This window comes from Triticum urartu, chromosome 7A, assembly GCF_056163025.1.
Source record: "Triticum urartu cultivar PI428250 chromosome 7A, HENAU_Tu73, whole genome shotgun sequence".
NCBI lineage: Eukaryota > Viridiplantae > Streptophyta > Magnoliopsida > Poales > Poaceae > Triticum > Triticum urartu.
The window spans coordinates 236,970,376-237,105,249 of record NC_141879.1 but is presented as its reverse complement, the minus strand read 5'-3'; the positions used below and the strand labels follow the sequence as shown (position 1 = coordinate 237,105,249).

The 134,874-nt window shown below is 44.6% G+C and overlaps 5 protein-coding genes and 1 long non-coding RNA gene across 11 annotated transcripts; 4 read left to right on the top strand and 2 right to left on the bottom strand.

Annotated features, from left to right (window-relative positions):
• The first annotated feature begins 45,163 nt into the window (after positions 1-45,163).
• LOC125521823 (uncharacterized) lies at positions 45,164-50,045 on the top strand. Of its 3 annotated transcripts, none has more exons than XR_015609825.1 (3): positions 45,164-45,413; positions 46,065-49,800; positions 49,912-50,045. It is a non-coding gene; the product is annotated as an uncharacterized LOC125521823 (long non-coding RNA). The 3 variants fall into 3 exon arrangements; XR_007289457.2 differs by lacking the exon at positions 49,912-50,045 and having other exon boundaries at positions 46,065-46,340; positions 47,409-49,892; XR_007289456.2 differs by lacking the exon at positions 49,912-50,045 and having other exon boundaries at positions 46,065-47,208; positions 47,409-47,537.
• On the bottom strand, positions 48,004-50,087 carry LOC125521822 (wall-associated receptor kinase 1). The gene is given in 4 exon segments (XM_087532388.1): positions 48,004-48,562; positions 48,695-48,761; positions 49,155-49,718; positions 49,721-50,087. Coding segments are annotated over 4 exon segments (1,557 nt in total).
• Positions 50,088-50,107: 20 nt separating this feature from the next.
• Positions 50,108-54,778, top strand: LOC125521821 (wall-associated receptor kinase 3). Of its 2 annotated transcripts, XM_048686887.2 has the most exons (4): positions 50,108-51,228; positions 51,314-51,359; positions 52,074-53,192; positions 53,343-54,778. In XM_048686887.2, the coding sequence occupies exons 2-4, from the start codon at positions 51,347-51,349 to the stop codon at positions 54,548-54,550; spliced, it is 2,340 nt and encodes a 779-aa protein (XP_048542844.2). In that variant the 5' UTR covers positions 50,108-51,228; positions 51,314-51,346; the 3' UTR covers positions 54,551-54,778. The 2 variants fall into 2 exon arrangements, with proteins under 2 accessions (XP_048542844.2, XP_048542842.2); XM_048686885.2 differs by having other exon boundaries at positions 51,314-53,192.
• Positions 54,779-74,577: 19,799 nt separating this feature from the next.
• Positions 74,578-79,190, top strand: LOC125525447 (wall-associated receptor kinase 3). Of its 2 annotated transcripts, XM_048690458.2 has the most exons (4): positions 74,578-75,197; positions 75,761-76,740; positions 76,982-77,131; positions 77,710-79,190. In XM_048690458.2, the coding sequence occupies exons 2-4, from the start codon at positions 75,840-75,842 to the stop codon at positions 78,939-78,941; spliced, it is 2,283 nt and encodes a 760-aa protein (XP_048546415.2). In that variant the 5' UTR covers positions 74,578-75,197; positions 75,761-75,839; the 3' UTR covers positions 78,942-79,190. The 2 variants fall into 2 exon arrangements, with proteins under 2 accessions (XP_048546415.2, XP_087388512.1); XM_087532386.1 differs by lacking the exon at positions 74,578-75,197 and having other exon boundaries at positions 75,204-76,740.
• A 2,547-nt stretch (positions 79,191-81,737) lies between these two features.
• On the top strand, positions 81,738-86,303 carry LOC125525446 (wall-associated receptor kinase 5). 2 transcript variants are annotated; one of them, XM_048690456.2, is made up of 4 exons: positions 81,738-82,066; positions 82,186-83,642; positions 83,794-83,943; positions 84,867-86,303. In XM_048690456.2, the coding sequence occupies exons 2-4, from the start codon at positions 82,682-82,684 to the stop codon at positions 86,066-86,068; spliced, it is 2,313 nt and encodes a 770-aa protein (XP_048546413.2). In that variant the 5' UTR covers positions 81,738-82,066; positions 82,186-82,681; the 3' UTR covers positions 86,069-86,303. The 2 variants fall into 2 exon arrangements, with proteins under 2 accessions (XP_048546413.2, XP_087388511.1); XM_087532385.1 differs by having other exon boundaries at positions 81,738-83,642.
• A 1,898-nt stretch (positions 86,304-88,201) lies between these two features.
• On the bottom strand, positions 88,202-90,468 carry LOC125522743 (phosphoribosylglycinamide formyltransferase, chloroplastic). Its single transcript, XM_048687775.2, has 5 exons — positions 89,911-90,468; positions 89,717-89,828; positions 89,054-89,230; positions 88,677-88,803; positions 88,202-88,589 (listed from the first exon to the last, which is right to left on the bottom strand). The coding sequence occupies exons 1-5, from the start codon at positions 90,257-90,259 to the stop codon at positions 88,476-88,478; spliced, it is 879 nt and encodes a 292-aa protein (XP_048543732.2). The 5' UTR covers positions 90,260-90,468; the 3' UTR covers positions 88,202-88,475.
• Between the last annotated feature and the right edge of the window lie 44,406 nt (positions 90,469-134,874).

The window sequence follows — 134,874 nt, the reverse complement described above, 5'->3', positions numbered from 1 at the left end:
TTTAGACTAAGTTCATGGTAATTAAGTTCATCTAATCAAATTATTAATGAACTCCCACTTAGATAGACATCCCTCTATTCACCTAAGTGATGCATGATCCGAATTGACTAGGCCGTGTCCGATCATCACGTGAGACGACTAGTCATCAACGGTGAACATCTCCATGTTGATCACATCTACTATATGACTCATGTTCGACCTTTCGGTCTCTTATGTCCTGAGGCCGTGTCTGTACATGCTAGGCTCGTCAAGTCAACCTAAGTGTTTCGCATGTGTAAATCTGGCTTACACCCGTTGTATGCGAACGTTAGAATCTATCACACTCGATCATCACATGGTGCTTCGAAACAATGATCCTTTGCAATGGTGCACAGTTAGGGAAAACACTTCCTTGAAATTTTGTGAGGGATCATCTTATTTATGCTACAGTCGTTCTAAGCAAATAAGATGCAAACATGATAAACATCACATGCAAATCATAAAGTGACATGATATGGCCAATATCATCTTGCGCCTTTTGATCCCCATATTCGAGGCACGGCATGATCACCTTCGTCACCGGCATGACACGGTGATCTCCATCATCGTGTCTTCATGAAGTTGTCTCGCCAACTATTACTTCTACTACTATGGCTAACGGTTAGCAATAAAGTAAAGTAATTACATGGCGTTTTTCATTGACACGCAGGTCATACAATAAATTAAGACAACTCCTATGGCTCCTGTCGGTTGTCATACTCATCGACATGCAAGTCGTGAATCCTATTACAAGAACATGATCAATCTCATACATCACATATATATATAATTCATCACGTCCTTTTGGCCATATCACATCACATAGTATACCCTGCAAAAACAAGTTAGACGCCCTCTAATTGTTGTTGCATGTTTTACGTGGCTGCTATGGGTTTCTAGCAAGAACGTTTCTTACCTATGCAAAAGCCACAACGGTGATATGCCAACCCTTCATAAGGACCCTCTTCATCGAATCCGATCCGACTAAAGTGGGAGAGACAAACACCCGCTAGCCACCTTATGCATCAAGTGCATGTCTGTCGGTGGAACCAGTCTCACGTAAGCGTACGTGTAAGGTCGGTTCAGGTCGCTTCATCCCACAATGCCGCCGAATCAAGATAAGACTAGTAACAGCAAATCGACCAAATCATCGCCAACAACTACTTTGTGTTCTACTCGTGCAAAGAATCTACGCATAGACCTAGCTCTGATACCACTGTTGGGGATCGTATAATAATTCAAAAATTTCCTGTGTGTCACCAAGATCAATCTAGGAGATGCTAGCAACGAGAGAGAGAGAGAGAGGGAGTGCATCTTCATACCCTTGAAGATTGCTAAGCGGAAGCGTTACAAGAACGCGGTTGATGGAATCATACTCGCGGCGATTCAAATCGCTGAAGACCCGATCTAGCGTCGAACGGACGGCGCCTCCGCGTTCAACACACGTACAGCCCGGGGACGTCTCCTCCTTCTTGATCCAGCAAGGGGAGAGGAGAAGTTGAGGGAGAACTCTAGCATCACGATGGCATGGTGATGGAGGAGCTCGTGGTTCTCCGGCAGGGCTTCGCCATGCACTACGGAAGAGGAGGAGGAGTTGGAGAGGGGGAGGGCTGCGCCAGGGGAAGGGTATGGCTGCCCTCCCACCCTCTCACTATATATAGGGGGAAGGGGAGAGGGGGAGGCGCCCTAGGGTTTCCCCTAGGGGACGACGGCTAGGGCGGATTGTATCTCCCTAGGGAAACCCTAGGGAGACTTGCCCCCCAAGCCAAGCAGGTGGAGGCTTGCCTCCCAAGCCAGGTGGAGGCACCCCACCTCCCCAAGTAATGTGGGAAAAGGGTGTGGGGGCGTGCAGTCCCTTAGTGGGCTGGTTTTCCACCTCCCCTTGGCCCATGAGGCCCTGCAACACTTGCTGGGGCTCCCGAAACACCTTTCGGTCATGCTGGCCATAGCCTGGTACCCCCGAAACACTTCCAGACTCCAATACCCTTCGTCCAATATATCGATCTTCACCTCCGGACCATTCCGGAACTCCTCGTGATGTCCGGGAACTCATCCAGGACTCCTAACTACCTTCGGTAACCACATACTATTCCTGTTACAACTCTAGCGTCACCAAACCTTAAGTGTGTAGACCCTACGGGTTCGGGAACCATGCAGACATGACCGAGACACCTCTCCGGCAAATAACCAATAGCGGGATCTGGATACCCATATTGGCTCCCACATGTTCCACAATGATCTCATCGGATGAATCATGATGCCGGGGATTCAATCAATCCCGTATACAATTCCCTTTGTCTATCGGTATGTTACTTGCCCGAGATTCGATCGTTGGTATCCCCATACCTTGTTCAATCTTGTTACCGGCAAGTCTTTTTACTCATTCTGCAATGCATGATCCCGTGACTAACTCTTTAGTCAAACTGATCTCATTATGATGATGCATTACCGAGTGGGCCCAGAAATACCTCTCCGTCATACGGAGTGACAAATCCCAGTCTCGATTCGTGCCAACCCAACAGACACTTTTGGAGATACCTGTAGTGCACCTTTATTGTCACCCAGTTATGTTGTGACATTTGATACACCCAAAGCATTCATGCGGTATCCGGGAGTTGCACAATCTCATGGTCTAAGGAAACGATACTTGACATTAGAAAAGCTCTAGCGAACGAACTGCACGATCTTGTGCTATGCTTAGGATTGGGTCTTGTCCATCACATCATTCTCCTAATGATGTGATCCCGTTATCAACAACATCCAATGTCCATGGTTAGGAAACCATAACCATCTATTGATCAATGAGCTAGTCAACTAGAGGCTCACTAGGGACATGTTGTCATCTATGTATTCACACATGTATTACGGTTTCCGGTTAATACAATTAAAGCATGAACAACAGACAATTAGCATGAACAAGGAAATATAATAATAACCATTTTATTATTGCATCTAGGGCATATTTCCAACACTTGTGCCACAGGCAATTTATCTACTGTCTCGTGCAAAGCTAGCCAAACGGGTCGGGATAGCTGGGTCAGCCCAGTAGCCCGCCTGGCACGGCCCAGGCATAACATGACACGGGCTAAACGGGTTGTGCTTGGCATGCGGCATGCCAGAGGTCATGCCTGGGCCTGGAGACTGGGTCCAACAGGCCGGCATGGCACGACCCCGTATATTTATTTTATTTTTATTTAGATTATATATATATGGCCTAAAGAGCAGCCCAATAGGCCAAATCTGGCCCAAAAAATAGCCTAGCAAGGCAGCTGCCTAGCAGGCCTGTCGTGCCGCCATGCCGGCCCGTATAGCACCTGGGTCGTGCCTGGTTGGGAAGACACAGCATGTGGGCCAACACGAAACAACCCGGCTAATAATCATGCCACAACGGTCCATGTCGTGCTAGACCCGATTAAGGTGGGTTGGGTCGTGCCTTGGCTAACTTTAGGTCTAGCCAAAGCTGGCCAAAAAGGCCAGGATAGCTCGGTCGGCCCAGTTGCAAGCCTGGCACGACATGGCCAGGCACAACATGACATGGGCCAAGCAGACCGTGCCTGGGCCTAGAGGCTGGGCACACGGGCCGGCAAAGCATGACCCGTTTATTTATTTTATTTTAATTTAGAATTTTTTTATATGTATGACCTAAAGAACAGTCAATAGGCAAAATCTAGCCAAAATAGACTTGCAGGCGTGGCATGCCTGACATGTCGGGGGAGCCTAATCAAGGAGTACTCCTTCGGGAGTCCCCGTAAGGGTCACTTGGGTGGGCTGGTGAAAGTGCAACTAATCCCCGAGTGATTTTCGTAATTCATAACATATACCTCATTGAACTAATGTCCATTCAAGATAAATATTTAAGGATGTTCAATGATTGGCATGGCAAGGACTAGAGTTGTTGAAAGGATCGAGATGGACCTAGAGGGGGGGTGAATAGGTACAATTGCAAATTTTAATTTTTACATAGCAATTTTAGGCAATAATGCAGAATATAAAGGTGAGCCTAACAATTACAACTATGATACTAAGAACTAAGCAAGGTGAACAAGTACAACAAGTATGTGAGTGAAAAAGCACAATATATATGATAAGTAAAGACTAAGAGACAAGTAACCACAAGTAGGGAGTTAGGGTTAGGAATAACCGCAACTCCGAGAGACGAGGATATATGCCGATGTTCACTTCCTTGGAGGGAAGCTACGTCACTGTTTAGAGAGGTGGGTGTAACCACGAAGGCACACCAACGCCACAAAGTCTCACCCTATTCTCTCTTTGAGATATCACCACGAAGGCAATTCTCAACCACTAGTGGTAGACCTTGGGGTGGTCTCCAAACCCTCACAAACTTTTTAGGGGTAATCACAACGGTCGATTCCTCTCTGAAGAACTCCTACCGCCTAGGAGTCTCCAACCTCCAAGAGTAACAAGAACGATGGGGAAAAGCTCAAGACTTGCTCAAATCATGAATTCCTTTGGTGCAAAGAAGGGGAAGGAGTGGATTGATTGCTCTCTGACTATAGCGCCAGAAAAGCTCATGTCTGCTAGGACTACATCTGTATTTCACCAAAGAGGAAGGGATGATGCAGCATAGCGACGATAGGTATTTCCCTCAGTGAAGAAACCAAGGTTATCGAACTAGTAGGAGAACCAAGCAACACAACATAAATAGCACCTGCACAAAAATAACAACACCTTGCAACCCGACGTGTTAAAGGGGTTGTCAATCCCTTTCAGGTAAGGATGCCAGAAAATTGTAGTAGATTGAAATAATAGATCGTAAATAAAATAAAGTGCAGCAAAGTATTTTTTGTATTTTTGGTTTAATATATTTGAATAAAAATGCAAAGGAAAAGTAGATCGCAAGCAAATATATGAGGAAGAAGACCCGGGCCGTAGGTTTCACTAGTGGCTTCTCTCGAGAAAGATAGCAAATGATGGGTAAACAAATTACTGTTGGGCAATTGGTAGAACCTCAAATAGTTATGACAATATACAGGCAATGATCATTACATAGGCATCACGTCCAAGATTAGTAGACCGACTCCTGCCTGCATCTACTACTATTACTCCACACATCGACCACTATCCAGCATGCATCTAGTGTATAACTTCATGGAAAAACGAAGTAATGCAATAAGGATGATGGCATGATGTAGACAATATCCGTCATCTATTGCGTAGATATAGATCCCATCTTTTTATCCTTAGTAGCAACGATACATACGTGTCGGTTCCCTTTATGTCACTGGGATCAAGCACCGTAAGATCAAACCCACTACCGGGCACCTCTTCCCATTGCAAGATAAATAGATAAAGTTGGCTAGACAAAACCCAAATATTGGAGAAGAAATACCAGGCTATAAGAGATCAAAGAAATTCAAATAACTTTCATGGATATAAAAAGATATGACTGATCCTAAACTCAAAGTTCATCAGATCCCAACAAACACACCACAAAAGGAGTTACATCATATGGATCGCCAAGAGACCATTGTACTGAGAATCAAGAGAGAGAGAGATGAAGCCATCTAGCTACTAACTACGGACCCGAAGGCCTACAAAGAACTACTCACACATCATCGGAGAGGCACCAATGGAGATGGTGAACCCCATCCGAGATGGTGTCTAGATTGGATCTGGTGGTTCTAGACTCTGCGGCGTCTGGATGAATATTTCGTTGATCCCCCTGGGTTTGGGGAATATTTGGGTATTTATAGAGCAAAGAGGCGGTCCAGGGGCACCCGAGGTCGGCACAACCCACCAGGGCGCGCCTGGGCCTCCTGGCGCGCCCTGGTGGGTTGTCCCCTCCTCGGGACTCCCCCAGGTGCAACCAGGGCCCAAGATGTTCCTGCTGGTCCATAAAAAATCTCCGTAAAGTTTCGTGGCATTTGGACTCCATCTGATATTGATTTTCTGCATTGTAAAAACATGAAAAAAACAGGAACTGGCACTTGGAACTATGTCAATAGGTTAGTACCAAAAAATGATATAAAATGATTATAAAACATCCAAGATTGATAATATAACAGCATGGAACAATCAAAAATTATAGATACATTGGAGATGTATCAGCATCCTCAAGCTTAACTCCTACTCGTCCTCGAGTAGGTAAGTGATAAAAACAAAATTTTTGATGTGGAGTGCTATTTAACATGTCATATCATATTCTCTTTATAGCATGGACAATTGGACTTTTTATGTGACTCAAAGCAATAGTCTAGTTTTGACATGATGATTTAGATACTCAAGCATATCAATAAGCAACCATGTCATTCAAAATATCAATGCTAAAATAAGTTATCCCTACAAAATCATATAGTCTTGTCATACTCTATCTTCTTAACACAAAGTATTTACCATGCACAACCCTGATGACAAGCCGAGCAATTGGTTCATACTTTTTAATGCGCTTCAGCCTTTTCAACTCTTATGCAATACATGAGCGCAAGCCATGGATATAGCACTACGGGTGGAATAGAGTATGATGATAGGGGTAAATATGGGGAAGACAAAAAATTAAGAAAGTCTCACATCGACGCGGCTAACCAACGGGCTATGGAGATGCCCATCAATCGATATCAATGTGAGGAGTAGGTATTTCCATGTAACAAATGCACTAAGAGTTATAAGTGTGTGAGCTCAATATGAAAACTAAGTGGGTGTGCATCTAATCCTATAATGAAAAATTCCCACTAGTATATGAAAGTGACAACATAGGAGACTCTCCATATGAAAAACATGGTGCTACTTTGAAGCACAAGTGTGGTAAAGGATACTAGCAATGCCCCTTCTCTCTTTGTTTTTTTTATTTTTTTTCTTTCTTTTTTTCTCATTGTCCGGAGTCTCATCCCAACTTGTGGGGGAATCATAGTCTTCATCATCCTTTCCTCACTGGGGCACTTCTCTAAAAATGAATAATGATGACCCACTTCTATTTACTTATAACTCAGAAGAAATAAAAATTACAACTCGATACCTATGACAAAATATGACTCTATATAAATGCCTCTGGCATGTACCCGGATGTGCAGTGATCTAGCGTAACATGTATGAAAAATGATGAACGGTGGCTGAGCCACAAACACTATGTCAGCTATATGATCATGCAAAGCAATATGACAATGAATGTTCAAGTCATAAAACGGAAGCGGTGGAAGTTGCATGGCAATATATCTCTGAATGGCCATGAAAAGTCATAATAGGTAGGTATGGTGGCTGTTTTGAGGAAGATGTAATGAGGCTTATGTGTGATAGAGCGTATCATATCACGGGGTTTGGATGCACCTGTGAAGTTTGCACCATGTCTCAATGTGAGAAAGGGCAATGCACGGTACTGTAGAGTCTAGCAAATTGTGCAAAGGTAAGAGTGTGCATAATCCATGGACTCACATTAGTCATAAAGAACTCATATACTTATTGCAAAAGTTTATTATCCCTCGAAGCAAAGTACTACTACGCATGCCTCTAGGGGGATAGATTGGTAGGAAAAGACCATCGCTTGTCCCCGACCACCACTCATAAGGAAGACAATCAAAAATAAAGCATGCTCCAACATCATAGCATAACAAGAGACTATACGTGCATGCTTCGGGAATCACAAACCTTAACACCAATATTCCTACTAGAGCATAATTACTCATCAACATAACTCGCATATCACATCATCATATCTCAAAGCTATTACTAAGAATCAAGTTTATTTTGTCCAATGATCTTCATGACATTTTTCTTTTCTTTATCCTTCTTGGATATCTATCACTTTGGGACTAATTTTCATGTGTTGCTTTTCATAAGCTCAAACAAATATAAGTGAAGATCATGAGCATAATATTTCTTTCTCTCAAAATAATTTAAGTGATGCAAGAGAGAATTTCTTCAAAAATTTACTAACTCCCAAATAAATCTAAGTGAATCAAGAGAGCATTTCTTCAAAAATACTAAGCACACCGTGCTCAAAAAGATATAAGTGAAGCACTGGAGCAAGTCATAGCTCATAAAAGATAAGTGAAGCAATAGAGAGCAATTCTAACAAGTCATGACATAATTTTGGCTCTCTCGAATAGGTGTGTCCAGCAATGATTGATGACTTAAAAGATAAAATAAAACAATCAAAGACACATATCATACAAGACGCTCCAAGCAAAACACATATCATGTGACGAATAAAAATATAGTCTTGAGTAAAATACCGATAGTTGTTGGAAAAAAGTGGGGATGCCACCCGGGGGCATCCCCAAGCTTAGTTGGTTGCTCATTTTTGGATAATAGCTTGGGATGCCGGGGCATCCCCAAGCTTAGGCTCTTCCATCCTTCCTTCATCCATCATAAGATAACCCAAAACTTGAAAACTTCAATCACACAAAACTCAACAAAACCTTCGTGAGATCCGTCAGTATAAGAATAATAAACCACTACTATATGTGACGTATCAAACCAGTTCATATTTTGTTTTTGTATTATATCTACTATATTCCAACTTTTCTATGGCAAAAAATCATCAAATAAAACCATAGAGCAATCAAAATAAGCACACAACACAAAGAAAACAGAATCTGTCAAAACAGAATAGTCTGTAGCAATCTGACTATTTCAAATACTTCTGTAACTCCAAAATTTCTGAAAAATTAGGAAGATCTGAGAAATTTGTATATCGGTCTACTGCAAGTGGAATGGGTATTTTATCACTCTCTGGTTAAAAATGAAAATTATTTTTGCGATCGCAAAAGTTTCTGTTTTCTCAGCAAGATCAAACAACTATCACCCAAGAAGATCCTAAAGGCTTTACTTGGAACAAACATTAATTAAAAATAAAAAACACAATCATAACATTATCATAATTGTGCTAACACTCAAAAACAGGATGGAAAAAGCAAAAATAAATTTATTCATTGGGTTGCCTCCCAACAAGCGCTATTGTTTTACGCCCTTAGCTAGGCATAATATTTCAATGATGCTCACACAACAGATAATAATCGAAACACAAAGAGAGCAGCATGAAACATGTGACAAACACATTTAAGTCTAACATACTTCCTATGCATAGGAATTTTATAGGAAAACAAATTATCAATACAAGAAACATCTAGCATATGCAAAGGAGAAGAATAAAACATTGACAATCTCAACACAACGAGAGGAAATTTAATAACATGAAAATTTCCAAAACCATATTTTCCTCTCTCTCATAATAATTATATGTGGGATCATAATCAAATTCAATAATATAACTATCATATAAAATTTTCTCTTTATGATCCACATGCATGCAAAGTTGACACTCTTCCAAAATAGTGGGATTATCATAAAATAAAGTCATGACCTCTCCAAACCCACTTTCAATATTATCGCAAACATATTCATCACGAGGCTTAAATAAATTTTCAAGATCATAAGAAACATCATCACCCCAATCATGATCATTGCAATAAGTAGCGGACATGACAAAACAAGCATCCCCAAGCTTGGGGTTTTGCATATTATTAGCACAACTAACATTAATAAAATTTATAGTAAAATTATTGAAATCATGCTTTTCATTCAAGTAGCTATCATGAATTACTTCATAAATTTCTTCATCACACTTTTCAGATTCACGATTCTCAAGCAAAATTTTATAAAGATAATCTAGTGCACTCAACTCACTAGCAATTGGTTCATCATGATTGGATCTTCTAAAAAAATTAGCAAGTGGATGAGGATCCATAACAATAGATTTTTAGCAAGTGAAGATGCAAGCAAAAAGAAGGCACATGGCAACACAAGCAAACATGAGATCTGAAGAGAAAACGGCAAACGGAAAAGAGGGCGAATAAAATGGCAATTTTTGTGAAGTGGGGGAGAGAAAAACGAGAGGCAAATGGCAAATAATGTAAATTTCGAGGAGATGAGATTTGTGATTAGGAACCTGGTATATGTTGAAGATCCTCCACGACAACGGCGCGAGAAATTCCTTTTGATTGCTCTTTGACTATAGCGCCAGAAAAGCTCTTGTCTGCTAGGACTACGTCGGTATTTCCCCAAAGAGGAACGGATGATGCAGCACAACGACGGTAGGTATTTCCCTCAGTGAAGAAACCAAGGTTATCGAACCAGTAGGAGAACCAAGAAAAACAACATAAACATCACCTGCACACAAATAACAACACCTCGCAACCCGACGTGTTAAAGGGGTTGTCAATCCCTTTCGGATAACGATGCCAGAAAATTGTAGTAGATTGAAATAATAGATCGTAAATAAAATAAAGTGCAGCAAAGTATTTTTGTATTTTTGGTTTAATATATCTGAATAAAAATGCAAAGGAAAAGTAGATCGCAAGCAAATATATGAGGAAGAAGACCCGGGGGCCGTAGGTTTCACTAGTGGCTTCTCTCGAGAAAGATAGCAAACAGTGGGTAAACAAACTACTGTTGGGCAATTGATAGAACCTCAAATAATTATGATGATATCCAGGCAATGATCATTACATAGGCATCACGTCCAAGATTGGTAGACCGACTCATGCTTGCATCTACTACTATTACTCCACACAACGACCGCTATCCAGCATGCATCTAGTGTATTAAGTTCATCGAAAACAAAGTAATGCAATAAGAACGATGAAATGATGTAGAAAATATCCATGTATCTATTGCATATATATATATATATCCCATATTTTTATCCTTAGTAGCAACGATACATACGTGTCGGTTCCCTTTCTGTCATTGGGATCAAGCACCATAAGATCGAACCCACTATCGGGCACCTCTTCCCATTGCAAGATAAATAGATCAAGCTGGCCAGACAAAACCCAAATATCGGAGAAGAAATACGAGGCTATAAGAGATCATGCATATAAGAGATCAAAGAAACTCAAATAACTTTCATGGACATAAAAAGATATGACCGATCATAAACTCAAAGTTCATCAGATCCCAACAAACACACCGCAAAAAGAGTTACATCATATGGATCTCCAAGAGACCATTGTATTGAGAATCAAGGGAGAGAGATGAAGCCATCTAGCTACTAACTACGGACCCGAAGGTCTACAAAGAACTACTCACACATCATCGGAGAGGCACCAATGGAGGTGGTAGACCCCATCCGAGATGGTGTCTAGATTGGATCTGGTGGTTCTGGACTCTGCGGCGGCTGGATGAATATTTCGTCGACTCCCCTAGGGTTTTGGGAATATTTGGGTATTTATAGACCAAAGAGGCGGTCCGGGGGCACCCGAGGTGGGCACGCCTGGGCCTCCTGGCGCGCCCTGGTGGGTTGTCCCCTCATCGAGACTCCCCCCAGGTGCAACCAGGGCCCACATGTTCCTTCTGGTCCATAAAAAATCTCTATAAAGGTTTGTGGCATTTGGAATCCATCTGATATTGATTTTCTGCGATGTAAAAAATACGGAAAAAATAGGAACTAGCACTTGGCACTATGTCAATAGTTAAGTACCAAAAAATGATATAAAATGACTATAAAATGATTATAAAACATCCAAGATTGATAATATAATAGCATGGAACAATCAAAAATTATAGATACGTTGGAGACGTGTCATGGATCTATAACTTGATTGGACAACTTCTCACAAATGCTCTCAAATCCCTTCGGGATCTAAGATTTGGTGTATGAGTGAGAGAGAGAGAGGGGGGGAGTGAAATGTGTTCTAGGGATTGCTCAAAGTGAATGGTAAACCCTCTCCCGTGGAGGAAGAAGGCTATATATAGTACGGGAGCAAATGTGGCCGTTGTAGTGTAAGTGACAGGAGTAGGTCGGACATCCGGGCCAGGGGCCGGACATCCGGCACAGTGTAAAACATGTGCAATAAAACAAAGAGGAGTGAATAAAACAGAGAGGCCGGACATCCGGGGCAAAGCCCAGACATCTGGCGTGGCTAGTAGTCCCAGACATTTGACGTGGTGCCCGGACATCTAGCAATTTCACACAACACCGATGCTCTCTGGTTAGCTCTGGCCGGATATCCGGCAGGCATCCCGGACATCCGCGGATACAGGAGAGCCTGGACATCTGGCAGTGTGGCCAGACATCCAGAAATATTAGCATTACAAAGTGCTCTCTGGTCACCAGTGGACGGACATCCGGCTGGCCAGCCCGGACATCTAGAGACACGGGAGAGCCCAGACATCCGGCAGTGTGGTCGGACATCCGGCTGGCCAGCCCGGACATCTAGAGACACAAGAGAGCCCGGACATCCGGAAATATTAGCATCACAAAAAAGCTCTCTGAACAACAGGGGTCTAGACATCCGGTGTGTGGGCCAGATATCCGGCGTGGAAGCAGAGGCAATATTTTAACAGTAGTTTTTAGTGAGTGAGACTAAGATGGAGAAGCTAGGTTTTGTGACATGAGCAAGTCCTTCACTACCCCTACCAATCCCTTCTTAATAGTGTTGGATACCTATACTCAAGAACAAACAAAGATACAATCCTTTTTATCTAGTATTTCTTCCTTGAGTAATATCAACTCCGTATGTTCATGATCCACACACCTTTGTCATCCGGGGACTAACACCTAAGATTCACTTGGTGAACATAGTTAGTCCCTTATATTTATATTGTCATCAACATCAAAACTTGATGTAAGGGCATGATTGCACTTTCAATATCCCCCTTTTTGTTTGTTGATGACAATCATACATGTAGTACCATACATAAAATAAATACACCTGGCAGTTTAATTCATGAGAGCATAATACAATATGTTCCTATTTGCTCTAGCTCCCCCTCAATGTGTGCATAAGATGATTATGTTAAAATGCAATGCACATATTTCATGGTTGATTATGTTAAAAAGATAGGACGCAGGACATGTACGTATATGATACACATCATCAACCCATAGCCACATACATAATAAGATAGTCTCATAAAATTAAGTACCATATGTAGCATACATAGAGATTTTGAATAATAGCGAACATATAGCTCGACATCTAGACATTTAAGGTACTACTTCTCCCCCTTTGACAGCAACATGCAAAAAGGGGCGAAGGCGACTAGAAGAACAACAAGGAAATCACTCATGGCAGATGTCAACATCATCAGCCACCCCCTCAAAGAACTTGGTGTACTCGTCATGAGACGGAAACCCGAAGGAGGAAGTGGACGGTGCAGCGGGAATGGGATCATCATCGCTCACTGGACTCCCATGGTCGCGAAGGCGCTGCTTGAGCTGGTTCTTGGAGAGAATGAGGCACTTCTGAACATCATGGTTTTGCTGACAGTTAAAGGTGATAGCCTTCATAATAGCAGACTGAGCCTTGCCCAAGAACAAGGCAACACGGCCACGAGGCACGGTCGAGGAGGAAGGCATGGAGGACACCTTGGGCTGAGTCCCAATAGCAGACCTCCTGGGATGAGTAGATGCAGCAGACGAGGTAGGAGCTGACATGCGCATATGAGCCGGAGGTTTCCAAATGGAATGCACAACAGTCTTGGCAACCTCAAAGGGGCAGTGTGATCAATCAGCGCCTGAATGAATGGAGCATGAGGGAATTGGCGCGACTGAAGAAAGCTAGATACACAGATCTCATGCCAAATGTAATGGGTCGTGTCAAGTGGCTTAATTTGTAGGCTTGTCATGCATACGTACCCTCAAATCAATGCAGTAGTTGCGAGCCCTCGAGCGATCTCCCTTCTTAAGATAGAGAGTGTGAAGCACACACTGATAAAGAATGTAGTATGGAGACGTGAACATGGATACCTCATTAGGTGGATACACACGTTCCTCCAGGGTGAGCTGAGTGATAGGCTTAACAAGAGGCATGCAATCATCGATCCCCTTTGGCTTATGTAGTGGATCCAGACTGTGGATCTGATGGCCAACACCAGAAAATCCCAAAATCTAAACAAAACGGTCATAGGTGGCGCTCAACATAGTATCGCCGGTCATCCAGGTGAGTGTGTTGTTTGGACCCAAGAAACAAGTGGCATAGAACTGAAGGATGGCAGCTTCATTCCAGTCACACTTGAAGGTCATTGCCGGACCGAGAGTCATATCATCAATGATCTTGATGGTGTTGTCAGGAAACATGGCAGGATGACCGTGGAGGAATTGAAGATCCAAGTATTTATGAGGAGCAAGTCCGTGACCGCGGACGAAGCTAGAGTACAGATCCTACTGCATGCGAGTACGGAACCTAGGATCCTCTGCATCAGCCACCATCTCATACGGGTTGGTATCTGCTACCTCTTGAGCTTGCGTTGGTTTTTCCCTTGAAGAGGAAAGGGTGATGCAACAAAGTAGAGTAAGTATTTCCCTCAATTTTGAGAACCAAGGTATCAATCCAGTAGGAGACAACGCGCAAGCTACCGAATACCTACACAAATAAACACCAACTTGCACCCAACGCGATAAAGAGGTTGTCAATCCCTTCACAGTTTTTTGCAACGTGAGATCTGATAGAGATAGATAAACGACAAGTAATGTTTTTGGTATTTTTGGTTTACGGAACGGAAAGTAAAAGATTGCAAGGAAAAAATAGGAAACTAAAAGTGTAGATCGGAAACTTATATGATGGAAAATAGAACCGGGGGCCATAGGTTTCACTAGAGGCTTCTCTCAAGAAAGGAATTATTACGGTGGGTGAACAAATTACTGTCGAGCAATTGATAGAAAAGCGCAAAGTTATGACGATATCTAAGGCAATGATCATGAAAATAGGCACCACGTCCGTGTCAAGTAGACCGAAATGATTCTGCATCTACTACTATTACTCCACACATCGACCGGTATCCAGCATGCATCTAGAGTATTGAGTTCATAAAGAACGGAGTAACGCCTTAAGCAAGATGACATGATGTAGAGTAATTAACTCAAGCAATATGATGAAAACCCCATCTTGCAAAGATATCAAATCATGCATATAAGAATTCAGAGGAGATTCAAATAATATTCATAGATAAGCTGATCATAAATCCACAATTCATCGGATCTTGGCAAACACACCGCAAAAGAGTATTACATCGAATAGATCTCCAAGAACATCGAGGAGAACTTTGTATTGAGAATCAAAGAGAGAGAGAAGAAGCCATCTAGCTACTTGCTATGGACCTATAGGTCTATGGTAAACTACTCACGCTTCATCGAAGAGGTAATGGTGTTGATGTAGAAGCCCTCCGTGATTGAATCCCCCTCCAGCAGGATGCCGGAAAAGGCCCCAAGATGGGATCTCACGGGTACAGAAGTTTGCGGCGGTGGAAAAGTGGTTTCTCGGCTCCCCTGGAAGTTTCTGGGGTATATGAGAATATATAGGAGGAAGATCTAGGTCGGGAGGTCACCGAGGGGCCCATAAGGTTGGGGGTGCCCTACCCCCTGGGCACGCCCTCCACCCTTGTGGCCGCCTCGTCGCTCTTCTGACTTGCACTCCAAGTCTCCTGGGTGTCTTCAGGTCCAAGAAAAATCATCGCGAAAGTTTTATTCCGTTTGGTATTCCTTTTCTGCGAAACTCTAAAACAAGGAAAAAACAGAAACTGGCACTGGGCTCTAGATTAATAGGTTAGTCCCAAAATCATATAAAATGGCATATTAATGCATATAAAACATCCAAAACAGATAATATAATAGCATGGAACAATCAAAAATTATAGATATGTTGGAGACGTATCAAGCATCCCCAAGCTTAATTCCTGCTCGTCCTCGAGTAGGTAAATGATAAAAACAGATTTTTTTTGATGTGGAATGCTACCTAACATATTTATCCATGTAATTCTCTTTATTGTGGCATGAATATTCAGATCCGTAAGATTGAAAATAAAAGTTTAATATTGACATAAAAACAATAATACTTCAAGCATACTACTAGAATAATTATGTCTTCACAAAATAACATGGCCAAAGAAAGCTTATCCCTACAAAATTATATAGTCTGGATATGCTCCATCTTCATCACGCAAAATATTCAAATAATGCACAACCCCGATGACGAGCCAAGCAATTGTTTCATACTTTTGACGTTCTCAAACTTTTTCAACTTTCACGCAATACATGAGCGTGAGGCATGGACATAGAACTATAGGTGGAATAGACGGTGGTTGTGGAGAAGACAAAAAGAAGGAGATAGTCTCACATCAACTAGGCGTAATAACAGGCTATGGAGATGCCCATCAATAGATATCAATCTGAGTGAGTAGGGATTGCCATGCAAAGGACGCACTAGAGTATAAGTTTATGAAAGCTCAAAAAGAAACTAAGTGGGTGTGCATCCAACTCGCTTGCTCACGAAGACCTAAGGCATTTTGAGGAAGCCCATCATTGGAATATACAAGCCAAGTTCTATAATGAATAATTCCCACTAGTATATGAAAGTGATATCATCGGAGACTCTCTATCATGAAGATCATGGTGCTACTTTGAAGCACAAGTGTGGCAAAAGGGTAGTAACATTGTCCCTTCTCTCTTTTCTCTCATTTTTTGTTGGGCCTTCTCTCATTTTTTTGGCCTCTTTTTTTATTTTTCGTCCGGAGTCTCATCCCGACTTGTGGGGGAATCATAGTCTCCATCATCCTTTCCTCATTTGGGACAATGCTCTAATAATGAAGATCATCACACTTCAATTTACTTACAACTCAAAAATTACAACTCGATACTTAGAACAAAGTATGACTCTATGTGAATGCCTCCAGCGGTGTACCGGGATGTGCAATGAATCAAGAGTGACATGCATGAAAGAATTATGAACGGTCGCTTTGCCACAAATATGATGTCGACTACATGATCATGCAAAGCAATATGACAATGATGGAACGTGTCATAATAAATGGAACGGTGAAAAGTTGCATGGCAATATATCTCGGAATGGCTATGGAAATGCCATAATAGGTAGGTATCGTGGCTGTTTTGAGGAAGGATATGTGGTGGGTTTATGGTACCGGTGAAAGTTGCACGGTACTAGAGAGGCTAGCAATGGCGGAAAAGTGAGAGTGCGTATAATCCATGGACTCAACATTAGTCATAAAGAACTCACATACTTATTGCAAAAATCTATTAGTTATCGAAACAAAGTACTACGTGCATGCTCCTAGGGGGATAGATTGGTAGGAAAAGACCATCGCTCGTCCCCGACCGCCACTCATAAGGAAGACGATCAATAAATAAATCATGCTCCGACTTCATCACATAACGGTTCACCATATGTGCATGCTACGGGACTCACAAACTTTAACACAAGTATTTCTAAAATTCACAACTACTTACTAGCATGACTCTAATATCACCATCTTCATATCTTAAAACAATCATAAGGAATCAAACTTCTCATAGTATTCAATGCACTCTATATGAAAGTTTTTATTATATCCCTCTTGGATGCCTATCATATTAGGACTAATTTTATAACCAAAGCAAATTACCATGCTGTTCTAAAGACTGTCAAAATAATATAAGTGAAGTATGAGAGTTCATCAATTTCTATAAAATAAAACCGCCGCCGTGCTCTAAAAAGATATAAGTGAAGAACTAGAGCAATTTTTCCTAGCTCAAAAGATATAAGTGAAGCACATAGAGTATTCTAATAAATCACGATTCATGTGTGTCTCTCCCAAAAGGTGTGCAAACTAAAAAGCAAAGACTCAAATCATACAAGATGCTCCAAGCAAAACATATATCATGTGGTGAATAAAAATATAGCCTCAAGTAAAGTTACCGATAAACAAAGACGAAAGAGGGGATGCCTTCCCGGGGCATCCCCAAGCTTAGGCTCTTTGGCCTCCTTGAATATTACATTGGGGTGCCTTGGGCATCCCCAAGCTTAGGCTCTTGCCACTCCTTATTCCATAGTCCATCAAATCCTTACCCAAAACTTGAAAACTTCCCAACACAAAACTTCAACAGAAAATCTCGTAAGCTCAGATAGTATAAGAAAATAAATCACCACTTTTGGTACTGTTGTGAACTAATTCTTTATTTGTATTGGTGTAATATCTGCTCTATTCCAACTTTTCCATGGTTCATACCCCCCGATACTAGTCATGGATGCATCAAAATAAGCAAACAACACGCGAAAAATAGAATCTGTCAAAAATAGAATAGTCTGTAGCAATCTGGATATTTCGAATACTTCTGTAACTCTAAAAATCCTGAGAAAATAGGAAGTCCTAGGCATTTGTTTATTAATCTTCTGCAAAAAGAGTCAGTATTTTTCGCATTCCTCCTAAAAATGATAATTGTTTTCGTGAGTGCAAAAGTTTCTGTTTTTCAGCAAGATCAAATCAACTATCACCGTAGGCTATCCCATAGGTTTTACTTGGCACAAACATTAATTAAAACACAAAACCACATCTAACCAGAAGCTAGATGAAATATTTATTGCAAAATAGAACCTAAAGAGCAAAAACAAAAATATAGTTGGGTTGCCTCCCAACAAGCGCTATTGTTTAACGCCCCTAGCTAGGCATAAAACACGAATAGATCTAGGTGTAATCATAATAATAATAGGGCAAATCTCAAAAACTCATCTCATACTCCCTTCATTCAGCAGCAAGTTTTCTTTGAGGTAAGAAAAAGTAATCAAAGGGGCTAAATTTAATGGGATAAGAATCCCCAAGATCGATCTCGAGAGGAATTGGTTCCTCCTTCGGCCCTTCATATTGTCTGACCAACTCATCATTATAAGCATTCTTTGGCAAAAAGACATGAGCTTGTGTCCAAGAGAGAAACCCAATCCGTTTTTTTGAATAGAAAAATCATCATTAAGCTCAGAAATCTTATTGACTAAAACATCGGTAGAACCTTCTTTCTTAAATTTTTGTTATAAGCAACATGATCTAAAGACCGTAAAGGCATTATATCCTCTTGATTAAAGAGAATTCCCTCTATGGGAGGACGACCACCATCTACTTTATATGAGCGAAAATTTCACTAGCTTTTTTCATAATAAATCTAAACTCACGAGCTAGAAATATAGTGGCGGTGTGCTTAACCGAAGAATGCTCAATATTAGAAAACTCTAGAAAAATCCTTTGTATGGATGGATGCATATGAACAAATTGTCTTTCAAGTTCAACACCAAGTAAAGATATAGCATCCGCAAGGCTAATAGTTTTATGGAGGATAGATCCACCCATAGTGGGCAGTGCACTGGCACAAGTAAAGAAATCTTGAATAACCCCCTTTCCAATAATATTTCCACTACCTATGCGGAATTTCTTAGCGTGCAAGATAGTAGTTTCTTCATGTGGATCAGAATTAGCAAAAGCATCAAAGTTTCCCCCACCCTTACTACTATCCTTTTTAGCAATAACCTCCCCAGTTTCAGACATGGTGGCGGCAAAACAACCAAACAAGCAACGGAGAAGACGAACGGAAGAAGGGCGAAGAAAAGGCGAATCTTTTTGAAAATCGTTTTAGAAGTGGGGGAGAGGAAAACGAGAGGCGAATGGAGAATAATGTAAGGCGAAGGATGAGAGTTTATGATGGGTACTTGGTATGTCTCTGCTTGGCGTAGATCTCCCCAGCAACGGCGCCAGAAATCCTTCCTGCTACCTCTTGAGCTTGTGTTGGCTCTTCCCTTGAAGAGGAAAGGGTGATGCAGCAAAGTAGAGTAAGTATATCCCTCAGTTTTGAGAACCAAGGTATCAATCCAGTAGGAGACAATGCGCAAGCCACCGAATACCTGCACAAACAAACACTAACTTGCACCCAATGCAATAAAGGGGTTGTCAATCCCTTCACGGTTATTTGCAACGTGAGATCTGATAGAGATAAATAAACGACAAAGTAATGTTTTTGGTATTTTCGGTTTATGGAATGGAAAGTAAAAGATTGCAAAGAAAGTAAATAGGAAACTAAAAGTGTAAATCAGAAACTTATATGATGGAAAATATACCCCGGGGGCCATAGGTTTCACTAGAGGCTTCTCTCAAGAAATGAATTATTACGATGGGTGAACAAATTACTGCTGAGCAATTGATAGAAAAGCGCAAAGTTATGACGATATCTAAGGCAATGATCATGAACATAGGCATCATGTCCGTGTCAAGTAGACCGAAACGATTCTGCATCTACTACTATTACTCCACACATCGACCGCTATCCAGCATGCATCTAGAGTATTAAGTTCATAAAGAACGGAGTAACGCCTTAAGCAAGTTGACATGATGTAGAGGAATTAACTCAAGCAATATGATGAAAAGCCCATCTTTCTATCCTCGATGGCAACAATACAATACGTGTCGGTTCCCCTTCTGTCACTAGGATCGAGCATCGCAAGATTGAACCCAAAGTTAAGCACTTCTCCCATTGCAAGAAAAACCAATATAGTTGGCCAAACCAAATCGATGGTTCGAAGAGACTTGCAAAGATATCAAATCATGCATATAATAATTCAGAGGAGATTCAAATAATATTCATAGATAAGCTGATCATAAATCCACAATTCATTGGATCTCGGCAAGCACGCCACAAAAGCGTATTACATCGAATAGATCTCCAAGAACATTGAGGAGAACTTTGTATTGAGAATCAAAGAGAGAGAAGAAGCCATCTAGCTACTTGCTATGGACCCATAGGTCTGTGGTCAACTATTCATGCTTCATTGGAGAGGCAATGGTGTTGATGTAGAAGCCCTCCGTGATCGAATCCCCCTCCGACAGGATGCCGGAAAAGGCCCCAAGATGGGATCTCACGGGTACAGAAGGTTGTGGCGGTGTAAAAGTGGTTTCGTGGCTCCCCTGGAAGTTTTTGGGGTATATGAGAATATATAGGAGGAAGATCTAGGTCAGGGGGTCATCGAGGGGCCCACAAGGTTGGGGGGTGTGCCCTGCCCCCCTGGGCGCACCCTCCACCCTTGTGGCCGCCTCGTCGCTCTTCTGACTTGCACTCCAAGTCTCCTGGGTGTCTTCTGGTCCAAGAAAAATCATCGCGGAAGTTTTATTCCGTTTGGATTTCATTTGGTATTCCTTTTCTGCGAAACTCTAAAACAAGGAAAAAAATAGAAACTGGCATTAGGCTCTAGGTTAATAGGTTAGTCCCAAAATTCATATAAAATAGCATATTAATGCATATAAAACATCCAAAATAGATAATATAATAGCATGGAACAAACAAAAATTACAGATAAGTTGGAGACGTATCAGTATCCCGCCGGAACTCAAGATATGGACCGGCCCCCACTGTCTTAAAATCGTGAGTGAGGCGATCCCCACTGAACGGGGTCTCCATGGAGATGTGATGACCATGGACAACGGACATTGCAGAGCCCCATACCGAAGGCACAGGCGCCCTCCGTGTGCCCGGTTTCGACTGACCAACGGAACTCCTAGGAGAAATGTCCTCTTCCTCCTGAACATAGTCCACATCATCCGGATCAGAGGCCGACGGACTGGGTGAGGGAGCCCGACGCTTCAGACGGCTACGACTGGGTCCGGTGGTGGTCTTCTTCTTCTTAGGCCGGACATGTTCCTCGGAGTCGGTAGAACCTTGTCGGTGATCAACTGGAATGGATACAAGATAGGGACACCGATGAGAAGTATCCCAAGAAGACATGAACAAGGATAAAACAATTAAATGAGTGGGGATGCGGACAATTTGTACAGAACCATAGGACAAGTCCGAGTGTTAGATCAAAATATCGACATACCCATGGTTAATTTGTTTAGCCAAGTGCATAGAGAGTAATGTGGACTAGTCAAGTGACATCAAATTGATAGAGGGACATATACATCAAGAGAGTACACACATGATTTTACCGGAACCCTAGAATAGTTGAATCAAAGCAATATTAGGTAAGAACAGAGGTAGCCATAACCCGGGATGAAGGAGGAGGACCACATTGCTTGGTGCGCGCCATGAAGAACTCCGGAGGCCGACACTCGATCCCACACCCAAACTGGCCCTTCCCGAGTGATTCGCACCACCACCCAGGAAATGGATTGGGTGGGAGAGTAGATCAGGGAGAGACGAGGGCGTGGAGGAGAGATCGGAGGACGGAGGAGATGGCCGGGGCGGGCCGGGGCACAGCCCGGCGGCGGTATGAGAATAGGTGGGGGAGCGAGAAGAGATGGGGGAAGCTGCCCCTAAAGCCTGAGCCACCCCCCCCTCGGGAGGTTTATGTGAGGTGTGTGCGTACGAGCCGGACATCCGAGGGTCAAGCCCAGATATTCGGCGACTTGGGGTCAGAGAACGAATATTCAGGGCCCGGATGTTCGGCCACTGGAAGAGCCCGAACGATTGTGAGCAGAAGAAACTGCCAGGGCCCGAATGTCCGGCAGTGAGGTCGGATGTCCGACCACTGGATAGAGATACTTTTCATAGAGGGTATGTGAGGAAGTATCTTTTATGGGTCATAAGTGATATATGATATAGATTCCGCCAAGGAGATTTAGAGATGTAGTTTCTCAAAAAAAATATAGGGCTATAGTACGATGAGCAAGATACCCAATAACATTAAGCTTAGAAAGATTCATATAAGCAATACACGAGCGGTGACCGAAGTCACCATGTTTGAGCATATGTGACATATGACCGCAAAGATTTGAACCTTGGATACATAGTCACCACTCCATCATTTAAAGCACCCTAGTTTGAAAACCATGGTAACTTTGAGAGTGTTTGTTCTATTTATGCATTATATAGGGTGAGAGTACTCATGAGTTGAATGTCTCCCACTAAATATATGCCTACATCAAAACAAGACATGAAGTAAATACATGCATGGGTACTAGATTTCACATAATTCTATCAAGCTCCAAGATACCAAGTTCATGCCTAAGTTGACAAAACCTTGCTTCATCCAATGGTTTGGTGAAAATATCGGCGAGTTGTAGATCTGTACCAACATGAGAAATATCAATGTCACCCTTTTGCACATTGTCTCTCAAGAAGTGATACCTAATATCATTATGCTTTGTGCGAGGGTGGTCAATAGGAATCTCAGCAATCTTGATGGCACTTTCATTATTGCATAGAAGAGGCACATGTCTATAGGTGATACCTGATACGGCTCCAACGTATCTATAATTTTTGATTGTTCCATGCTGTTATATTATCAATCTTGGATGTTTTATAATCATTTTATAGTCATTTTATATCATTTTTTGGTACTAACCTATTGACATAGTGCCAAGTGCCAGTTGCTATTTTTTGCATGTTTTCTACATTGCAGAAAATCAATACCAAACGGAGTCCAAATGCAATGAAACTTTATGGAGATTTTTTATGGACCAGAAGACACCTAATCGGCCAAGGCTGCGCCTGGGGGTGCTCCGAGGAGAGCACAACCCACCAGGGCACGCCAGGAGGCCCAGGCGCGCCCTGGTGGGTTGTGCCCACCTCGGGTGCTCCCCGGACCACCTCTTTGCTCTATAAATACCCCAATATTCCAGAAACCCTAGGGGGGGTCGACGAAAATCAATTCCAGCTGCTGCAGAGTCCAGAACCACCAGATCCAATGTAGACACCATCGCGGAGGGGTTCACCACCTCCATTGGTGCCTCTCTGATGATGCGTGAGTAGTTCTTTGTAGACCTTAGGGTCCGTAGTTAGTATCTAGATGGCTTCCTCTCTCTCGCTTGATTCTCAATACAATGGTCTCTTGGAGATCCATATGATGTAACTCTTTTTGCGGTGTGTTTGTTGCGATCGCATGAACTTTGAGTTTATGATCAGATCTATCTTTTTATATCCATGAATGCTATTTGAGTTTCTTTGATCCCTTATATGCATGATTGCTTATAGCCTTGTCTTTCTTCTCCGATATTTGGGTTTTGTTTGGCCAACTTGATCTATTTATCTTGCAATGGGAAGAGGTGCTTTGTAGTGGGTTCGATCTTATGGCGCTTGATCCCAGTGACAGAAGGGGAATCGACACGTATGTATCGTTGCTACTATTAAAAAGCCTATGGGAAGAATTAATGATGTTCTTATTCTTGAAAATAGGAATTATTTGCCCATAGATTTTATTGTTCTTGGTATTGATTGCAATCCGTCTTGTCCAATTATTCTTAGTAGACCGTTTTTACGCACTATAGGTGCTGTGATTGATATGAAAGAAGGCAATATTAAGTTCCAATTTCCGATATTTGGGTTTTGTTTGTCCAACTTGATCTATTTATCTTGCAATGGGAAGAGGTGCTTTGTAGTGAGTTCGATCTTACAGTGCTTGATCCCAGTGATAGAAGGGAACCGACACGTATGTATCATTCCTATTAAGGATAAAACGATGGGGTCTATCTCTACATAGATAGATCTTGTCTACATCATGTCATCGTTCTTATTGCATTACTCTGTTTCTCCATGAACTTAATACACTAGATGCATGCTAGATAGCGGTCGATGTGTGGAGTAATAGTAGTAGATGCAGACATGATGCCTATATAATGATCATTGCCTGGATATTTTCATGAGTATTTGAAGTTCTATAAATTGCCCAATAGTAATTTGTTTACCCACCGTTTGCTATTTTTCTCGAGAGAAGCCACTAGTGAAACCTACAACCCCCGGGTCGCTTTCTCATATTATTTGTCTTCGTGATCTATTTTATTTGCCTTTTATTTTCAGATCTACTAAACCAAAAATACAAAAATATATTGCTGCAATTTATTTTATTTGGTGTTCGATCTATCAATATTTACAACTCTCTCACGTTCGTTTGCCAATTTCTGGCGCCGTTACCCAAAAGGGATTGACAACCCCTTTTACATGTCGGGTTGCGAGTGTTTGTTATTTGTGTACAGGTGCTATTTACGTTGTGTTGCTTGGTTCTCCTACTGGTTCGATAACTTCCGTTTCATATCTAAGGGAAATACCTACCGCCGCTGTGCTGCATCATCTCTTCCTCTTTGGGGAAATACTGGCGTAGCTTCAAGCGACATCAAAAGGAATTTCTGGCGCCGTTGTCAGGGGGATCTTCAACATATACCAGGTTCCTAATCACAAATCTCATCTCCTTGCAATTTACATTATTCGCCATTTTCCTCTCATTTTCCTCTCCCCTACAAAAAATTGTCGTTTTATTCGCCCCTCTTCTTCTTTCGCCGCTTTCTTGCCGATTCTGTTTTTAAGTGCAATCTTGTTGTGTAGTCATCATGACTCAAGAGAACACAAAGTTGTGTGATTTCTCAAATACCAACAACAATGATTTTATTGGCACTCCGCTTGCTCCTCCTGCCACTAGTGCGGAGTCTTGTGATATTAATACTGCTTTATTGAATCTTGTTATGAAAGATCAATTTTCTGGTACTCCTAATGAGGATGCAGTGTCACATCTTAATATCTTCATGGAATTATGCGATATGAAAAAGAAAATAGATGTGGACAATGATGTTGTGAAGATGAAATTATTTCCGTTTTCTTTGCGTGATTCTACAAAAATTTGGTTCTCTTCTTTGCCTCGCAATAGTGTCGATTCTTGGAATAAGTGCAAAGATTCTTTTATCACTGAGTATTTTTCGCCTGCAAAAATTATTTCCCTTAGAACCCAGATCATGAATTTCAAGCAACTTGAACATGAGCATGTTGCACAATCTTGGGAAAGGATGGAAATGATGCTAAGGAATTGCCCAACTCATGGGTTAAATCTTTGGATGATCATACAAAAATTTTATGCGGGATTGAATTTTGTTTCTCGTAATCTTTTAGATTCCGCCGCGGGTGGTACTTTTATGGAAATTACTTTGGGTAAAGCCACCAAATTGCTTGATAATATCATGGCAAATTATTCACAATGGCATACTGAAAGAGCTCCTACTAGTAAAAAAGTTAATTCGGTTGAAGAAATTTCTTCATTGAGTGAAAAAGTTGATGCTCTTATGAAAATGGTTGGTAGTAAAAGTGCTCCTATTGATTTGAATGATATGCCTTTGTCTACTTTGATTGAGCAAACTAGTGATGTCGTAGATGTGAATTTTATCTCTCGAAATAATTTCAACAACAATGCTTATAGAGGTAATTTTAATCCTGGGCCTTTTCCTAGTAATTCCTCTAATAATTATGGTAATTCCTATGGAAATCCTTATTATAATAATAATAGGAACACCTCTGATCTTGAGAATAATATTAAGGAATTTATCAACATGCAAAAAGTTTTCAACACTACCATAGAAGAAAAGTTGAGTAAGATTGATGATTTGTCTAGAAGTGTTGATAGAATCTCTCATGATGTGGAAAGTCTCAAGATGAAAATTTTTGTGCCTAAGGTAGAAGAATCAATTAAATCTCTCTATGTTTCTATGGATGAAAGTAAGAAAAGAACCGCTATGCTTAGAGCTAAAAGAGATTTTTTAGAAAAACGTTTTCTAGTGATTACTTTCGTAAAAGTGATGAAGATCTTAAAATGATTGGTGTTTCTTCTATCGATTCCTTGTTTAGTAAAGTTAAAATTGATGAAAAAGGGACTGGAGAAGATTCAACTTTAGTTAGAAGGTGTCCCGATGATTCGTAGGGTGAAAATTTTGTTGAGAAAATTGATAAAAGTGGGTTTGAAGAGGTCAAGACTTTAACTAGTGATGTGCCCACTCTTTTGGATTACAAATACTTTAATTATGATAGTTTCTATTTGATTGGTTGTATTTATTTGTTGCAATCCATGATAAATTCACCCCATGCTTATGAACAAAATAAATCTTTTACTAAACATATTGTTGATGCTATGATGAAAGCTTTAGAAGAAAAGTTGGAATTAGAAGTTTCAATTCCTAGAAAATTGCATGGTGAATGAGAACCTACTATCAAAGTCAAGATTAAAAATTATGAGTGTTTTGCTTTGTGTGACTTGGGTGCTAGTGTTTCTACAATTTCGAAATCTTTATGTGATGTGCTTGGTCTTACCGATATTGAATCATGTTCTTTGAATTTGCACTTGGCGGATTCTACTATTAAAAAGCCTATGGGAAGAATTAATGATGTTCTTATTCTTGAAAATAGGAATTATGTGCCCATAGATTTTACTGTTCTTGGTATTGATTGCAATCCGTCTTGTCCAATTATTCTTGGTAGACCGTTTTACGCACTATTGGTGCTGTGATTGATTTGAAAGAAGGCAATATTAAGTTCCAATTTCCAGTATTTGGGTTTTGTTTGGCCAACTTGATCTATTTATCTTGCAATGGGAAGAGGTGCTTTGTAGTGGGTTCGATCTTACAGTGCTTGATCCCAGTGATAGAAGGGGAACCGACACGTATGTATCATTCCTATTAAGGATAAAACGATGGGGTCTATCTCTACATAGATAGATCTTGTCTACATCATGTCATCGTTCTTTTTGCATTACTCTATTCTCCATGAACTTAATACACTAGATGCATGCTGGATAGCGGTCGATGTGTGGAGTAATAGTAGTAGATGCAGGCAGGAGTCGGTCTACTAATCTTGGACGTGATGCCTATATAATGATCATTGCCTGGATATCATCATGAGTATTTGAAGTTCTATCAATTTCCCAACAGTATTTTTTTTACCCACCATTTGCTATTTTTCTCGAGAGAAGCCACTAGTGAAACCTACGACCCCCGGGTCTCTTTCTCATATTATTTGCCTTCATGATCTATTTTATTTGCCTTTTATTTCTAGATCTACTAAACCAAAAATACAAAAATACCTTGCTGCAATTTATTTTATTTGGCGTTCGATCTATCAATATTTACAACTCTCTCACGTTTGTTTTCCAATTTCTGGCATCGTTACCCGAAAGGGATTGACAACCCCTTTTACACGTCGGGTTGCGAGTATTTGTTATTTGTGTGCAGGTGTTGTTTACGTTGTGTTGCTTGGTTCTCCTACTGGTTCGATAACCTTGGTTTCATATCTGAGGGAAATACCTACCGCCGCAGTATTGCATCATCCCTTCCTCTTTGGGGAAATACCAACGTAGCTTCAAGCGACATCAATACCATAACCCTTTCAATTTTGCCTCATCCATAGTAATTGAGTTGCAGAACTTGCGGTTGCAATGTACTCGGCTTCGGAGGTGGATAGAGAAACACAATTCTGCTTCGTCGAGGACCAACTTACCAAGGAGTGCCCAAGAAATTGACATGCACTGGAGGTAGACTTCCTTCCCACTTTGTCTCCGGCCCAATCCGCATTCGTGTACCCAATGAGATCAAACTTGGCATCCTTGGGGTACCATAGACCCAACTTTGGGGTGTGAACAAGGTATCTAAGAATATGCTTAACCGCCTTATGATGACTTTCCCTAGGGGAAGCTTGAAATCTTGCACATATGCCTACACTTAACATGATGTCTGGTCTAGATGCACAAAGATAAAGCAATGAACCAATCATAGAACGGTAAATAGACGGGTCAAAAGGAATACCGTTGGTGTCTTCAGTGAGAACAAGTTTTGTAGGCATGGGTGTCTTACATGGGCTAACATTTGTCATGTCAAACTTCTCTAGAATATCCTTGAGATATTTTGTTTGAGATAAGAAAATTCCTTCTTGAAATTGTTGTATTTGAAATCCGAGAAAGAACTTCAAGTCCGCATTGAGTGACATCTCAAAGGTCTTGGTCATGGAGGCCGCAAACTTCTTGCACAAATGAATGTTAGGAGAACCAAAAATGATGTCGTCTACATAGATTTGGCATAAGATCAAATCACCCTTTTCCCTCTTAGTAAAAAGAGTGGGATTGATCACCCCTCTCACAAAACCATCATCGAGTAGAAACTTCTTAATATGATCACACCAAGCACGAGGTGCTTGTTTGAGGCCATACAAAGCCTTGTGAAGTTTATACACATAGTCTTTGTGATCGGGATCAACGAAACTAGGTGGTTGTGATACATATACTTCTTCTTGTAGAGGACCGTTAAGGAAAGCACTCTTCACATCCATTTGATGTAATGTAAAACCATTGAAAGCATCATAGGCAAGTAAATGCGAATAGATTCAAGACGGGCAACGGGAGCAAAGGTCTCATCAAAGTCCAAACCTTCAACTTGTGAGTACCCTTATGCCACTAATCTTGCCTTGTTGCAGATGATTACGCCATTCTCATCTTGATTGTTCTTGAAAACCATTTTGTTCCAATGACATTGTGTTCCTTAGTTGGTCTCTTGACTAATGACCACACTTTGTTGCATTCAAAACTGTTCAACTCTTCCGTCATAGCAACGAGCCAATCATTGTCCATCAATGCATCTTGTACCTTGACTGGCTCAACACTATAGAGACAAACGAAAAGTGAGCACAAAAGTTTGTCAATTGTTTAAGAGTGACTCTACCTTCCGATATGCTTGTAAGAATTTGATCAACATCAACACGATCGGCCACTCGGGGCATGATGGAGGTTAGGGTTTCACGAGGTTCGACTTCATTTCTATCATCCACATCATCAACATATGGATCATTAATGTGTGGTGGAAGAGCTTCCTCTTCATATTGCATTTGTTGAGGTTCATCATCAATGATTGCACTTTCTTGTTCTTGCTCTTGGTCATGAACTTGTTCTTGAAGATGATCATGGTGAGGGACCTGATCTTCTTCTTGTACTTGAAAAATGAGCATCATTTGAGCAATAGGATCTTGTGGTGGTATGGGTGTTGAAATGGCTTGATGATGTGTGAAACTTCCATCTTCTTCATCATCATCATGAGGTTCTTGTTCCATTGGAAGAAGAGCACCAACACCCACGGTCAAAATATCTTGAGAATGATCTTCTTCCCCTACATCACTTAGATGAACTTGCCCCCCATGGGAGCCATTAAATTCATCAAACACCATGTCACAAGTTTCTACAAAACATTCATTGGATTTGTGTAGACTCTATAGGCGTGAGAGTTTGATCCATAACCAACAAATATGCCCTCAATTGTTTTGGATCGAAATTTTCCTAACCGTTCTCTCTTGTTGAGGATGAAACATTTGCACCCAAATACACGAAAGTGCTTGACATTTGGCTTGTTCCCGGTTAGGAGTTCATATGGAGTCTTCTACAATATTGTGCGGAGGAAGAGCCGGTTTGATGCATGGCATTTGGTGTTGACAGCCTCGGCCCAAAAACTATGTGGTGACTTGCATTCATCCAACATGGACCTTTCCATTTCCACAAGTGTACGGTTCTTCCTTTCGGCTACACCATTTTGTTAAGGAGTGTATGGCGTGGAATATTGATGCTCAATCCGTTCATCACTAAGAAATTATTCAAAGGTGTAGTTCTTGAACTCGGAGCCATTATCACTTCTTATTGCCAAGATTTCTTTGTCAAACTTGCGTTGTGCTTGCTTGGCAAAGTCAATGAAGGTGATCTTCGTCTCGTCCTTGGACTTGAGGAAAAACACCCATGTATATCTTGAGTAATCATAAACAATGACAAGTCCATACTTTTTCCCACCAAGACTATCCCATGAAGGAGGCCCAAAAAGATCCACATGAAGGAGCTCCAAAGGCCTTGAAGTAGATACAATATTCTTGGGTGGGTGCTTTGATTGATGTAGCTTCCTGGCTATGCATTGATACGTCTCCAACGTATCTATAATTTATGAAGTATTCATGCCAATATATTATCATTCTTGGATGTTTTACAATCATTTTATAGCAACTTTATATCATTTTTTGGGACTAACCTAATTGACCCAGTGCCCAGTGTCAATTGTTGTTTTTTGCTTGTTTTTTACATCGCATCAATATCAAATGGAGTCCAAACACCGCGAAACTTTTTGTGGATTTTTATGGGCCAGAAGACTCCCGATGGGCCAGAGCAACACCTGGGGGGTGCCCCGAGGGGGGCACAACCCACCAGGGCGCTCCAGGCCCCCCTGGCGTGCCCAGGTGGGTTGTGCCCACCTCGGTGGCCTCCCATACCCCTTCTTTGCACTATAAATTCCCAAATATTCTGAAACCCTTTGGGGTTAACCTAGATCAGAAGTTCCGCTGCCACAGGGCTCTGTAGCCACCGAAAACCAATCTAGACCCGTTCCGGCACCCTGCTGGAGGGGGGAATCATCTCCGGTGGCCATCTTCATCATCCCGGCGACCACCATGATGAGGAGGGAGTAGTCCACCCTCGGGGCTGAGGGTTTGTACCAGTAGCTATATGTTTAATCTCCCTCTCTCTCGTGATCTATATCATGGGCTTTGTCAATATAGTCGGATCATATGTTGTTTCTCCCCTCTATACTCTTGTTGTGATGAATTGAATCTTTACCCTTTCAAGTTTTGTCTTGTCGGATTGAATATTCAGAGATGAGAACACATGATATATGTCTTGCGGTATGAATACTTGAGGTGACAATTGGGGTATCTTATTAATTCACTTGATATATGTTATGGCATTCAACTGGCGGATTCCCGCGGTGATATTGAGGTAATCTATGCATAGGGGCTCATGCACGTTTTTCTCCGACGGAAACTTCGGGGTCTCTTTATAGTTCTTTGTGTGCATTGAGTATTATGAATATGAATATGCTTTGGTGTTATTCTAGTATGAACTCTAGGATAGATCAAACAGAAACAATAGCTTTGTGTTATTTTAGTACGAACTCTTGAATAGATCGATCAAAAAGAATAGCTTTGAGGTGGCTTCACACCCTACAAACAATTCCTACCTTTTGTTCTCCACTAATAGGAACTCAGGAGTGATTCTTTGCTGTACTTTGAGGGATAATCATATGATCCAACTATGTTAGCACTGTTGGGAGATTGCACTAGCGAAAGTACGGACCCTATGCCTTGTTTTTAAGCTGAAACAGAAACTTTTGCGCTCAGGAAAACAATTCTCATTTTTAACATAAGCGTGATAAAATGGTGATTCTTTTGCATAAGATTAATAGACAAATTTATCAGGTTGTCCTAATTTTCAAGAATTTTTGGAGTAGTAGAAGTATGGTTTGAGTACAGATTACTACAGACTGTTCTGTTTTTGACAAATTCTGTTTTCAATGCATAGTTTGCTTGTTTTCTAGTTTCTATGGCTTATATTGCTCAATATAAATTGTAGAAATGATATGTTACAGTAGGCATTGTGTGGAAACGATTATGAATCTTGTCTTTGACAGTACCAAAGTGAAATGGTTTGCTCTTTATCATACTAACCTATCTCACCAAGTTCCGTTAAGTTTTGTGTAATTGAAGTTTTCATGTTTTGGGTGAGATGTTGATATGAGGAGAATAAGGAGTGACAAGACCTTAAGATTGGGGATGCCCGAGGCACCCCAAGGAAATATTCAAGGAAGATCCAAGCAACTAAGCTTGGGGATGCTCCGGAAGGCATCCCCTCTTTCGTCTCCAACATTATCGGTAACCTCACTTGGAGCTATGTTTTCATTCATCACATGATATGTGTTTTTCTTGGAGTGTCAATTTATTTTGTTAGGATTTTCTTGATGTTATTTATAATAATGTTTTGAATCTTTTATTTCAATAAAAGTGGCAATGATAGCCTTTGCCATGCTTATTTTGCAAGTATACATGTTGCTGTTTGAAAACAGAAAGTTTACCACTGTTGCAAAAATTACCTAGAAAAGTCAGAATGTGATAAAATGTTGAAACTTTTTGCAAAATAAGATCTGATAAATTTTATACAGTGTGGTAAATTTTCATAATGTTTGGAGTTTAATAAGTATTTATACTCTTGCATTCTTTACAGACTGTACTGTTTTGGCAGATTGCTGTTATGTTTGCATATGTTTGCTTGTTTAATGATCTTATTAGAGGATAGGAGTATTAAATATGCAGAGGCATTTAGTATGCAATGTTGAATAATAGTTTTAGTGATTTTATACAGTAGAGAATGATAAGGTTTTTGCATTGGTTTATACTAACTTATCTCACGAGTTCTTGTTGAGTTTTGTGTGGATGAGGTTTTTTAGATTTAGGAAAACCGTGATATGAGAAGAATTAAGGAGACACAAAAGCTCAAGCTTGGGGATGCCCAAGGCATCCCAAGATAATATTTCAAGAAGTCTCAAGCATCTAAGCTTGGGGATGCCCCGGTAGGCATCCCACCTTTTTTCTTCAACAATTATCGATTAGTATTGATTGAGCCTAAGTTCTTGCTTCTTCACGTGATGCGTGCTATCCTTGGATTGTCATTTTATTTTATTTTGCTTTCTGTTTTAATGAAGTACTTAGATCTGAAAGTTTTTAAATAAAATAGAGTCCTAAAATAGTTGCCAGGGAGGCTAAGTAAGCGGCATTCACATCCTGTCAACGAAGCTCTTTTCTATGTCATTTACTCTTGTGCTTCACTTATATCCTATGAGTAAATTGTTGAATAAATTGAATGTCTTGAAGCTGAAATCATATCATGCCCAGTGGTAGCTTCACATTGGGTTTAGAAAGGGAAATGTTTTGAGGCTTGACAATCACAATATTGGTCATACAAGCAATTCATAAATAATTAGTATAAGGAAGAGAACTTTCACATATAAATACACCATCATGAAAATCTTTTGTGATTGTGAGCCCCATCAAAATATTATATGCCAAAATTGTTGACGTTGGACAAGGAAGACAACGTAGTGGTTTATGTTTTCTCATATTCACATAGAAGTTATATTGTCATAGATCCTTCAACATGTGGTGCTTGCCCCCATCTTTGCTAGCCAAAAATTCCGCACCAAGTAGAGATACTACTTGTGCATAAAAAACCCTTAAACCCAAATCTTATTTTCAAGAGCCCACCATACTACCTAAGGATTGAGCAAGATCCTTCAAGTAAGTTGTCATCGATGCAATAAGGCAATAAAAATTGCTTCTGAAAGTGTAAGATCATTTAGTGTAATAGAAAATTGAGCGTTGTACAAACTTGTGATGGTAAAGCAATAAAAGCGGCGATCTGCATAATAAAGGTTGTTATCACAAGGGGCAATATAACGTGATGTTCTTTTGTAGTAAGGGATTGAGCATACAAACAAATAAGCGCATGGCAACCTCTGTTTCCCTCTGCGAAGGGCCTATCTTTTACTTTTCAGTACTTACTTTTATGCAAAGAGTCAAAGTATTCCTCTCTATTCCTTTTTATTTTCTCTTTTGGTAAGCATCATGTGGTGAGGAAGGATCTAGGCACATATGTCCAGTTGAATATGGGTAGCATGAATTATTATTGTTGACATCACCCTTGAGGTGAATACATTGGGAGGCAAAACAATAAGCCCCTATCTTTCTATGTGTCCGGTTGAAACGTTTTGCTCATGTGTACAAGGTGAGTGTTAGCAATCATAGAAGACTATATGATGGTTGAGTATGTGGAGCTCTTACTTAAACTCTGTTGAATAAGTTGAATTGCAATTGCTTGGTGACTGAGAACATAGGTTGTTGGGTTTCAAGAGAATTCATTGTTTGAACCTTAACATGTGAATTGGTTGCCACTATAACATGAGAAGTTTCATAAGAAAGAATTATTGTTATGATGCTAGGAAAAGTGATTGAAATTATCATTAATCAAACTTGTGCACTTTGCTAGCATTCACACTTCATAATTTTTTTCTTTTATCCTTTACCTACTCGAGGACGAGTAGGAATTAAGCTTGGGGATGCTGATACGTCTCTAACGTATCTATAATTTATGAAGTATTCATGCCAATATATTATCATTCTTGGATGTTTTACAATCATTTTATAGCAACTTTATATCATTTTTGGGACTAACCTATTGACCCAGTGCCCAGTGCTAGTTGTTGTTTTTTGCTTGTTTTTTACATCGCAAAAAATCAATATCAAATGGAGTCCAAACACCGCGAAACTTTTTGTGGATTTTTTGTGGGCTAGAAGACTCCCGATGGGCCAGACCAGCACTTGGTGGTGCCCCGAGGGGGCACAACTCACCAGGGCGCGCCAGGCCCCCCTGGCGCGCCCAGGTGGGTTGTGCCCACCTCGGTGGCCTCCCGTACCCCTTCTTTGCACTATAAATTCCCAAATATTCCGAAACCATTTGGGGTTAACCTAGATCAGAAGTTCCGCCGCCGTAGGGCTCCGTAGCCACCGAAAACCAATCTAGACCCGTTCCGGCACCCTGCCGGAGGGGGGAATCATCTCCAATGGCCATCTTAATCACCCCGGCGAACACCACGATGAGGAGGGAGTAGTCCACCCTCAGGGATGAGGGTTTGTACCAGTAGCTATGTGTTTAATCTCTCTCTCTCTCTCTCGTGATCTATATCATGGGCTTTGTTAATATAGTCGGATCATATGATGTTTCTCCCCTCTATACTCTCGTTGTGATGAATTGAATCTTTACCCTTTCAAGTTTTGTCTTGTCAGATTGAATATTCAGAGATGAGAACACATGATATATGTCTTGCGGTATGAATACTTGAGGTGACAATTGGGGTATCTTATTGATTCACTTGTATGTTATGGCATTCAACTCACGGATTCCCTCGGTGATATTGGGGTAATCTATGCATAGGGGTTCATGCACGTTTTTCTCCGACGGAAACTTCGGGGTCTGTTTGTAGTTCTTTGTGTGCATTGAGTATTATGAATATGAATATGCTTTGTTGTTATTATAGTATGAACTCTAGGATAGATCGAACGAAAACAATAGCTTTGTGTCATTTTAGTACGAACTCTTGAATAGATCGATCGGAAATAATAGCTTTGAGGTGGCTTCGCACCCTACAAACAATTCCTACCTTTTGTTCTCCGCTAATAGGAACTCGGGAGTGATTCTTTGCTATACTTTGAGGGATAATCATATGATCCAACTATGTTAGCACTGTTGGGAGATTGCACTAGCGAAAGTACGGACCCTAGGCCTTGTTTTTAAGCATTGAAACACCGTTTTTGTGCCCGTTTACTATTTGCTACCTTGCTGTTTTTATTTATTCAGATTATAAAAATATATTTCCACCATCATATTACACTTTTATCACCATCTCTTCGCCGAACTAGTGCACCTATACAATTTGCCATTGTATTGGGTGTGTTGGGGACACAAGAGATTTCTTGTATTTGGTTGCAGGATCGTTTGAGAGAGACCATCTTCATCCTACACCTCTCACGGATTGATAAACCTTAGGTCATCCACTTGAGGGAAAATTGCTACTCTCCTACAAAACTCTGCGCTTGGAGGCCCAACACGAGTCTACAAGAATAAACTTGCGTAGTAGACATCATGCATGCACTACACACACGATCTTTCTCAAAAGAGACATCGGTTAGTCCAAGGATGTGATTACCCTTTAAGAGATCTTGAAGATTTCTCATGCCGACATGGGCTAGCCGGCGATGCCATAGCCACCCCTTGTCGGCCTTGGCGATTAGACGAGTTGCATGGAATGTGCTCTCTTTCGATAAATCAGCCGTGTAAAGGTTGCCATCCAACTCTCCAACAAAGGCCACTTCGAGAGTATCTCTCTTAAATACTTTCACATCCGTTAGTCAAATAGTGTATCATAACCAACAGAAGCCAATTGGCGAACGAAAAGCAAGTGATATTTAAGGGATTGGACAAGCATGACATTTACTAGAGACATGTCATTTGTGATAGCCACCTTGCCCAACCCAAGTACCTGTCCTTTTTTGATCCTCCACCAAACACAATGCTCATAAATGATTGAATAGCTTCCATGAAATCTAAAAGCAATTTGCTATCTCCGGTCATATGGTTGGTGCATCCACTATCGATCACCCATTTGACTGCACTGGAGAAGGCAACCTACACACAATTTATGGCTTGGTTAGAGGCACCCATTTTGCAATGGAACCTCTTAAGTTAGTCACAAGGGTCTTAGGGACCCAAATAGCATAAAAACGGAATGCATTACAAGGACCAACAAATTTAGCATAAACTTCTCCATCCTTTGTTTTACGAAGTACATAGGATGGAGGCATGAATTCTTTTGACTTGTTGAGAGTGGGCATGCCCCTAGTGGCCTTCCCACTCACATCCTTACCCTTCTCCTTGTGCCCTTCTCCTACAAACGTCTCCTTGAGAGGTGTGGTGCACTTTTGAGAGAATATTTTCTTCTTGCTTATGCTTGGGTCAAACCCAAGCCCTTCCTTGGCAACCATCTCACTGTGTCGTCTCAATACCTCATTAAGGTTCTTTTGTCCTTTAGCACAATTCATGAATCCTCTCTCGAGTTGTGCCTTTAGAAAGCGGTTTTCCTCAAGAATAGATGCTAGATCACCACTACAGTTAGTAGTACAAGCATCAACATCGATAATAGGTGAAGAGTAAGCCTTGGCTAGAGTTTCAAGATAAGTAAGTTTGAGCGTCTCAAAACTCTTTGTAAGAAGGGTGAGCTCCTCTTCCTTAGTCTTGAGGGACACGGATAGAAGCTCACAATCCTTAGAGAGACAAGCATGAGATTCCACGAGCTTAGTTTTATCATTCATCAACTCCTCGCAAGAGTCCTTGGCCCTTTTCAAGGAGGCAAGTTCTTTAGAATGAACATCAATGTTTGCACCAATTTTCAAGCATAATTCATCACTTAGTGCTTACTCATATTGGACTTTCCGCTCAAGGATTTCATATTTTTCCTTTTCTTCGATGACGAGGGTTTCGAGTTCCTTATGTTAGGGAACGCAGTAATTTCAAAAAAAATCCTACGCACGCGCAAGATCATGGTGATGCACAACAACGAGAGGGGAGAGTATCGTCTACGTACCCTCGTAGACCGTAAGCGGAAGCGTTATGAAAACGCGGTTGATGTAGTCATACGTCTTCACGATCGACTGATCTTGTACCGAAGATACGACACCTCCGCGATCTGCACACGTTCGGCTCGGTGATGTCCCGCGAACTCATGATCCAGTAGAGCTTCGAGGGAGAGCTTCGTCAGCACGACGGCGTGATGATGTTAATGATGTTGCTACCGGAATAGGGCTTCGCCTAAGCACCGCTACGATATTAACGAGGTGGATTATGGTGAAGGGGGGGGCACCGCACATGGCTAAAGATCAATGATCAACTTGTGTGTCTATGGGGTGCCCCCCTACCCCGTATATAAAGGAGTAGAGGAGGGGGAGGGGACGACCTCTCTAGGCGCGCCCCAAGGGAGTCCTACTCCCACCAGGAGTAGGACCCCCCTTCCCTTTGTTGGTTGTAGGAGAGAAGGAAGGAGGAGGAAGAAGGAAGGAAAGGGGGGCCGGCCCCCTTCCCAATTCGGATTCGGATTGGGATTGGGGGGTTCCCCCTCCTTTGCTTCTTTTCCCTCTCTTCCACTAAGGCCCAATAAGGCCCATATACCTCTCGGGGGGTTCCGGTAACCTCCCGATGCTCCGGTATACTCCCGATTTCACTCGGAACCATTCCGATGTCCAAACATAGGCTTCCAATATATCGATCTTTACGTCTCGGCCATTTCGAGACTCCTCATAATGTCTGTGATCAAATCCGGGACTCAGAACTACCTTCGGTACATCAAAACACATAAACTCGTAATACCAATCGTCACTGAACGTTAAGCGTGCGGACCCTACGGGTTTGAGAACTATGTAGACATGACCGAGACATGTCTCCGGTCAATAACCAATAGCGGAACCTGGATGCTCATATTGGTTCCTACATATTCTACGAAGATCTTTATCGGTCAAACCGTATAACGATATACGTTGTTCCCTTTGTCATCGGTATGTTACTTGCCCGAGATTCGATCGTCAGTATCTCAATACCTAGTTCAATCTCGTTACCAGCAAGTCTCTTTACTCGTTCCGTAATGCTACATCCCGTAACTAACTCATTAGCTACATTTCTTGCAAGGCTTATAGTGATGTACATTACCGAGAGGGCCCAGAGATACCTCTCCGACAATCGGAGTGACAAATCCTAATCTTGATCCATGCCAACTCAACAAACACCATCGGGGACACCTGTAGAGCACCTTTATAATCACCCAGTTATGTTGTGACGTTTGGTAGCACACAAAGTGTTCCTCCGGTATTTGGGAGTTGCATGATCTCATAGTCATAGGAACATGTATAGTTATGGAGAAAGCAATAGCAACAAACTAAATGATCATCGTGCTAAGCTAACGGATGGGTCAAGTCAATCACATCATTCTCTAATGATGTGATCCCATTAATCAAATGACAACTCATGTCTATGGTTAGGAAATATAACCATCATTGATTCAATGAGCTAGTCAAGTAGAGGCAAACTAGTGACACTCTGTTTGTCTATGTATTCAGACATGTACTAAGTTTCGGGTCAATACAATTCTAGCATGAATAATAAACATTTATAATGATATAAGGAAATATAAATAACAACTTTATTATTGCCTCTAGGGCATATTTCCTTCACCTTAATGGTGATGGTGTGCTTACTCACCATCACCATAAGCATGCGAAACATAGTGAGCTTCTTTCCTTTGAGGGAGAACATGAATTTATTTAGTTTAGAAAGCATAGGATCATCTATATCATCATCATCATAATTATCTTCCACATCAAGATACTCATCACAAGGAGTAGAAGGAGTGAAAAGAGGAGGGTTTGACTGTGGGGTTACCTTGACCTTGTTCGGAGAGTTTTGTTCCTCTCCATCTCCTACCACAGCCTTTGCCATTAGGCACTTGTGAGCATTAACCTTGTAGTATTTCATATAGTTTTAGGTGACAACATCACCACTCTTGTTGACTAGCCTCAAGGTGTTTTGAGAATCTTGAGCTACTCCGGCAACACCACCAACATCATCCGGATCGGATTCTTCATGAGCAACCATTGCTTTCCCATCTCTCTTCTTGAGCTTGGAGTTCAAAGGATTTGGCAACTTCTTCTTGGCAAAGGTTTTGGGAAACCTTGGTTTATCTTCTCTCTTCTCATAAGGGCAATCGTTGGAGAAGTGGTTGGTTTCTTCACATTTGTAGCATTTTCTCACTTTCTTCTTCTGGAATCTTCCCTTGAATTTTCCCGCGCTAAACTTCTTGACAAAGAGGGCAATGTATTCATATGAAGGGCTCTCATCGGAGTCAATCTCATCACCATCATCGTCTTCTTCTTCACTTTGCTCTTCCTCACATGCATGCTTGGCCTTCAAAGCAAGATTGATTTTTGATGTTGAGGTACCATGCATAGCAAGATGTGTTGTAGCATTTGCCTTTGATTCTTCAAATAGTTGGAAAGTGGATATGATGTCATCGAGAGTCATTTCCTTGAATCCATGATGTTGTCTTATGTCCCACACCATTGGGTGATGATACGGAGCGAGAGCATGAAGTAACTTGTTCACGAGAAATCGCTTAGTAAAGTTGAATCCATCTTGTGTCTTGTCACAATCACATGACTCAATGACTCAATGTCGGTGGTGAGTCATTAGACGCTTAAGGAGCTGCTTGGGGGATTCACCTTTCTCCATAGAAAAGTTCTGCAATTGACCCTTGGCAATTTCATATTGAGCTAGCCAGAGAGTGGAAGTACCGGTCTTGGTCCTCACAATACTATCCCATAAGTCCTTTGCACTTGTGATGTGTATATATGGTCTCCTTTGCTTGTCACTCATACCTCTCCTTATGCACATGATTGCGGTATCGTTGAGATGCTTGTGATATGTTTCTCTTGGTGTGAGATTCTTTGGTTCAACAACTTTGTAGCCATACTCTAAGATGTCCAACATCTCATCATTTCCAAATCGAAGATGATCCTGCATAGCAACTCTCCACAAAGCAAAATCGGTAGTGTCATCAAGTAAAGGAGGTTTGCCTTGAGGGTTATACTTTGGTTTCTCTATTTGAGGTCTTGCATAAAGCCATGGAACACTAGAGTGATCATTACTAGGAGGTTGTTGGCCAGGTGAAGGAGTAGGCACAGTTGGCCTCGAGGCCGCACCACCCGAAAGTGGTGCAAGCATCATGGTTAATGTGGCTAATATCATTTAGACCAAGGCCTCAAGAGAAGCATCATGCTCCTCCTTTTTCTTAGCAAGTGTCCGTTCCAGATCCTCAGAAGTAAAGGACTTGGCTTCCGTGGAAGCAACGCCCTTATCCTTTGGATCCGCAACAAGGGGAGTTCCATCGGGGTTCATCTCGCTCTAGGGCGGTTAAGCCACAAGAATAGAGCATGAGGCTCTGATACCAATTAAAAGGGTCGAGATGGACCTAGAGGGGGAGGGGGTGAATAGGTACAATTACAATTTCTAATTATTACTTAGCAATTTTAGGCAATAATGCGAAATATAAAGGTGAGCCTAACAATTGCAAGTATGATACTAAGAGCTAAGCAAGGTGAACAAGTACCACAAGTATGTGAGTGAACAAGCACAATATATGATAAGTAAAGACTAAGAGACAAGTAACCACAAGTAGGGAGTTAGGGTTAGGAATAATCGCAACTCTGAGAGACGAGGATGTATGCCGATGCTCACTTCCTTGGAGGGAAGCTACATCACGGTTTAGAGAGATGGGTGTTACCACGAAGGCACACCAACGCCACGAAGGCTCACCCTATTCTCTCTTTGAGATATCACCACGAAGGAGATTCTCAACCACTAGTGGTAGACCTTGGGGTGGTCTCCAAACCCTCACAAACTTTTCGAGGGTAATCACAATGGTCGATTCCTCTCCGAAGAACTCCTACTGCATAGGAGTCTCCAACCTCCAAGAGTAACAAGAACGATGGGGAAAAACTCAAGACTTGTTCAAATCACGAATTCATTTGGTGCAAAGAAGGGGAAGGAGTGGATCTATCACTTGATTGGACAACTTCTCACGAATGCTCTCAAATCCCTTCGGGATCTAAGATTTGGTGTATGAGTGAGAGAGAGAGAGAGAGTGAGAGTGAAATGTGTTCTAGGGATTGCTGAAAGTGAATGGTCAACCCTCTCCCGTGGAGGTAGAAGGCTATATATAGTATTGGAGCAAATGTGGTTTGTTGTAGTGTAAGTGACAGGAGTAGGCCGGACATCCGGGCCAGGGGCCGGATCCGGCACAGTGTAATGCATGTGCAATAAAATAGAAAGGAGTGAATAAAATAGAGAGGCCGGACACCCGGGGCAAAGCCCGGACATCCGGCGTGGCTGGTAATCCCAGACATTTGGCGGTTTCGCACAACACCGATGCTCTCTGGTTAGTTGTGGCTGGATATCCGGCAGGCCAGCCCGGACATCGAGGGACACAGGAGAGCCCGGAAATCCGGCAGTGTGGCCAGACATCCGGAAATATTAGCATCACAAAGTGCTCTCTGGTCAGCAGTGGCCGGACATCTGGCTGGCCAGCCCAGACATCCGGAGACGCAGGAGAGCCCGGACATCCGGCAGTGTGGCCGAACATCCGGAAATATTAGCATCACAAGAAAATCTCTCTGGACAGCAGGGGTCCGGACATCTGGCGTGTGGGCGGATATCCAGCATGGGAGCAGAGGCAATATTTTAACAGTAGTTTTTAGTGAGTGAGACTAAGATGGAGAAGCTAGGTTTTGTGACATGAGCAAGTCCTTCACTACCCCTACCGATCCCCTCTTAATAGTGTGGGATCCCTATACCCAAGAACAAAGAAAGATACAATCCTTTTGATATAGTATTTCTTCCTTGAGTAATATCAACTCCGTATGTTCATGATCTACACACCTTTGTCATCCGGGGACTAACACCTGAGATTCACTTGACGAACATAGTTAGTCCCTTACATGTATATTGTCATCAACATCAAAACTTGATGTAAGGGCATGATTGCACTTTTAGTTGTGGACCCCTGAAAATGCTAAGGACAAGGATTGGCAAAAGCTTAAGGCTCTAGATTTTTGTTTAAGTGATCAAACATCACATTGAGTCCATAAGAAAGTCAATAACATTAAAAGGGGATGAGGTGTTGCTTAATGATCTATTTGCTCAAGTGCTCAGTGATATTGCTCCAAAACCATCAACCACTTTCTCTATCCAAATATGTCCAAACCCTAAAATTCCAACTCGGCTCCACCGATATTTCCTACCCGGAGCCACCAAGTTCATCTAGACTTAGCCACTGCCAAAACCCTAACAATTCAGATCCATCGATATGGATCTCGGTCCCACCGAGATGGCCTTACCAGCTCTATGTTGCTTGTTGCAATTGTTTCGGTCCCACCGAGATGGCTTGACCGATTCTCTCTTGCCTTACTGCTTCACTTCGGTCCCTCCGAGATGATGCAATCAGCGCCACCGAGACGAGGTTTGGCCTAAGCCCTTGCACATTGGTCCCTCCGAGTTGTTCTCATCGGTCCCACCGAGATTCCTAACGTTCATATTTTTACACAGATCGGTGCCACCGGATAGGTCAAAAGTGTGTAAGGGTTGGATTTTGTGTGGAGGCTATATATACCCTTCCACCCCTTCTTCCTCATTGAGGAGAGCCATCAGAACGTGCCTACACTTTCACCATTCATTTTCTGAGAGAACCACCTACTCATGTGTTGAGATTAAGAGTTTCCATTCCTACCATTTGAACCTTGATCTGGCCTTCTCCAAGTTGCTTTCCACTCAAATTCTTCTTTCACCATAGCCAAATCTGTGAGAGAGAGTTGAGTGTTGGGGAGATTATCATTTGAAGCACAAGAGCAAGGAGTTCATCATCAACACGCCATTTATTACCTTTCGGAGGGTGGTGTCTCCTAAATTGGTTAGGTGTCGCTTGGGAGCCTCCGACATGATGTGGAGTTGAACCAAGAAGTTTGTAAGGGCAAGGAGATCGCCTACTTCGTGAAGATCTATCCGAGTGAGGCAAGTCCTTCGTGGGCGATGGCTATGGTGGGATAGACAAGGTTGCTTCTTCGTGAAGTCTTCGTGGGTGGAGCCCTCCTTGGACTCACGCATCCTTTACCTTTCGTGGGTTGAAGTCTCCATCAACGTGGATGTACGATAGCACCACCTATCGGAACCACGCCGAAAATCTTCATGTCTCCATTGTGTTTGCCTTCTCCAAACCCTTCCCTTTACTTACACATGCAATGTTTTTACATTTCGCTGCTATACTCTTAGACTTGCATGTGTAGGGTGTTACTTGAATTGTCAAGATTGCTAAAATCTGCCCACAACTAAAATTAGGAAAAAGGAAGTCTTTTATTTGGTCAAGTAGTCTAATCACCCCCCATCTAAACATACTTTTGATCCTACAGCTGGGAGCGAGCAACTTGACGCCCTCTCAGCTGCCGCCACGTGTCGTGCTCTGGGCGCTCCCTCCAGCTATTTTTTATTTTTTTGTACGCATTTTCAGCTTTTCGATGATTTTTTTCCGTTTTTTTGCCTTTTTGGTTTCCTCCATTTTTTCTTTGCTTTCGGGCCTTAAAAGAATTGAATTTTTTTCTAACATGAAAAAACGTTTTTTCTTTTTGCCCCTTCCGCGAGAGGCATATATTTACTTCTCGTAGAGGCACGGATTTGATTCTACGAGAGGTACGACCGTGCCTCTCGAAAAGGAAAAGAACGAGTTTTCTTTTCTTTTTTCCTTCCGTGAAATGTACTGATTTGCTTCTTGTGAAGGCACAGATTTGCTTTCGCGAGAGGCACGATCTTTTTTCCTATCATGAGAGCCATGGATTTGCTTCTCGTGAACGTATGGATTTTCTTTCACGAGAGGCATGAATTTACTTCTCGTGGAGATATGGATTTGCTTCCGCGAGAGGCACGATCGTGCCTCTCGCAAAAGGAAAAAAAAACATGTTTTTCTTTTTTTTCTATCATGAGAGGCACAAATTTACTTCTCATGAATGCATGAATTTGCTTTTGCGAGAGGCACAGTCGTGCCTCTCAGAAAAAGGAAAAAATGCTTTTTTTTTTGCTTTCGCAAGAGGCACGGATTTGCTTCTACGAGAGGCATGGTCGTGCTCCTTAGAAAGGGAAAAGGCATGCTTTTGGTTCGGTTTTTTCACCCCGTTTGGTAAAAAAAAGTTTATCAAAACGTATCAACATGAAATATAATTTAAAAAATCTCGACGCGAGGAATCCAACAGTTAAACGGTTTGAGATTTGGACACACGGTTTGAGAGATGAAAAGTTTTAAATAAATGAATATATGAAAAATGGGAAAACTCTCGTATTGCGATAAGTGTTGCACATTTTGGGAAGATGAGAGTGACCTTGTAAGGAGTACTTAATTGTCGCGTCAAAAAAAAAGGAGTACTTAATTGATTTTGGACATGCCGCCGTGTCGCCCAGTATAGCACCTGGACCATGCCTGGGCTGGAAGACACAGCACGCGACACGGCCCGGTAATAATCGTGCCATGACGGGCCGTGCCGTGCCAGGCCCGATTAGGATGGGCTGGGCCGTGCCGTGATCGGGAGTTGCCCTTAGTGGGCCTGCGAGAGCACCTGTTCGGCCCAGCCCAGGGGTCGTCTTGCCCCCGCTCGCCGAGCACGAACGCGCGAAACCTCCCCTCGCCGCCGTCCCTGTCCGCTCGAGCTCGACCACCCCCACGCGGCATGCTCCAGCAGCTCCGGCACCCACAACCAGGGCGGCGGGGCGTAGGAATAGCCGGCAGCGGAGGTTCTTCCCTGGACCCCTCGGTGGTGGGTGAGCCCGACGGGGAGCCGCGCCACCACTGAACGCCGATCCGGGATGGAAGCATTCACTTACGCGCCAGCCGCCAGACTGCAGATGAAGGTATCCTATCTCCAAAAAGTTCACTCGTGCCCACGAATAGCTTGAAAATCCGAGTAAAATTGTAGGAACACCCAACACCCGTTCGCTAGTACTGTACTACACAATATTGCTTTATCAAGTGTGTTCTTCACCCTATAGCTACGGCTGTCAGACGGGGTCATTTCTTCACTGTCAATCCTACGCATGATACAGTTTGCATAACTCGTTGGCGTCATCATTCGATGAACTATCACAAGGATGCAATTTTAGAATGAATTTGCCTTTTCCTGCTAAGAAAGAAAATAATTCTGAATTTTGGGTAGTGCATATCCTCGTAAACCTCAAGTATGCAATTACATAATTCTTGTGCTGTTACCGTGTTACATGGTGCCGGTGTCCTCTACAGAACTGGATTAGCAAGCACTTGTAAACTCCACGAGATTTTCCTTCTAATAATTCTCGCCATAGTCCTTCAGAGGGCAGCAATCTTGCTAGAAACTGGCTGTACCATGATGAATCCCCTCCGCATCAACCCCTCATCTGTTCATATCCTGGGTGGTTCACCATCACTGGAATCATCATCTGAATCTTTTGCAGGAATGATAAATACATCATATTCATGAGGTGATCTAAAGCTAACTCTCCTTGCGGCACTATTTTGACTTCTCACAGACACTCCACCGATGGAGATGCTCTCGTTGATGATTGGTGAGTTGCTCTCGGAAGAGAAGTCGGAGTTCAGTGGGCAGACCTTCGGAGAGTACCTTCCAGCTGGTGTCCCTTCGATCGCCCCCATGCCCCAGCTTGGTTTCGGGTACAGAAGTTCTTCAAGTGTGACCTGTCTCACTTCTGTTCCTAATTCACTGCATTCGTGAAGCTCTTGCTTCTGCAGGCAGCTGGGCATCATTCGGTACCAGATCACTTTGAGATGGCGAGAATAGCAGCACTGTAAGCACATTCTTACCTCTAGAGGATGGTGAGATGAGATAGTGAATCAATTTGTCCACCCCGTGTTATTGTGTAGTGCGTACCAACATGTATTTATGGACAAGCGTGCATGCTTTAATTGGATGCCCCTCAGGAATTAAATTGTTGTTATGCATAAACTAGGCTGTAATAAAACTTTGGGCATATCGATATCACAGGGATACGGTGAGGGGTTCAAGACAAACCGGTTCCTTAGTTTGGAACTTTTGGTAGGTAACAATTTATATTATTTAAATAGCTGCCGAGAGAAGCCTGGTGAGTTGATTATTTGCTGTTGGGTGTATTTGTAGGGAGTTCTAGAAAATATATTCAAAACTAGCACTTGTTACTTCAATTATCATTTTTACCATTTCTTGCTGCCAATTGAGGTTGAGGGATTATAGTAGCCTAGACTATGTCTGGACTTTATTGTATCATTGTATGTGCTAGCAGTGCATATAAGAAAGTGATATTTTTCAACGGATATTACGAAATGGAAGTCCTGCTGTTGTATGACTCTGTTGGAGGTTGGAATCCCAATATGTTTGGGGGATATCCATTGTCATCTAGGAAGATTACGAGAAACTCAAAATATGACTCTGTTCAGAAACCAAGCACTCTTGTTGTTTACACCATCCCTTGTAAATTTTTTTGACTTAGGCAACTCTTCTTGTTGTTTACACCATATCTTGTATTGTCATGTTCCTTTGACACGAAGTTGTATTGGCACTATAGCAAAAGCTGGCATAACCTTTTCAGAGTTCACCATCAACACAGTTTAGAGTTGCCAACTTGCTATTCATGGAGAAACATTTCATGGACCTGTGATGTGACACATATTTTTTTTAGGGTAAGATACGACACAATTATGTTGTATCTTGACCGTGGGTTTTTCCTTGTCATGTATATCCCTTGCTTTTTCTGTGTCCATATGAATTCTAACTATGAATGCATTAAGGCTAAAATCAATGGGCATTATCAGCACACTGCTGCAGTCTTTTTACACATATCAGAATAGGTTAGTTACTAACTGTTCTTCTATTTTGGCAGGTACACGATAAATCTCTGGCTAGTTTACACCTAGGAAGGATTGTGAAAGATATGGCTGATGATGCCATCTAACTTGAGGCATGTGGTCTCCTTCTGAAAATATATACATGTGGTCGTTTATTATTATTTATTAAATTTACTTCTGAATATAGTCGAAATCTTGTTATGTGCAAACTAAAAATAATTGTCGATTACTGAAACCTGTCTATAAGCATATTTAAAAAGGATGTGACAATTTACTGAAACCAAGTAAGAAAAAAAAGAGTTCTTTTATTTTTGATAGCAACTTTTACTGAGGCAGGAAGGGGCACCAGTTTCATTAATTGAAACCAATGAAGGGGATCAGGTTACTGAGGCAAACTCATAGATGACATGCATTCTTCCTCCATACTATATCGCCTACTGAAGTTGTCATCATCAGCATTGGCATTGTTCTGTTCCATTGGTGTATTGTTTTCCACAGTTTGCATTACTTCAAGTTTTGTCTCAACTTGCCTCATTGTAGGCCTATATTCACCCTTTAAACTTAAGCACATGAGTATTACTGCTGCAACTTCTTTGGCTTCTTCAGCCCCTTCCTCGATGACTTGCTGGTCTAGCATCTCAAAGAGTCTGTCTTGGTTAACTCGCAAGATGAATAAGCAGCTGAGTGCAGATAAGCAAGGCATCTTGAGGTTTCAAGGGCTATTCTTTGCCAATCTTTCCAAGGCACTGATAGTGGAGTGCTGACATGAAGATGATCAGAAAGAGTTCCATTTGAAATGAATTCGTAGACCAACGATGGAACTTCTGTCTGAAGGCAACATCCAAAAAGCTTCCCTACATTCCTGTGGTTCACTTGAGAAAGGATGGCAACCTCATTGATGAAATCATATGTTTCTCTCTGAATTTCAACTTTTGACTTCTTGATGGCAACAACACGTTTGTCAGATAAAATCCCTTTGTAGACAATGCCGTGGCCTCCACCTCCAAGTTCTCGAGCCTCGTCAAACTTATTTGTTGCCTTCTCAAGCTCTTCTAAGCTGAACATCATCCTTTCAGCGATATTCTTGTCCACAAGCTGCTGTAGCAACAACCCTCTGTTCTTTTTGAAGAAAAAATCTCTTGACTTCCTTGCTTTCCAAACTATGAGCTTTTGTCTTACAATCAGAACACTGAGGCCTTGTTCGGTTGCATTGGGTTTGAGGGGGGTTAAAAGGGATTGTGATGGATTAAATCCCCTGTAAATCAAATTCCTCACCAATCCCTTTCAAACCTCTCCAATCCCCTTGGGGAAAGGATTAAACGAACAAGCCCTGAGGATAATTGTAAGAGTGCCTACACTACTGCCGATTCCTACCGCAATGGCAAATCCTGGAGAATACATAATCAATTGGCTTGGGTCTAGATTTTGAATAAATAAACAAATGTATAAACAGTCATGAATATTGACAATACAATAATATTTACCTATCTTACTATGTTATCAACAAAGATCAGTACGGAGTATTTTCCAATCTTGCCCATTACCTGAATTTTTTGATTTGGTTGAAGAGCATCCATTTTGTTTTGGGGGGTTACCAGTGGTGCCATGGGGACAGGTACAGGTATATGACCCTATCAAGTTGATGCACTGGCCAAAGCAGGAGTACTCACCTTGACTTGTACACTCGTCAATATCTGCAGTAGTAAAGAAGCTAAGTAGTTTGCGGCTTTGTGCACTACCGAAGTAATGGTACTAATTATTCAGGGAGTCTAGTTGCATACCTTGGCATACGTGTTGCACGTAGGGGTTGCCTTCGTAGCCATGCCAACACTGGCTTGTGTGACCTCCTCTTGAATCATCGGGTTTAAGGTACTCAAGGCACTCACTGTTGTCACTGAGGCATCCAAAGTCACTTGAATTGCTAGCCTCAGCACATGACATGTTACTGAACACCCAACTGACAGCCGTTCTAATTGGTACTCCTGGTATGGTGTGTAGTACGCCTTTAGAGGCACCAAGGCTGGTCTCAAATGATACCGCCTTCTGCAGCACCATGACATTATTCTTCTTGCTCCTCCAGTTGCTCTCCACCAAAGCAAGACTTGAGTTGACTAGCAAGTTCTCTTTCTCCGCACTGTACTTGATGGGAAACATATTTGAGTCAAACTGCTTGTTGTTTGCACTGCAACAACCACTGCTAGAACATGTGCCATCAGTTGCTATCACAGGATGATCCGGCATGCATTCTGGAGAACAAGTGGTGTCTGCAGGTTCTCCGCGAGGAGGATGCCATTGAAGATACACAGTGATTCCACACCCCATAACAACGATTTCATTCTGCTTCCTAACACCCTATATAGGCTGTTGTCGAGGGGGACTGACCAGTTCATATGGATGAAACCGTCGAGCCACTCATCCCGCGCCAAGGTGAGGATCCCACTGTCAATGCACAGTGTGCTGTCTTGCGCTGATATTTCAAGCACTTCGACTCCGGAACTGTTCATGAAGAGCTTTGGGGGATGATATGTCTCGTTGCAGGCAAGCTTGAAGCCCTCACGGTGGCACCCGGCACTGACGCCGAATGGGCAAGGTATACTTATATTGCTGCATCTGCTTGTGCAGTTGGGCGATGCAGCGTTGGCCGAGACTAGCACTAACGCGGTGGCTAGAAGCTGCAGAAGATGTAGCAGGGCTGCTATACCCGCCATACTCATTTGTGTGATGCGGCTGTATGCAGCTCAGCCACACGGAAGTGCTAACTAGCCCTTTTTTGGTGTGTATATATAGCCATTGTAGTGTGAAAGTGCAAGCTCTTCTCTGTGTTATGTGTCACTTATATGCAGAATACACAGAGCTTATCATACGGCGGTAACAAATAAAAAGATTAATACCTGCTTACCTTTCTCTTTCTTACTGACTGATTTAAGGATATCTTTCTTCATCAAGTTTACCTTCACAAGACATTTGGCACTTGCAGGATAGGTAAAAAGCCTTATGTGTGGACACCCTGTGATAAGTGACCTTTACTTCTACATACATGAACAAGAATGGATGGAAACTTCAAATCTGCCAAGTCCAATTGTCCAAATGCCTGGCAATGAGGAGTCCCTGTCGTCCTGCATTTTTCTATGTACAAGAAACTGCAATCCTGTCAAGTCCGTTGTCCTAATGCCTGATAAATAAGGAGGCTCTATCATCTTCCATTTGTCTCTGCACAGAAAAAGCAACCACAATTATTGGAGTTATACATAGCTTATACGCATGGCTAGTTACTTGATGCCGACTTCATGAAGCAGTCAAGGAATCGCTAGAATTACTATAAGGCTCGGGCCGGCCGATAAAAGATGGAGAACAACCATCTAGTTTTTAACATTTTGGTTGATGTAACAAGACTCCAAAGCTGACTGAGTATGCATTGAAACCACAATGGCATTCGACCTGCTTTACAAGTTGCCATATAAATGAATAATGTTAGTACTAGAGGGAAGTTGAGCTTCTTGTTTTTCTGCAATACTGCAACTAATGACAGTTGCATTTAAGGGCTTTCAACACATAATTACTGTTTCTTGTCAGATGAGCATAATCAAAGAAGCTGGCCTGCTCCTGCGAAGGATGATAATTTAAATAATGGAACCTAATGCATTGATAATTATGCTTATCAGAGAGAAGGAAAGTCAAGATATATGCTTGATGCTAGGTGGGACGAACAGAATGCTATTCCGACACAAAATTCGCTCTCATGGCGATCTGAAGGCTTGTGTCCAAATTAGACGGCATGGAATATGTTGGTCTGACTTCCCAGGTGCTCTTGATAAAGTTTGCTTCCTTTGAAAGAATCCTTAACCAATCTGAAAGGTAAATCTATTAACTGATGCTTATTCTCATTTAGCAGATAACTAGCATGTCATGATCCATAAACAATTTTTTTTGAATTGTTCAGATATATCCAAAGCTTTCAGGATATTTTTTAAGCATGTCACCAGGAGGTACCTTTCCAGCTTTCCTTGTCAAACTCTTGCTAACTCTGTTTCGTCAATCTGTACAAGTTCTATATAGTACTCCCTCCGGTCCTTTTTAGTTCGCATATAAGATTTGACTGAAGTCAAGCCTCGTAAAGTTTGACCAACTTTACAGAAAAAGTTGTCAACATTCACAACCTGAAATCAATACCACTAGATGTGTCATGACTTAAAGTTTCATATTATATAACTTTAGCATGGCAAATGTTAATATTTTTTCATATAAATACGGTCAAACTTTGTGAAGTTTGACTTCAAAGAATTCTAATGTGCAGAGTAAAAAGAACCGGAGGGAGTAGTACTTGTAAAATTGTACAATAGAAAATAGCACTAGTCACACTCGGTTCTGATGGTGTATAATGGACTGGTTCTGTATTCTGATATGGTCAAGCCATCAAGGTATGACCAAAATGCCTTTTCGTCCAAGCAAAAGTAACCAGATCACACGTCTATACCATCGGGAACATCCCTTAGAGCAGTAATTATATTCTCTAGAAAACTGCGAGCAATACTTATCTAGGTGTGTGTGAACAAGTCTCCTTGTGAAAAAATGTTTTGTCATGCCTGGGAGGTCAAGTAATCTGCAAACGTAGACTAATTCTTCAGTTCTTCTAGGCATGTGATGGAGTTCAGTATCTAAAAATACTAATAAATCTGTTGCCATGGTCATCACTTTTCCAGTTTCCCACAAATGTTGTCCAGAACAGATAAATTCTTGCTGCAGGGTAACTTTGGTGAACAGCAGCAAATTCCTAGTTACCTTCTCCAATACAGATACATTCAGAAACTTGTGCTTCATTCATGTGATCAACGAAATGAGAATGCCTGCTCTAGTTGGCGCAGCGATGTTGCTGCTGCTGTTGCTGCTGAGGGGCAGCATAACACTGGCGGCAGCAGCAAGTTCCGTGAACATCGCTTTGCCCGGCTGCAAGAGCAAATGCGGCGATGTGGACATCCCCTACCCCTTCGGCACCACCCCCGGCTGCTACCGGCCTGGCTTCATGGTCACCTGCAATGAGACGCACAGCCCACCGAAGCTGTTCCTGGACAATGGTGCCAGTCCCGGTCCTGGCCCTGAGGTTGTCGAGATATCTCTGGCGAACAGCACGGTGCGTGTCGGGAGCTGGGTTTCACACTTCGTCGCCGGCAACACGAGCCACGTGCAGCTGGCCTTCAGCCGCGGCTCCCCCTTCGTGCTGTCGGCCAAGGCGAACAGCCTCGTCATCATGGGGTGTGGCTTCCGTGTCCTCCTGCACATCGTTGACGGGTGGACATATGGCTCCTGCGCGTCCTTCTGTCCGATCAATAACAGCACCAGCGAGCCGTTCTTGCCCGACGTCGTGTGCAACGGCATCAGCTGCTGCCAGCCGTCCATTCCGATTGGCCTTCGGTCCTGCCGTATCGAGCTCTCCTCGCTCGACGGTGCTGGCAGGTGCCCGACCGCGCCGTCCCCGTCCCCAGCCCCGGCTCCGGCGTTCAACGCGAGCGTGCATATGGTGGAGCAGGAGTGGTGGAGTGACGGGTCACACGTCTATGGTCTTCAGCAATACTTCATGGACCTCCTGTCTTACCCTGACATGAGCCCGTTCTTCGTTCCTGCCATTGCAGCCTGGGGGTTGGGCGAGTTATCCTGCGAAGAGGCCGCCCGGAGGCCAGATTTTGGGTGCCGCAGCAAGAACAGTGTGTGCCTCAACTCCACAAATGGCGCCGAAGGCTATGTCTGCCGGTGCAGTGATGGCTACCAGGGCAATCCATACATGACAAATGGATGCCAAGGAGGGCGAGGTCGTCTAGCAGCTGGTAAGTCGAAGCATTAGTTCATCTTTCTGTCCACATAAAACATTACTATGTCCTCAAATTTAAGTAACACCGGCACTTTTTCACACAATTAAATTAGGATATATAATTTCAAGCAGGCTTTTTGACGGTGTTGTCTGTAAATTTCGACAGGAATAATTTTCTCCATAGGAGTTGGCAGCGGCATAATTATTTTGCTTCTAGTTCTTGCTGTCGCCTTTGCAATAAAAAAGGTCAAGGATCAGAAAGCAAAAAGGATGAAGGAATATTTCTTCAAGCAAAACCGTGGGTTATTGCTCCAGCAGTTAGTAGACACAGATATAGCTGAAAGGATGATTTTCAGCTTAGAAGAGCTTGAGACAGCAACGAATAAATTTGATGAAGCTCGCATTCTCGGTGGTGGAGGGCACGGCACAGTGTACAAAGGCATTTTATCAGACCAACATGTCGTTGCTATAAAGAAGTCCAAAACCGTAATCAAAAGAGAGATCGACGAGTTCATAAATGAAGTTGCCATCCTTTCTCAAATCAATCACAGGAATGTGGTAAAGCTGTTTGGTTGCTGTCTCGAGACAGAAGTTCCATTGCTAATCTACGAGTTCATTTCGAATGGTACCCTCTATGCCCATCTTCATACTGATGGTCCTCAATCACTATCATGGAAAGACAGATTACGAATTGCATTTGAAGTTGCAAGTTCTTTGGCCTATCTTCACTCGGCTGCTTTGATATCAATAATCCACAGGGACATCAAGACATCTAACATACTGCTAGATGATCGCTTGACGGCAAAAGTGTCAGACTTTGGCGCTTCTAGAGGTATTGCAATCGACCAATCAGGGGTAACAACTGCCATCCAAGGAACTTATGGATATCTGGATCCTGAGTACTACTACACAGGCCGACTGACGGAGAAGAGCGATGTTTACAGCTTCGGTGTCATGCTTGTGGAACTACTTACAAGAAAAAAACCAACCGGCTACGTGCCATCAGAAGGCGTCAGTCTAGTAGCACACTTCATGTTGCTGTTGAACCAAGATAGACTGAGTGAAATACTAGATTCACAGGTTTCCCAGGAGGCTGGGGACGAAGCCAAGGAAGTAGCGGCAATCGCAGCAATGTGCTTGGGGATGAAGGGGGAAGACAGGCCGACCATGCGGTACGTGGAAACGAAACTCCAGGGGCTGCAGAGTTTGGAGAACACCGTGAAGGCCGACCCAGAAATGGAAGAAGTTCCGGTTAAACTACGTCACAGAACATTTGAAAGAAGCAGAGACAATGCTGATAAGGAGGGTCACAGTAACAGCAGGCGATATAGCATGGAGGAGGCGATGTTGTTTTCAGCGAGCTTGCAGCGATGATCTTGAGGACATTCTTCATTAGATTATGTGGTCTCTCTGTGTGCTTCTGAAATTCATCATAAAGTTCTGCTGTGAGAGCTGTGGTAGTTCCGCTTTATGTAATTATCAAAATATCTCGAGTAACGGCGCAGGTATACGCTCCGGCACGTGTGTTTATATCTGGTCCTCTGGAAATACACTTGTACTTTATGTAGTTCTTACAGCTGAATTTACATTTGTATTTGTTGTGCAATTGATGCAATTGTATAACACATAGAGGTGTAGAACAGATGCACAGTTTGTTTTGCTTCCGCTCCGTGCGGTACTTCTGCTCTGGCGCCACCTCTGTATTGTGATTTCACTGTGCTACGTGACCCGAAGCAGTAGTACCGCTGAAGGGTGGGCGGTAGTGCCGCTTACCGTTGTAGCACTGAACGTGCTCGCTAGCCACAGTTGGAACTGCCGCTTGAAGCGGTAGTAGCGGTAGTACCGCTTTACTGCGGTCCGAGCATAATGGTAGGATTCGTCTCTCCCTATAAAAGGTGGTCTTCTTCCTCAATGGTTCTTATCTTCAGAGCTCATGTTTTTCTCCATTGTTGACCTTCTTTAAGCTTGCTATCTCTCAATCCCTCCAATGATTCTTGTTTCTTCTTAAGGAAAAGAGAGAGAAGATCTAGATCTATTCTTCCACCAGTCATTTTCTCCTCTAAGTGAGGGAAACCCTTCTGATCTAGATCTTGGAGTTTTTTGTGTTCTCCTTGTGTTCTTTCTCTAATTTTCCTCTATAGCATTAGTTGTAGTGGGATTTGGGAGAGAAGGACTTGGACACTCCGTGTGCCCTTGCCATTCCATTTGGTGCATAGGTTTGAGTCATCCGCGGTGATACGTGAAAGTGAAGTTTGACTAGCTTATTGCTCTTGGGTGCTTGGTACCCTAGAGCTTGTTCCTCTTAGGTGCTTGGGCGCCCTAGATGGTTGGTGGTGTCACGGAACTCAATCATCGTGGTGTAAAGCTCTGGCTAAACGTCCGGGTCTCCAATTAAGTTGTGAAGATTGCCCCGAGCAATTTGTACGGGTTCGGTGACTGCCCCCAAGGCTTACCAATTGTACGGGTTCCGTGACAACCCCCAAGTGCTGCCAATTGTGCGAGTTCGGTGACCGCCCTCAAGGTTCCTTTAGTGTAATCACGGCATCTTGCATTGTGCGAGGGCGTGAGAAAATTACAGTGGCCCTAGTGGCATTTTGGGGAGCATTGCGCCTCCACATTGCTTCAAACGGAGATCAGCATCCGCAAGGGTGTGAACTTCGGGATACATCTGTTGGGGAACGTTGCAGAAAACAAAAATTTTCCTACTCGTTTCACCAAGATCATCTAGGAGTTCATCTAGCAACGAGTCATTGGATGCATCTACATACCTTTGTAGATCGCGCACGGAAGCGTTCAAAAGAACGGTGATGATGTAGTCGAACACGACGTGATCCAAATCACCGATGACCAGCGCCGAACGGACAGCACCTCCGCGTTCAACACACGTACGGGACGGGAGACGTCTCCTCCTTCTTGATCCAGCAAGGGGAAGGAGAGGTTGACGAAGATCCAGCAGCACGACGGCGTGGTGGTGGATGCAGGGCGTCACAGTAGCAGGGCTTCGCCTATACTACGCGAGAGAGACGTAACGGGGAGAGAGGGAGGCGCCAGGGGCTGGGGTATGAAGTCCCTCCTCTCCCCCACTATATATAGGGGTGCCAGGGGGGGCGCCGGCCCTAGTAGATGGATCTACTAGGGGGGAGGGGCGGCGGCCAAGGGTGGGGGGCTTGCCCCCCAAGCAAGGGGGCGCCCCCCTTTAGGGTTTCCCCCAACCCTAGCCGCATGGGCCCTTGGGGGGTGGCGCCCCAGCCCACTATGGGCTGGGTTCCCTCCCACTTCAGCCCATGGGGCCCCCCGGGATAGGTGGCCCCACCCGGTGGACCCCCGGGACCCTTCCGGTGGTCCCGGTACAATACCGGTGACCCCGAAACTTGTCCCGATGGCCGAAACAGCACTTCCTATATATAATTCTTTACCTCCGGACCATTCCGGAACTCCTCGTGACGTCCGGGATCTCATCCGGGACTCCGAACAATATTCGGGTTACTGCATATACATATCTTCACAACCCTAGCGTCACCGAACCTTAAGTGTGTAGACCCTACGGGTTCGGGAGACAAGCAGACATGACCGAGACGACTCTCCGGTCAATAACCAACAGCGGGATCTGGATACCCATGTTGGCTCCCACATGCTCCACGATGATCTCATCAGATGAACCACGACGTCAAGGATTCAATCAACCCCGTATGCAATTCCCTTTGTCAATCGATATGTTACTTGCCCGAGATTCGATCGTCGGTATCCCAATACCTCGTTCAATCTCGTTACCGGCAAGTCACTTTACTCGTACCGTAATGCATGATCCCGTGACCAGACACTTGGTCACTTTGAGCTCATTATGATGATACATTACCGAGTGGGCCCAGTGATACCTCTCCGTCATACGAAGTGACAAATCCCAGTCTTGATCCATGTCAACCCAACAGACACTTTCGGAGATACCCGTAGTCTACCTTTATAGTCACCCAGTTACGTTGTGACGTTTGGTATACCCAAAGCACTCCTACGATATCCGGGAGTTACACGATCTCATGGTCTAAGGAAAAGATACTTTGACATTGTAAAACTCTAGCAAACGAACTATACGATCTTGTGCTATGTTTAGGATTGGGTCTTGTCCATCACATCATTCTCCTAATGATGTGATCTCGTTATCAATGACATCCAGTGTCCATAGTCAGGAAACCATGACTATCTGTTGATCAACGAGCTAGTCAACTAGAGGCTTACTAGGGACATGTTGGTGTCTGTTATTCACACATGTATTACGATTTCCGGATAACACAATTATAGCATGAATAAAGACAATTATCATGAACAAGGAAATATAATAATGCTTTTATTATTGCCTCTAGGGCATATTTCCAACAGTCTCCCACTTGCACTAGAGTCAATAATCTAGTTACATTGTGATGAAACGAACACCCATGGAATTCTGGTGTTGATCATGTTTTGCTCTAGGGAGAGGTTTAGTCAACGGATCTGCTACATTCAGGTCCGTATGTACTTTACAAATCTCTATGTCTCCATCTTGAACATTTTCACGAATGGAGTTGAAGCGACGCTTGATGTGCCTTGTCTTCTTGTGAAACCTGGGCTCCTTAGCAAGTGCAATAGCTCCAGTGTTGTCACAAAAGAGTTTGATTGGCCCCGACGCATTGGGTATGACTCCTAGGTCGGTGATGAACTCCTTCACCCATATTGCTTCATGTGCTGCCTCCGAGGCTGCCATGTACTCCGCTTCACATGTAGATCCCGCCACGATGCTTTGCTTGCAACTGCACCAGCTTACTGCCCCACCATTCAAAATATACACGTATCCGGTTTGTGACTTAGAGTCATCCAGATCTGTGTCGAAGCTAGCGTCGACGTAACCCTTTACGACGAGCTCTTCGTCACCTCGATAAACGAGAAACATTTCCTTAGTCCTTTTCAGGTACTTCAGGATATTCTTGACCGCTGTCCAGTGTTCCTTGCCGGGATTACTTTGATACCTTCCTACCAAACTTACGGCAAGGTTTACATCAGGTCTGGTACACAGCATGGCATACATAATAGAACCTATGGCTGATGCATAGGGGATGACGCTCATCTCTTCTATATCTTCTGCCGTGGTCGGACATTGAGCTGAACTCAATTTCACACCTTGTAATACAGGTAAGAACCCCTTCTTAGAATGATCCATATTGAACTTCTTCAATATCTTTTCAAGGTATGTGCTTTGTGAAAGACCTATGAGGCGTCTTGATCTATCTCTATAGATTTTGATGCCTAATATATAAGCAGCTTCTCCAAGGTCCTTCATTGAAAAACTCTTATTCAAGTAGGCCTTGATGCTGTCCAAGAGTTCTATATCATTTCCCATCAATAGTATGTCATCTACATATAATATGAGAAATGCTACAGAGCTCCCACTCACTTTCTTGTAAACGCAGGCTTCTCCATAAGTCTGCGTAAACCCAAACGCTTTGATCATCTCATCAAAGCGAATGTTCCAACTCCGAGATGCTTGCACCAGCCCATAAATCGAGCGTTGGAGCTTGCACACTTTGTCAGCATTCTTAGGATCGACAAAACCTTCCGGCTGCATCATATACAATTCTTCCTTAAGGAAACCATTAAGGAATGTCGTTTTGACGTCCATTTGCCATATTTCATAATCGTAGAATGCGGCAATTGCTAACATGATTCGGACGGACTTTAGCTTCGCTACTAGTGAGAAAGTCTCATCGTAGTCAACCCCTTGAACTTGTCGATAACCCTTAGCGACAAGCCTAGCTTTATAGATGGTCACATTACCATCCGCGTCTGTCTTCTTCTTAAAGATCCATTTATTTTCTATGGCTCGCCGTTCAACGGGCAAGTCAGTCAAAGTCCATACTTCGTTTTCATACATGGATACTATCTCGGATTTCATGGCTTCTAGCCATTTGTCGGAATCCGGGCCCGCCATCGCTTCTTCATAGTTCGAAGGTTCACCGTTGTCTAACAACATGATTTCCAAGACAGGGTTGCCGTACCACTCTGGTGCGGAACGTGTCCTTGTGGACCTTCGAATTTCAGTAGGAGCTTGATCAGAAGTATTTTGATCATTATCATTAACTTCCTCTCTAGTCGGTGCAGGCACCTCAGGAACATTTTCTTGAGTTGCGCCATTTACCGGTTCAAGAGGTAATACTTCATCAAGCTCTACTTTCCTCCCACTTACTTCTTTCGAGAGAAACTCTTTCTCTAGAAAGGACCCATTCTTGGCAACAAAGATCTTGCCTTCGGATCTGAGGTAGAAGGTGTACCCAACAGTTTCTTTTGGGTATCCTATAAAGACGCATTTTTCCGACTTGGGTTTGAGCTTTTCAGGTTGAAGTTTCTTGACATAAGCATCGCATCCCCAAACTTTCAGAAACGACAACTTAGGTTTCTTACCAAACCATAATTCAAACGGTGTCGTCTCAACGGATTTCGACGGAGCCCTATTTAAAGTGAATGCGGCAGTCTCTAAAGCATAGCCCCAAAAGGATAGTGGTAAATCGGTAAGAGACATCATAGACCGCACCATATCCAATAGAGTGCGATTATGACGTTCGGACACACCGTTACGCTGAGGTGTTCCAGGCGGCGTGAGTTGTGAAACTATTCCACATTTTCTTAAGTGTGTGCCAAATTCGTGACTCAAGTATTCTCCTCCACGATCTGATCGTAGAAACTTGATTTTCCTGTCACGTTGATTCTCAACCTCACTCTGAAATTCCTTGGAACTTTTCAAAGGTTTCAGACTTGTGTTTCATTAAGTAGATATACCCATATCTACTTAAATCATCAGTGAGGGTGAGAACATAACGATAGCCACCGCGAGCCTCAACACTCATTGGACCGCACACATCAGTATGTATGATTTCCAATAAGTTGGTTGCTCGCTCCATTGTTCCTGAGAACGGAGTCTTGGTCATTTTACCCATGAGGCATGGTTCGCACGTGTCAAATGATTCATAATCAAGAGACTCTAAAAGTCCATCTACATGGAGCTTCTTCATGCGTTTGACACCTATGTGACCAAGGCGGCAGTGCCACAAGTATGTGGGACTATCATTATCAACCTTACATCTTTTGGTACTCACACTATGAATATGTGTAGCAATACGCTCGAGATTCATTAAGAATAAACCATTCACCATAGGAGCATGACCATAAAACATATCTCTCATATAAATGGAACAACCATTATTCTCAGATTTAAATGAGTAGCCATCTCGAATTAAACGAGATCCCGATACAATGTTCATGCTCAAAGCTGGCACTAAATAACAGTTATTGAGGTTTAAAACTAATCCCGTAGGTAAATGTAGAGGCAGCGTGCCGACGGCGATCACATCAACCTTGGAACCATTCTCAACGCGCATCGTCACCTCGTCCTTCGCCAGTCTCCGTTTATTCCGCAGCTCCTGTTGTGAGTTACAAATATGAGCAACGGCACCGGTATCAAATACCCAGGAGTCACTACGAGTACTGGTAAGGTACACATCAATTACATGTATATCAAATATACCTTTTGTTTTGCCGGCCTTCTTGTCCGCTAAGTACTTAGGGCAGTTCCGCTTCCAGTGACCGCTTCCCTTGCAATAAAAGCACTCAGTCTCGGGCTTGGGTCCATTCTTTGGCTTCTTCCCGGCAGCTTGCTTGCCGGGCGCGGCAACTTCCTTGCCGTCCTTCTTGAAGTTCTTTTTACCCTTGCCTTTCTTGAACTTAGTGGTTTTATTGACCATCAACACTTGATGTTCCTTCTTGACTTCTACCTCCACTGATTTCAGCATTGAGAACAACTCAGGAATGGTCTTTTGCATCCCCTGCATGTTGAAGTTCAGCACAAAGTTCTTGTAGCTTGGTGGAAGCGACTGGAGGATTCTGTCAATGACCGCATCATCCGGGAGGTTAACTCCCAGCTGAGACAAGCGGTTGTGTAACCCAGACATAGTGAGTATGTGCTCACTGACAGAACTGTTTTCCTCCATCTTACAGCTGAAGAATTTATCGGAGACTTCATATCTCTCGATCCGGGCATGAGCTTGAAAAACCATTTTCAGCTCTTCGAACATCTCATATGCTCCATGTCTCTCAAAACGCTTTTGGAGCCCCGGCTCTAAGCTTTAAAGCATGCCGCACTGAACGAGGGAGTAGTCGTCAACACGTGTCTGCCAAGCGTTCATAACGTCTTGGTTCTGTGGGACGGGTGGATCACCTAGCGGTGCTTGTAGGACATAATCTTTCTTGGCAGCTATGAGGATGATCCTCAGGTTCCGGACCCAGTCCGTATAGTTGCTGCCATCGTCTTTCAGCTTGGTTTTCTCTAGGAACGCGTTGAAGTTGAGGACTACGTTGGCCATTTGATCTACAAGACATATTGCAAAGATTTTAGACTAAGTTCATGATAATTAAGTTCATCTTAATCAAATTATTTATGAACTCCCACTTAGATTAGACATCCCTCTAGTCATCTAAGTATTACATGATCCGAGTTAACTAGGCCGTGTCCGATCATCACGTGAGACGGACTAGTCAACGTCGATGAACATCTTCATGTTGATCGTATCTTCTATACGACTCATGCTCGACCTTTCGGTCTTCTGTGTTCTGAGGCCATGTCTATACACATGCTAGGCTCGTCAAGTTAACCCTAAGTGTTTTGCATGTGTAAAACTGTCTTACACCCGTTGTATGTGAACGTAAGGATCCATCACACCCGATCATCACGGCGTGCTTAGAAACGACGAACTTTAGCAACGGTGCACAGTTAGGGGAGAACACTTCTTGATATTGTTATGAGGGATCATCTTATTTACTACCGTTGTTCTAAGTAAACAAGATGCAAAACATGATAAACATCACATGCAATCAAATAATAAACATGACATGATATGGCCAATATCACATAGCTCCTTTGATCTCCATCTTGGGGCTCCATGATCATCTTGTCACCGGCTTGACACCATGATCTCCATCATCATGATCTCCATCATCGTGTCTCCATGAAGTTGCTCGCCAATTGTTACTTCTACTACTATGGCTAACGTGTTTAGCAATAAAGTAAAGTAATTTACATGGCGTTCCTCGATGACACGCAGGTCATATAAAAGAATAAAGACAACTCCTATGGCTCCTGCCGGTTGTCATACTCATCGACATGCAAGTCATGATTCCTATTACAATAGCATGAACATCTCATACATCACATATATATCATTCATCATTCATCACAACTTTGGCCATATCATATCACAAACCACTTGCTGCAAAAACAAGTTAGACGTCCTCTAATTGTTGTTGCAAGTTTTACGTGGCTGAATTAGGGTTCTAGCAAGAACGTCTTCTTACCTACGTTAAAGCCACAACATGATTTGTCAACTTCTATTTACCCTTCATAAGGACCCTGTTCATCGAATTCGCTCCAACTAAAGTGGGAGAGACAGACACCCGCCAGCCACCTTATGCAACTAGTGCATGTTAGTCGGTGGAACCGGTCTCACGTAAGCGTACGTGTAAGGTTGGTCCGGGCCGCTTCATCCCACAATACCGTTGAAGCAAGAAAAGACTAGTAACGGCAAGAAAGTTGACAAATCTACGCCCACAACTAATTGTGTTCTACTCGCGCAAGAAGAACTACGCATAGACCTAGCTCATGATGCCACTGTTGGGGAACGTTGCAGAAAACAAAAATTTTCCTACTCGTTTCACCAAGATCATCTAGGAGTTCATCTAGCAACGAGTCATTGGATGCATCTACATACCTTTGTAGATCGCGCACGGAAGCGTTCAAAAGAACGGTGATGATGTAGTCGAACACGACGTGATCCAAATCACCGATGACCAGCGCCGAACGGACGGCACCTCCGCGTTCAACACACGTACGGGACGGGAGACGTCTCCTCCTTCTTGATCCAGCAAGGGGAAGGAGAGGTTGACGAAGATCCAGCAGCACGACGGCGTGGTGGTGGATGCAGGGCGTCACAGTAGCAGGGCTTCGCCTATACTACGCGAGAGAGACGTAACGGGGAGAGAGGGAGGCGCCAGGGGCTGGGGTATGAAGTCCCTCCTCTCCCCCACTATATATAGGGGTGCCAGGGGGGCGCCGGCCCTAGTAGATGGATCTACTAGGGGGGGGGGGGCGGCGGCCAAGGGTGGGGGGCTTGCCCCCCAAGCAAGGGGGCGCCCCCCTTTAGGGTTTCCCCCAACCCTAGCCGCATGGGCCCTTGGGGGGTGGCGCCCCAGCCCACTATGGGCTGGGTTCCCTCCCACTTCAGCCCATGGGCCCCCCCGGGATAGGTGGCCCCACCCGGTGGACCCCCGGGACCCTTCCGGTGGTCCCGGTACAATACCGGTGACCCCGAAACTTGTCCCGATGGCCGAAACAGCACTTCCTATATATAATTCTTTACCTCCGGACCATTCCGGAACTCCTCGTGACGTCCGGGATCTCATTCGGGACTCCGAACAATATTCGGGTTACTGCATATACATATCTTCACAACCCTAGCGTCACCGAACCTTAAGTGTGTAGACCCTACGGGTTCGGGAAACAAGCAGACATGACCGAGACGACTCTCCGGTCAATAACCAACAGCGGGATCTGGATACCCATGTTGGCTCCCACATGCTCCACGATGATCTCATCGGATGAACCACGACGTCAAGGATTCAATCAACCCCGTATGCAATTCCCTTTGTCAATCGATATGTTACTTGCCCGAGATTCGATCGTCGGTATCCCAATACCTCGTTCAATCTCGTTACCGGCAAGTCACTTTACTCGTACCGTAATGCATGATCCCGTGACCAGACACTTGGTCACTTTGAGCTCATTATGATGATACATTACCGAGTGGGCCCAGTGATACCTCTCCGTCATACGAAGTGACAAATCCCAGTCTTGATCCATGTCAACCCAACAGACACTTTCGGAGATACCCGTAGTCTACCTTTATAGTCACCCAGTTACGTTGTGACGTTTGGTATACCCAAAGCACTCCTACGATATCCGGGAGTTACACGATCTCATGGTCTAAGGAAAAGATACTTTGACATTGTAAAACTCTAGCAAACGAACTATACGATCTTGTGCTATGTTTAGGATTGGGTCTTTTCCATCACATCATTCTCCTAATGATGTGATCTCGTTATCAATGACATCCAGTGTCCATAGTCAGGAAACCATGACTATCTGTTGATCAACGAGCTAGTCAACTAGAGGCTTACTAGGGACATGTTGGTGTCTGTTATTCACACATGTATTATGATTTCCGGATAACACAATTATAGCATGAATAAAGACAATTATCATGAACAAGGAAATATAATAATGCTTTTATTATTGCCTCTAGGGCATATTTCCAACAACATCGTCGTCTCCGCGTGCCTCAGCTATATCTTACCCGAGCCCTTTACTTATGCACTTTACTTTGTGATAGCCATAGTGTTTCGTGTTATATATCTTGCTATCACTTAGTTGTTTATCTTACTTAGCATAAGTTGTTGGTGCATATTAGTGAGCCTAGTTGATTTATGTTTTGTGCTTGTGAAATTAAACGCTAGTTTCATTCCAAATTTGTTCAAGTCTAAACCATAATTACTTTAAAGCGCCTATTCAGTCCCCTCTAGGCGACATCAACGATCTTTCAGCCGCCACACGCCATCCAGAACACAGAGAGAAGAGATTCGGAGAAGAAGAACCGCTGGAGATTCTTCTAGTTTTGTTCATCCATCTTCATACTCATTTCATCTCATCATCATCATGGTAAGAGGAATCCCAAGTTGTAAGATCGGGGTGTATAACTCTATTTATACTCATCATCGATATGGTTTTCATGGATTTATTATCTATGGTGATTAGTTATTCTCTTTCGATGTGTGAGTAATTCCTTCTATGCGTGGGAGATGTAGGTGAATGGTAAGATTCATTTGTGCCTATCATATATGTCGTCATTCGTGTTCGTAGTCTTGATTTGTGTAGTAAGTTGTTATACTATGGTGAATGCTATGTGCGTTGTCCAATTTAAGGGCACAAACAATATGATCTAAAGACGTACACATGTAACACATATTATTTAGAGAATCTACGACCTCTGACATGACAGGTGGAGACATCTATGAGAACCGAAGACAATATGAAATAATAGTGATCCATCAAACTTAATGCATGGTTCCGATTTAAAACCTTAATTGTGGAGACGACCCTGCTGTGGCAACATCGAAGTAGGACCATAGTGTGGAATATAATCTCGCGAGGAGGAGTTCCATAACCCTAGGGTGATATGCCTACAGAACAAGCAAATCAGATAATAAACTCATGATACAAGGTAGATGGGACTACCAATGAATTGGCACACTTGAGATATACCATGATCCGAAGTTTCTCCCCGCCTAATCTCTCTACTGCAGGAAAACACTTTTATTTTTAGTCTTTACTTTATGCTCTTTACTTCCAAGTCGTTATTCTCACTGCAACCATCTCATCATATTCATTATTTAGTTTACTTGCCTCTTGGAACACTAATATCTTATGCAGAATTACAAGCATCACATAAGAGTTGTGACCACTTGTGTGTGACGGAAACGTTGCTCGTAAATACTATTCTCCGCTCTTTGTTGGGACGATAATTATTTGTGGCACTTACACAAAGGTGCTACACTACTCTGTGTGTCTTGCAGGTCATCACGACCCATCCAACTTAGTGACGAGCCAGATGTCCTTTGATGGCGGTGGACTGCTTTTAGTATCTACACCGCTAGATCTTGCTACCTTGCACTCTTTCACAGCTCAATCACGGACTCCCACTGGCAATTCACCTGAAAGATGTGGGCTCATTTACGAATCAAGGTATTCACCTGGCTCGCGCTACAGAATCGTTGCTGGATGATGGATTGTCTTGCTCGATGTGGCCTTCCCCATGAGGAGCGGTGTGTGTGCTATGTGATCAGATTCTCGAAGACATGCGACACCTTCTCGTTGGTTGCCCCTTCTCCTGTCAGGTGTGTCATGAGGTGCTCTCGTGGTGCCGATCCACGACCACTCTTTCGTGGTCGGTAATGACGTTCTACGACTGATGGTCATCTACCCGCTGGCATGTCCCCACCATGCACCGCCGAGGACTATCCTTCCTCATAATGCTCATGGCCCGGGCCATTTGGAGGCATCACAAGGGCTGCATCTTCGATGACCAGCAATCATCAGTCTCTTGGCTCGATCAAGGATGAGGCGCGGTTATGGCCAAAGCCGGCACCACGTCAATGACTAACCTACTTCTCGAGATGTAGCCTCTTTTTTAGTTGCCAGTGCTAAGCAACCCCTTTTTCTTCTGCTCAGATGATCTAACACATGCCATGTCACGTACACGCTGCAAGATGCACCAACCCATGCAACTCTGTTCACTCTCCTTCTATTAATGAAAAAATACGCAAGCTATGCGTATTCGTGAAAAAATGCAAATGACAGCAGCAACCAAGGCCGGGAACCACATGGCAGGGCACCTCTGGCGGCTGCTCGAGAGGAGGACGCCGGGACGAGGCCGGGCCAGATAGGCAGCGGCGCCAAGTGAGAGCTCCGCAAGGGGTGGGGTGGAATGGGGCGGCTGCGCATGAGAGCACCTGCCACTGCCAACCACCGCAAGGGACTTTGCCCCAGGGTTGCCGCCACCCGTGTCGCCCTCGAGGTGACGCGGGGCTAGGTTCCGGGGTTGTTTTTGAGACTTTTGTGAGATCGAGGGACAAAACATATTTTTTTCTTAAAGAAAAATTACCGAGGAGTTGGAGGGGGGAAAGTGTAACGCCCCAGATATAACTTTCCCAATTTGTACTCCAACTCTTGCCGTTTCCGGTGTTAAGTTATATTTATTTCTCGGGTTCGGGTCTTTGTCTCCGTGTGTTGTTTTCGTTTTCATGCATCTCATATCATGTCATCATGTGCATTGCATTTTCATACGTGTTCATCTCATGCATTCGAGCATTTTCCCCGTTGTCCGTTTTGCATTCCGGCGCTTCGTTCTCCTCCGGTGGTCATTTCTAGCTTTCTTTCGTGTGTGGGGATTAAACATTTCCGGATTGGACCGAGACTTGCCAAGCAGCCTTGGTTTACTACCGGTAGACCGCCTGTCAAGTTTCATATCATTTGGACTTCGTTTGATACTCCAACGGTTAACCGAGGGACCGAAAAGGCCTCGTGTGTGTTGCAGCCCAACACCCCTCCATTTTGGCCCAAAACCCACCAAACTCTGCTCCATGTCCTAGAGCGTTCGGTCACGATCGCGTGGCCGAAAACCGCACCTCATTTGGACTCTCCTAGCTCCACTTATGCCTATAAATACACCCCCTCCGTTTTCGGATCTCCTCCCCCACGAAACCCTAGTTTAAAAAAAACAGATCCCCGCCGCCGCCGGACGTGTCCGACCCGCGCCGGACATCGTCCGGATCCGCCGACTCCAACCACCAAGCGCCACGTGGCGGGCGGACCACTTCCCTGCCGCCGATCCCGCCGGCCCGCCCAGGCCCGAGGCGGGCCCGCTCCCGTGCCCGACCGGGCCAATCGCCGCCGCCGCCGCCCGGGAGCTTCTTCCCCGCGCCCGGCCGCCGCCCTCGCCGCCCATCGCCATCCGTCGCCGCCTGCGTCGCCGGTCGCCGCCGCCCGGTGCAGCCGACCGCCGCCGCCGACGCCAAGGCCCGCCGGCCGCCCCGACCTCGCCCGACCCTCGCCTCGTCGCCCGGAGCCGCTCCGCCGCCGCCCATCGCCGGATCCGGCCGACCCCGCCGTCCTCCTCCTCCCCTCACACCGGCGACCTCAACCCCGGCGACGAACCTCGAAGTCTGTGCCCGTGAACAGTGCCGGATCTCAGATCTGAGATATTTTGAATCTCGGTTGACTTTTGCCTCCCCGAACCCTAATTTTTTATGCATACTTTGACCTACCGTAACTTTGCATCCGTAGTTCCGTTTTGGACATATAGTATATCAAAATGTTTGTCTCGATGAGTACATCATTTCATTCCATTGCATCATTTTCATTTGAGTTCATCTTGATGCCCAAAATGCTGTTAGAAGGAGGCTTCGTGAGTTAATTGTCAGATCTGCTAGTTCATCTTAGACTTTTGTCATTTTTTGCCATGATTAATGTGTGCATGATATGCCTGTGAGTCCTTCATATGTTTTGTTAAGGATTTTTGTCTTCTTTCCAGAGGTGCAACCCATGAATTTTTAGGATGTGTGTGGTGACTTGTGCAAACTTGCAAAGTGAGGCACCCGGTAAATCTGTTTTTAAAGACTTAGTAGTTTTCACTAAGTCTGGGTTTATTTAGTTCATGATGCCATATGTTCAGCTTGTTTCCTAATGATCCGTGCCTCTTTTGAGGATGATCAGTAAAGGAGTTTTGTTAATCATGTTATGCTCTATCCATCCATGTCTTTGTTTGCAATTATGGAGCACCCTAGCTTGAGTCAATTGAGCTCTACTTTTGCTTCATGGTGAATCTGGGCAGATCGTCAACTCGTTTGCGATTTTGCCGGCATTGTTGTAGTTGATCCGTGCATGCTATGCCATTGTTCTTGCCATGTCTAGCTAGCATTTTGTGCCTTATTAATGTATGTATGCTTACCTTGCCATGACTTGCACCGTAGTGACTGCATCGAGCTCGTTTACATGCTTCGTGAGTTATATTTCAGCATGTCTCAGTTTTCACTAAGTCTGAAAACTGATTGTGATTTTGCTATGTTCGTGTGCCCGTTAGTATATTTTGTGAACCCTTTTGGCCCCAGGTCACTTTGGGTCTTTTGTTAAGCTTGTTGAGTACCTCCATGCCATGTTCTTACTTGTCTTAATCAGGTCATGTATCATGTTGTTTTGCTGCTCCGAAGAGGGCTTTGTGATCTGAAATTTCAGACAAGTGTTAATTTCACTAAGTCTGGAATCTGTTTTGCATTTGCGTTTTTGCCATGCTTGTTTGAACACCATAATGGATGAATTGGCTGTGGCTCAGTGCTAGTTTTTTGTTAAGCATCTTGTGTGCATCCCTGCCATGTATTTTGTTGTCATGTTTGGGTGCTGTAGCATGTTCATCTCATTGCATTTAGATGCCTACTTGCTGTAAATCGCAGACCGGTGTCATTTTTGAAACGCTTGCCATTTCCAAACCGTAACTCCGATTCCGATGATCTTTATATTGTTTTCACGCGATTTCATCCCCTCTTTCCAGTGGCACCCTTGAAATTCCAAGTTGAGGCCAGGTTCATGCATTTCCTGTCATATCTTGCATTTTGCATCCCGCAGCGCATCCCGCATAGCATATCATCATTTCATCATATTGCTTGGTCTTGCACGTGGTTGATTGTATCATTGTTGCTTGTTTGTCTTGTTTGGGTAGAGCCGGGAGACGAGTTCGCTACCGAGGAGCCCGTTGAGTTTGCTTGTGAGGATCCAGTCAACTCTGACAACTGTGCAGGCAAGATGATCATACCCCCGAAATCACTACTATCTTTGCTATGCTAGTTTGCTCGCTCTTTTGCTATGCCAATTCTACGATGCCTACCTTTTGCGTGTCAGCCTCCCAATTGCCATGTTGAAACCTCTAACCCACCATTGTCCTAGCAAACCGTTGATTGGCTATGTTACCGCTTTGCTCAGCCCCTCTTATAGCGTTGCTAGTTGCAGGTGAAGATTGGAGGCCGTTCCTTGTTGGAACATTTATTTACTTGTTGGGATATCATTATATTGCTATGTTATCTAAATGCATCTATATACTTGGTAAAGGGTGGAAGGCTCGGCCTCTCGCCTAGTGTTTTGTTCCACTCTTGCTGCCCTAGTTTCCGTCATATCGGTGTTATGTTCCCGGATTTTGCGTTCCTTACGCGGTTGGGTTATAATGGGAACCCCTTGATATTTCGCCTTGATTAAAGCTTTTCCAGCAATGCCCAACATTGGTTTTACCATTCGCCACCTAGCCCCTTTTCTTTCCCTTGGGTTCTGCAGACTCAAGGGTCATCTTATTTTAACCCCCCCGGGCCAGTGCTCCTCTGAGTGTTGGTCCAAACCGTCAGCCGCCGGTGGCTACCAGGGGCAACTCTGGGCTGGCCTACCGGAAGTTTAGACAATCTGAGTGTGCCCTGAGAAAGAGATATGTGCAGCTCCTATCGGGATTTGTCGGCACATTCGGGCGGTGTTGCTGGTCTTATTTTAACCTGTCGAAGTGTCTTGAGTTACCGAGATACCGAGTCTGATCGGAACGTCTTGGGAGAAGGTCTATTCCTTCGTTGACCGTGAGAGCTTGTCATGGGCTAAGTTGGGACTCCCCTGCAGGGATTGAACTTTCGAAAGCCGTGCCCGCGGTTATGGGCAGATGGGAATTTGTTAATGTCCGGTTGTAGATAACTTGAACCTTAATTAATTAAAATGAATCAACTGAGTGTGTTACCGTGATGGCCTCTTCTCGGCGGAGTCCGGGAAGTGGACACGGTGCTGGAGTAATGCTTGCACAGGTGGTTCCTCTAGTTTCTCGCGCGTGCTTTGCCTCCTCTTCTCGCTCTCTTTTGCGAATAAGTTAGCCACCATATATGCTAGTCGCTTGCTGCAGCTCCACATATATTTGCCTTACCATTCCTATAAGCTTAAATAGTCTTGATCGCGAGGGTGCGAGATTGCTGAGTCCCTGTGGCTCACAGATACTATAACTCCAGATGCAGGTCCAAGTGATTCCGCTCCAGGTGACGAGTACGAGCTCAGGTGGGAGTTCGACGAGGACTCTCAGCGATACTATGTTTCCTTTCCCGACGATCAGTAGTGGTGCCCAGTTGGGGGTGATTGGGACCGTGTCGCATGTTGGGTTTTTCTTCTATTTTGGCGCCGTAGTCGGGCCATGAGTGTTTTGGATGATGTATGTTATTTATGTACTCTGATGTGACGTGGCGAGTGTAAGCCAACTATGTTCTCCCCTTTATTATTCATATTACATGGGATGTTGTGAAGATTGCCTAACTTGCGACATATGCCTTCAACGCGACTATGTCTCTAAGTCGTGCCTCGACACGTGGGAGCTATAGTCGCATCGAGGGTGTTACAGAAAGTGATAGCCGCCACGCGACGGTGGCGCTGCCCAATGCTAAGAACATCTCTAATAGACGCGCTAGATATGACGCGCGCGGAAAAAAGTGCCTTTAGCGTGCGCGGGCCGGTTTGGTGCGCTTCAGCAGGCCGGGAAAAATTCGGCGCGGAAAAAAAACTGCACGCGCGCGAAAAAGCGGCAACGCGTGCAGCAGTTTTGGTGTGCGGCGTCGGGCGCACTCTATAAAACCCGCGTGTGCGAGTCCGCCAACCGCCACCTCTCTCTCCCTTCTTCTCCTCGCTTCTGGTGCCCCACCGCCGCCACGACCTTGTTCCTAGCCTCCAGCGCTTTCTCCCCGCCGTCGACATGCCGCCGCGCGCCCGCCCCTCCCACGTGTATTACGTGAAGATCTGCTCCGTTAATACACGTCTCGGTTGGGTATCATTAACACCTCGATCATGAACCAATGCCTTATGATTAAATGGTGGTGAAAAATTATGAGTGGTGGGGTCCAGTCCTTTTGGTTCTCTATTCTTAAGGCTAAATACTTTCCTCTCTCTAGTCCGATGTTTGCCACTGCACGTGGTGGTTCTCAATTTTGGAAGGCCTTGATGAAAGTGAGGCCCTTTTTCCAGGATCACGTTAAGTTTGTTGTAGGGGATGACTCCTCAATTAGATTTTGGCTTGATTGGTGGTGTGGAGATTCACCTCTCTCCGTGACCTTCCCGCCCTTATTCTCATACTGTCCTGATCCGGAGGTTTCTATTGCGAAGGTGGCAGCGAATGGGTGGGATCTAGCCTTTCGTCGTTCCCTTTCGCCTGAAGAGTTCGAAGATTGACAACGTCTTACTGCCTTCTTCCCCATGCTCTCGACGGATATGGATTTGGTGATTTGGCCGCACACTGCCTCTGGCCGCTTCTTCGTTAAATCTCTTTATTCTAAGCTTATTGGTAGCACCCCTACTAACAAATTCTCTCAGATCTGGAAGGCTAGGATCCCCCCTAAAGTGAAAATTTTCTTATGGCAAACCTTCAGGGGCCGGCTGCCTTCGACGGACCAAATTCGTAAGAGAAATGGTCCGGGGTCTCAGTTCTGTGCCTTGTGTGGTGACATAGAGGATACGACTCATATCTTCTTCCATTGTGTCCTGGCCAAGCTTATTTGGAGCTGCGTCAGAGATTGGCTTCATGTTGCCTGGGATCCTGTTTCTTTCTTAGAGCTCCGTACCCGTGTTAGTAATTTGTCGGGCGTTACCAGACGCATCTTTTGGGTGGGCCTGGGGGCAATCTGTTGGTCTCTCTGGACGACTAGGAACAAATTTACTATTGAGCATGTGTTTCCGGCTAAACCCGTTGATTGCTTATTTAAATCGTATGCTCTCTTGCAGCAGTGGAAATCATTGACTAAGGTGGACGACCAAGATGCGCTGTCTGAGCTAATCTCCAAAATTCAGGCTTCGGCGTCTAATCGTTGCATACAAGAGCAGGATGCTTAGCTGGTGTGTGTGCCTAATTTGGCTAGTCTTTTGAACAGTAAACTTTCCGACCTGCGTGCCTTGTACTGGCTAAGGAGCCATGTACCCTTTTTAACTCTCTTGCGTGTGACCCTAGATGAGATCTTGCCGATTGTGGTGTTCTGAACATCTGTGCTTTTGCTACCTGCCTTATAGCTTTATTTATATGACTCTTATAACTACCAAACGTTCGGATTTTAATAATAGGCAAGAATGATCCTTACTTCACTTTAATTATATACATTCATGCATTAGAATGACTAATTTTCCTTTCACGTGCACTCATCTATCTAATTACATACATATATGCACTAGAAGACGAAAAGCTGATGTCATCCCAAATTCTTTTTTTTTCAAACTTCAAAATGTTTTGTAGCTCAAACCGTCACTCTGTTTGAAAAACCGTCTTCACAAAAAAATCGTCTCGACGAGATCTTTGAAACTAGATCCCATGTTGGTATGTTTTAATAAAAAAAATTCAGACCAAAAGTTACCACAGTTGGACTACGTAAGTTATCACGTATGTCATACATAAGTTACCGTGTCATTTACACAAAAGTTTCCGGATTATGTTTTCAATAAACTTTTATCCCAGGGTCAAAAAGTGATTATGATGTTTGCAGTGAGTTATCAGCTTTGTTGTGTATATTACCATGTTACACAAAAGTTATCGGGATATGTTTTTCAACAGTTTTCATTTCATCGGTCAAAAAATCACCGCGATATTTGTATATGAGTTATCAGCTCTCATGTGCGTGTATTATCATGTTGTTTACACATGAGTTATTGGGAGGTATTTTTTATCAAAATTTTTCCTTGGTCAAAAAGTTACCATGTCTAGATTAGGTAAGTTATCAGCTCTGTTGTATGTATATTACCATGTTATTTACACACAAGTTATCAGGGCATGTTTTCAACAAACTTTTATCCCGGGGTCAAAAGTTATCGTGGATGTAGTGAGTTATCAACTTTACTGTATGTACAATACCGTGCTATTTGCACACAAAGTACCCCCCCCCCCCCCCCCCCCCCGCGGTTCACCTAAATATCGGGGATGCAGTGGTTCTACCATGATATTCACAGTTATCATGGTGTTTGTACGTAAGTTATCACGACCGAGAGCTTATATTATCATGCTATTTGCCCTAAAAAGTTATGAGTATATTTTCAACAATTTTTTTTGACGGGTCAAAATTATCGTGGTGTTTGCACCTAAGTTATTAGGTCTGGGATCATATATTACCATGTATTTATACAAATGTTACCGAAGTATGTTTCCAAACAATTTTTTACATGGTTCAAAGTTATTGTGGTGTTTGTATCTAAGTTATCATTTTCAGGAGCATATATTGTCATGTTATTTACATAAAAAAATATCAATGGTATGTCTTAAAATAAACGTGGATCAAAGTTATCGTGTTGTTTGTATCTAAGTTATCAAGACTGAGAGCCTATATTATCATGATATTTACACAAAAAGTTATCAGAGTATGTTTTCAACAACAAAAAAATCACGGATTAAAGTTATCGTAGTGTTTGTACTTAAGTTATCATGTCCAGGAGTCTACATTACCATGTTATTTACGTTGTACTCCCTCCGTTCCATAATGTAAGACGTTTCTTGACACTATCGGAATTCGAATTCTACATGAAGAAAAAAAATCATTTCTCTAGAATTACTCATCAACAGGTACAAACATAATGCATCAATCCTTCCAAAAATTAGCACGTCCATATGGGTCTACCCCTCTCTTTTCCCCGCTCACAAATAGAGTATAAAATTGAACTAACCTGAATTAGATACACCAAAACAAGCATAGCCCTGGCGGTAGCGCACCAGCAGGTCGTGGGTTCAATTCCCTAGTGAGCTCTTTTTTCCTTCATAGCTACAGCATCGTTCGGATAGGCCACGTTCGCAAATGAATTTCTTGTACGCGCGGATGCTTCGGCAGGCGCAGGACCTCCGCTGCAGCTAATCACCGAGGCGCATAAGAAAAGCTATTTCGACGCTGCAAAAATAATTTAGCGCGGCGGGCGTTGCGCGTCTTGTTGGAGTCTTGGAGATGCTCTAATGGCGCCCGGTGCCGCTCGGCGGGAATTCGTCGAGAAGGCAGAAGGCCGGCGGCCGCGGAATGTGGCCACCGTCGTGTGTACGGTAGTGGGCGAAATGGAGGGGAAGGGATCGATTGTTAGACGAGGGCCGAGGAGCCGGAGGAGGCGACCCCGGGATGGATGGGACCAACGCTTCTCGCGGTCACATCGGGCGGAGGTTGGTCGCGCTCGGCGCAGGCCATGGTCGGATACGCGGAGGAGCTAAGCCTGCCACAGGCAGCTCGCCGTGGAAGGGCAGATGCGGATCTGGCCTCTGCCATCCACCATTTTGTGAGCTAGTACTACGCCAGACAGGCTCAAGTAAACATCCACCTCCATGCTAAGGTAATTTCGTTCACCAGCATCTATGAATTCTCTACTCGAATCAAGTTCCGTTATTTTTGCCCCTAATTGCGGCTTGTATACACATCGATGAGTGTGATATAGCTGATAGTAATATCATTTCCTGAGATAGTCATCTGACTGTTCTAGTTGATGAATAGATTAAGCATCACATGTTGTGAGAGGACATTTACTGGTCTATATCCAAAGCAAACTAAATTGGTACACTCCTGAATTGTGGGAGTTTTCTTGTGATATTGCCAAAGGATGACCGGCTTCTTCATCACGCGTCTAAAAAAAAATCTATAGCTTAATTGCTACTCCCTTCGTCCCATAATGTAAGACGTTTTTTTATATAGATAGGAAAATGTCGACAAACCCCACACGGCCACACATGGGAACCCTGCCCTGCTTTGGGCTGCGAGTGCCCCGCATGATGCACAAGATCTCTCTTAATATTATCTTTGCTACTATTTTATTGGGTCGTTAGGTGGATTACAATACAAAAATTGAGCAGTACCAGTAAAGCCCTGTGCAGTGCTGAGTGATTAAAGAGTTCTTTGCAGCCAGTTGAGATATAAAGTGATGTAGTGCTTCATTTGGAGATGAGAGAACTGCATTTGCTTGTGGAGATTAGCTAGCAACATGGAGAGAGTAGCAAGTAGGCAAATGCCCTTCCCAGCTGTGGTTGCCGCGGTGCTGCTGGAGCTACTAAGTGCAGTGGTGACAGCAGCAGGATGCAGTACAAGTTGTGGTAACATCAGCATCCCTTATCCATTCGGCATCGAACCTGATTGCTACCATGAGGGCTTTAATCTCACCTGTGACTACTTGTACCGCCCTCCCAAACTTTTCCTTGGCGATGGCACTGTCGAAGTGCTCGAGATCTCCATCCCCAACGGCACGGTTCGCATCAACAGCACCAATATCATGCCAATGAGTCATGATATTGACGGTGCATCCAGGCCCAACACAAGCAGGTACCACACATGGGGTGGCCTCAGAGAGAGAGGACCGTTCTTTGTTGCGCCGGATAGGAACAAGTTCCTTGTGTTGTCGTGCAACAACATCCAAGTCATCCTCATGGGAGAGGACAACTCCACCATCAATGCCTGCGCCACTTACTGCCCATCCTTGGGGAACTCAGACGCACAGCCTCAGCTTATCCGGTATCTACTTCTGCATGGTGAATGCTCGGGCCTTGGCTGCTGTAATGGAGGCATCCCAAAAGGTTACACTTCCTACCACATCCAGCTCCAGCCTTCCAATGACTCGAGCTCCGATGCTAAATCGTCAGTATATATAGCCGAGGAGGGGTCCTATAACATCTCAAAACTCATGTCGGAACCTCGCGGTGTGGCACTTCCTGCCTTGCTAGACTGGGTGATCAGCAATTCATCATGCCAAAAGCAAAACTCTGTTGCTCCTGGATGCCGCAGCAGCAACAGCTTTTGTCAAAACTACACAAGCTATGTCTACAATGGCTACCAGTGCCGCTGCTCTGCCGGTTATCGTGGAAACCCTTACATCCTGGACGGATGCCAAGGTACAAGTTAAATAAATTTAGCTTTATTCCCTTGTCATACAAGTTAAGATATAAATTAGGGGGACTACAACTTAAACTCAGTAGCTATGCACGTGTGTTGTATATTTGAATATTTTACTGGTGTAGTTGGTTTTACAGTTTCTACAATAGCAAATACAGTCCCACTGGTGAGTAATTATTTTGACTTCCTTTCCATCATAATAGTTTATTTATCTTTTGTTCTGTTTTGTGATTTCACTAGATATTGATGAATGTGTTCATAAGGAAGCCCACTCATGCCATGGAATTTGCGAAAATACGCCTGGAACGTTTTACTGCCGCTGCCCTGATGGGACATATGGGAACCCCTCTACAGAAGGGGGGTGTATCAAGATCACAAATTACTCTGCAGGTGACAACCGCTATATAGCATTGATTACCTGTACTATGATTTTGTATAATCTTGTATTTGTATGCACAATCATATTGCTAGTAACATTCTGTTGGTACAGATTGGTAACCGTTCACTGATTAATCAATGTCAATTAATAAGTATGATCCATTCCAAATATATTATCTAACTACATCGCTGGAATGTTACCTCAAACCATTTTTGTCAAGATGGCAGATGCGGACACATGTGTGAGAAGAAAAAGTTATATTCCCTTATTTTTTTTCTTACATTCTACTACTGTTGTTTCTGTTGCAATCTTACATCCACCCCAACTATCTTTAAGATGTTCAATCTTGATGTTCATAGTTGGCAAGACTGAAACCTATCATGGCTATTCACTAATGACTAATGAACTAGTCATTTGGCAATGGCAACCCACTTCCACTCTGCTATTTATTTTGATATTGCCCCCTACAACTTTTGGAAGTTTGGAGCTTATGAAATCTCATCATACACTGCAGAGAAAATAGAAAATTGATAAATTGTATAGCTGTTTGTACCATCAAGTTACGTAATGTTATTTTCATACTTTTCAGGTTTAATCATAGGCATAGTAATCAGCGGTGTCTCAATTTTGCTTCTGGCACTTAGCGCTCCATTTGTTACACGTATGGTGAAGCTAAGGAAGGTGAAGAAAATGAGAGAAAAGTTATTCAACCAAAATCATGGGTTGCTATTGCAGCAGTTAATATCACAAAAGGCAGATATTGGTGAAAGGATGATGTTTACCTTGGGGGATATAGAGAAGGCCACAAACAATTTTGACAAGTCTCGTGAGGTTGGTGGCGGCGGACATGGTGTCGTGTATAAAGGAATTCTAGACCTACATGTTGTTGCCATCAAGAAATCAAAGATTGTAGTACAAAAGGAAATCGATGAATTCATCAATGAGGTTGCTATTCTTTCTCAAATCAACCATAGAAATGTGGTGAAGCTCCTGGGATGCTGCCTTGAGACAGAAGTGCCTCTATTGGTTTATGAGTTCATTTCAAATGGAACCCTATACCACCATCTTCATGTTGAAGGACCAAAATCACTATCATGGGATGATCGTTTAAGGATTGCACTTGAGATTGCTAGAGCTCTAGCCTATCTGCACTCGGCTACTTCAATGCCCATATTTCATAGAGATATCAAGTCCTCCAACATACTTCTGGATGAGAGCTTAATAGCAAAGGTGTCAGATTTTGGAGCCTCAAGGTACATCCCAATTGATCAAACGGCAGTGATGACAGCTGTTCAAGGAACACTTGGTTATTTAGACCCCATGTACTATTACACAGGTCGACTAACAGACAAGAGCGATGTTTTCAGTTTCGGCGTTCTCCTTATAGAATTGCTAACCAGGAAGAAACCGTATGTGTACAGATCAGATAATGATGCCGGCCTTGTAGCACATTTTGTCTCATCACTCAAAAAAGGCGACCTTGCTGACATAGTAGACCCGCAAGTCATGGAAGAAGAAGACGATGGAGAGCTCCAAGAAGTAGCCATGCTAGCGGCGATGTGCACGAGATTGGAAGGAGAGAGCCGACCAACAATGAAGGAAGTGGAGATGGCCCTTGAAAATTTGCGAGCCAGGAAGAAGCCTGCTCCACGTAATTCAGCAGCAATGAGATACGACGGCGATCAGATTGTTGTGCAGTATAATTCAATTGAAGATTTACTCGCCAAGAAGGATATGCCCGTTGAAGGGGGTGCCGAGGAATCGAGCAGACAATACACTATGGAAGAGGAAATCATGCTGTCAGCAAGGTACCCCAGATGATATCTTTTGGGCCTGAACAAAGGAGAAGGCTCTGTTTGTATGACAATGAGCAGATGTTCTTCATATTGACACGCTTCGAGGCATGCTCGAGAGAAAAATGTGCAAATATTCCTGCATTATTGTGCTGAAGTCACGAATTTGATAGTTTTTCTGTACCGACAGTTTTGCGTGCATGAATTCCATTAGACCTGTGTTTTTGTTTATGTCAATTAAATCGGGTCTCACTATCCAGTTTGTGCCAATGAAAGCGTAGAGTTTGCGTTCGTTTTCGCTGCGGGATGGCGCTATCGTGGGTAAAATGCAAGTGCGGTCCTAATTTTTTTTTTAAAAGTGTCGATTGGATCCTAATTCTTTCAAAATGCACATCTGGATCCTAATTCTTTTTAAGTTGTTCACCCGAGGTCCTAATTTTGTCTGACCGCCGCTGACCAGCTCGCGTGGCGCTTTGACCACCGCCACGTCGACTCGAGGGCCCACGCGGGAGATTTCCCGCGGTTGGAGGTTGGGAATTTAAGCAGTTTGGCCCCTGGAGTTTATGCTTTCATCATTCCCCAGTCCCTAGGTCTTCTGCTCGCTCTCTTTCTCTCTCTGGCGTCGCGCCGTCGCCGCCATGTCCGCCGCCGCTAGCTCGTCTGCCGTGAAGCACCGCAGGAAGAAGGCTGCCCAAGCGCCTCCTCCACCTCCGGCATTAGCCCTTTTCTCGCCGCCCATCTCATCGCCGGCCCAAGCGGGTATGCTGCCGTTGGTACCATGCCCTAGCTGCCGCATTCGATTTACAATTCGTCTTGTATCAAAATCAGAGGCAAATCCTGGCAGGATTTTCTACAAGTGCCCCAACCACCATGTAAGATCTTCTACAAGTGCCCAATCGATTTGATTTTTCTGTGTTTCTTTTTGGCTGAATTTTTTTTACTCAATTTCTGTCAGATTCCACCAAATCCTTGCCAACATTATTATTGGGAAGATGGACCAGACAACTATTTTGATTTTTTGGTGAGAGGTGGATACGTCAGCCCTGGATTGAGCAGTTTTGATTCGACTGGTGTCATTGCAAGTGAAGAAACAGAGGTGCAAGTGAAGAAGCAGAGCACTGTTGAGACTGTGGTGTATGCAGAAGCAATACAGAAGATGAATGAGCTCATTTTTCTCTGTAGGAGTATTCTCAGTGCACTTGTTGTACTGATTGTAGTAGTGGTGTATGTAGGATTTAAGAAGTGATGTGGTAGTATGATGTATCCAGTGTTCAATGCTTGTTGGTGTATCCAGATGTTGATCATGTACTGTTGCAATGAAATTGAACTAAAATTTGGCAGCATTTTGGTTGTTTTTCTGTACTTTGGCAGCAATTTTTTTACTAGCATTGACAGCACAAATAAACAGTAATATACAAGGCCTTTCTTTTACTAGTAATTGAACTTAAAAGCAGTCTGAAAGATAGATAGATGGATTCAGCATTACAAGCTCTGAATCTTGTAGCTCCTGCAGTTCATCTGTATCATAATCACTGTCCTGCTCCCATTCAGATTTCTTCTTTTTCTTCTTCTCAAATTTTTCATCAACCCATTCTTCATACAGATCATCATCATCTTTGTCTACTTCATTGTCAGAGTCAACCCAGTCTGAATCCCATTCACTGTCATCACTGTCAGTGTCATTTTCATTGGGGATTTCTTCTTCTACCACAATTTTCCTCCTGCTTCTTCTAAGCTCATGTCCAACATTTTGTCCCACTGGCGGAACACTGCTACTCCCTTCATTGTTGCTGCCTGCATTAAATTGGTTCAGTCTGCCTTTATGAGGTTTCACCTTAAACCTGGGACTTCCTCTTATTCCACTGCTAAACCCAGGAGATTTAGGGCTTAGTGCAGGAGGTAGCTCAGGTGTACCACTAACATGAATATCATCAATTACATTGTCAAAGGCCATGTCTTTGTGATCAACAAACAACTGAAAGTACTGGAATTTTGGAACAACTGCTGTCATATGCAAAGTGTCAGTGTCACAGTCCACAATCCGCAGTCCATCGCCTAAATTCTTTCCAGGCAATAACCAGTAAATAACATGCTTAGATTGGTCACTATATCCCAGTTGCTGCATAAAATCAGTGAGCCAGAGAGGAGACCATGTATCTACTTCGCAACTATCGAACAAAGCAACTTTCCCATCGACATACGTCTTCGATCAACCAAATCCGTAGAAAAATCCAGCATAGTTGATTTCTATGGTAAAAACCTCCTCTTGTGGTCCTAGGTATCGAGGGATTCAGTCAAATACTACCATCGATTCGAGCTAAATAGGTATCCGCAGAAAAAGAGGATCGAGGGTTAGGGTTACGGGCACCACACTGACCGTATCGTGGAGGAGGATCTCCAGGTCGCCGATGCACAGGCGCCATCCTAGCGGCGCCGCCGTCGGACAAGCGCGTGCGATGGCCGCCTGCCTCTTCTCACCGGACCACCGCCGTCGATCTCCCCTGTTTCGCCAGAGCAGAGAGAGATGGGGAAGAGGAGAGGAAAAGGACTACGGCTGCGGAGAGATTAGGGTTGGGGGGCTCTTTTGAAAAAACGCACGGCTAGTCGTTATCCCGCGTGGGCCCTCGAGTCGACGTGGCGGCGGTCAAAGCGCCACGCGAGCTGGTCAGCGGCGGTCAGACGAAACTAGGACCTCAGGTGAACTACTTAAAAAAAATTAAGATCCAAATGTGCATTTTAAAAAAATTAGGACCTAATTGACATTTTTGAAAAAGAATTAGGACCGCGCTTGCATTTTACTCCGCTATCGTGGATGCGCCGTCATCAGCGTAGCATCGTCGCGCGCACACACGCACGTGCGCTGCACGTGAGTAAATCACGGTCGAACGAGCCATCTCGAGCGGCGCCGGCCCCAAATCGGCGCTCGGCGGAGAGACCTACCGGGAGGAGGAGCGGCGTGCGGCGTGCGGCGATGCTGGCCAGAACTATGGCTCCCATGGCCTCGTGGCGGGCTCCGCGGCCCGGCGCAGGAAGGCATACTGCGGCCGCTTCCTGGCTGGTGCGGACGCGGCGGCGCTTAGCTCTGCCGGGCGAGCCGGTCGGCGGAGAGGGCAGGCCGGCGGCACCGACGTCGTCTACATCCCATCGACGAAGGTTCCGTTTAATCTACTTGCTTGCTTGCCTGCCCACTTTCTTCGATTTGCATTCACGCTTCTAGAGATTTATTTTTAATTTTATTTTATTTTGATTGGAGCTGAGACACATGTGAACAGGGAAGCTCCATGGCATCTTCCAAGCAAAGAACAAAAAGTCACAGCTCCTGCTCGTGGTCCACTTGGCCACAAGACCAAACCTACCCACTATCCAAGCCCAAATGCTAGCCAAATCAGTGCAATAAGTAGTAAAATGTTCTACGACCACGGAGCGAGGGCAAATCCTGCAACAGCTAGTCACCTAATTTAGCCTTTCCCATCAGTAGTGTCGTAATCATGGGGCCATCTTTGAGTGCAAGTCATGTGCAACGTGCTATTATAATCACTCAACCTGGGTGTTAGGCTGTTTGCTAGTAAGTAGATGCTCCATGGGAATATGTCCAACGCTGACCATTTTTCAAAGAAAGCACTAGCCGCCTAGCTAGTTGGTAGCCCAAACGAATCAAGTCATCGTGCACGCGCCTTGAATTCCTCGGACTGCGCATGCGGTGGGTGTAGACTGCAGACAGAGTACCAGAGGGTATATTGGTTAAGTGGTGCTTGATTGGCTTGGAGGATGGGGACGAGAAGAACAGTCCACGAACATCACCACCTTTTTGTGGAGATTGAGATAGCCGCAGCTGCATCTATGGAGAGGTTAGTGCACACCGTGGCTGTAGTTGCAGCGTTGCTGCTGCTGCTGCTGCTGCTGCAGCCGTTGGACGCAGCAGCAGCAGCTACCTGCAGCACCCGCTGTGGCGGCATCGGTATCTCCTACCCCTTTGGGATCGAGGCCGGCTGCTACCGCGACGGCTTCAACCTCACCTGCGACCACTCGTACCGGCCGCCCAAGCTGTTCCTCGGCGACGGCACCGTGGAGGTGCTCGAGATCTCCATTCCTGGCGGCACGGTGCGCGTCAACAGCAGTAGCATCGCGTTGTCACCAGCAGCAGGGGCACCAGGCAAGAAGGCCAACAGCACGGCAAGGTACCACACGTGGAGTGGGCTCAGAAGGGGCGGCCCGTTTTTCGTCTCGCCGGAGAAGAACAAGTTCCTGGTGCTGTCTTGCAGCAACGTCCAGGTCCTCCTCCTCGCGGAGGACAACAGCACCGTCAACGCCTGTGCCACTTACTGCCCACCGGCCCCAGGAAAGGGCCAGCCTTTTCAGTTCCCCTTGAGCAAGGATTGCTCCGGCATTGGCTGCTGCAGTGCTGCCATCCCCAAAGGCTACACCTCTTACAGCATCCAGGTCCAGCCCCCTGGCAATGTTTCTGAATTCGATGCAGACTCTTCAGTCTACATAGCCGAGGAAGGTTCCTATAATGTCACACACCTGATATTCGAAACTGTAAAGACTCTTCCAGTCTTGCTGGACTGGGTGATCAGCAACTCAACATGTGGTAAGGAACTGCCTGCTTCTGGGTGCCGCAGCACCAGCAGCTCCTGTCAGAACTACACAAGCTTTGCTTACAAAGGGTACCGCTGTCGCTGCTCTGCTGGCTACGAAGGCAACCCTTATGTTGTGGATGGATGCCAAGGTATACAAGTTGATTTAACCTGATTTTATTTCCTTGGCTTACAAAGTTTTAATGCAAATTAGGCTGATCTGAGGACAGCTTAGTGCCTATAATTAGGTATAATTTGTAGTCTATCAGTTTTGTTTACGGTGCTCCGTTGTTGTTTGATTAGACATTGATGAGTGTGCGCACTGGGAACTCCACTCATGCTACGGAACCTGCATAAATATGCCTGGAACGTTTCGCTGCCAATGCCCTGATGAGACTAACGGGAACCCCTTCATAAAAGGGGGGTGCATCAAGAACAAGAAATCCTCTCAAGGTAACAATCACTACACATCAGTAATTATGTATTCATCTGATTGCAGCTCCATATGTGAGTTAAATTAGGTAGTAACCCTTCATTTGTCTGATGAGATTCAGTAACCCGAAAGCTTCACATTTTTACTTGTCTACAACTTGTTAATGAGATTGGAAAGCTGGAATTTCAAAGAACTGGTTTATACATGAGAATGCTTACATAACCCGTTATATTACTTGCTGAATACGTTCCGTTATTATTATTTCTGTTACTTGCATGCATAAAAAGTACTCCCTCTGTAAACTAATATAAGAGCGTTTGGATCACTACTTTAGTGATCTAAACGCTCTTATATTAGTTTACGGAAGGAGTACTCCCTTGTTCCAAAAAATCTCATTCTTAATCATCTGTGTGAGTTCAAATAGATAGTTTCCAGTAATCATTTTGTCATTGCAGCCTCTATTCACTAGTGATTATTTTAAGAGAAATTATAGTCCTCTGCAGGGAGGGAAGTTTTATGATAACTTAGCTTCAGTAGAGCACTTTTAGGCAGAAATTTTCAGTAGAGTTTGATAAGTTGCTTTTCTGTAAAGAAAACTAGCTTGGTTAGCAATCGCTTATGTGCTTTAATAAAGATAATATAGCATCATAGTGACAAGAGCTTAGTTAGCTAGCCAAATAAAATTGCTAAAGCTCTATGGTCCCAAACATATAAAGATAGCAAAAGTAGGTAATTTGCGTAGAACAATGGTACTCCGCTTAAATCTATTTACTAAATCTAATTGCATACCGCAAACCTTTAGTTGGCGGTAGAAATTATTCTTTGGTGCTAAATCTTGTGACGCAGGAATTGGTAAAAACATAAATTTACTGCAAACTGTTTCCTTTTAGTGAGATATGGGGTACGGATGCAATATGTGATTCTATTTCTCAAAATAATGCAGGTTTAAGCATAGGCCTAGTAGCCAGTGGTGGGTCAATTCTTGTGCTTCTGGCTTTTGGTACTCCCTTTGTGACACGTAAGATCAAGCAACAGAAGGCCCAAAAAAGAAAAGACAAGTTTTTCAAGCAAAATCATGGGTTGCTATTTCAGCAGTTAGTATCGCAAAGAGCGGATATGGGTGAACGGATGATCATCACCCTAGCAGAGCTAGAGAAGGCCACAAACAATTTTGACAAAACTCGTGAGGTTGGCGGTGGAGGACATGGCATTGTGTATAAAGGCATTCTGGATCTACAAGTTGTAGCCATCAAGAAATCAAAGATTATTGTACAGAGAGAAATCAATGACTTTATTAATGAGGTTGCAATTCTTTCCCAAATCAACCATCGAAATGTCGTGAAGTTAATTGGATGTTGTCTCGAGGCAGAAGTCCCGTTGTTGGTTTACGAGTTCATTTCAAATGGAACTCTTGAGCATCATCTGCATGTAGAAGGACCGGTATCACTATCGTGGGACGACCGACTGAGGATTGCACTTGAGATCTCTACAGCTCTGGCCTATCTACATTCAGCTGCTTCAATGCCAGTGTATCATAGAGATATTAAGTCTGCCAACATACTTCTTGACGAAAGCTTAACAGCCAAGGTATCGGACTTTGGGGCTTCAAAGTTTGTTCCTATTGATCAAACGGGGGTGACTACTGCGGTTCAAGGAACAATTGGCTACTTGGATCCCATGTACTATTACACTGGCCGTCTAACAGACAAGAGCGATGTCTTCAGCTTTGGCGTCCTTCTCGTGGAACTGCTTACCAGGAAGAGACCACTCGCCTATCATTCTGTGGATGGCGATGGTCTTGTTCTGCATTTTGCCTCACTGGTTACGGGAGGCGTGCTGGCTGACTTGCTGGATCCTCAGGTCATGGAAGAGGAAGACGGGGAGGTCCAGGAGGTAGCTGCGCTCGCGGCAAAGTGCGTGAGGTTGAATGGAGAGGACCGACCGGCGATGAGAGAGGTGGAGATGACGCTCGAAAACCTGCGGATCAAGAGGAAGCAAGCTGCGCGTGATGCGAAATCTAGGAGCTATGATGATGATGGCCAACTCTCTACCGACGACACGGCAAGTGAAGGGGACACCGAGCAGCCAAGTGGGGAGTACACCGTGGAAGAGCAAATCCTGTTGTCGGAGAGGTATCCTCGATGATGATCTGTTTTGGCCTGAAGAACAACTCTACTGCATGGTTCCTTGTAATACATGTCAAGTCAAAGGACGTCTTCGGATGATTTTGCTGAGGAGGAAACCTAGTTCCTATTCAGTTGTAAATCTTTCTGGAAACAATTTGGTAGCGATATTTCCTTGATTCAGATGATTTTGTACATTTTTTCATGTGAACGTTAAGGATGGTTCGGCGGACAGGGCGATTCGGCTCCAGAGCTCATCTGCTCCCTTGCTTGAACAGTAAATTCAAAAAAAACTAGAAAAATTCAAAAAAAATCTTTTTTTTGCATGGAAGATGTTCAAGTGCCAATTTGGTGGTATTTGGACATCTGCAAAACAAAAACAAAATTGGGGTATGTGAGAAAGTTTATTGTTCATGCACTATTTGGACCGATTTTTTTTCCATGAGCTCCTCATATGTCTGCACATGACGAAGTTTTGCCTGGGCATCATGCATTTGAGTATCCTGGTTGACAAAAAAAATCAGAATTTTAAAATTATTTTAGTATTTTTTCTTTGTTTTACTGTGCACCCAGAGCAGATGAGCCTAGGCTCAAAAATACAGTATATATTAGTGCTTTGGCGCCAAACAATGCTTGTTTTTTATGCCTGTTGATTGGATTTGGATGTGGCAGTTGGTGGGCACCCTTAGTGCATCGACAGCCGGACTCCCCAAACCTTCGTATACGACTAGACGGACGACCCAGTCATCGACCGGTCAAAAAAAATTCAATCCGGTCGGGCGCCTCAAACTAGTCCTATACGTCCAGGCTGTTCGGCGCCCTCACATCCATCCCAAATCTAGGGTGGATATGGGAGGCCTGGACGCCTCCGCCACGTCAGCCCGGCCACCATGGCCTGCACCACCCCACTCCGTCCCTAGTAAAATCCTCACTCGGAGCTAACCCTAGCTCCACTTCACTCGCGCTTCGCTCTCCGTTGCCTCCCCTCCATACCTGTTTGTTTCCCTCCCCCTCTACATAGTCATGTCAAGCAATGATAGCGGCGGAGGTGATAGGTCCGACCACGTGGACGACTAGGACACCTTCGTCCACGAGGATGAGCTGGCTCTCCGCATCACGCTACAACGCTCGTGGGTCGACACGGTCAGTAGCTCAGACTCTACTCCGCAAACTATCGCCCGTTGTCACAGCACAAACACCGACGAGGCCTGTCCCGCACCTCACACAGCTTCGTGCGGTTGGCCTGCCGCCCTCCCCCTCTGGCGGTGCTCCTCACGGGCATTGGTGGGTGCTCGTTGCCGCACCGACACCGCATACACGGATGTCAGAATCAGAGGCGCGCGCCGCTCGCCACGGGCTTGGGAGAGGGCGGCAGCATCGAAGGCGGCCATACATTCCTCCTGCCGCCGAAGCGAACTGCCGGTTTTGCCCGATGAGGAGAAGCTCCTCGCGGCTTTCTACCACCGGTCACTGACAACTAGAGACAAATGCCAGTCGGCTCCGTCGAAAGAATGCCAAGGCCCTCCAGCTCAGTATCCAGCAATCTGAGGAGGTGGCTGCTACTCCCGCATGAGTCGTTGGGATTCCCCCAAGAGGAAGGGTGAAGCAGCAAGTAGCAAGTTTTTCCTTGGTTAAGAACCAAAGTTTATCGAACCAGTAGGATATTGTAAAGTACACACGTCAACAACACCTACACAGAAAACATAAACAAAACTTGTCCCCAACACGGCAAGAGAGTTGTCAAGCCATTGTCTTGCTATTACAAGGTAAAACTCAAGTGATAGAGATGGATAATGATAAAGTGGAACGGCAAATAAAAGGAACAATTTTTATAGAAGAATTAAGCAATGGAGAATAGATCCGGAGGCTATAGGTTCACTAGTGATATCTCTCAACAAGTAGCATGGTAAACAAATTACGGTTGGGAAATTAAGGAGATTGCAATATTTATGACTATAGGGTATGTGGATAACCAGACTATTCACTGAAACTAAGGAGTGTAGCTAGAAACAAATCGACGCCACAAAGGAAAACAGCACTGGAACTGAATGGTGACATCTTTAGACATAGGGTATGTGGATAACTGGACTATTCACTGAAACTTTGTTCAGGCACACCGGAACACATTATCATCAAAGCCAAGCCATACAATGAGTTGAACACAGTGCAAGGTAGACATTACGCTTCTGGGACCAGATTATCAGAAATGTTATTTCAGGCACAGATTATCATCAAAGCCAAGCCATACAATGAGTTAAACACAGTGCAAGGTACACATTATGTTTCTGGGACCAGATTATTAGACATGTTATTTCACTCAATCAGACAAACGGTGTGTGTTAACTACGTGTCGTGGCGAAAACTGGCACTTGGTGGGGACACTATAAACTTCATTAGTTTTCAGGAGATCTCAGGACAGAGATCACGAATTAGGTATACGCATTGGGGTTTGTCTGACTTCTGATAAGTGGGACACCATCGTCTCGCCAAACAATTCGATCCTCACACAAGGCAGCAACTGCCTCAACGTAAACTTGGTGCTCCTGTAACGTTGGGTTAATAAATCAGCAAGAAGAATATCTAAAGTCAATTGTACCGCTAAGAAATCTCAAACGCACATAAGATGCTACCTCGTGAAGAACCCTTGCAGCCAATTGCTCTGGAGTATCATTGGCTAACACAGGCACAACTCTTTGGGCTAAGGTCTTCCCTGTGTCAAACTGCTCATCCACAAAGTGCACAGTTGGTCCTGAGTATCTGCATGGTTGGAAAACGTCATCAAATAAAACAGGGTGACTTTTTCCAAAAGAGAAACAGGTAATACCATATGGAAAACAAGAAATCAGTAGTTCAGCAACCAATGCCATCATCCCACAAATCGACTTTATCAGTTATCACAAGACAATGAGCAATAATGCTTGCACAAATTTTTCTTTCGAGCCGATGCCAAGTACTTATTGGAGGAAAATGCAAGATGTTGAAAGGTGCTAGACAAAATGTAAAGTACCTGGCTCCAGATGCAATGACTGCTTTATGCACTTTTAAACCATAATAACCCTTGCCTCCAAATGCCGGGAGCAGTGAAGGATGTATATTCAGCATGGATCTGGGAAATGCCTTAACTAGCTCGCCAGGTATGAGCTTCAAGTAACCAGCAAGTAGAATGAAGTCTACCTTCAGATCCCTGTTTCACAATGGAGATAGCCATGAGCTAAGACATCCTGTGTGTGTCATGAAATACAATCTGAAACACTTGAAAGGGCAAACTGAGGCACATGGGTACACTTGGAGGCACAAATATATAAAAACTTGTATGCAGTGGATTTCGGTCAGAGCCATCACACTGAAGCAAAATTTGTGAACACAAGTTCATGCAACTAGAGTCTAGAAGACAGTAACATATCGCATCTGTAAGTTTCTATGTGATTTATCAACATATGATCACTGGCAGCCTCAGAACACGATAGACATGCGAGGTACAGAAAGCCGTCCTCGGTCAGAAGTTACAAATGTATGCATTTCACAAAGGAGTTGTAACGAGCCAATCTGACTAGGAGTGAAGCATGAAGAAGCCAAATGGCAGTCTTTTTCTTGCAGAATGAGAAGTATAATGAACTGCAGTACGAAGTTGAAAAATCACAGCCCTGAGATGAGATCAAACAGAACCAACCTCAGAACATTCAGAAGTTCATCTGTGGAGACCCCCTCCGGTGCCGATTTCGACTTCGTAAACACGACCACGGGAATGCCATTGCACATTGCGTACTCGGCGCCACCGCAGCCTGCGACATTCCGCCACATCAGAACCACCAATCCACCTCACAGTCCAAGAAAGAGCTGCAGGAAGCAAGCAATCATGGTCACCTGGCTTATCGGTGACGAGCGCAACCACATCCCCGTTCACCTTCCCACCCAGGGTGGCCTCGTGGATCGACCGGAAGTTGGAGCCCCCACCGGACACGAACACCGCGAGCCTCTTCCTCCTCACCCCGGAGTCCCCGGCGCCGCTATCCATCACCGCCGACGCCGACGCCGATGCCGCCGTGTATACGCGAGCGTTCGGACGGAGCAGCAACCGCCCGCAAGCGACGGCGCAGCGCTGCTGCCTCTTGGCCGCTAAGCCCAGGCGAGCGCCTCTCCTATGCTGGTTCGGGACGGGGTAAAGCGAGCAGCGCAGCCCGCAGCCGGAGGAAGCGACGGCGGCCGCCTCCATCGGGGGAGATTCCGCTGCCTCGGCAGAGAAGGTGGGTATCCGGAGGACGGAACGAGATTAGCGAGAAGGCTAAGGTGTGCTTAGGTATGAAGGTGGAGGTGAAGAACCCTAGCACCGGCGGCCGCCGTCGAGGGGCTCCTGCTGCGCGCCGCGCGGCGGCTGGTCGGGTGGACTCTCAAAAGGCCGACGGATGAAGGGAAATGCTTTTGGGCCGGGTACACTGAGCCTAGCATAATTTTTACTGCCATGCGCGGAGGATTCCAGCCCAGAATATAAGACCAACTCCAACGCCCCAAACGGACGTCTGTTTTATCCCAATTTTGTCCATTTAAATAGGACAATGGGACTACGTCCGACCATTTTTCTAGATACGCTGGCCGTGCGTTCAACGCGCAGACACATCTCGTCCGGCTGCCTAAATTTTTTTACAAATGAAATTTTGTCACCATAACCAGTAGTTCATGCCTAGCAGCTATAATTCATGCCGGCAACGAAAGCCAACGGCCGATAAACATATGCCAGCCTATAAAATGAGCAACCTTCAAGTTTTCACGCTGGCAACAAAGCCAGGAGCCGGCATACAAGCCAGCCTTCAAAATGAACAACCCTCAAGTTCTCTTGCCGACAACAAAGCCAGCGACCGGCACACTTGGAAGCCTTCAAAAAGGACGACCATAATCCACGGCCAATGCCTCCCTAGTTCATGCATGTAACGCCCTCGATGCGGCTATATCTCCCACGTGTCGAAGCACGACTTAGAGTCATAACCGCATTGAAAGCAATGTCGCAAGTGAGGTAATCTTCGCAATCAACCCATGTATATAAATAAAGGGGAAATGTACATAGTTGGCTTACACTCGCCACGTCACACAGATGCATAAATAAGTCATTACATTCATCCAATACATTCATGGTCCGACTACGGTACCAAAATAAATATCAACCCCCAAATGCGACAAAGACCCCGATCGCCCCAACTGGGCACCACTATTGATCATCTGGGAAAGACACATAGTAACGACGAGAGTCTTCATCAAACTCCCACTTGAGCTCAAGCGCATCATCTGGAACGGTATCATCGGTCCCTGCATCTGGTTTTGAAAGGAATCTGTGAGTCATGGGGACTCAGCAATCTCACACCCTCGCGATCAAGAGTATTTAAGCTTATAGGTAAGGTAAGGTATGATGTGGAGCTGCAGCAAGCGACTAGCATATATGGTGGCTAACATATTCGCAAAAGAGAGCGAGAAGAGGAGGAAAAAGCACGGTCGAACAACTATGATCAAGAAGTGATCCTAGAACAACCTACGTCAAGCATTACTCCAACACCGTGTTCACTTCCCGGACTCCGCCGAGAAGAGACCATCACGGTTACACACGCGGTTGGTGCATTTTAATTAAGTTAAGTTTCATGTTATCTACAACCAGACATTAACAAATTCCCATCTGCCCATAACCGCGGGCACGGCTTTCGAAAGTTCAAATCCCTGCAGGGGAGTCCCAACTTAGCCCATCACAAGCTCTCACGGTCAACGAAGAATATTCCTTCTCCCAAGACAATCCGATCAGACTTGGCATCCCGGTTACAAGACATCCTCGACAATGCTAAAACTAAACCAGCAACACCACCCAGATGTGCCGACAAATCCCGATAGGAGCTGCACATATCTCGTTCTCAGGGCACACCGGATGAGCAAGACGTCGGGTAGGCCAGCCCAGAGTTGCCCTTGGTAGCCCCGGACATCGCTCAGTTGGACCAACACTTAGAGAAGCATTGGCCCCGGGGGAGGGGGGTAAAATAAAGATGACCCTTGAGTCTGCGAAACCCAAGGGAAAAAGGCTAGGTGGCGAATGGTAAAACCAATGTTGGGCATTGCTGAAAGAGTTTTATTCAAGGCGAACTGTCAAGGGGTTCCTATTATAACCCAACCGTGTAAGGAACGCAAATTTCGGGAACATAATATCGATATGACGGAAACTAGGACGGCAAGAGTGGAACAAAACACCAGGCATAAGGCCGAGCGTTCCACCCTTTACCAAGTATATAGGTGCATTAATATAAACAAGATAATATGGTGATATCCCAACAATAAACATGTTCCAACAAGAAACGATCTCCAATCTTCACCTGCAACTAGCAACGCTATAAGAGGGGCTGCCAAACAATGGTTTGCTAGGACATGGTGGGTTAGAGGCTTGACATGGCAATTGGGAGGCATGATAAGCAAGTGATAGGTATCGTAGCATGGGCATAACAAAAGAGCGAGCATCTAGCAAGCAAAGATAGAAGTGATTTCGAGGGTATGGTCATCTTGCCTGCAAAGTTATCAGAGTTGCGTTGATCCTCGTAAGCGAACTCAGCGGGCTCCTCATTCACGAAATCATCTCCCGGCTCTACCCAAACAAGAACAACAAGCAAAAAGGAGCACAATCAACCACGTGCAATGCTCAAACAACATGATGCAACCATGGTATGGCATGCGGGATGCGATATGCGATGCATATGCAAGATTTGGAAAAGAATAAATGAACATGGCCTCAACTTGGAAATCCAAGAGTGCCACTGGAAAGGTGAGGTGATTTCGGTCGAAATCGATATAAAGATCACCGGAATCGAATGCACGGTTTGGAAATGGCAAGCAAAACAAATATGGCACCGGTCTGTGATAATCAGCAAGTAGCCATCTAAATGCATCAAGATAACTATACTACAACACTCAAACATGACAACAAAATACATGGCAGGGATCCACTCATGAAGCTTGACAAAAGATGAACACTGAGCTACGGCTAATTCATCCATTAATAGGTTCAAACAAGCATGGCAAAAGTGCAAATGATGACAGGTTTCAGACTTTGTGAAATTAACACAATTCTAGAATCTATCATCAGGAAGCAAATTTTAGAGCATGAAAACTACATGCTACAGGAACTTAACATGGCAAAGCAAGGCATGGCATGAAGCTACTCAAAGCACTTAACAAAAGTCCCTTAGTGACATTGAGACAAAAGGGATCATAAAATACAATTGCAAGCATGTGAACATAGCAAAAACGTAAACAGATTCAGACTTAGTGAAAAACTGGAGCATGCAAAACAGTTAACGAGTAGGCATGTTTACGAGCTCGATGCACTCACTACAGAGCATGACATGGCAAACTAAGCATACACCCATCAAGAAGACATGGCATAGAAGCTAGACATGGCAAGAACAACAACATAGCATGCACGGATCACTAGCAACATCCTCGGCAAAATCGCTAAACATGTCAACAATCTGCCAGTATCATTTTATAGCAAAAGTAGAGCTCGATTGACTCAAGCTAGGGTGCTCCATAAATGCAAACAAAGACATGGGTGGATAGAGCACAACAATATTAACACATCTTTACTGATCATCCTCAAAAGAGGCACGGATCACTAGGAAACAACATGAACATATGACATAAAAACAAAAACAAAACAAGGACTTAGTGAAATTCTAAGTCCCTGGAATCAACATCATTGGGTAAGCTACTTTGCATGCTGGTGCTAGTCATCACATAGATCACAAAAATACAAGACAAGCACCTCTGTAAAGATAACATGGCACACATTAATCATGGCAAAAATGACAAAAGGCCATTTGCTGAAACAGATCTGACATATTCATCACATAGCCCTCTTCCAACAACATTTCGGGCATCAAGATGAGTTCAAATGAAAATAATGCAATGAGATGAAATGATATACTCGTCGAGACGAACATTTTGATATGCTACACGCACGAATTGGAGCTACGGATGCAGAGTTATGGCATGCGAAAAAATGCTAAAAGGCTAGGGTTTCGGGAGGAAAAATCAACCGAAATGTTCCAGATCCAGATCCGGCCGGAGTTACTATAGCAGGGCGCGATTTTCAAAGATGGCCGGCCGGAGACGACAAAGAAGTCGGCGGTGGAGGCGGCCGGGCGGAGGAGAGGTCGCCGGGGAGGAGGCGCGGCGAAGGGCGGCGGCCTCGGGCGGCGCTTGCGCGGTGGTGCGGCGGCCGGAGCTGCTGCGGCGGTCGCCGGCGACGAGGAAGTGCGGCGGCCGGCGATGGGGAAGTGCGGCGGCGCGGCGGAGGTGCGGCAGGCCGGCGGCGAGGCGCGAGGAGGCGGGGAGGCGGCGCGACGTGGTAGGTGGCGGCGGTGGGCGCGCGGGCCTCGGGGGCCGGCGGCGTGGGGCAGTGAGGCGCCACGTGGCGTGACCTGGTTGGTCCGGTGGAGTGGGCGGACGCGTCCGGTCCAAATCGGACACGTCCGGCGGCGAGGTGGAGCTGATTTTTAGGGTTAGGGGTGTAGGGATCCGGAAATGAAATGGAGGGGTCTATTTATAGAGGTAGGAGGAGTTAGGAAGCTCCAAATGAGGTGCGGTTTGCGGCCACGCGATCGTGATCGAACGCTCTAGATGATGGAAGGGGTTTAGGTGGTTTTTGAGCCAGTTTGGAAGGGTGTTGGGCTGCAACACACACGAGGCCTTTTCGGTCCCTCGGTTAACCGTTGGAGTATCAAACGAAGTCCAAATGGCACGAAACTTGACAGGCGGTCTATCGGTAGTAAACCAAGGCCGCATGACAAGTCTCGGTCCAATCCGAAAACTTTTAACACCCGCACACGAAAAGAGGTAGAAAGGCCCACCGGAGGACATAGGAGCGCCGGAATGCAAAATGGACAACGGGGAAAATGCTCGGATGCATGAGACGAACACGTATGCGAATGCAATGCACATGATGACATGATATGAGATGGATGACAAAGACAACAACACACGAAGACAAAAACCCGACAACGAGGAAATAAAATAACTTAGTGCCGGATACGGCAAGAGTTGGGATACATATGAGGTAAATTACATCTGGGGTGTTACAACACTCCACCACTACGAAAGGCCGCTTGGCAAGTCCCGGTCCAATCCGAGAACGTTTAACACCCGCACAAGAAAAGAGGCAAAAGGGGACGCTGGAGGACATAGGAGTGCCGGAATGCAAAACGGACAACGGGGAAAAAGCTCGGATGCATGAGACGAACACGTATGCAAATGCGATGCACATGATGACATGATATGAGATGCATGACATCGACAAAAGCAACACGAAGACAAAACCCAACAACAAGGAATATCATAACTTAGTGCCGAAAATGGCAAGAGTTGGAATACAAATATTGCAAGTTACATACGGGGCGTTACAACACTCCACCACTATGAAAGGATCTCGTCCCGAGATCTAGGACTGGAAAAACTCTGGGTACTCAGAACGGAGGTGATCCTCGCGTTCCCAGGTGGCTTCACGGCCGGAATGGTGTGACCACTTGACTTTGAGGAATTTGATTGACTTGTTGCGAGTCTTGCGCTCGGTTTCTTCAAGGATAGCAACGGGGTGCTCACGATAAGAAAGGTCTTCTTGGAGATCAATGTCTTCAAAGTTGATGGTGCGGTCAGGGGTCTTGAAGCACTTGCGGAGCTGAGAGACATGAAACACGTCGTGCACGTTTGCAAAGTTGGAGGGAAGCTCAAGTTGTTAGGCGAGATCGCCTCTCTTGCTGACGATCTTGAAAGGACCCACATATCTAGGGGCAAGCTTCCCTTTGATACCGAAGTGACGAGTACCTTTCATTGGAGAGACGCGGAGGTATACATGGTCTCCGATCTCGAAAGCCAAATCACGATGCTTACTATCATAGTAGCTCTTCTGGCGCGATTGCGCGGCTTTGAGATTATCACGAATGACTTTGCACATCTCTTCTGCCTCTGTGATCAAGTCATTTCCAAGAAGTTAACGTTCACCAGTCTCTGACCAGTTAAGAGGAGTACGACACTTTCTGCCATAGAGAATTTCAAATGGGGCCTTGCCGGAACTCGCTTGAAAGCTGTTGTTGTAGGAAAACTTGGCATATGGAAGACAATCTTCCCACTTCATACCGAAGGAGATAACGCAAGCCCTGAGCATATCTTCAAGAATCTGATTGACACGCTCGACTTGGCCACTAGTTTGGGGATGAAAAGCTGTGCTGAAATGGATGTTGGTGCCCATGGCCTTCTGAAAAGAATCCCAAAACTTGGAGGTGAAGATGCTGCCACGATCTGAAGAAATCAACTGCGGAATGCCGTGCAGAGAGACAATCCGAGAGGTATATAGATCTGCCAATTGAGCTGCAGTGATGGATTCTTTGATAGGAAGGAAATGAGCCACTTTAGTGAGTTTGTCGATGACAACGAACATGACATCATTGCCACGTTTGGACTTTGGAAATCCCGTCACGAAGTCCATCTCAATGTGGTCAAACTTCCATTTTGGAATGGCAAGAGGTTGGAGGAGACCAGCTGGTCGTTGGTGTTCTGCTTTAACTCTTCTGCAGACATCACATTCATTCACGAACTGAGCAATCTCGCGCTTCATTCGAGTCCACCAATACGACTGCTTGAGGTCATGATACATCTTTGTACTTCCAGGGTGGATAGAGAGGAGTGAATTGTGAGCCTCGTTCATAATGACTTTACGAAGGTCGCCTTTAGGCACAACAATGCGATCCTCGAAGAATAGAGTATCCTTGTCATCAAGGCGATAACACTTGTACTTGGGTTGACTCTTGGCAATCCCAATCTTCACCTTCTTCACCATAGCATCAAGAAGTTGAGCCTCACGAATCTCATCTTCCAAAGTAGGAGAGACTTGGAGGTTGGCGAGGAAACCTTGAGGAACAACTTGCAGATTGAGTTTGCGGAAAGCTTCACAAAGCTCGGGTTGGTAAGTGAGGGAGTCTTGGATTAGGGGGTGTCCGGGTAGCCGGACTATATCTTCGGCCGGACTCCTGGACTATGAAGATACAAGATTGAAGACTTCGTCCCATGTCCGGAAGGGACTTTCCTTGGCGTGGAAGGCAAGCTTGGCGATACGGATATGTAGATCTCCTACCATTGTAACCGACTCTGTGTAACCCTAGCCCTCTCCGGTGTCTATATAAACCGGAGGGTTTTAGTCCATAGGACGAACAACAATCATACCATAGGCTAGCTTTTAGGGTTTAGCCTCCTTGATCTCGTGGTAGATCTACTCTTGTACTACCCATATCATCAATATTAATCAAGCAGGAAGTAGGGTTTTACCTCCATCGAGAGGGCCGAACCTGGGTAAAACATCGTGTCCCCTGCCTCCTGTTACCATCCGGCCTAGACGCACAGTTTGGGACCCCCTACCCGAGATCCGCCGGTTTTGACACCGACATTGGTGCTTTCATTGAGAGTTCCTCTGTGCCATCACCATCAGGAAGGATGCCTCATCCCGTCTTTAAAGACGGCACCATTGCTAAGGGAGCTTTGGCTGTCGGCCAGACTCTCAGGCTAGGTGGTTTCCTTATGACCACCCGTTCGGCTGCTGCGCCGACGATGACCTCTCGGGTCATCGAAAGCAATCTTCACGTCAGCTCGGAATTCATCGAGCAGCTAGATCCAATGGAGCTCTCTTCCCTAAACGAGCTCTTGGATCGCTTCGCCGCCCTGGGAGTCGCTACGGATTACGACCAGATTGGGTCTAAACCCGATCCGAGAGAGATTAACTCCCCCCAGGTCACCCATCACGTTGCCGTGGTAGAGGGACAGTGCGGCGACCCTTCATCTATCTTAAGGACTAGATATGTCCGAATTCCCGATCCCTCCAAGTCGGATACCCGCGGAGGGGAGGACATCACTCAAGACCTGAACTTAAAGTCAGGTAACGGGCTAGATTCATTGGACAGCATCCAAGAATCCAAACTTCCGAGTTCGGAAACTCCTTGGCCCCTGGGTCTCAGATTGGGTGAGGTTTTGGATTTGATTCCACCCACCCACCCGTACATAAGCGATATATCCCAAATTAGGCAAGAGCCCAAAGAAACAGTACATCATTACTGGGCCAGATTCCTCCTGGTTATGAACAGGATAAAGGACTGCCGCGAGGAAGACGCAACTTTATTCTCCTGCAATAATTGCACGGACAAGGGAATCCTCAACGCCATAAGTCGCCGTGATATTACACGCTTCGCTGACTTGGCGTCCATAGTACGAAAGTACTGTGCGATGGAAAGCGCCTGGAAAACCGAAACAAAATTTTGGGACAATCCGGCCTTGAATACAAACCCGGTCCAAAATAAAAGGGTGCATCATCGTCAGACACCCGGGTTCAATACCAAAAAGAAGAAGCCCTCTACAGGGCACGGGACCGTACTGGAAGGATGGCTTGACAGACCCAGTAAAATTCACAGTGCAGAGGGCGCCACACCAACTCACAGCCTTGGAGCATGTTGGATACTCCGGCAGGTGGCAAGAACTGGCGAAGATCTTCTAATTCCAGAAGCCACAGAAAGCCACCCCAGAGAAACCAGTACGGTATTAATAGTATTCGAGACTTCTGCATCAAATAATATGCGAAAAAGAACACTCCACGGCCTTGCCGAAGTCTACCAAGTAGCAATAATAAACCCATGGAGTGACACGACTATTACTTTTAATGCCAGTGATGAACCTAAATTCCGAACAGCCCGAGCACCAGCCGCATTGGTCCTCAGTCCAATAGTGGACGGCTTTCGTCTTACCAAGGTACTCATGGATGGCGGCAGCGGATTGAACCTCATCTATGAGGAAACCCTTCAAAAAATGGAAATAGACTGGAACCGCATTAAGCGAAGCAGCACAACCTTTAGAGGAATAATCCCCAGTCGGGAAGCGCGATGTACAGGAAAAATCACACTAGATGTGGTGTTCGGCACGCCGGATAATTATAGGTCCGAAGAGGTCACGTTCCAGGTGGCCCCGTTCAGTAGCGGATATCACGCTTTGCTAGGGCGGGAAGCGTTTACAGTCTTCCAAGCAATACCCCATTATGGGTACATGAAGCTCAAGATGCCCGGGCCTAACGGAATCATCACTCTCGTTAGTGATCCGGACATAGCACTCCGCGCCGAAAACAAGACAGCCGCACTGGCCCTCGAGGCGCTATCCGAAGCCCTAGTGGCTGAGGAACTGACTGCACTGCGCTCCATGGTGAATAGGGACGATGTGATACTCGATAAAAGATCCAAGTCCACCTCCTTTAAACCGGCAGACGAAATAGTCAAATTCCAGGTCCATCCAACGGACCCCAATAAAACAGCTTCCATCGGGGCATAGTTAAACCCTGATGTAGATGCCGCACTGCGAGAGTTCCTACGAGAGAACTAGGACATTTTCGCCTGGCACCCTTCAGACATGCCAGGAATCCCACGCAGGCTGGCCGAACACAGCTTAAATATCCTAAAAGGATTCAAGCCAGTCAAACAGGCTCTTCGGCATTTTTTCGAACCTAAGAGACAGGCCATGGGAGAGGAACTAGCCAAGCTATTGGAGGCTGGATTCATCAAAGATATAAAACATCCGGACTGGCTAGCAAACCTGGTGATGGTACCAAAGAAGGACAAATCCTGGCGCCTGTGTGTTGATTTCAAAGACCTTAACAAGGCTTGCCCAAAGGATCCCTTCCCTCTCCCCCGCATCGATCAAATTATCGACGCTACCGCAGGACACGATTCGTTGTGTTTCCTCGACGCATACTCCGGCTACCATCAAATAAAGATGGCAGGATCAGACCAAGCCGCAACGGCATTCATCACACCATACGGCCCATTCTTCTTCAACACAATGCCCTTCGGGCTCAAAAACGCCGGCGCAACATATCAGCGCATGATTCAGACATGTCTGGCCAACCATATCGGCAAAACAGTGGAGGCATACATAGATGATGTGGTCGTCAAAACAAGACATGTCGAATCTCTAGTAGACGACTTGAGGCTAACATTTGATAACCTCCGAACATACGACATCAAGCTCAACCCGGAAAAATGCGTTTTCGGAGTTCCAGTCAGAAAGCTCTTGGGCTTCATTGTATCCGGTAGAGGAATTGAAGCAAATCCAGCCAAGATCCGAGCTCTGTCACAATTGGATATCCCGAAGGACCTCAAACAAATACAAAAATTAACCGGATGCATGGCGGCTCTAAGCCGCTTTATCTCCCGCTTAGGAGAAAAGGCCCTACCCCTTTACCGCCTCCTTCGGCGCACCGAACACTTCGAGTGGACGGATGCAGCCACGGCCGTACTCGACAAAATAAAAGCCATCTTGGCAACAAACCCAGTCCTGGCTGCACCAAACATTGGAGAACTAATGCTATTATACATTGCAGCAACCCATCAGGTCGTAAGCGCAGTGCTCGTCGTCGAACGAGAAACGGACGGACACAAATTCCCCCTTCAAAGGCCGGTCTATTATGTGTCCACTGTCCTTACCCCGTGCAAGTCACGGTACCCGCATTATCAAAAGATTGCGTACGCGGTATTTATGGCATCCCGGAAGCTGCGACACTACTTTCAAGGGTGTTCAATAACAGTAGCCTCGGAAGTGCCACTTAACGATATTATAAACAACCGCGACGCGACGGGACGGATTGCAAAATGGGCCATTGAGCTCCTCCCGTTCGACATAACTTACAAGCCACGGCGAGCTATCAAGTCGCAAGTTTTGGCCGACTTCGTCACAGAATGGACGGAGGCCGAACTCCCTAAAGAGTACGGCACATATTCAAACTGGGTCATGCACTTCGACGGCTCCAAAATGTTGGCTGGTCTAGGGGCTGGCGTCATTTTGACGTCCCCCACAGGAGACACAGTTCAATATGTACTCCAGATAATGTACACAGACTCCAACAACGCAACCGAATATGAGGCCCTTTTACATGGTCTCCGGATGGCAGTATCCATGGGCATTCAACGCCTAGAGGTGCGCGGGGACTCGAACCTCGCAATATCCCAAATAAATGGAGACTTTGATGCCAAGGATCCAAAAATGGCAGCTTATCGCAACGCCGTCCTAAAAATGTCAGCTCGGTTCGAAGGCCTCAAATTTCACCATATAGCCCGGGAAAATAATCAGGCGGCAGATGTCCTGGCACGCATCGGCGTAAAATGCGATGTAGTCCCCCCCAACATCTTCTTGGAAAGGTTGTTCAAGCCATCCATAGTATGGGAAGGGGAACCTGGCAATAACAGCCCGGACCCAACCGCACTGCCCGACACCGAACACTCTGACATAATTGGAGGCTCTGCCAATGGAATAACACCTTCAGCCCACGTAATAATGGCCGTCATCGCCCCGTGGACAGAACCATTCCTCGCCTACCTTACCAGGCAGGAACTCCCTGAGGACCAAAATGAGGCACGCTACATAGTGCGGCAATCTAAAGCCTATAAAGTCCACGAGGGAGAGCTTTATAAGAAAAGCACTACCGGAGTCCTTCAAAGGTGCATCTCCGAAGAGGAAGGGCGGAACCTCTTGGCTAAAATTCATGCCGGACTCGGTGGGCATCACGCTGCAGCTCGGTCCCTTGTAAGCAAGGCCTTCCGTACATGCTTTTATTGGCCGACGGCCCGGGCAGACACCCATGACTTAGTCCAAGGATGCGTCGGTTGCCAACTTTTTGCAAACCAAAGCCATATGCCACCCACCGCCCTCCAAACTATCCCCATCACCTGGCCCTTCGCGGTCTGGGGTCTTGACATGGTTGGACCCCTTAAAGGCGGAACCCACAAGAAAAAATACTTACTGGTCATGGTGGATAAGTTCACCAGATGGATAGAAGCCAAGCCTGTTAAGACGGCCGAATCCGGACCGGTGATAGACTTTATATCCGGGGTTGTACACCGTTACGGCGTCCCCCACAGCATCATCACTGATAATGGCATGAACTTTACGACCGATGAGGTAAAACTCTGGTGCAAAAACATGGGCATCAAGCTCGATTATGCTTCCGTCTATCACCCACAAACCAACGGCCAGGTCAAACGTGCAAATGGTCTTATCATGAGCGGCATCAAACCTAGATTAGTGCGGTCCCTCAAGGAATCTAATACGCACTGGGTAGAGGAGCTCGACTCCGTACTCTGGGGGCTGCGGACCATGTCGAATCGCACCACTGGATACACACCATTCTTCATGGTGTACAGCGCAGAGGCAGTTTTGCCCTGCGACATAATTCATGACTCACCTTGAGTGCGCATGTACGAAGAAAGAGAAGCCGAGCTCGATCGGTAGGACAGTTTGGACACCTTGGAGGAAGAGCGAGACATGGCAAAAGCCCGTTCCACATTCTATCAACAGCAAGCTCGAAGATACCAAAGCAGATAAGTACAGGCCAAAAATTACAACGTTGGCGAATTAGTTCTACGCCTGCCGGACAAGAAAAAGGACAAACTCAAGCCCAAGTGGGAAGGTCCCTTCATAATTGACCAAGTCCCGACTGGTAGAGCGTACCGCCTGCAAGATGCATCGGATAACCGACTCGAGCCGAACCCATGGAACGCAGCCCGTCTCCGAAGATTCTATGCCTAGCGCCGGACTCTGTGTTTGTCTCCTTCCTCTGTCCATTTTTTACATACTTTTTGTCTTACATTTCTCTCCTTCTCCTCTCTCTCTCTCTCTTATAGCCTTTAAAGGCTCATAAAAAGACGCGCTATCCGCGCTCATTAAACCTGGGGGCTTCTTTAAACAGAAGCTTATTTATACGGGCTTCATGCCCAACACATGTGTCACACTTCCGCATGTACCTTTTATTCGCCATGATATGCATCGATATGACTTAAGTTTTGGCCAAGCTGGGTTGCCTGGCTCCTGTTCTTACCCCTACATTCCCGATTGTTCAGCTAGGTGGTAAAGGGAGCACCTCTGCGATTGTTACTGCCGGGTCAGCCGGATGTGTACCTCAGACTGGGTGAAGCCGAAAGCTAGCGTTCTTAAGGGAATATTCGGTCGGTGAACTAAAGATGATATTTTTTTTATCTATACACCCCCAGATGTTTTTCATGTGCCTCTTTTCGCAAAATGGACATGCACTTTAGGGCATGCCTCCCAGGGAAAGGAACCCCTAACGGAACTATTCTCCCTGGAAGATGTTTCTTACTAACCATGTAATATAACATAACTAGTTGGGCACTTGTCTGTTCAAGCACTAATGACCCCTACGCCTGGTCACCATGCATACCCCGGTTCTTATATAACCGCGAGGGTATTCAGACACATTCCGGACCGTCGGGTCCCGAGGTTGAAGCGAAAAGGTCGGCCATGACAAACGATCTACAATCCGGCTAGAAGGCATTACACATGTCAATTAAAATTACATAATCAATCTGACTGGTTGTATTCCTCTTCAATACCATGTAACAGGTTGTCTAGTTTACAGTCCTGTTGGGAATACTTTGCGGCCAACTCTACTTGGCCGTATACTAAGCTCACAGGGATCTCCTTCCCATCGGGCCCTACGGGTCCGACCTCGGCCATGTGGTTTGGGTCAGCCTTTGTGTACCGCATCTTCACCATGGCCCAGGCCTCCCTGGCGCCTTGACGGCAGGCCGACATCTTCCACAATCAGAAGCGCCGCCGCGCTCCCTTCAGCTTCTCTACAAGCTCTCCAAGGCCTTCAGGCATGGAGACGGATGGACACAAAGGCTGGGCGACGCCTTGCATCACCTGCCGAACTCGCTCGTGCAGTTGTGAGAGCTTGGGAAGAAGGTCACCCGTAGAACCGGGCATTTCCTCTACAGGACGACCTGTTAGCATACCTACAGACATTACTCTGTTAGTCAACTTCCTCGCCGAACTCTTTTTTCAAAGTTCGTTTAAGCACTTACTATATATGCCACGTTGAAGCCATTGATTCTCCATAACGGAGTCCAACAGCTGGGCATGAACATCCTTCAGTTCCATGCCCAGCTTGGTGTTGGCATCTTGGAGATCGCTCTTCTCCCGCCTCACCTTTGTCAGCACATTCTCACCAGCCTTCAGCTGGCGTAGGAGATGTTGCTTGTCCGGATTAAATCCGGCGTCATCTGCAATTCCATTTGTCAGATTTGCACCCATGCCACACTTCGCAAAATACTTATCTTTCGAAGCGTATATTACCAGAGGGGGTCTCCTTAGGCTCCCCTGCTGTGGCCAATGCGGCCTCAAGTTGGGCTTTGCACTCTTCCAGCTCCTGGGACAGTAGGGTATTCTTTTCTGTAAGAACCTGCATAACAAATGATCCTTAAATCAGTTATTCTAGCTGTTTCAAGTCTCGGGGGCTACTGGTATATATATAATTACCAAAATTTTCTTACCTGTATGTCTTTTACATATTGCTCCGTGGCTCTGGCTAGACCATTTTGAGCGGCACGGAGGTACGCATCTCCCGAATTGAAGGCATCCAATGCCTCTTGGGAGAAACAAGCGTCACGAAGAACAGTCCGGCGACGCCTGTGGTTCATGGCACTCTCCACCTCGGAATTGGTGGCAGACAGCCTGTCCGCATCCTCTGTCGGAGGAGCGTCCGGTGCGCACCTTGTGTTCGCCTCCGCTTCCGGACCAGGCTTTGGAGCCTGGCTAGTGGAGGCGCGATTGGCAACCTCTCCGGATATAGTCCGGCGAGGTCTCTTCATCCTGAAGAAAGCATGAGCGTTAATTTTCCTTTTAGGAATAACACCTGGGAATAGGATGGCGCGCTATACCTTTGCGCCGGCGTCTCAGTCCGGACCGCACTTCTTTTCAGCCCGTGGGGCCTCGCCGCCCCTCATTGGCTAGTCGCCGCAGGCTCGGCCTCCCGTCTCAAGTACCTCCCCTGCAAAACATGGTTGTCATACGGCAGTCAAAAACACGCGAGGACAGATCCCTTTTCAAAGTGCTAGGACTTCGGTCTCAGTTACCTGTGAGGCTGGGAGTAACCCTGGGTAATCGGCCGTAATGGCCACCAAGGCGTTGTCCTTGCTCAATTGATGAAATACCCCATCAATCAGCTCCACAGATAAGACCGGATCCTCTTGAGAGGACGGGTCGAGAGACCTTCCTGGGTCCTCGGGTTGTGGAGGAGGGCTGTTTATTTCTTTAACAGCCTGGCGCAGTTCCTGCGTTGAAGTCGTTAGACTGAATATTTAACGATGGGAATATGAAACGAATGGGCAAGTAAAAGTGACCACTTACCCAGCTTGGGGGATTGTACATAGAATATCCACCTTGTGGGTTGACGCGGAGAAATTCCTCCTCTTCTCCCTTGTACAAAGTGGACAAGATCTTTAGTAGAGCGGCAGCCAAATCCGGCCCCTTACGGCCGTAGCGGGTGGTGTCGTCCTCCCCGTTGAAATCCCACATGGGGTGGCCTCTATACTGAAGTGGCTGCACCCCTCGCATGATGCATTCGGCCATAACCCCGATCATGGTCAGTCCAGAATGAGCCAACAATCTTATCCGGCCCATCAGGTAAAGAACGTCCTTGTCGCTTTCCCTCTGAGGGCTCTGTGGACGCCAGCTTAGGCGCTTCTTCAGGGGAGCACTGTTGAACTCAGGGAGGCCGATCTGGACAGGATCCGGCAGCGGGACATCCTCTATGTAAAACCATTCTGAAGGCCAGTCCTCAGACGCCTTCTTTGGGGTTCCGGATAGATATCCGGTCCCGGCGATGTGCCACACTTCGGCTCCGCCCACTTGATATATTGACCCCTTCTGAGAACGGGGCACAAGGCAGAATAGCCTTTTCCACATCGCAAAATGAGCCTCGCAGCCCAAAAACAGCTCGCAAAGGGCTACGAAGCCCGCGATATGCAATATGGAGGCAGGCGTGAGGTTATGCAGCTGGAGGCCATAGAACTCCAGGAGCCCCTAGAGAAACGGATGAATCGGAAATCCGAGCCCTCTTATTAAGTAAGGGACAAGGCATACCCGCTCTCCTTTGGAGGGATTGGGGGCGCTCTCCGCTTGCTCTCCACCATTATAGGTGGCAAGTCCGGCTCGAACCGGGACCATATAGGCCGGAGGGAGAAATCCCTTGGTCTGGAGCGTCACTAACTCGCTGTGCGGGATGGAGCATCTCTTCCAATCTCCAGGCTGAGAGCTGGAAGGGCGAGAGGAGGAGCTGCGGCGGCCAGCCATGATAGAATGGACCTCTGTCGGACACGCTCTGATGAATACTCGCGGAAGGGAGAAGATGTGGTTTGGATCTAAATCCTCGTCTCCTTAAATAGGCGGGCTCATTTACGCGGCTAAGGGTGTAAATATGAAAACACCCTGACTTTTCATATTCGTTTGACATGTGGAAGACGGCCATTATTGGGCATAGAAGCCAAGGAGCGCTACATTTACAAGAAACCGAACATTATTCGACAGGTACACGGAATTTGAAGGAGAACCCGCCTTGCAATGCCGAAGACAATATGCGCACCGGACTTGTCGTCATTGAAGTGTAGCGACCAGACCTCAAACAGTCTGATCTCTGTGCTCCGATGTCATCCCTGGATCAGTAATGCTGACACCACACAGTACTCGGAGGATTTATAGCAGAGTAGCAGTCACACACTTATTACATCGAGTGTCTCAAAAGAGAACTTATTACAATAAATATGGCTTAAGGCCATCTAGTGACGATAACAGCAGAAGGCTTGGAAGATAAGTGAGTCCATCAACTCCAACGGCATCACTGAGTATAGAACCACGACCTAAAAACTCCTTAATCGTCGTCTGAAAAGTCTGCAACATTAACGTTGCAGCCCAAAACGGGTCAGCACATGGAATATGCTGGCAAGGTAACACATAGAGAATAATGGAATGCAATAGCTATACTATATGCATATTTGGCTGGTGGAAAGCTCTATGGTTACAGTTTTTGCGTAAAGCCAATTTTTCCCTACTTCAAAGGAATAAAATTAATTACTATCATGGTGGTTGTTAAACATTGAGAATGGTTGACAGCATTCTCAATCCCAATTAAAGCAACATCATTAAAACCCAACAAAATTAATTTTAGAGTAACATGTTGAGATTCACATGAAAATCCAGGTACTAGATACTCAAGATGTCCATAACCGGGGACACGGCTAACCATGATTAGTTTATTACACTCTGCAGAGGTTTGCGCACTTTTCCCCACAAGACTCGATCGCCTCCGTTTGGTTTCTCGCACTACAGGGTGTTTGAGAAGACGGATGACCGAGACATAGTCTTTCAGAAGCGCTAGCGCCTTACGATCGGGTAGACCGTACCACCTACATCCCCTACATCTGCTAGTCTACCACTGTAAGAGTTCGCACAACTTAGTCAACTATGCCAGAGCCCATAATGGCTTGTGGCTGCACACGGAAGTTTCTAGTATGAATAATCTCATGATCCCTTTGAGCCTGGGTGGCGGTCCAAAAGAAAAACAGGCAAGTCCTGGAAACCCCAGGTGCCTCAATCCACCCAGATGTGTGTTAGGTTGCCACCTTAGATAAACCATTAATTATCAATCTCACATCTGTCATGGATATCACTCACCCAATCCACGTCTACTAGCATAGCATGGCATAATAAGCAAACGCAGAAGTAACTCCCAAAGGTTTGATAATAAACAGGTAATAGGTACTACCTCATCTACTTCCCATCCCACAATTTAATTAGATCCTAATCATGCAATGTGTGAGGATTGATCTAATGCAATAAAACTGGGTTGTAGAAAAGTATGATCAAAGTGTTACTTGCCTTGCTGATGATCCGCGAAACCTAGAGATTCAAAGTAACAGGCGGCGCACTCCGGGTATTCTATCGCAGACAAACAACAAGCATACAATAAGTACTCATCTAATGCATAGGTAAAACTCAAATAGAAGATCTAACCAGAAAGTTCAACTTAAGAACCCTGGTTGGCAAAAAGAATCAAATCAAACGAAGCAAAAGAAAACAAACGGCGAAAGAAACAACTTTGTTCTAGTAATCTGGATCTAGGGAAAATTTTATAGTAGCAAAAACATGTTTAAGTTGATTATTCGGAAAGAGGGTTTCGAGACGAAACTCCAGGCGCTTGAATCGCCTGATTCCGATAAACGAGCGAAAAGTTATACTAAAACGAAAATCGGATCAGAAATCGCGATCAGAAAATAACCGCGAAAAATCCGACGAAAAAGAAAAACGACGAACAGATTTTTTTTAATAGCACGGAAAACGAGGCGGCGGCGAACCTCGGGCGGTGCGCACTCCGGCGAGTCGGCGGTGGGGCGGCGGCGGCGGTGGGCGGCGGCGGCGGCGGCTAGGGTTAGGGCAGGGGCGGCTGGCGGCTGGGCTTTCGGGCCCCGGGGCGGCGGCTTATAAAGGCCCCGGCCAGGGGAGTCCTGGCCGAGTACGGCCCAAAGTCGGTTCCGCGTTTTTTTTAATTCCGCTCGGAAGAAAAATAAAAAGAAATACTAAACGGACTCCAAAAATCACGAAATAAATTTTGCCGGGTTTCTAAAATCAAGCCCGATAAAGTGAACATTTATCTGGGCCCAAACTACAACTTTGAAAAACGCGCATTTTTCCTAAATTCAAAAAAAAATACCGAAAAACTCCGAAATAAAACTTATTTGATTTTTTTATTAAATCCTCAATATTTCTATATTTTGGGAAAGTCATTTTATTCCCTCTCTCATATTTTTGTAATAGAAATAATTGATGATAAAATAAATAAAATCAAATGATCCTGTTTACATAATTTGAGAAAACTCAAATATGTAAATAACGAAATCCCCAACTCTCTCCGTGGGTCCTTGAGTTGCTTAGGATTTTCTAGGATCAAAACCAAAAGCAAAATAAAATATGATATGCATAATGATCTAATGTATAACATTCCAAATTGAAAATTTGGGATTACAAACCTACCCCCCTTAAGATGAATCTCGCCCTCAAGATTCGGGTTGGCTAGAAAATAGGTGAGGGTGGTCCTTGAGCAAATTTTCCTCTCGCTCCCAGGTGGCTTCATCCTCGGTGTGGTGGCTCCACTGAACTTTGCAAAACCTGATAACCTTGCTACGAGTAACTCGGCTGGCAAACTCGAGAATCTTGACTGGTTTCTCCTCATAGGTCAAATTGTTATCCAACTGAATTGCTTCCAATGGCCCTGTGTCTCTCAAAGGTATGTCAGCCATCTCCGCGTGACACTTCTTCAACTGAGAAACGTGAAACACATCATGAACTCCTGTCAATCCTTCTGGCAATTCCAACTTGTAAGCCACTTCTCCCATACGCTCCAAAACTCGATATGGTCCTACAAATCGTGGCGCTAACTTCCCCTTAACTCCAAAGCGCTTAATCCCTCGAAGTGGGGATACTCGAAGATAAGCTCTGTCTCCGACTTGGTAAACTGTCTCCTAGCGTTTAGAATCTACGTAGCTCTTCTGCCTGGACTGGGCTACCTTGAGCCTATCGCGAATCAACTTCACCTTCTGTTCAGACTCCTTAATCAAATCTGGTCCAAACAACCGGCGGTCTCCAACTTCGTCCCATGACAACGGTGTCCTGCACCTCCTTCTGTACAAAGCTTCGAAAGGGCCATCTTCAAGCTGGTCTGATAGCTATTATTGTAAGAGAACTCTGCATATGGCGAATTATCGTCCCAACTAGATCCATAATCTAGCGCACAAGCTCTCAGCATATCCTCCAAAATCTGATTGACTCTCTCAGTCTGTCCATCTGTCTGCGGATGAAAAGCTGTACTAAATTCTAGCCTAGTACCCAAAGTCTCATGCAACTGCTTCCAGAACTTTGAGGTAAACTGGGTTCCTCTATCTGATACGATGTTCCTCGGAACTCCATGCAAACATACGATCCTGGTCATGTATATCTTCGCCAACCTAGCACTGGTGTAAGTGGTCTTTACTGGGATGAAATGAGCTACCTTCGTCAATCGATCAACTACGACCCAAATCGAGTCATAACCTGAATGAGTCCTTGGTAATCCCGTGATAAAATCCATGCCTAGCTTATCCCACTTCCATTCTGGTATCGGCAATGGTTGCAACAATCCTGCTGGCTTCTGATGCTCTGCCTTTACTCTCTGACATACGTCACAAACTGCTACATACTCCGCAATATCCTTCTTCATTCCGGTCCACCAGAAAGTATCCTTCAAATCCAAATACATCTTGGTATTTCCTGGGTGAATCGAATACGGTGAATCATGTGCCTCTTGCAGAATCAACTTTCTGATCTCCGGGTCATTGGGTACGTAAACACGGTCTTCAAACCATAGGGTGTCGTGCTCATCCTCACGAAATCCTTTAGCTTTTCCCTTGCTCAGTTTCTCCTTTATAGCGGCAATCTCTTTGTCAGTTTTCTGAGCTTCTCTGATTCTATCCATCAAAGTTGACTGAATTTCCAACGCTGCTACATAGCCTCTCGGAACTATTTCCACACATAGTTCACGAAGATTTTCTGCTAACTCCTTGGGTATTTCTCCCGTTATCAACGTATTGACATGGCTCTTGCGGCTTAATGCATCAGCTACTACATTAGCCTTCCCAGGGTGATAATGCAATCTCATATCGTAATCCTTGATGAGCTCCAACCATCTCCTTTGTCTGAGATTCAACTCCTTCTGTGTGAAAATGTACTTCAAACTCTTGTGATCCGTGTACACCTCACAATGATTTCCAATGAGGAAATGTCTCCATGTCTTCAATGCATGCACTACGGCTGCTAACTCCAAATCATGCGTAGCATAATTCAATTCGTGAGGCTTCAGTTGTTGTGAAGCATACAAAACAACTCTCCCTTCCTGCATAAGCACTGCTCCAAGTCCTCGACGTGAAGCGTCGCAATACACCTCATAGTCCTTGGTTTGATCCGGCAAAACCAACACTAGTGAGGTAACCAAACGTTTCTTCAACTCCTGGAAACTTGCCTCACACTCATCAGTCCATTTGAACTTAGTATCCTTCTTCAACAACTCCATCATAGGCTTCGCAATCCTTGAGAAATTCTCAATAAACCTCCGGTAGTATCCTGCGAGTCCAAGAAAACTCCGGATCTCTCCAACGGTAGTTGGGGCTTCCCACTTGGTCACGGTTTCAACTTTAGCGGGATCTACTGCTATACCTTCTCCAGATATAACATGTCCGAGGAATCCTACTTCCTTCAACCAAAATTCACATTTGCTGAACTTGGCATATAATTGATGTTCTCTGAGCTTTCCAAGTACCAAACGCAAATGCTCCTTATGCTCCTCTTCATTCTTCGAATATACCAGGATATCATCAATGAACACTACGACGAACTTATCCAAAAACTCCATAAACACTTTGTTCATCATGTTCATAAAATAGGCAGGCGCGTTAGTCGGTCCAAATGACATAACGGTGTACTCATACAGCCCATACCTGGTGGTAAAAGCTGTCTTCGGAATATCCTGTTCTTGAATCTTCAACTGGTGGTATCCTGATCGCAAATCGATCTTGGAAAAAACTTTAGCTCCTTGCAATCGATCAAACAGATCGTTGATCATTGGTAGTGGGTACTTGTTCTTGATTGTTACTTCGTTCAATCCTCGATAGTCAACAACCATCCTTAACGATCCATCCTTCTTCTCTACTAGAAGTACTGGCGATCCCCAAGGCGAAGAACTTGGGCGAATATATCCCTTTATCCAGTAACTCCTTAATCTGCTTCTTAATTTCCACCAAATCTTTTGCTGGCATCCTATACGGTCTCTTCGATATTGGCCCAGTGCCTGGCAAAAGCTCAACCAAAAACTCAATGTCTCTATCCGGTGGCATGCCTGGCAACTCTTCGGGAAATACATCAGGAAAATCCTTTACCACTGGTACTTCCTCCTGCACAACTCCTGATAAGGAATTTACTTGTGTCCTCTTTGGTACATGCCGAGATACATAATTGATCCTTCTCCCTTCTGGCGTTGTGAGCAAAATTGACTTACTAGCACACTCAATATTCCCTTCATACTTTGATAACCAATCCATGCCTAATATCACATCCAATCCTTGAGATTCCAATACTATTAGGTCTGAGGGAAAAACATAGTTACCAATCCTTAATGCTAACCGATCACACCATAGACTTGCCACATACTCTGCTCCTGGCGAGGTTACTAACATGGGTGACCTAAGGGCTTGGGTTGGTAGGTTATACTTATCCACAAATCCCCTTGATATGAATGAATGCGATGCACCAGTATCAAAAAGAACGAGTGCAGTAAATGTCTTAACCAAAAACTTACCTATTACTGCATCGGTCTGAGCTTCAACCTCCTCCACATTAACGTGGTTCACCTGTCCCCTGTTGAAAGGGTTCTACTTCTTTCCAGAGCTTCCATTGCCGTTTTGTCCCTCAGGACAGTCATTTGCATAATGTCCTGTCTTCGAACACTTATAGCAAGTGACGTGGCTCAAGTCCTTCTTGGCTGGGGTTGATGGGGTGCTGCGGTTCTGTCCGTTACTTCCTCCATTCCCATTACCATTCTTGGTGCCATTGTGATTGTGCGAGCTACCTACTCCATGGGTATGCTGAAAATGTCCTCCCGGCCTAGGGGTAAAACGAGGCTTCTGCTGAGCTCCTGAATGATACTTTCCTTGTCCATACTTCCTCTTGCGGTTCTCAATTTGCTGCTGCTTCCCTTCAATCATAAGAGCACGGTCTACCAACTCCTGGTAGTTGTTGAAGGTGGCTACCATCAACTGCATACTCAACTCATCATTCAATCCTTCCAGGAATTTCTCCTGCTTAGCTGCATCTGTAGCAACGTCATCTGGGGCATAACGTGCTAGCTTACTAAACTCCTCCACATACTGGCCAACTGTCCGTCCTCCTTGGCGTAAGTTACGGAACTCACGCTTCTTCATGGCCATTGCTCCTGCTGAAACATGGGCAGTACGAAAAGCCTGCTGAAACTGGTCCCATGTGACAGTGTCGACTGGGAAGGTGGCTGTGAAATTCTCCCACCAAGATGCTGCGGGTCCTTCTAACTGATTTGCGGCAAACTTAACCTTCTCCACATCTGTGCATCCTGCTATGGTCAACTCCCTAGTTATCTTGCGGAGCCAATCATCTGCTACTATCGGCTCGGTGCTACTGGAAAACACCGGCGGATTTAGCCTAAGAAAACGGGCTAAGTGGTCAACAGGTGGTGGTGGTGGTGGTGGAGTGTTGTTGTTGTTCCCCTGATTCTGATTCTGAACTAGCAACTGCATCAAGGTGTTTTGCTGCTGGATCAACTGGGTGAGCTCCAGCGGAAAGGAAAATCCGGGGTCACGTCTCGGAGGCATCTGAGGGTTTAGAAAAGATGAGATATAAGAATAGAGGGGGTCTAAAGAGAAAACACTACCCATATGCACATGAGGCAAAAGCACACAATTCACTTCAATCAATCAAACAAGGACATACAATCGATCTAGCTATCGCAAAAGTGCTCGGACTACTATATTTACATGGTGGACTACTACTACTGATGAGGTGGTCTACTAGAAATATTCTACGGTTGTAGACTCCATGATATCTACTCCTGCTTCATCCACATAGTCATCATCGCTACTATCTGCTTCCGAGTCGGTGCCATCGATGATGATGTAGTCTTCCGGGCTAATCTCCTTGGGTTCTTCGTCTTCATCTACTGGTGTCGGGCCTCCCATAAATATTCCTAGCTTCTTGATCAGATCGTCATTCTTCTCCACTAATACTTCAATTTCCTCTTCATAATCTTCGCGTGTAGCCTTGAGTTCCTCCTCCAGTTCCTTGATTCTATTCTTTGCCTTCTTCAGATCTATCATGTCGGCGCACATCTGATTCTCCTGTCGTCGAATGTGCTGGTTTAACTCCTGAATAAAAGCTGCAATTGATCTATCTTTCCTGGTGCTGATCATCTCCTAGTGTTCATCTCGGCGCCAATCTGGTAGATATTATCCTTAAGATCCTTGCGGTAGACTTCTCCAATGCGTCCCATGGCGATGTGAGCTGCCATACTCTTTCCTAGACTTCAAGTTGGTGCATCAAAAGAAAACTCTATGGGCTCAGTGACTGGCATGAACGTCCTTCCTGGAACTTGAACTTGAATCATCCAGCGCTCTTCTTCAGGTAAAGTGGCGTTGTAGGTTCCTGTGAAGCTTGGTACTCCTATGTTCAGGTATCTAGTGACTTCCTTCAAGTGGCGTCCAAAGGGTGTATCTTCGTCCGGTTGGGTGAACTTGTTCCTTGCATCCGCCATCCTAAAGAGTAGAAAAGATGAGAAGTCAGAAGAGAGGAGAGTGAGTAGTGATCTAGGTCTTTAGCTTAGTGGTCGTGTCCTATAGTCAACGTGTGCTCTGATACCATCTCTGTAGCGACCAGACCTCAAACAGTCTGATCTCTGTGCTCCGGTGTCATCCCTGTATGAGTAATGCTGACACCACACAGTACTCGGAGGATTTATAGCAGAGTAGCAATCACACACTTATTACATCGAGTGTCTCAAAAGAGAACTTATTACAATAAATATGGCTTAAGGCCATCTAGTGACGATAACAGCAGAAGGCTTGGAAGATAAGTGAGTCCATCAACTCCAACAGCATCACTGAGTATAGAACCACGACCTAAAAACTCCTTAATCGTCGTCTGAAAAGTCTGCAACATTAACGTTGCAGCCCGAAACGGGTCAGCACATGGAATATGCTGGCAAGGTAACACATAGAGAATAATGGAATGCAACAGCTATACTATATGCATATTTGGATGGTGGAAAGCTCTATGGTTACAGTTTTTGCGTAAAGCCAATTTTTCCCTACTTCAAAGGAATAAAATTAATTACTATCATGGTGGTTGTTAAACATTGAGAATGGTTGACAGCATTCTCAATCCCAATTAAAGTAACATCATTAAAACCCAACAAAATTAATTTTAGAGTAACATGTTGAGATTCACATGAAAATCCAGGTACTAGATACTCAAGATGTCCATAACCGGGGACACGGCTAACCATGATTAGTTTATTACACTCTGCAGAGGTTTGCGCACTTTTCCCCACAAGACTCGATCGCCTCCGTTTGGTTTCTCGCACTACAGGGTGTTTGAGAAGACGGATGACCGAGACATAGTCTTTCAGAAGCGCTAGCACCTTACGATCGGGTAGACCGTACCACCTACATCCCCTACATCTGCTAGTCTACCACTGTAAGAGTTCGCACAACTTAGTCAACTATGCCAGAGCCCATAATGGCTTGTGGCTGCACACGGAAGTTTCTAGTATGAATAATCTCATGATCCCTTTGAGCCTGGGTGGCGGTCCAAAAGAAAAACAGGCAAGTCCTGGAAACCCCAGGTGCCTCAATCCACCCAGATGTGTGTTAGGTTGCCACCTTAGATAAACCATTAATTATCAATCTCACATCTGTCATGGATATCACTCACCCAATCCACGTCTACTAGCATAGCATGGCATAATAAGCAAACGCAGAAGTAACTCCCAAAGGTTTGATAATAAACAGGTAATAGGTACTACCTCATCTACTTCCCATCCCACAATTTAATTAGATCCTAATCATGCAATGTGTGAGTATTGATCTAATGCAATAAAACTGGGTTGTAGAAAAGTATGATCAAAGTGTTACTTGCCTTGCTGATGATCCGCGAAACCTAGAGATTCGAAGTAACAGGCGGCGCACTCCGGGTATTCTATCGCAGACAAACAACAAGCATACAATAAGTACTCATCTAATGCACAGGTAAAACTCAAATAGAAGATCTAACCAGAAAGTTCAACTTAAGAACCCTGGTTGGCAAAAAGAATCAAATCAAACGAAGCAAAAGAAAACAAACGGCGAAAGAAACAACTTCGTTCTAGTAATCTGGATCTAGGGCAAATTTTACAGTAGCAAAAACATGTTTAAGTTGATTATTTGGAAAGAGGGTTTCGAGACGAAACTCCAGGCGCTTGAATCGCCTGATTCCGATAAACGAGCGAAAAGTTATACTAAAACGAAAATCGGATCAGAAATCGCGATCAGAAAATAACCGCGAAAAATCCGACGAAAAAGAAAAACGACGAAAAAGAAAAATCTGAGTGAAGATGTACTTGAGACTCTTGTGGTCAGTGAAGATGTCCACTTTTCTTCCCAATAAGAGATGTCTCCAAGTTAAAAGAGCATGCACAACTGCCTCCAACTCGAGGTCGTGAGTGGGGTAGCTCTTTTGGTTGGGCTTCAACTGGCGAGAGGTATAGGCCACAACTTTCTTCTCTTGCATCAACACTGCACCAAGACCTTGAAGGGAAGCATCACAGAAGACCTCGAACGGTTTGGATTCATCAGGAGGAGTTAGAACTGGAGCAGTGACTAATTTCTCTTTCAGGGTGTTGAAAGCGATGTCACATTCAGGAGACCAGACGTACTTCACGTGCTTCTGGAGAAGGTTGGAAAGAGGCTTCGCAATCTTTGAGAAGTTCTCAACGAACCTTCGACAATAGCTTGCAAGCCCAAGGAAGCTGTGGAGTCGCTTCACGTTCTGAGGTGGTTCCCAATTCACAATTGCAGACACCTTCTCAGGATTCACCGCTATGCCCTTGGCAGAGATGATATGCCCAAATAGAGAACCTCATCGAGCCAAAACTCACACTTTGAAAACTTGGCATAGAACTGATGTTCTCTGAGCTTATCCAGCACCAAACGCAAGTGCTTGGCATGATCTTCCTTGTTCTTGGAAAAGACCAAAATGTCATCGAGGTAGACCAAGACGAAGTCATTTGTGTAGGGGTTGAAGATGAAGTTCATCATGCGAGAGAATGTTGGCGGAGTGTTGACGAGGCTGAAAGACATGACAGTGTATTCATATGAACCATAGCTTGTTCTGAATGCTGTCTTGGGGATATCCTCTTCACGAATGTGAATCTGATGATAGCACATACGGAGATCAAGCTTGGAGAATACTTGAGCACCTTTGAGTTGTTCAAACAGCTCATTGATGTTGGGAAGTGGGTACTTGTTCTTTATAGTCTTCTTGTTCAATTGACGGTAGTCGACACAAAGTCGGTCCGTTCCATCCTTCTTTTTCACAAAAAGAACTCCACAACCCCACGGAGAAGAACTAGGTCGGATGAGACCCATACGCTCTTATTCATCGAGTTGCTTCTTCAGCTCTTTCAACTCTTTAGGTCCCAGCTTGTAAGGGCGTTTGCAAAAAGGTTCCATGCCAGGCTCAAGATCGATGACAAATTCAACTGGCCAGTGCAGATGCATTCCTGGAAGCTCTTCTGGAAAGACGTCTTGATATTCGCAAACGACCGGAATTTGAGAGATGGCATCCAGCTCACCCTTCTCATTGAGAGAAAACAGTCGAATGGTATCGTCATTAGCGGCAAAGACAATTACATCCTCAGACGAATGAGTCAATTGAATCTGCCTGGCAGCACAATCAAGCTGAGCCTTGTGCTTAGAAAGCCAGTCCATTCCAAGAATAAGATCAATATCCGAGTTACCAAGGACCATTGGAGAAGAAAGAAACTTATAGTCGCCCAACGTGATAGTAACATCCAGAGCCATCATTTTGGTGTTCGTGAACAAACCCGGAGAAGAAACCGCTATCGGCTTAGGCAAATCAACAGTATGCACATCATGCATGGATGCAAAAGGCTTCGATAAGAATGACAAAGATGCACCAGTATCAAAAAGAACTCTTGCGGGAATATCATTAACAGGAAGGTTACCCATGATGACATCTGACGAGTCCTCTGCCTGAGCTGCGTTCATCATGTTGATCTTAGTAGACTTGGGGTTATGCTTGACCACTGCGGTGCTGGCAGATCTCACAGGAGGAGGAGGAGGGAGACACCTCTAATTGAAGCATTTGTTGGCATAGTGACCCTTCTGTTGGCACTTGTTGCACGTGACCTCTGAAAGCGGACGGTGATACGGAGCACTTGATCTTGGAGCTTGAGACGAAGTCTTGTTCTGAAAGCCTGGCTTGGGTGGGTGGGAAGATCCATTGCCACCTTTGCTCTTCCACTGATAAGGCTGACGGAACGGAGGAGGAGGCAGCCAATACTTTTGTTTCTTAGCCACTTGAGTTGAGGAAGAAGGAGTTGCATCTCTGACTCACTTCTTGGAAGCATCGCACTTCAGTTGGGAAGCCTCTTGCTTCATTGCCATGTTGTAAAACTCATCGTACTTATTGGGCTCAAAAAGGATGAGAGCTAGCTGGAGTTCTTCTCTGAGACCACCCCTGAACTGGTATATCATGCTCTTCTCGTCCGGGACGTCTTGCTTAGCGAAACGGGCGAGCTTCTGAAACATGATGTTGTACTGGTAAACAGACATAGTGCCTTGCTTCAGGTTGCGGAATTCCTCACGCTTGCTCTCAACCACACTCTGAGGAATATGATGAGCTTTGAAGTCTTGACGGAATTCATCCCAGGTAATCACACAGCCTCCTCTGGAATATTTGTACTGTTGAAACCATTCTACAACTTGGTCTTTGAGTTGGAAGGAGGCAAACTTGACAAAGTCCTCAGGCCTGACGTTACTGCACTCGAAATGCTTGCATATGTCCACGAGCCAATCATCAGCGTCTGAGGCCTCGACACAGTTGCTGAAGGTCTTTGGCTGGTTAGCAAGGAACTGGTTGGGTGTAGCAAACTGATTCTGATTGTTGCCATGGCCCTGGTTGCGCTCTTGCAGAATTTGCATGATCAGCTGCGTGTTTGCATTGGTAGCGGCCATCACAGCTTGCCATGCCTCCGGAGGTGGAGGTGGTGGTGGCGGATCCTGATTCTGATTGTTGCTCTTAGCAGGAGCCATCCTGAAGAGGTTGACATCCGTTAGCATATTGACAGGCAAAAATTCAAGCTGAATCAAACGGATTGAAATTGCAACATAAAGTCTTCACATCCGAACAAAATGAACGAATGCATTCCAATTGAAATGGTCACATTTCCATAAATTGAGAAGCCACTTAGAATTGAGTTAGAAGAATAAAAACAAGGTACAGACAAGAACAAATACTTGGTGAGGATTGCCCAATCCCAAACCAAATATTCGCGGAAGAAGAACTAGAGCTACAAGATTTCCCACCTATGAAACTCCTGAACCTTTCCGGTTATGCAATCAGGTGTTAGGGATACAGGGGAAGCATAATATCTCACCGAAAGCTAGCAAATCCTACATCCAGCTGTATCCATCCTTCAACACATAACCAAGAAACCTTCGGAAATCATTTACCTCAACCTTCGAAAAGCATCCGTTATACAAGTTATGGCAATACTCCCGAACTCCCGCCCCAGTATTGGGTGGCGTCGAGGTTATCTCACCAACAACTGCATAAAAGAGATTTTCGATGTCGGCGAAACTCAGGTATTCCAGAATCCCAAAGATAAAATTGTGACGACAACACCTCGGAGCTCAACTCCCTGGGACACTGCCACAACCCCTAAATGACAGGAGGCACCAAGAACAATGTTCTCGTCACAAAACCATCGGAACGATTCCAAGATACCCGTGTGATCCTAAATTTTTTTAGTGAAATTTGAGAAGAGAAGAGTCAAAACTCTACGTCAGGATGCCTCACCAGAGCGACGAAGGGACTGAGGAGTAAAAATAATTCCTAACTCTCTGATATATATAAACCTAGATGACTCAAAACATTTTCTAGACTCAACAACGCCAACGATTTGATCAAGCAGGGGGCTCCTAAGGTCGGGGAAGGCTCTGATTACCAACTTGTAATGCCCTCGATGCGGCTACATCTCCCACGTGTCGAAGCACAACTTAGAGGCATAACCGCATTGAAAGCAATGTCGCAAGTGAGGTTATCTTCGCAATCAACCCATGTATATAAATAAAGGGGAAAGGTACATAGTTGGCTTACACTCGCCACGTCACACAGATGCATAAATAAGTCATTACATTCATCCAATACACTCATGGTCCAACTACGGTACCAAAATAAATATCAACCCCCAAATGCGACAAAGACCCCGATCGCCCCAACTGGGCACCACTACTGATCATCTGGGAAAGACACATAGTAACGACGAGAGTCTTCATCGAACTCCCACTTGAGCTCAAGCGCATCATCTGGAATGGTATCATCGGTCCCTGCATCTGGTTTTGAAAGGAATCTGTGAGTCACAGGGACTCAGCAATCTCACACCCTCACGATCAAGAGTATTTAAGCTTATAGGTAAGGTAAGGTATGATGTGGAGCTGGAGCAAGCGACTAGCATATATGGTGGCTAACATATTCGCAAAAGAGAGCGAGAAGAGGAGGCAAAAGCACGGTCGAACAACTATGATCAAGAAGTGATCCTAGAACAACCTACGTCAAGCATTACTCCAACACCGTGTTCACTTCCCGGACTCCGCCGAGAAGATACCATCACGGTTACACACGCGATTGGTGCATTTTAATTAAGTTAAGTTTCATGTTATCTACAACCGGACATTAACAAATTCCCATCTACCCATAACCGCGGGCACAGCTTTCGAAAGTTCAAATCCTTGCAGGGGAGTCCCAACTTAGCCCATCACAAGCTCTCACGGTTAACGAAGGATATTCCTTCTCCCAAGACAATCCGATCAGACTCGGCATCCCGGTTACAAGACATCCTCGACAATCGTAAAACTAAACCAGCAACACCACCCAGATGTGTCGACAAATCCCGATAGGAGCTGCACATATCTCGTTCTCAGGGCACACCAGATGAGCAAGACGTCGGGTAGGCCAGCCCAGAGTTGCCCCTGGTAGCCCCGGACATCGCTCGGTTGGACCAACACTTAGAGAAGCACTGGCCCGGGGGGGTTAAAATAAAGGTGACCCTTGAGTCCGCAAAACCCAAGGGAAAAAGGCTAGGTGGCGAATGGTAAAACCAATGTTGGGCATTGCTGGAAGAGTTTTATTCAAGGCAAACTATCAAGGGGTTCCCATTATAACCCAACCGTGTAAGGAACGCAAATTCCGGGAACATAACACCGATATGACGGAAACTAGGGCAGCAAGAGTGGAACAAAACACCAGGCATAAGGCCGAGCCTTCCACCCTTTACCAAGTATATAGGTGCATCAAGATAAACAAGATAATATGGTGATATCCCAACAATAAACATGTTCCAACAAGGAACGATCTCCAATCTTCACCTGCAACTAGCAACACTATAAGAGGGGCTGAGCAAAGCGGTAACATAGCCAAACAATGGTTTGCTAGGACATGGTGGGTTAGAGGCTTGACATGGCAATTGGGAGGCATGATAAGCAAGTGATAGGTATCATAGCATAGGCATAGCAAAAGAGCGAGCATCTAGCAAGCAAAGATAGAAGTGATTTCGAGGGTATGGTCATCTTGCGTGCAAAGTTGTCAGAGTTGCCTTGATCCTCGTAAGCGAACTCAAAGGGCTCCTCATTCACGAACTCGTCTCCCGGCTCTACCCAAACAAGAACAACAAGCAAAAAGGAGCACAATCAACCACGTGCAATGCTCAAACAACATGATGCAAACATGGTATGACATGCGGGATGCGATATGCGATGCATTTGCAAGATTTGGAAAAGAATGAATGAACCTGGCCTCAACATGGAAATCCAAGAGTGCCACTGGAAAGGTGAGGTGATTTCGGTCGAAATCGATATAAAGATCACCGGAATCGGATGCACGGTTTGGAAATGGCAAGCAAAACAAATATGGCACCGGTCTGTGATAATCAGCAAGTAGCCATCTAAATGCATCAAGATAACTATGCTACAACACTCAAATATGACAATAAAATACATGGCAGGGATCCACTCATGAAGCTTGACAAAAGATGAACACTGAGCTACGGCTAATTCATCCATTAACAGGTTCAAACAAGCATGGCAAAAGTGCAAATGATGACAGGTTTCAGACTTGGTGAAATTAACACAATTCTGGAATCTATCATCAGGAAGCAAACTTTAGAGCATGAAAACTACATGCTACAGAAACTTAAAATGGCAAAGCAAGGCATGGCATGAAGCTACTCAAAGTACTTAACAAAAGCCCCTTAGTGACCTTGAGCCAAAAGGGATCAGAAAATACAATTGCAAGCATGTGAACATAGCAAAAACGTAAACAGATTCAGACTTAGTGAAAAACTGAGCATGCAAAACAGTTAACGAGTAGGCATGTTTACGAGCTCGATGCAGTCACTGTAGAGCATGACATGACAAACTAAGCATACACCCATCAAGAAGACATGGCATAGAAGCTAGACATGGCAAGAACAACAACATAGCATGCACGGATCACTAGCAACATCCTCGGCAAAATCGCTAAACATGTCAACAATCTGCCAGTATCATTTTATAGCAAAAGTAGAGCTCGATTGACTCAAGCTAGGGTGCTCCATAAATGCAAACAAAGACATGGATGGATAGAGCACAACAATATTAACAAAACATCTTTACTGATCATCCTCAAAAGAGGCACGGATCACTAGGAAACAACATGAACATATGGCATAAAAACAAAAACAGAACAAGGACTTAGTGAAATTCTAAGTCCCTGGAATCAGCATCATTGGGTAAGCTACTTTGCATGCTGGTGCTAGTCATCAGATAGATCACAAAAATACAAGACAAGCACCTCTGTAAAGATAACATGGAATTCTACAAAACACATGTAGAGTTCAGGATCATAGCATGCACACATTAATCATGACAAAAATGACAAAAGGCCATTTGCTGAAACAGATCTGACATATTCATCACATAGCCCTCTTCCAACAACATTTTGGGCATCAAGATTAGCTCAAATGAAAATGATGCAATGAGATGAAATGATGTACTCGTCGAGGCGAACATTTTGATATGCTACACGCACGAATCGGAGCTACGGATGCAGAGTTATGGCATGCAGAAAAATGCTAAAAGGCTAGGGTTTCGGGAGGAAAAAGTCAACCGAAATGTTCCAGATCCAGATCTGGCCGGAGTTACTGTAGCAGGGCACGATTTTTGAAGATGGCCGGCTGGAGACGACGAAGAAGACGGCGGTGGAGGCGGCCGGACAAAGGAGAGGTCGCCGGGGAGGAGGCGCGACGGAGGGCGGCGGCCTCGGGCGGTGCTTGCGCGGCGATGCGGCGGCCGGAGCTGCTGCGGTGGTCGCCGACGACGAGGAAGTGCGGCGGCGCGGCAGGCCGGTGGTGAGGCGCGAGGAGGCGAGGAGGCGGCGCGGCGTGGTAGGTGGCGGCGGTGGGCGCGCGGGCCTCGGTGGCCGGCGATGGGCTTGCCCGGGCCGGTGGCGCGGGGGCGGTGAGGCGCCACGTGGCGTGACCTGGTTGGTCCGACGGAGTGGGCGGACGTGTCCGGTCCAAATCGGACACGTCCGGCGGCGAGGTGGAGCTGATTTTTAGGGTTAGGGGTGTAGGGATCCGGAAATGAAATGGATGGGTCTATTTATAGAGGTAGGAGGAGCTAGGAAGCTCCAAATGAGGTGCGGTTTGCGGCCACGCGATCGCGATCGAACGCTCTAGATGATGGAAGGGGTATAGGTGGGTTTTGGGCCAGTTTGGAAGGGTGTTGGGCTGCAACACACACGAGGCCTTTTCGGTCCCTCGGTTAACCGTTGGAGTATCAAACGAAGTCCAAATGGCACGAAACTTGACAGGCGGTCTACCGGTAGTAAACCAAGGCCGCATGACAAGTTTCGGTCCAATCCGAAAACATTTAACGCCCGCACATGAAAAGAGGTAGAAAGGCCCACCGGAGGACATAGGAGCGCCGGAATGCAAAACGGACAACGGGGAAAATGCTCGGATGCATGAGACGAACACGTATGCAAATGCAATGCACATGATGACATGATATGAGATGCATGACAAAGACAACAACACATGGAGACAAAAACCTGACAACGAGGAAATAAAATAACTTAGTGCCAGATACGGCAAGAGTTGGGATACATATGAGGTAAATTACATCCGGGGTGTTACAATGCCGACTTGGTCGAACATCTCCTTTTATCGGTTCACGAACCAACTTCTTCTCTTCGGGGACATGTTGGTCAAGTCCAAGCTCATGATTGTTAGCGCCACCTCTTTTGCTTTGATGTCGGCATTGGTGGCCTCGATCACGAGCTTCTTTGATTGGGCGTCATCCTCCATGTCGAGCTTCGTCCTCTTGGCGGCCTCCTCCATGTCAATCTTCTTCATTTGGAGCTCCAAGTATATCTTCATTTGCTCCTCCTTTCCTGGGTGCTTCCTCTCCTCTTCACTTCCTTTTGAGTCATCATGTCGTGCAAAGTTTCTTGCAAGGCGATAGATGGCGCATCATGCTTCTCGTCAATCTTCGAGTTGGTCTTGCCCCTCGGCCTCTTGACCCCATCTCCAATTCCAGCCACGGCCACCGTTCCTCCTTTCTTCTTTAGAGCGGCATATTGATCTTTGAACTTGGGACAATCTTTGATGAGCGACCAACAATGGGCGAGAGTGAATGGCTTGTTCTTATGCCTGGCCTTGAAGATGTAATAAACATGAACATGACATAGCAATGAAATAGGAGAGGTCATAGCAGGTCAACCACGCCTAGGACACTCACGGGACGGATTTGGACGCTCTCAAGCACGACAAATTACTTGTTGCATTCTTGTTGAATGAACCCCCTTCTCTTTTGGATTGAGTTGATGCCACAGGTACTCGCAAAACTTGTACGACGGTAATTTCGTTCATTCATGGAAGGTTGTATGAACTCTCATCCAAAAAATGGATCTTTTTTTGCTCAACACGGTCTTGGGATCTTGGCCTATCTCCGTCCAACTCTCGCAAATCAACGTGTCCTCTACTTTGGTGTATGACCCTGGGCGAATGCTTTGCCTCCTCCTTTGGACGTCGGCTCTTTGGGTGAGCTCATCGATAAAAAATGGCTCCTCAGTAATGTCGACCTATTCTTCCTCATCTTTGCAATACATGTCCTCATCTTCATGCCATGAGTTGCCATGGTCGACGGCCTCTTCTTCTTCGTGGACACCGTAGTGGTCGGCACCATCTTGGCTACGACCGTCTTGGCTTTGGGTCTTGTCGGGATTGAAGCCTTTGCCTTGGCCGGCGGGATGGAAGTCCTGGCCACGGCCCTCGAAGATGACGTTCTCCATGGACGTGTTGTAGTCGGGGTCATCCGCCACCGGTGCCGGGATTGGCATTTAGTCAAATGGGTTGCGGGCACCGGGAAGGTTGGTCTTCGGAATCGACCGACGCTGGTTCCTTTGCATCCGTCAGACGACTGGCTAGCGCCACTGTACCCAGGCGTGATGTTGAGGCCGATGATGGTCGGGTTGGCGGGAGTGGCCGGCACGATCACGCTGCCCTCCGGCGACGTGGAGAACCGGGTCTAAGCATGCTGTCGCGGCGCATGAAAAACGTTTGTCCTCGGTGTTATGGAGGAGCTCGGCAACTGGCATCGCGGATGGTGAACGACCGACGAGCATGTGCTCGCCACGGCCATGGCGGCGACGGAGAGAATGGTCGGCCCGGGTCAGCACAACCCTAGCTTGACGAGTGCCTGCGTCGTCGCTGCCTCATTGTGGTCGAAAACGGCCTTGTGTTGCGCGGCGTAGTCAGCTACGACTTTCTTCTCCGCCACAACGGTCCGCCGGGCCCTCCTCTTGGCCGATTCAATGTTGAGCCGCGCGACCTCCACCGGCATGAGCGTCGACCGCTCTTTCTTCCTCTTCTTCATCGCGGGTGATGTCTACTACACAACCTTCTTCTTGTAGACGTTGTTAGGCCTCCAAGTGCAGAGGTTTGTAGGACAGTAGCAAATTTCCCTCAAGTGGATGACCTAAGGTTTATCAATCCGTGGCAGGCGTAGGATGAAGATGGTCTCTCTCAAGCAACCCTGCAACCAAATAACAAAGAGTCTCTTGTGTCCCCAACACACCCAATACAATGGTAAATTGTATAGGTGCACTGGTTTGGCGAAGAGATGGTGATACAAGTGCAATATGGATGGTAGATATAGGTTTTTGTAATCTGAAAATATAAAAACAGCAAGGTAACTAATGATAAAAGTGAGCGAAAATGGTATTGCAATGCTAGGAAACAAGGCCTAGGGTTCATACTTTCACTAGTGCAAGTTCTCTCAACAATAATAACATAATTGGATCATATAACTACCCCTTAACATGCAACAAAGAGTCACTCCAAAGTCACTAATAGCGGAGAACAAACGAAGAGATTATTGTAGGGTACGAAACCACCTCAAAGTTATCCTTTCTGATCGATCTATTCAAGAGTCCGTAGTAAAATAACACGAAGCTATTCTTTCCGTTCAATCTATCCTAGAGTTCATACTAGAATAACACCTTAAGACGTAAATCAACCAAAACCCTAACGTCACCTAGATACTCCAATGTCACCTCAAGTATCTGTGGGTATGATTATACGATATGCATCACACAATCTCAGATTCATCTATTCAACCAACACAAAGAACTTCAAAGAGTGCCCCAAAGTTTCTGCCGGATAGTCAAGACGAAAACATGTGCCAACCCCTATGCATAAGTTCACGAGGTCACGGAACTCGCAAGTTGATCACCAAAACATACATCAAGTGGATCACGTGATATCCCATTGTCACCACAGATAAGCACATGCAAGACATACATCAAGTGTTCTCAAATCCTTAAAGACTCAATCCGATAAGATAACTTCAAAGGGAAAACTCAATCCATTACGAGAGAGTAGAGGGGGAGAAACATCATAAGATCCAACTATAATATCAAAGCTCGCGATACATCAAGATCGTTCCGAATCAAGAACACGAGAGAGAGAGAGAGAGATAGATAGATAAATCAAACACATAGCTACTGGTACATACCCTCAACCCCGAGGGAGAACTACCCCCTCCTCGTCATGGAGAGCGCTGGGATGATGAAGATGGCCACCAGAGAGGGATCCCCCACCGGCAAGGTGCCGGAACGGGTCTAGATTGGTTTTTGGTGGCTATCAAGACTTGCGGCGGCGGAACTCCCGATCTAGGTTTATTTCTGGGGGTTTCTGTATTTATAGGAATTTTTGGCATATGTCTCACGTCAGGGGGGGTCTCTGGATTGTCCACGACATAGGGGCCCACGCCCAAGGGGGTAGGGCGCACCCCTCACCCTCGTGGACAGCCCGGGACTCTTCTGTCCCAACTCTTTTACTCCAGGGGCTTCTTTTGGTCCATAAAAAATCATCAAAAATTGGCACGTCAATTGGACTCCGTTTGGTATTCCTTTTCTGCGATACTCAAAAACAAGGAAAAACAGAAACTGACATTGGGCTCTAGGTTAATTGGTTAGTCCCAAAAATCATATAAAATAGCATATAAATGCATATAAAACATCCAAGGTTGATAATATAATAGCATGGAACAATAAAAAATTATAGATACGTTGGAGACGTATCAAGCATCCCCAAGCTTAATTCCTTCTCGTCCTCGAGTAGGTAAATGATAAAAACAGAATTTTTGATGTGGAATGCTACCTAGCATATTTATCCATGTAATTCTCTTTATTATGGCAAGAATATTCAGATCCAAAAGATTCAAGACAAAAGTTTAATATTGACATCAAAATAATAATACTTCGAGCATACTAACAAAGTAATCATGTCTTCTCAAAATAACATGTCCAAAGAAAGCTTCCCTACAAAATCATATAGTCTGGCTATGCTCTATCTTCATCACACAAAATATTTAAATCACGCACAACCCCGATGACAAGCCAAGCAATTGTTTCATACTTTTGATGTTCTCAAACTTTTTCAATCTTCACGCAATACATGAGTGTGAGCCATGGACATAGCACTATAGGTGGAATAGAATGGTGGTTGTGGAGAAGACAAAAAGGAGAAGATAGTCTCACATCAACTAGGCGAATCAACGGGCTATGGAGATGCCCATCAATTAATGTCAATGCAAGGAGTAGCGATTGCCATGCAACGGATGCACTAGAGCTATACATGTATGAAAGCTCAACAAAAGAAACTAAGTGGGTGTGCATCCAACTCGCTTGCTCACAAAGACCTAGGGCATTTTGAGGAAGCCCATCATTGGAATATACAAGCCAAGTTCTATAATGAAAGCTTCCCACTAGTATATGAAAGTGACAACATAGGAGACTCTCTATCATGAAGATCCTGGTGCTACTTTGAAGCACAAGTGTGGTAAAAGGATAGTAGCATTGCCCCTTCTCTCTTTTTCTCTCATTTTTCGGGTTTTTTGGGCCTTTTTTTATGGCCTCTTTTTTCTTTTTTTTATTTTTTGTCCGGAGTCTCATCTCGACTTGTGGGGGAATCATACTTACAACTCGATACTTAGAACAAAATATGACTCTATATGAATGCCTCCGGCGGTGTACCGGGATGTGCAATGACTCATGAGTGACATGTATGAAAGAATTATGAACGGTGGCTTTGTCACAAATACGATGTCAACTACATGATCATGCAAAGCAATATGATAATGATGGAGCGTGTCATAATAAACGGAACGGTGGAAACTTGCATGGAAATATATCTCAGAATGGCTATGGAAATGCCATAATAGGTAGGTATGGTGGCTGTTTTGAGGAAGATATAAGGAGGCTTATGGTACCGGCGAAAGTTGCGCGATACTAGAGAGGCTAGCAATGATGGAAGGGTGAGAATGTTTATAATCCATGGACTCAACATTAGTCATAAAGAACTCACATACTTATTGCAAAAGTTTATTAGCCCTCGAAGCAAAGTACTACTATGCATGCCCCTAGGGGGATAGATTGGTAGGAAAATACCATCGCTCTTCCCCGACCGCCACTCATAAGGAAGACAATCAATAAATAAATCATGCTCCGACTTTATCACATAACGGTTCACCATACGTGCATGCTACGGTAATCAAAAACTTTAACACAAGTATCTCTCAAATTCACAACTACTCAACTAGCATGACTCTAATATCACCATCTTCATATCTCAAAACAATCATCAAGTATCAAACTTCTCATAGTATTCAATGCACTCTATACGAAAGTTTTTATTATACCCATCTTGAATGCCCATCATAGTAGGACTAATTTTATAACCCAAGCAAATTACCATGCTGTTCTAAAGACTCTCAAAATAATATAAGTGAAGCATGAGAGTTCAACAATTTCTTCAAAATAAAACTACCGCCATGCTCTAAAAAGATATAAGTGAGGTACTAGAGCAAACGACAAACTACTCCACAAGATATAAGTGAAGATCAAAGAGTATTCGAATAATTATGCAACTATGTGAAGACTCTCTAACATTTAAGAATTTCATATCTTGGTATTTTATTCAAACAGCAAGCAAAAAAAAGAAAATAAAATGATGCTCCAAGCAAAACACATATCATGTGGTGAATAAAAATATAGCTCCAAGTAAAGTTACCGATGAACGAAGACGAAATAGGGGATGCCATCCAGGGCATCCCCAAGCTTAGGCTCTTGGTTGTCCTTGAATATTACCTTGGGGTGCCTTGGGCATTGATAACCCACAAGTATAGGGGATCGCAACAGTTTTCGATAAGTAAGAGTGTCGAACCCAACGAGGAGCTAAAGGCAGAACAAATATTCCCTCAAGTTCTATCGACCACTGATACAACTCTACGTACGCTTGACGGTACTTTGTAGATGGTGTTGGATAGGTTTGCAAGATAATAAAGATTACATAAATAAAAAGTAGGGGCTGTTGTAAGTAAAGAAGCAATAAATTAAATATAGCGAGTGTGGAAAAGTGGTGGTAGGAGTTGCGAAATTGTCCCTAAGCAATTGACTACTTTACTAGACCGATAGCAAGTATTATGTGGGAGAGGCCATTGCTAGCATGTCATCCCTGACTTGGAATTCTATGCACTTATGATTGGAACTATTAGCAAGCATCCACAACTACTAACATTCATTAAGGTAAAACCCAACCATAGCATTAAGATATATTGGTCCCCCTTCATTCTCGTATGCATCAATTTCTATGCTAGGTTGAAGCTTCTATCACTCTTGCCCTCCAATACATAGTCCTATCAACATACAACTAACCCTATGGTGTGATCCACGCGCGCGCTCATATGATGGGCACCAAAGGACAACAACATAACCACAAGAAAATTAAATCAATCATAGCAATTCATCAACCACCGATAGGACAACGAAAATCTACTCAGACATCATAGGATGGCAACACATCATTGGATAATAATATGAAGCATAGAGCACCATGTTCAAGTAGAGGGTACAGCGGGTTGCGGGAGAGTGGACCGCTATAGATAGAGGGGGAAGGTGATGGAGATGGTGAAGATGGCGGAGGTGTTGGAGTAGATCGCAGTGATGATGATGATGGCCACGGTAGTGTTCCGGCGCCACCGGAAGAGAAGGGGAGAGGGGGGCCCTTCGTCTTCTTCTTCCTTGACCTCCTCACTAGATGGTAGAAGGGTTTCCCCTCTGGTCCTTGTCCTCCGTGGCATGGGAGGGGCGAGAGCCCCTCCAAGATTGGATCTGTCTCTCTGTCTCTCTCTGTTTCTGCGTTCTGTTCTGCTGCCCTTTCACTGTTTCGTATATATATGGAGATCCGTAACTCCGATTGGACCGAAACCTTCGCCGTGATTTTTTTACCAAAAATTAGCTTTCTTGCGGCCGAAGAAGGGCATCAACCGCCTTACAGGTGGACCACGAGGGTCAGGGGCGCGCCCAGAGGGTGGGGCGTGCCCCCTACCTCGTGCCCACCTCGGGCACCGTTTCACATTCATCTTTCTCCCTGATTTTCCAAATATTCCAAAAATAAGCTCCGTCCGTTTTTATCCCGTTTGGATTCCATTTGATATGGATATTCTGCGAAACATAAAACATGCAACAGACAGGAACTGACACTGGGCACTGGATCAATATGTTAGTCCAAAAAATAATATAAAAAGTTCCCAAAAGTATATGAAAGTTGTATACTATTGGCATGGAAAAATCAAAAATTATAGATACGACGGAGACGTATCAGCATCCCCAAGCTTAATTCATGCTCGTCCTCGAGTAGGTAAATGATAAAAAAGATAATTTTTGATGTGGAATGCTACCTATCATAATCTTGATCACATATCTAATCATGGCATGAATATTAAGACACGAGTGATTCAAAGCAATAGTCTATCATTTGACATAAAAAACAATAATACTTCAAGCCCACTAATAAAGCAATCATGTCTTTTCAAAATAACAAGGCCAAAGAAAGTTATCCATACAAAATCATATAGTCTGGCTATGCTCCATCTTCACCAGACAAAATATTCACATCATGCACAACCCCGATGACAAGCCAAGCAATTGGTTCATACTTTTTAACGCGCTTCAGCATTTTCAACCTCACGCAATACATGAGTGTGAGCCATGGATATAGCACTATAGGTGGAATAGAATGGTGGTTGTGGAGAAGACAAAAAGGAGAAGATAGTCTCACATCAACTAGGCGTATCAACGGGCTATGGAGATGCCCATCAATAGATATCAATGTGAGTGAGTAGGGATTTCCATGCAACGGATGCACTAGAGCTATAAGTATATGAAAGCTCAAACTAAAACTAAGTGGGTGTGCATCCAACTTGCTTGCTCGTGAAGACCTAGGGTATTTGAGGAAGCCCATCGTTGGAATATACAAGCCAAGTTCTATAATGAAAATTCCCACTAGTATATGTAAGTGATAACTCAAGAGACTCTCTATATGAAGAACATGGTGCTACTTTGAAGCACAAGTGTGGAAAAAGGATAGTAGCATTGTCCCTTCTCTCTTTTTCTCTCATTATATTTTTTTGGGCCTCCCTTTTTATGGACTTTCTCTTTTTTTCATCCGGAGTCTCATCCCGACTTATGGGGGAATCATAGTCTCCATCATCCTTTCCTCACTAGGACAATGCTCTAATAATGATGATCATCACACAACTCAATATTACAACTCGATATCTAGAACAAAGATATGACTCTATATGAATGCATCCGGCGGTGTACCGGGATGTGCAATGATCTAGCGTAGCAATGACATAAAAAATGGACAAGCCATGAAAACATCATGCTAGCTATCTTACGATCATGCAAAGCAATATGACAATGAATGCTCAAGTCATGTATATGATGATGATGGAAGTTGCATCGCAATATATCTCGGAATGGCTATGGAAATGCCATAATAGGTAGGTATGGTGGCTGTTTTGAGGAAGATATAAGGAGGCTTATGGTACCGGCGAAAGTTGCGCGATACTAGAGAGGCTAGCAATGATGGAAGGGTGAGAGTGCGTATAATCCATGGACTCAACATTAGTCATAAAGAACTCACATACTTATTGCAAAATTTTATTAGCCCTCAAAGCAAAGTACTACTATGCATGCCCCTAGGGGGATAGATTGGTAGGAAAAGACCATCGCTCATCCCCGACCGCCACTCATAAGGAAGACAATCAATAAATACCTCATGCTCCGACTTCGTTACATAACGGTTCACCATACGTGCATGCTACGGGAATCACAAACCTCAACACAAGTATTTCTACTAATCCACAACTACCCACTAGCATGACTCTAATATCACCATCTTTATATCGCAAAACTATTGCAAGGAATCAAACATATCATATTTAGTGATCTACAAGTTTTATGTAGGATTTTATGACTAACCATGTGAATGACCAATTCCTATCATCTCTCTAAATAGATATAAGTGAAGCAAGAGAGTTTAATTCTTTCTACAAAAGATATGTCCACGCTCTAACAAATCTAAGTGAAGCAAAAGAGCATTCTACAAATGGCAGTTGTCTAAGTGAAGAGAAACAGGCAATCCAAACTTCAAATGATATAAGTGAAGCACATGAAGCATTCTATAAAGCCATACTCAAAAAATATAAGTGAACTGCAAAGAGCATTCTATAAATCAACCAAGGACTACCTCATACCAGCATGATGCATAAAAGAAAAATGAAAACTAAATGCAAAAGATGCTCCAAGATTGCACATATCGCATGAATGAAAACATACCGATACTTGTTAAAGAAAGAGGGGATGCCTTCCGGGGCATCCCCAAGCTTAGACGCTTGAGTCTCCTTGAATATTTACTTGGGGTGCATCGGGCATCCCAAAGCTTGAGCTCTTGCCTCTCTTCCTTCTTCTCACATCGAGACCTTCTCGATCATCGAACACTTCATCCACACAAAACTTCAACAAAAAACTCGGTAAGATCCGTTAGTATAATAAAGCAAATCAATACTCTAAGTACTGTTGCAAACCAATTCATATTTTGTTTTTGCATTGTGTCTACTGTAATATAACTTCTTCATGGCTTAATCCACAGATATGAATTGATAGTTTCATCAAAATGAGCAAACTATGCATCAAAAACAGAATCTGTCTAAAACAGAACAGTTTGTAATAATCTGAACATTCACCATACTTATGATACTTGAAAAATTCTGCCAAAATTAGGAAAAAACAATTTGTATAGAAAGACAGTGCAAAAAGAATCAGAACCATTTGACGTTCCAGCTAAAAATATAAAATCGTGCACTACAACCAAAGTTTCTGTCCTGCACCGCACAGACCAACAAGCTTTGTAAACATCCTAAAGGCAAACCTTGGCACATTATTTTTATAATACATTGGAATTGTACAAGGGGATAATTATTTTTGTTGAAAAGTTCCTATAATCAAGATTCACGAAGTTTCAGTGAGCATGAACAAAGTTCAAGGAGCTCTCCCACTTCAACAATGCTTGTCTTTCTCACTTTCACTTTCCTTTTTGAAAAAGTTTTGGGCTCCCCTCTTTATTTTTGTTGTTTTTAAACTATATGAAAGCACTCAACAGAAATAAATGACTCTCTAAAACTTCCGGGTTGTGTCCCTGGCAGCGCTTTCTTTAAAGCCATTAAGCTAGGCATATAGTGCTCAAATAGTGAATCCACCCGGATCCCAAGGTATATCAAAGCCAATTTTAATTAGCAATGATTTGTAATTTAATAGTGAGCACAAAGCAACATATATCATGTAATTACGAAGTCTAACTCTCTTCCTATGCATTGGCATGTCATAAAAGAAAATTCATGCACACATAGTAAAGGTCAATGCATAGTATAAACAATTTCTTGCAATTTTATCATGTGGGAAACATAGAGAGGTGGAGATATAGTTCCTCTCTCATAATAATTGGAAGTAGGAGCAGTAAGCATATGCATACTATATTCATAAAAATTATCATGTGTAATAGTAAAACGCAACCTATCAATATGATCCTTAATAAGTGCAAACTTCTCCGATATAGTGTAGTCTGGAGAATTCAAAAAGATAATAAGACTATCATGCGTCGGTGCAATAGCAACAATTTCATGTTTAACATAAGGAACTATAGCATGTTCATCTCCATAAGCATAATTCATATTGGCATCTTGTCCACAAGCATATCAAGCATCATCAAAAAGGGATATCTCAAAAGAATCAACAGGATCATAGCATTCATCCTTCGGTAAGCATGAAGGGGAATTAAAAAATGTATGAGTTGAAGAGTTACTCTCATTAGAAGGTGGGCACAGGTGATCAATTCGCTCTTCCTCCTTTTGTTCTTCGCTCTCCTCCTCATCTTTTTCATCCAATGAGCTCACAGTTTCATCAACTTCTTCTTCCATAGATTCCTGCAAAATATTAGTCTCTTCTTGGACAACGGACACTTTCTCAATAAGCGCATTAATATAGGAATTATATTCATAATTATCATAGCAATATTTTAGGATAGCTAAATTTTTAGGCCTATAAACATCATCATCAAAAGCTTCATACTTTTCAAACAAAGATTCAATTTCATAAGCACCCTTA

Excerpts from the sequence above, each read along its gene's own strand:
- LOC125525447 (XM_048690458.2), top strand. The coding sequence starts at position 75,840 with ATGGAGAGAGTAGCAAGTAGGCAAATGCCCTTCCCAGCTGTGGTTGCC. Across the intron at positions 76,741-76,981 it reads CATCCTGGACGGATGCCAAG|ATATTGATGAATGTGTTCAT; the intron begins GTACAAGTTAAA and ends TGATTTCACTAG. Across the intron at positions 77,132-77,709 it reads GATCACAAATTACTCTGCAG|GTTTAATCATAGGCATAGTA; the intron begins GTGACAACCGCT and ends CATACTTTTCAG.
- LOC125525446 (XM_048690456.2), top strand. The coding sequence starts at position 82,682 with ATGGGGACGAGAAGAACAGTCCACGAACATCACCACCTTTTTGTGGAG. Across the intron at positions 83,643-83,793 it reads TGTTGTGGATGGATGCCAAG|ACATTGATGAGTGTGCGCAC; the intron begins GTATACAAGTTG and ends TTGTTTGATTAG. Across the intron at positions 83,944-84,866 it reads GAACAAGAAATCCTCTCAAG|GTTTAAGCATAGGCCTAGTA; the intron begins GTAACAATCACT and ends AAAATAATGCAG.
- LOC125522743 (XM_048687775.2), bottom strand. The coding sequence starts at position 90,259 with ATGGAGGCGGCCGCCGTCGCTTCCTCCGGCTGCGGGCTGCGCTGCTCG. Across the intron at positions 89,829-89,910 it reads GCTCGTCACCGATAAGCCAG|GCTGCGGTGGCGCCGAGTAC; the intron begins GTGACCATGATT and ends GGAATGTCGCAG. Across the intron at positions 88,590-88,676 it reads CTGCAAGGGTTCTTCACGAG|GAGCACCAAGTTTACGTTGA; the intron begins GTAGCATCTTAT and ends CCAACGTTACAG.
- LOC125521821 (XM_048686885.2), top strand. The coding sequence starts at position 52,055 with ATGGTCATCACTTTTCCAGTTTCCCACAAATGTTGTCCAGAACAGATA. Across the intron at positions 53,193-53,342 it reads GCGAGGTCGTCTAGCAGCTG|GAATAATTTTCTCCATAGGA; the intron begins GTAAGTCGAAGC and ends AAATTTCGACAG.